Source organism: Trichosurus vulpecula, chromosome 4 (assembly GCF_011100635.1).
Source record: "Trichosurus vulpecula isolate mTriVul1 chromosome 4, mTriVul1.pri, whole genome shotgun sequence".
Classification (NCBI taxonomy): Eukaryota; Metazoa; Chordata; class Mammalia; order Diprotodontia; family Phalangeridae; genus Trichosurus; species Trichosurus vulpecula.
Window position 1 is genome coordinate 4915034 of NC_050576.1, and position 144179 is coordinate 5059212.

The window sequence follows — 144179 nt, forward strand, 5'->3', positions numbered from 1 at the left end:
TTTATAGTGCCTTCAGTAACTTTGAATGGAATTTCTCTTTCTATCTCTTGCTGTTGGGCTTTGTCAGTAATGTATAGGAATGCTGAGGATTTATGTGGGTTTATTTTATATCCTGCAACTTTGCTAAAGTTGTTTATTATTTCAAGTAGTTTTTTACTTGATTCTCTAGGATTCTCTAGATAAATCATCATATCATCTGCAAAAAGTGATAATTTAGTTTCTTCTTTTCCTATTCTAATTCCTTCAATTTCTTTTTCTTCTCTTATTGCTACAGCTAATGTTTCTAGAACCAAATTGAATAATAGGGGTGATAATGGACATCCTTGTTTCACCCCTGATCTTATTGGGAATGCATCTAGTTTATCCCCATTACAAATAATGCTTGTTGATGGTTTTAGGTAGATGCTATTTATAATTTTGAGGAAGGTTCCCCTTATTCCTATGCTTTCTAGTGTTTTTAATAGGAATGGGTGTTGTACTTTGTCAAAGGCTTTTTCTGCGTCTATTGAGATGATCATATGGTTTTTGCTAGTTTTGTTGTTGATATGATCAATTATGCTAATAGTTTTCCTAATATTGAACCAGCCTTGCATTCCTGGAATAAATCCTACCTGGTCATGGTGTATTATTCTCGTAATGAGTTGCTGCAATCTTTTTGCTAATATTTTATTTAAAATTTTTGCATCAATATTCATTAGAGAAATTGGTCTATAATTTTCTTTCTCTGTTTTAACTCTACCTGGTTTAGGTATTAGTACCATATTTGTGTCATAAAAAGAATTTGGTAGGACTCCTTCTTCCCCTATTTTCCCAAATAGTCTGCAAAGTATTGGAATTAGTTGTTCTTTAAATGTTTGATAGAATTCACATGTAAAACCATCTGGCCCTGGAGATTTTTTCCTAGGGAGTTCGTTGATGGCCTGCTCAATTTCTTTTTCTGATATGGGGTCATTAAGAAATTTCACTTCCTTCTCTGTTAGTCTGGGCAGTTTATGTTTTTGTAGATATTCATCCATATCTCTAAGGTTGTCAAATTTATGGGCATACAGTTGGGCAAAATAATTCCTAATTATTGTTTTGATTTCCTCTTCATTAGAGGTGACCTCACCTTTTTCATTTTTTATACTGGTAATTTGATTTTCTTCTTTCTTTTTTTTAATCAAATTGGCCAAAGGTTTGTCAATTTTATTGGTTTTTTCATAAAACCAGCTCTTTGTTTTATTTATTAATTCAATAGTTTTCTTGGTTTCAATTTTATTAATCTCTCCTTTGATTTTCAGTATTTCTAATTTGGTATTTAATTGGGGGTTTTCAATTTGCTCTTTTTCTAGCTTTTTCAGCTGTATGCCCATATCATTGATCTCCTCTTTCCCTATTTTATTCATGTAGGCATTTAGAGATATAAAACTTCCCCTAAGAACAGCTTTTGCTGCATCCCATAAGTTTTGGTATGTTGTTTCATTATTGTCATTCTCTTGAATGAAATTATTGATTGTTTCTCTGATTTGATCTTTGGCCCACTCACTCTTTAGAATTAAATTATTTAGTTTCCAATTAGTTTTTAGCTTATTTTTCCATGGTGCTTTATTAAAAATGATTCTTATTGCATCATGATCTGAAAAGGATGCATTGACTACTTCTGCTTTTCTGCACTGGATTGTGAGGTTTTTATGCCCAAGTACATGGTCAATTTTTGAGTATGTGCCATGTACTTTTGAGAAGAAAGTATATTCCTTTTTATCCCCATTCAGTTTTCTCCACAGGTCTATCATATGTGCCTTTTCTAAAATTCTGTTTACCTCCTTAACTTTTTTCTTATTTATTTTGAGGTTAGATTTATCAAGTTCAGAAAGGGGGAGGTTGAGGTTTCCCAATATTATAGTTTTGCTGTCTATTTCTTCCTGTAACTCCCTTAACCTCTCCTCTAAGAATTTGTATGCCTTACCACTTGGTGCATATATGTTAAGCAATGATATTGCTTCATTGTTTATGGTGCCTTTTAGCAGGATATAATGTCCTTCCTTATCTCTTCTAATTAGATCTATCTTTACTTTTGCTTTGTCTGAGATTAGGATTGCTACACCTGCTTTTTTTACTTTAGCTGAGGCACAATATATTTTACTCCAGCCTTTTACCTTAACCCTATGTGTATCCCCCTGTTTCAGATGTGTTTCTTGTAAACAGCATATTGTAGGATTATGGTTTTTAATCCATTCTGCTATCTGTTTCTGTTTTGTGAGAATGTTCATCCCCTGCACGTTCAGGGTTATGATTTCTATCTGTGTCTTTTTCTCCATCCTAATTCCCCCTGTTTATGCTTTTATTTCTCCCTTTCCCCTTCTCCTCCCCAACAAAGTTTTGCTTTTGACCGCCGCTTTCCTCAGTTAACCCTCCCTCTTTATTCCCCTCCCTTATCTAACCGTTACCCACTTGCTACTTCTCCTCTTCCTTCCGCCCTCCCCCCTCCCTTTTTCCCCCCTTTCCCTCCCACTTCCCGTAGGACAAGATAGATTTCGAAACTTATCAGAGTATGTTATTCCCTTCTTGAACTAGATCAGATGACAGTAAAGCTCAAATACTGCTCTTCTCCCTCCCTTCTTTCCCTCTACTATAATATGTTTTTTTGCCACTTCCTTTGGTGTAATTTACCCTTTTCTACAACCTTCTTACCACTTCCCTCATAGCCCTCCCTTTATATCTCTTATTTATATTTTATATCTTTACATCAGTTAATTTATACAGGCATTCACAACCTATGTATATCCCTTTCATTTGTCACAATAGTTGTACCATTCACAAGAATGACTTATATATGTATATGTATATATATATATATACATAAAAAACATACATAAGATGATATAATCCCACATAAAGATGTAAACAACCTAAGCTTATTGGTTAATGAAGTTTGTGGGGTTTTTCCCCCGGTTACCTTTTTATGTCTCTCTTGAGGTTTGTATTTGGAGATCAAATTTTCCATTGAGTTCTGGCCTTTTCATCAGGAAGGTCTGGAATTCCCCTATTTCATTGAATGTCCATCGCCTTGCCTGGAAAATTATGCTTAGTTTTGCTGGGTAGTTGATCCTTGGTTGTAGTCCCAACTCCTTTGCCCTTCGGAATATCATATTCCAATTTCTCCTGTCTTTTAATGTGGAAGCTGAGAGATCCTGCGTGATCCTGACTGTAGTTCCACGATATTTGAATTGCTTCTTTTTGGCTGCTTGCAGTATTTTCTCCTTAAGTTTATAGCTCTGAAATTTGGCTATAATATTTCTTGGTGTTTTCAGTTTGGGATCTCTTTCAGGGGGTGATCGGTGAATTCTTTCAATGACTATTTTGCCCTCTGGTTCTAGGACCTCTGGGCAGTTGTCTTTGATAATTTCTTCGAAGATACTGTCAAGGCTCCTTTTTTCATCGTGGATTTCCGGTAGACCAATAACTCTCAAATTGTCTCTCCTGGATCTATTTTCCAGGTCAGTTGTTTTGCCAATCAGATATTTCACATTTTTTTCTATTTTTTCATTCTTTACATTTTGTTTTATTACTTCTTGATGCCTCATAGATTCATTAGCTTCCACTTGCTCAAGTCTAATTTTAAATGAGTTAGTGTTTACATTTTGCTTTTGAGCCTCCATTTTCAATTGGTTGATTTCACCTCTCAGGGTGTCCTTTTCTCTCTCTAGATTCTGAATCTCCATAGCCATTTCGCCAATCTTATTCTTTAGGGACTTGATTTCGTCAGTGGATTTTTTCTCCCTTTTTTCCATTTTTTCCATATTTTCTTTTAGCTCCCTAATTTGGTTTTTAAAATCCTCTTTTAGCTCCTCCAGCAGTGCTTTTTGGGCTGGAGACCAGATCATATTAGCTTTTGAGGTATCTGATGTATCTACCGTGTCATTGCTATCTTCTTCTAAGTCAATATTTTGATCCTGCCTGTCTCCATAAAAAGAATCTATTGTCCTCGGTTTTTTTGTGTTCTTCTTCATGTTGGATTGCCTTTTGCTGGCGTTAGAACGAATTTCTATCTGTGAGTCTCAGGGCTTTCTGTCCCAGCTTTCTTATTCTGGGGGTTGTGAGTCTAAAATTATAACCTTCAGTTTCCTGAGGTGTGGGGGAGGGGTCTGGCTCCCTGGCGTCTCACTCCCTGTGGGTGCTCTCCAGCACTTGCTTTTCAGCAATGGTCTCAGCTGTTTGTTGTTTGAGCTGATGACTGGCGCTTCCCCTGGGGGAGCAAGGTTACGTCTGGGCTCCTGGCTTGGCCCCCTGCCGACTCTTCCCCTCTGGGACTAATGAGCTTCTAGTATTTGTCCTGTGAAGCCCCGCTACTCTCTCCTCTGTTTCAGTTCTCTTTTTTTTTTTTCCCGAGGAATTCTCTGGGTGAGGGGGGGAGGGGTTAGAGCAGGTTACCTGGTTATTCAGTCTTGCGGAAGTTCAAGAAGCCGCGTTCCTGGGTTTTGCAGGCGTCAGGAGTGGGTGTTTTCGCGGCTGTTGGCGTTGCGCTGCCTCTCGTCGCTCCCAGAGACTGCCGTCCTGTGTTGGGAGGCCTGGGGATCTCTGCCGGTTTCGGGCGCCCAGCTTTCTCCCAGCTCGTCTCCCACGTGGATTTCCCGGCCGGCCGCTTCCGCCTTGGTCTGGAGCAGCTCCGCACCGAGCACTCTCCGCGCCTGCAGGTTCGTTCCTCTGGCCTTTCAGACTCTCCCGGCTCGGAAATTTGCCCCACGCAGACTGCTCGCGGTTTCTGACTCTCTCAAATCTGCTCAAATTCACTTTTTTATGGGAATCTGACAGACCTTGTGAGAGAGCTCCGGTAAGAGGCTGCCTTCATGCGGCCATCTTGGCTCCGCCAAAATGGATAATTTTTATTACACTAAATTGAAGAGTTTTTGTAGAAACAAAGCCAACGCAAGAAAAATTAGGAGGGAAGAAGAAAACAGGGAAAGAATTTTTACAAACAGTGTCTCTGACAAAGGCCTGATCTCTAAAATATACAGGGAACTGAGTCAAATTTATAGGAATCCAAGTGATTCCCCAATTGATAAATGGTCAAAGGATATGAACAGGTAGTGTTCAGAGGAAAAATTAAAGATATCTATAGTTATATGAAAAAATTCTCTAAATACCTACTAGTTAGAAAAATAGAAAAATGCAAACCAAAACAACTCTTAGGTACCATGTCTTTCCTGTCACATTGGATAATATGACAAAACAGGAAAATGATAAATGCTGGAGAAGGTGTGAGAAAATAGGAACACTGTTACATTGTTGGGATTGTGAACTGATCCAGCCATTCTGGAGAGCAAATTGGAACCATGCCCAAAGGGCTATAAAAATGTGCAAACCTTTTGATCCAGCAATACCACTTCCAAGGCTGTATCCTAAAGAGACCACACAAGTGGGAAAAAGACTAGTATATACAAAAACATTTATAGCAGCTCTTTTTGTGGTGGCAAAGAATTAGAAATCACAGGGATGCCCAGCAATTGGGTAATGGCTAAACGAGTTGTGGTATATGATTGTAATGGAATATTATTGTGCTATAAGAAATGAAGAGCAGGCAGACTTCATAATAACCTGGAAAGACTTAACATGATCTGATCCTGAATGAGGGGAGAAGAACCAGAAGAAATTATACATGATTACAGACACATGCTATCTGTGATGACTAACTTTGATAGATTTGACTCTTCTGAGCAATACGGGGTTCAAAGATTGAGGCAAACTATTTGTTCTCTCTTTTTCCCCCCTTTTTTGGTTATGTTTCTTCTTTTTCATGGTTCATTCCATTGGTTATAATTCTTCTTCACACTTGACTGTTGTTTAAATCAGTTTAATGTGCGGGTATATGTAGGACCAACATCAGATTACATGCTCTCTGGGGGAGGGAGGGGGGAGGAGAGGGAGGAAGAGAAAATTTAGAACTCAACTTGTGGAACTGAGTGTTATAAACCAAAAATATAATAAATTATATATAGTACATTATATATATATATATATATATATATATATATATATATATATATATATATATGTACATACATACATAGAAATGTTCTCTATCCATCCCCACTTCCATGATAAGCATCTTAGTCTGGAATATTTGAGTCTTATTTCAAAATATGTTTTTTCTTTCTACCCCAGGATCTGCTTCCAATGGAATCACATTCATGGATTCTTGACTATGAACCTACTACTAGTACCAGTGCACATGCTAGCTTCTGGACGTGAAAAGACATAACCACTAAAATCATAAAATTCCCTACCCGTAAGGAGTTTGCACACATTCCACTGAGGGCAAGGAGAAAGGTATACACATGGAGGTAAGTAATTGCAAGACAGTTAAAGGAGGGAGAAAGCATGAGCAAGCTGCAATTTCCTTATGATTTTGGTGAGGATGGATTGGAGCTAGTATCTCATTTTTATCACTATAGCCATTTGATCTGAAGTCAAATCCTGTCTCTGATAGATACTGGCAGTATGACCCTGAATTAATGAGATAGCATCTGTGAAGTACTTGCAAACTTTAAGTGGCAATACCAGTGCTAGGTCTTAACATCTAAATGCTTAAGACAGTGCTTGAAGGATAAATATTGCGAAGTAGGTGCCAACCTGCATTGGTAAAATGGGTTCATTTTCCTAACAAAATCATAATTCTTTAAGATGATTTTTACTAGAATTGCTAAAAAATATCAACCACAATTGCTAAGTGTTTCAATTCAATGTCATAGAAAAATCAGTTGCAGTAAGTGGACAGAAACCTCAATGATCACGAGACATTTCTCTTCAAATACCAGAAAGGCTGTCAAGTATAATGGGATTAGACTTCATCTGTTTGGTCCCAAAAGGTAAAAAGCGAAAAAAAACTATGGGATGAAAAGGAAGAGGAAGAAGACTTAGGTTTGAGTTAGAGGGAGGACCAAGGAAGAGACAAAAACAACAAAACCACGAAACAAAACAACAAGAGTAACAACCAAACTTACAAAAAATAAGAACTGTTCAGAAGTGAAATGATGTGCCTCTATAGGCATGGGGTTTTACTTCACTGGCAATCTTAAAACAGAGATTGCATGAATACTTGTTGAGTATAATTATGAGGATTTTGTCTTTAAAGTTATAGTTTGCATTGGAAGGCCACAGGGGTCATTTCAGAATCTAAAATTCTTTAATTTTATGAATCCATTCCACCACTTTCAAGTAGTCAATTTCATATCTATATAGGTCTGAAAATTGACCATGCCATTGAAATGTTAAGGCAATCCCATTTCCTGGGGCATTTTTAATGGATCTATTGTCAGTCGCTAGGACAGAAGCTTATAAATAAGTTGTGATAAAATAAATGAGTCAAATTTAACAGGCCAATTTTACTGATCTAATTTTGCTGTTATTTATATAGATTTGAAGTTGTAGAGTAAAGATGAATTATTCAATGAGCTTGATTGATTCATATTGACAAAACATAGCTAATCACAGGAAAGAAAAGTTAGCAAATTCTAAATTATTTTTCTTTGGACATTTTCCTTCTGAACTAATTCTTTAATTATGTAAAATCTTGGGTTTCTGATGCGAAATTAAGGACAGTAACTTATGAAACATAGTTTTATTAATGAATTCATCTCTCCATTTATTCATTCCACAAACCTTTACTGAGTGCCTATTTTGGCCTATGATCAAGGCACAGCCTCTCAGAGACATGATTAATTTGTCTAACTAAAATGTCAAAAGGAAAATAGTTTGTTGTATTACTAATTGTCCCAAGTTCTGTATTTCAGAACATATCCTTAACCAATTTCTCAAATAAGGGTTTTTTGTATTTATATAATACATTTTTGTATGTGTGTTATCTATGTACATATTATATATATATATGAAATACATGTATACATGTATATATGTATATATATGTATATGTGACATTTATTGTTTCATATCTTTATTTTTCTACCTTAATGTTACCTTTAAAATATATTCTGACAAGAAAAAAAATTAACCTCAAGAATGCTTCCTTATGTTAATGTATTTTCACATCTATGAAAATGAATGTTTCTGTTTCTTTATTAAGGTTAGCTAGGATAATCTACTGCAAAAATATTATGGCTGGACACATTGCTCAATCATTCATTTAGTCATTACCCACAAATCACAGAGCAATATTATTAGCCCACGACGTAAATTCAAAACTCTCTCTCTCTCTCTCTCTCTCTCTCTCTCTCTCTCTGTCTCCCCTCACTTTCTATCTCTCTGTCTCTCTTTCTCTGTCCTTCATTTCTACCTCCCTTCAGGGCACTCAGATTCTATTATCTTGTAATGATTAATTCAACTCCATAAGCATTCATATTAGGGACAATATATATGCCATATTCTGGAAATACAGAGATGGGTATTTCAATTCTTTTCTTTTTAAGTATTTATTATCTACTAGTAAATAGATAGGAAAATATATAATAACTTATATAAATTATAATAACTGTGTAGGAGACATACCAACGAGATAATACTAATGAAGAATAGGTCACTGAGGTTGTGAGATTATGGGAGGGAAAAGTATCTAAGAACACTGTTTTCCCAATGGATTCCACTAGACTTCAAAAACATACCTCCCAGGGAACTGGATGAATTTTCAGATGAGCATTATGAGATCAGGGATGGGGAACCTGCACCCTGGAGGCCACACGTGGCCTTCTAGGTCCAAGTTTTACAGAACAATCTTTTTCTAAGGGGATTTTTTCTGAAGTTTGCATTCAATTCAAGGGCCACACTTGAGGACCTAGAGGGCCAGGGCCACATGTGGGCTTGAGACTGCAGGTTCCCTATCTTTGTTGGACATAACACTAGTTATCATAAAATATCAGCACGCACCTTGCAAACCAGGAGCTTGATAAATATTTCTTCAATGAGAGAAAAAAACCAAATGAATGAATGTATCATAGATAATGAAAAAGTTACTATAGAGGTCAACAAGACAAGTAGACAAGTATTTATTAAATGTCTACTGTATGTCAGGCCCTGGAGTAAGTACTGGGCATACAAAGGAAAGCAAACATACAAAGTAATGTAGGATACAAAATGTACACAATTATGTACAAAAAGACATAAACAGGACAAATTGGGGATAATCTCCAATTTAAGATATACCTGGAGAGGGATAAATCTAATATAATTTGGGGGAAAAAGAGAGAAAAAGGCAGAACTTCAAAACTGCTCCATAGGATGAAGATTGTGAGTATTTGGTGAGGGGAATGGTGGTTGTTAAGATCTTTCACAAGAGTATTGAAAAATCATTGTGCCAGACATACGATATTATCATTATTCTAATAATATTTGTCATAATAGTGCTTTAGATGTTAGAAACCTGAAGTTCACCAGACATTTTTGCTGTCTTTACCAATGTCCTTGTAGGTAAGATGATAGGACAGTTAGGGAGCCATCTATTTACTAGCAGAGTGATTGGACTCAAAGGGTCATGGTGACGTGATTCACATCAGCCTGATGAGGGTTATGTAGTTGAGTGTCCTAGGAATTTGTCCTCGATCCTATTTTGTGACAGTTGATTTGAGAAGCAACATGCAAAATAATGAACATGATGATGATAATGAGGGGGAGGATAATACCCCAGGATTGAATGTTTAGCTGAATCTAGTAGGTGGTAACTAGATAGCAATTTGTATAAAGACATCTATTACTATTCCAAAAAAGCTGTTCATTGACAGGATGGGGGATGCATAGTAAGCTGCCAGTTTTTATGAAAGAAAGGCATACTCATTATGAGTAAACAGTGTTTCTGGATAGCTCACTTAAGCTACATTCATAGAATGTAAGCGTAGTGTCCAGAATGAAAGGGGAAATATTCCCATTGCTCTCTCTTCTGGCAATAGTATTTCTGAAAAAAAACTCACAGTTATGTCTCTTTTTAGGAAGGCTCTCTCCTCTATCCTGACCAGTTTGCTTCTCTATCCCTTCCAAGAGAGCACAAGTCCCTCTTTATTCTCTTTCATTTTCCCTGGTCAACAAGAAAGCTTTCTAAGGCTCTTCCACTGTTAGGAGGTTATAGAGAACCCCAGCTCATGTTAGTAGAAGTATCAACTGGCTATCCTTGACCATCTTCTTTGCTCAAATAATTGCACATCTCAGGTTTTGAGATCATTAGTCCTGACTCCTTCATTTTCAGTATGTAGAAGTCATTTCTGTTCAATTTCTTTGTTTCCACTGAACTAAGAATTTCCCTTGGAAGTCCATTCATTTGGTAGTCTCAATTCATGTTGGTGCTTCATGTTTGCTATTGATCTTAATTTTTGCCCTACACTGTGTGCACCTGATAATTCTCATTAATCTAGCAAACTCAACAAGTGATGATGGAAGATACAGTTGTAGTTCACGAAATCACCGTCTGCTTTCTGCTCTCAATAGCAGTAGTCAAAGAATGCACACAGTGTCTCTTCTGCAGACTTTCCAATTGCTAGCACTGAAAACAAAAGCTCTAGGGAAGCAGAGCATGACAAATGAAGGGAAAACTGTAAGCCTCTAGGCAGCAAAGTCCACAACAGTGGGGTAAAGGATGGAAGGAAGTCCAGTTGGGTTAGAAAATAGGAACCATGCAAAGGAGTAGTGGAAGATGAAGCCAAAAAGAGAAATTGAAATCAAATCATCTGAGTCATAGAGTTTATTTAGTAGGATGGGACTGGATATGGGTGGGAATTTAAGGCTTTGGATTTAGAAAGGGCCTTGACCTAGGCAAGTCGCTTAACTTCTTATTGCTCTTAACAACCAAAACTAGAAATTATTAAAACAGGTCTGGTTTGGAAATAGCAGAAGTTTTTTTTTTCCTCTTTGGGCAATTCCCTGTATAACCAATATCACCAATCTCTTTTCTTATAAGTAATCTACTACCAATATTACATGGGATAGGATGGGGAAGAAGAAGGTGCATTAGTGACTACTCAGAAGATCATTGCATTACTTTAATAAAAAGTAATGAGGGATTAATCCAGGGTGGCAGAGTGGTAACAGGTCTGAACATATGTGGATGATATGTAGGAGGTACAAATTGGCAACTAGCTATATGGGAGAAGTAAGAAAATGTCAGAAGGAAAGGAGGAAATGGAGATTTGCATCTGGATAAATGAATGAATGAAGCGTTCATTAAGCATTCACTTTGTGCCAAGAATCATGTTATATGCTAAGGATACAATGACAAAAGCAAATAGATGTGTCATTCTAATCCAGATGACAATGTAAATAAGAGGTCACGGAAGGGAACTGTGGTTTAGCAAATTCTGGGGATTGTGATGGAGATATAGAGGAGAAGACTGGTATAGCACTTCTAGGAATAATGGGAGAGATGATATTATCATGGATCGAGTTACTGGAACTAGAGAATAAAAACTACAAATGGGATTGGGAAGCTACAGAGGTCAAGGTGAAAGTAATGAGAGTTGAGTGGAGCATGGTTGAAGTTTTACTGAAATATTCACATAAGAGTCCTATTTGCCCAGTAGGGCGGTAGGGGCCATGTGGCAGTTTCCCCAGGGCGTGTTCTTTTGGACTGTGCAGGATGATTATACCGTGAATGGAAAAGAGAAAATCAAGAAGAGGAAATCCAGGATGGGTGATGGTGAGTTTTGTTTTGGACATACTGAGTTTGAGTCTCTTGTAAGTCATTTACATGGACATATACAATTTCCAGTTCGAAACAGTTGAGTAGATTGGCATACAATTGGCATACTGTTGGCAACAAAGTGTAGATGTCAAAATCATTCTCATAGAGATGATGGTTTAAACCATTTGGAGGAAGGATCTTGATGAAGGTAGAGAAGAGAACACAACGGGCATATTATCTATGTCAGAAACAACATAGTTATTCTATGCAGAATGATATGTGTAGTACGTACATTTGGGGATTAATTCAACAATGTTGCATGTAATTTCCAAATAAGTGATTCTACTTTCCTTAGGACCTTGAAATTCTTATCTGACATGATGCAGAAATTAGAATGCTCACTTCTCTCAGTTTTCATGACACTTTCTTGGTAACCCTCCTATGTGTCTGTTAATTCGTTCTCACTTTTCTATACTAAAGCAATATCCCTTCCCAGTCCCTTCATTGTGGTACACCTGAAGGCTTATCCTGGATACTTTTCTCTTTTTTTTCCTTGGCAGCTGGTGGCACAGTGGAAAGAGTGTCCACTTTGGAGTCTGGTAGAACTGAGTTCAAATCTGGGCTTGGACACACACAAGCTGGATGACTTGCAGCAGCTCACTCATCCTCTGTTTGTTTTAGTTTTGTATACTGTAAAATTGGGATAATAACAGTCCCTATCTCCCAGAATTGCTGTGAGGATCAAATGGGATGATATTTGAAAAACAAAACAAAAAAAAATTAGCATAGTGTCTAGCACATAGAAGATGCTTCAGCGAAACAAATCACCACCTTGGTCTCATTTTGGATCTCTAACCTATTTCCTCTGGAAAGAGTTGGAAGCCTTTTAAAGTCCCTATTGCTTGCTGCACTGAGCAATATTCTGAGTTCTTAAGAGCCTCATCGATTCCATTTATGTTATTGTCGCAACCACCACATTATTCTTCTCCTGTTTCTACTCATTTTGCTTTTCATCAGTTCATATGAGTCTTTTTATATTTGTCATTTCCTATATTATTATATTACGTTCATATGCTATCATTTGGAACTTCCGTACTGGTCAAAGGGTGGAAGAATGGGTGGTGATCAATTTAATAAAAAGCTATCAATAAAATATATTAAGTACACAGAAAAAAAGAGAGAGGGCATAGGAGGTTCCAACAAAAATCAATTTGGTCATAAAATGTTACATTTACATACAACACAAATATTTTCAAATCCACATATTAATATGGGAGGTTGATGACAGTTATTTTCACAACAAAACAGACTACATTATATATATATATATTTATGTATCTATATATGTATATATATATATATATACACATGTAAATTCTAGTTAAAAAAAACAAATATTTTCTTGATAGAAAGCACTGTTTTCTGTTTTGTTTTGTTTTTATTCTTATCACGTACCACAATGCCTTCTATAAAGTAGATGTTTAATAAGTACTTGTTATCAGGGATCAAGTCCTGAAAGGTGCAATTTCTATATTGATCATTTACCTGGAAGAGCAGTGGTGATATTTGAAACATTACTTTCTTCCAGATGCCCTCGTTCATCCACATTTCTAAAAACTGCTGTCTTTCTCCTCACTGAATATCAAATTTCAGTCTTGTTTGTGGAATAATCACCATGAAATGGAACACCTGCTGCATTGTTTCAAAGTGCATGAACATGATAAGCCAATCAGATAATTCAATTGGCCAACATTTTTCACCACCAGTAAATAATGGATTTATTAGTTGCCAAATGTCAGGGGTGAGGAGAATGCATGTGCTTTGTTTTTGAAAGAGCCACTAATCATAGGCAACTAATGCTTATTGACTCTCCTTTGACTCAATGTTATTCATAAACATGTAGATTCAGAAACCACAATTACATAGTTAATAAAAGTTTTACAGGTAAATCTTTTGGGTAGACAGTTCTCCTATTTCCATCTTGGTCTCTTTGATCTCACCACTCTGGTCCTAGACCAAAAATAAAAATTAAGAAAAAAAAAGATATAACCCAGTGCTCATACTACTAATTTATAAGTCAATGACAGTACTATAAAGCTAACATGGAATGGAATTCAATACAAAGGCTAGAACTGTAATGAAACAGATGAGAAGGAGAAATAATTTATGATGGCACATGATGATGAAGCTGTACAACAGCATCTGACAAGCAGATGGAATTGATCCTGGTTTATACCAGACAGAGACTCTCGACCACATACTCAGTCTGTCCATTGCATTAGAAACTCCACTGTATTGTTTATGTTTCATTTTGACAAAGCAAACACAAATTTAGGAAAATCATAATGAGGATTTTTGCTGACTACCTTTAATATTTTGTTTTATTTTTTAACCTTTTTCTGTATATATTTTATTTAATATTCTAGTTTTCAACATTTAGAGTTATTATTGAAATATTGAGTTACAAATTTTCTCCCCATTTCTACCCTCCCCCGCATTCCAAGATGGCATATATTCTGATTGCCTCTTTCCCCAGTCAGCCCTCCCCTCTTTCGCTCCATCCCCACCCCCATCAGACTTTCACCTTATCGTCTTGTACGACAAGATAGATTCCAATGCCCCATTACCTATATATCTTGTTTCCCAGCTTCATGCAAAAAAAAAAAAATAAATTTTTTTAAGCATCTATGTTGGTAAACAAAATAGGCTCCTTAGCACTTAGTTCAACAAGTGCCCTTGAATAGTTTGGCTTTTGTTCCCTTTGAGTAATTCATTGAGCCTTACTAGGTGCTAAGCCCCGGGCCCAAACCCCTATTAGGTGTAAAACCTTAGTGGGCTTGGATTGGCAACTAAGGTGGGCCTAACTCCAGGGAGGGCCTAGTTTTCATGTCTGGGAGAGCAGAGGCTCTTAGACCACATGGGTTTGAGTCCGCCTCTTTGTGACGATTCTAGGTCATGTGGGTGAGTCGCATGTGTGACTCACCCCTGATGCTGAAAAAGATATAAAAACCAGGGGTTGGCTGTCTGTTCTTTGGAGCTCCTTCTTACAGCAGTGGTGGTGCGTGACTCTGGGCCAGCCCTTGTTCTGAGCTCCTGGGCTTGACCTAGATGTTGGTAACTATGAATCTGTATTGGGTCTGTCCGTTGATATTTGTAATTTGTTTGTATTTTATTCTGAAGTTCAGGGTGCTGGTTTTTTCCCCTGCACTAAGTGAATGCTGTCTGTATGCTGGATTAAAGTAAGCTTGTCAACCCCTTCACTTTACCTTCCTTAGTTAAGCAGATCAAAAGAACCTGTGCTGTTGGCAGCTTACTGGGTGCTGGCTGTGGGTGGATCTTACACACCCACAGAAGCTGCTAGCCAGATTGTTTAAACAGCATCTGCTTTTAAAATTTTGAGTTCCAAATTCTCTCCCCTCTTCCCTTCCCACCCACCCTCCGTAGGAAGACAAGCAACTCAACATAGATTACATGGGTATCATTATGCAACACACTTCCACAGTGCTCATGTTGTGAAAGGCTAACTATATTTCCTTCCATCCTATCCTGTCCCCCTTTGTTCAATTTTCTCCCTTGACCCTGTACCTTTTCAAATGTGTTTGCTTTTAATTATGTCCTACCGCATCTGCCCTCTCTTCTATCATCCCCCTATTTTTCTTGGCCCCTTCACCTTACTTTCTTGTGGAATAAGATACCCAATTGAGTGCGTATGTTATTCCCTCCTCAAGTTGAATCCGATGAGAGTAAGATTCACTCATTCACCTTCACCTGCCTCCTCTTCCATTCCAATAGAATTACTTTTTCTGTCCAACTTTATGTGAGATAATTTACCCCATTCTATCTCTCCCTTTCTCCTTCTCTCAATATATTCCTCTCTCACCCCTTAAATTTATTTAAGTTTTTAGATATCATCCCTTCATATTCAACTCATCCTGTGCCCTCTGTCTGTATTCCCTTCAACTCCCCTAATACTGAGAAAGGTCTCCTGAATTACACACATCATCTTTACATGTAGGAATGTAAACATAACAGTTGAACTTTAGTAAGTCCCGTATGAATTCTCTTTCTTCTTTACCTCTGCCTGTTTCTCTTGATTCTTATACTTGAAAATCAAATTTTCTATTCAGCTCTGGTCTTTTCATTGAGAAAGCTTGAAAATCCTGTATTTTAATGAAAGTCCATATTTTGCCCTGGAGCATTATACTCAGTTTTGCTGGATAGGTGGTTCTTGGTTTTAATCCTAGCTCCATTGACCTCTGGAATATCATATTCCAAGTCTTCCAATCCCTTAATGTAGAAGCTGCTAGATCTTGTATTATTCTGATTGTGTTTCCACAATATTCAAATTGTTTCTTTCTGGCTGCTTGCAGTATTTTCTCCTCGACCTGGAAATTCTGGAAATTGGAGACAATATTCCAAGGAATTTTCTTTTTGGGATCTTTTTCAAGAGGTCATTGATGGATTCTTTCAATTTCTATTTTGCCCTCTTGTTCTAGACTATCAGGGCAATTTTCCTCGATAATTTCTTGAAAGATGATGTCTAGGCTCATTTTTTGATCATGGCTTTCAGGTAGTCCGATAATTTTTAAATTATCTCTCCTGGATCTATTCTCCAGGTCAGTGGCTTTTCCAATGAGATATTTCACATTGTCTTCCACTTTTTCATTCCTTTGGTTCTGTTTTATAATATCTTGATTTCTCATAAAGTCACTGGCTTCCACTTGCTCCAATCTAATTTTTAAGCTAGCTTCTTTTTCTTCAGTGGTCTTCTGGACCTCCTTTTCCATTTGGCTAATTTTGCCGTTCAAGACATTCTTCCCCTCATTGGCTTTTTGGAGCTCTTTTGCCATTTGGGTTAGTCTGTTCTTTAAGGTGTTATTTTCTTCAGTATTTTTTGGTTCTCCTTTAGCAAGTCATTGATTTGTTTTTCATGGTTTTCTTGCATCACTCTCATTTCTCTTCCCAATTTTCCCGTACTTCTCTTAATTTCCTTTCCAAATGCTTTTTGAGCTCTTCCCTGGCCTGAGCCCAATTCATATCTTTCTTGAAGGCTTTTGATGTAGGCTCTTTGACTCTGTTGGCTTCTTCTAGCTGTATGATTTTATCTTCTTTGTCACCAGAAAAAGAATCTAGAGTTTGAGTTTTGAGTCTGAGTTTATTTTTGCTGCCTGTTCATGCTCCCAGCCAACTATTTGACCCTTCAGCTTTTTGTCAAGGTATGACTACTTGTAGAGTAGCAAATATTTTATCCCAAGCTTTAGGGTCCAAGCAGTGCTGTTTCTAGAGCTACTTCTCTTCCACTGTCATCTCAGTCTCGGTCACAGCAGTGCGCCTCCTCCCCCAAGAACCACCAACCAGGACCACAATTCAGATCCAAGCAGGGCACAGCAAAAGAATCTTCCTTTGTGCACACAAATAGCTCCTTGCATTCCCGCTGTTATCTGCTGCTAGATTCCTCCCACTGTGTGAGCCAGGACTCCAGAAGCCACTGATGCTGGCGCTCTGGAGGCAGCCTCAGGAGCTTCCTGTTGCTACTACCACCACAACTGCACGACCTTCTCTACCCCCAGAGCTAGCAACTAGACTGCTCTGAACTCAGTCCCTCAGTTTCCTCCTAACCTGCTCTTTGGCATTTGTTGGGTTGAGAATTTTGGTAACTGCCGCAGCTCACTGTTTCATGGCCCCAAGGCCTGTTCTGGCTGGCTAATTCTGGGTCTGGTCTGTCCCAGCATGGCCAAAGCTGGGCTGCCCTCTGGTCTCAGTACTGTGTGATAGACCCTTCCTGGCAACCATCCAGGCTTTCTTGGGCTGGAGCTCTGTATCCCTCTGTTATTCCTGGGTTCCACACTCTAGAATTTGTTCAGAGCCATTTTGTACAGGTGTTTGGAGGGATTTGGGGGGAGCTTAAGGAAGTCCCTGCTTTCCTTCCTCCATCTTGGCTCTGCACCCTACATTTAATATTTTAAATAATTATTAAAGTCAATATTGTAATGCTTCTTTTAGGTACATAGACTAAGGTTTATGTCCTCTGTATACTGTTTACCAAAGTCTTTGTTTGGCCACAGACAAGGAAACTAAAACAAACAAAAAATAAGTAAGTTTAAAATTCATGAGTCTGAGGAGCCAAGAGTGATGATAATCATTAAAACAAAAGAATACAAAGAAATATGGTGGTGCAGTGTATAGAGTGCTGGGACTGTAGTCCTGAAGACTCATCTTCCTGAGTTCAAATCTGGCTTCTGGCTTTTACTAGCTCTGTGACTCTGGGCAAGACACTTCATCCTGTCTGCCTCAGTTTCCTCATATGTAAAATTAGTGGGAGAAGGAATAGATAATCACTCCAGTACCTTTGCCAAAAAAAAAAAAAAAACCAAACGGAGTCACAGAGTTGGACGTGATGAGACAGTAACACATTGTTGTTATGTTTGTGCTTATATTCTATACATCAGTCAGTCTGTCAAAAAGCATTTATTAAACACTAACTCCATACTGCATGTCCTGCTAGATACTAGGAAGAACACTCTAATAGAGGACATAAAAAGCAACCATTTAAGCCCAATGGGGCTCTTGTATAAGGATGGAGGATCTGGGATAGTGTCTCCCCATGTGAAAGCCTACAAATCCTGATTCTGGGAGAATCATGATGACAAGGGAGTAGAGTCCCTTGGTGATATTGGAATATTCACAGACATTCCACAGCTGCTTTGGCCAGTGAAGCGTATGATGAGGAGGACACTGTGCAATCCTTCAACAAATGCTGTTAACTTCAGCTACTGTCTCCTTTCTCAGTGCTCTTGGGAAAGCTGGGTGACTTTCAAAGGGAATGGAACCACTGGCTTGGAAGTCAGAAGGGTCCAGAGGGCTCCTCAGCATCCTCAGCATCCTCAGAATCTTATCTTTCCAGAGTGCCAATGTTGCAGCCAATGCAGCATCAATACCTTGAGAAGTAAGGAAGACCTAAGTTTGAAACTTCCTCATACTTATTAGGTGTATAAGCCCAGGCAATTCACTGAACCTCTCCCTGACTCACTTTCCTTCTATAGAAAATGGGCATGTTAATAGCATTTATATCTCAGCGTTGCTTTAAGATTCAAGTGACACTATATATATATATATATATATATATATATATATATATATATGTGTGTGTGTGTGTGTGTGTGTGTGTGTGTGTGTGTGTGTATGTATGTATATAAAGGACTCTGCAATCCTTTTAGTCCTACGTAAATGCTAGTACTTTTATTACCACCACTACTACTATGATTTTACTAAATGATAGGTAATCTAATGTATATCCACTGTTCATGCATATAAACAAATGCAGCAAATAGAAGATAAATTTCTTGTTTGATACAACAAAATAAAATGGCTTCAATATGAAGGAAATGTGAGAAACACTAGCCATTCATTTGGAGTAGGAATTATTGAGTTTTAAAAGTTCTTTTCAAGCCACTGCCCAAATCCCTAAGGGCCTGTAAAAAAGCGAACATTGTGTACAAAGCGCGCTTTACTAGTATTCTAAGTGTGTGACTCCTGGTAAGTCACTAAACATTGGTAGGCCTCAGCTTTTCCATTTGTATAAACACAACTGGTACATAGCAGAGATGGTGTTAAAATCTTGGCCTTCTTAACTCTTATCTAATGCTATATCCATTTCAAGTTCAATACTGTATCGTCTATCTCATGCTATTGTCAGATTCACAGGAGATAAATATATGTTGTGGGCTTTACAAAGGGGCAGCTAAATGGTGCAGTGAATAGAGTGTCAGGTGTGGAGTAAGAAAGACCTGAGTTCAAATCCAACCTCAGGCACTTACGTAGGTCTAGGACCCTGGACAAGTCACTCCTGTTTGCTTCAGTTTCGTCATCTGTAAAATAGGCTAGAGAAGAAAATGGCAAAACAACAACAACAACAACAAAGTTCCAGTGTCTTCACCAAGAAAACCCCAAAAGGGGTCACTGACATCTAGACGTGACTGAACAATAACAATTCTGCTAAAAGGAGAATGCTTTGAGGACAGGGTAGAGCACCTGGGAACCTGGGCCAAATGGGTGGGGCATATGCATTGCAACCAGAGAACTATTAATATAGCTACAGCAAAGTATGTCAATGACAGGTCAGATCAAAAAGTAAGAAGAGTTAATGATTTAGTGATTAAAATGTGTTCTGGTGATGATGACAAGAGAAAATGAAGAAGGTCTCCAGTGCTTTGGGTAGACCTCCTTCGTCAAATGTATGGAAGCTCATTATCTGGATGGGTAGGGGAAGGAAGGAAAGAAGGGAGTAAGGAAGAAATGAAGGAAAGAAAGAAGGAAGGAAGGAAAGAAGGAAGGAAGGAAGGAAGAAGGAAGGAAGGAAACATAAAGAAAAAGGAAAAAAAGAAAGAGAAAGAAAGAGAGAGAGAAAGGAAGGAAGGAAAGAATCAAGGAAGAAAAAAAGAAAGAAAGAAAGAAAGAGAAGGGAAGGAAGGAAGAAAGAAAGATGGAAGAAAGAAGAAAGAAAAAATAGAAGAAAGAAAGGATGAAAGAAAGAGAAAAAAGAAAGAAAGAAAGATTGGAAGAAAAAAAAAGAGGAAGGGAAGGAGGGAGGAAGGGAGGGAGGGAGGAATTCAGGAAGAAGGAAGGAAGGAAGGCAGGAAGGAAGGAAGGAACGAAGGAAGGACGGAAGGAAGGAAGGAAAGAAGGAAGGAAGCAGAAGAATAAGTAAACATTAAAGATCCAATCAGTATGGATGCAGAAGGTGTAGGGCACAGAAACTAATTGAAGTGGTTCACTAGTAAGTGGTTTCCATGAAATATTTGTTGCATTTGTTGTTTTTGTTGTTCACTCATGTCAGTCATGTCCAACTTTTTGTTACCCCATCTAGGGTTTTCTTGGCAAAGATACTGGAGTAGTTTGTCATTTCCTTCTCCAGCTCATTTTATTAATGAAGAAACTGAGGCAAAGAAGCTAAAGACACTTGACTAGGATCACTCACCAATAAGTGTCTGAGGCCAGATTTCAACTCATGAAGATGAGTGTTCCCAACATCAAGCCCAGCATTCCATTTACTGCACCACCTAGTTGCCAATGAAATATTTAAAGAACACAATTCCTATGCCACATAAATACATAATTTATTCAAAATACAAAGAGAAAATATTCCTGAACTTTTATTACATGAGAAAAATATGAGCCTAATGCTAAAGTAAAAGAAAGACAAAACAGAGAAACAATGTTTAGACAAAAAGAATCAATAAATATTTATTATACAATATTGAATTCAGAATTGATGAGGGGCAACAAATTTGGGAATTATTTATTGAGCCCATTTTGAATTTATGCCAATAATGCAAAAAAGTCAAGGTTAGGTAACCAATATACGTCATCATAGTCATAACACAATTAGTAAAATCATTGGATTATAATAGAAACAAACAAATACTCTTTGAGAAAATAAAAGACTCATTTCCATTAAAGAGCCTAAAAAAACCCAGAAAAAATGACTCTTTAACATAACTCAAAGAAACTTTCTAAAACCAAGGACTATCATTATTAGTAATAGATAAATACTGAAAGTGTTTCCAGTAAGATCAAAAGTGAACCAAGGTTGACCACTTTCTGAAAGATTGTTTGATAAAATAATAAAAAGCTAGTTCTAGAAATAAAACAGGGACAATGAATAAAAGGAAAAACATAGCTATGGAGGAAGGAACATGATTTTTATTTGCAGATGATGTATTAGTTTACTGAGATATCTCCAGAGTTTCAAGAGGAAAAAAATATTTGAGATAATTAATAGCTTGAATAATGTAATAGGATGTGAAATAATTACTAAAATTAATTTTTTCTGTATACTCTTTATAATATCTAGGAGACATATGATGATAAATTCATTTTAAAATAACAACAAACCTTTGGATTTGCCAATCAAGACATAGAATTTATAAAAATATCACTGGAAAACAATACTTTCAGGGATAAAAGAAAGTTTAAAGATATGGATAATAAGTTATTCTTTGTGCTATTGGTATTAAAGAAAACATGGCAATTCTACTCCAATTACTGCTGTAGTTGAAGCTTATTTTAAGTAAATTACCAAACAGTTATTATACTGAATGAGAAACAAACAAACAAAGCAAAAAAATTCAAAAACAAAAGTTGAACTCTTTGGTCTTTGCTTATGGGTGGTGAAAGTTACAACGTCCTTGCATTGTGACATATGCAAGTGTATTCAACACTAGCACCCACCTCTCAGGGTCCATACCACCATGTGGCCTAAGTTTGATGTTAAAATTAAATTCATATTTTTAAGGTGCATTGGTAAGGAGGGTGGTGTCAAATATCTGGACTCAAAGTCTGGTCCCTTTGGTTTGTCTCCCAAAAATGTTGGTAATGACATTGCCAATGCCATAAGTCACTGGGAAAAGCTTAGGATCACAGTCAAATTTCTCATTCTGAATGAATATGCTCAGATTGAAGTTATATCTTTTACCTCAGTCTTAATTATCAAAATGCTACAATAACCTCCTTGAGACAGAAATAAGCAGAAAAAAAAATACTTAGTTTAGTGGAAACACAAGTTTCAATAAAATTATCAACATTGCTTGACAGTTCAGGGACTAATCCCTGGCAAGAGACTTCTCTGGAGTCATTGAAGAGATACTTGAAACAGGTCAGTCTGTGGCCTACATCAACGATGGCAGACATCCTCAAGATGTCATTGATGATATCAGTAGTGATGCTGTGGAATGCTCAGCTCTTTAAAAGCCACAAAAGAGACTAGTGTAATCAATTTCCCTGAGACAGTAGACAGAAGCTCTTCATTTTTCAGACCAGGAAGTTTTTGTGTCAAGAGCTACCAACCAGGTAGGGAATGATCTGCATTAATATAATTTCTTTAGTTTTCTGATTCTGAAATAACTTTCAGCTATGGTGCAGCTCATTTGGGAAGAAGGGTTGGAAAAAAAACAGGTTAGTTATTGATGTACCTTAGCAGTGGGACTGTAAATTGAGAGAAGATGAGTTGGACAAACCAACATTGCACCAGGCATAAGCAGAGTTTGTAGTTTTTGGAGACTAATAAGAAAGATCCTACTCATTTGCCTTAAAAAAAACTAGAGAATGGGAATTTTAGGGTAAGGATATCTTAATACAAACTCAGGAAAGCTCAGAGAGTGGCTTTAGTAGTTGGAAACCAGTGATCAAGCAACTGGGAAGAGAGATTCTCAAAGAGATTCTAAAAGAAGAAACCTTGTCTCAAGATTTTTGCACAAATAGAGTTGGTTTGTACTAGGGTGACTGTACATGACCAACACTGCTTAAACATTTGTGATGGAGAATGTGGGAATATAATGAAAACAACGTATGAAAAAATTGGTCCTTGATGCTTATCAGAAATTATTTGTACTGGATAAAAATAAAACTAGGATCATTGGACTAGAATAGATTTTCAAGACCTACAAAGACATGAGATCAGCAGCATAGTGTTTGTAAAGCTAAATAGAACAAGCTGCTAGAAAATGGTCTATTAGATACCACATGTATCCTGTCAGATTGGCTAAAATAACAAAACAGGAAAATGATAAATGCTGGAGAGGATGTGGGAAAATTGGAACATTGTTACATTGCTGGTGGAGTTGTGAGATGATCCAGCCATTTTGGAGAGTAATTTGGAGCTACGCCCAAAGGGCCACAGGAATGTTCATACCCTTTGACCCAGCAATACCACTTCTAGGGTTGTATCCCAAAGAAATCACACAAGCGGGAAAAGGACCCATATGTACAATGATATTTATAGTGGCTTTTTTTGTGGTAGCCAAGAATTGGAAATCAAAGGGATGCCCATCAACTGGGGAACGGCTGAACAAGCTGTGGTATATGAAGGTAATGGAATACTATTGTGCCATAAGAAACGGGGATGATAACGGACTTCGTAACAACCTGGAAAAACCTACACGACATAATGCTGAGGGAGTGGAGCAGAGCTAGGAGAACACTGCACACAACCACAGATATATGGATTCCGTGAGGACCAACCCTGACAGACTTCGCTCTTCTCAGCAACACAAGGTGCAGGCACAACTCCAAGGGACTCACGATGGAGAATGCTATCTACATCCAGAGAAAGAACTATGAAGTTTGAATTCAGATTGAGGCGCACTTCATGCTCACCTTTTCCTCTTCTTTTTGTTTTTGTTTTTGGGTTTTTTTTTTTTGTTTTGTTTTTTTTTGCTTCTGTTTCTTCTTTCTCATGACTCATTCCATTGGTCATAATTCTCTGCTACTTGACTAGTGTATAAATTAATTCAATGAGAAGTTATTTGTGGTAGTTATATGAAATTCCATGCCGTCTTGGGGATGGAGGGGGGAGGGAGGGGGAGAAATCTGGAACTCAAAATTATGTAGAACCATCTGTTGTAAACTAAAAATAAAAATAAATATTAAAAAAAGAAATAAAGAAAAGGAGTAGGAATAAAGAACACTTCAAACATCAAATTTTACTAAAAAGAAAAAAAAAACAGAAAATGGTCTATTAGAAAAAAATGGGTTTAATCAAGCATCTTATACCAAATATCACAATAAATTCCAAATGAATATCCCATCCAAATGGTGAAAGAAATACCATAAATGCACAAACATATAGATATATACTGAGATAGGTGAATAGATAGACAGATAGATAGATAGATAGATAGATAGATAGATAGATAGATAGATAGATAGAAAGATGGATAGATAGAAAGGAATTGGATCTTAAATCTTCTACAACTGATCTACCATCCAGACTGTTTTCATGGCTACTGCTTTGTATATCTTGAGATTCTGCTACTTCTGGCATCACCTTTGATATCTTGTTCACTTTCATCCCATATAAATTGCTAATTTTTACACTTTCCACTTTGAGGATATTTATTAAATCTGTCTCCTTCTCTCTACTAGCCTGATCACCATTCTAAGTCATATCCTTAGCAACTCTCAACTCACCAATTTTAATGCCCTCCATTTTGGCGTTCTTGTTCCAAGTTTATCTCCTGTCCTATGCATATGGATGATGACATAGTTTTCCTAATGCACACATCCTATTTGTCACTCCCCTAATGCATAACTCTCACTTGCTCCTTATTGACTCCAGGGTCAAATATTATTTCATTTTTATTCCATCCTTTTAAAAATGTCTATTTTCCCATGTTTTAGAACACACATAATTATTAGTACAATAATATGTTAATATAATCCATAGATAAACCAATTTACCTGTATGAGGGTGGGTGCTCAAAAATTGACTGGTAGGAGTAAGTAAACAAAAATATTTGGGGAATTGTCGACTAGATGATAGCACAAAGGTGCTTTGGGAACCAATTTAATGAGAAAATATTGACAATGATCACTAATAATTTGATTCAGTTTATGCAGGAAGCCTCCAGGAGAGAGGGAAGTAGAGCATGTTGCTGAGGATTTGAACCTTTACTTAGAAACTTCATTAAGTGTTCAGGTCTCTGTGACCTGAGAGGGAGAGTAAACACCTTGGGTGACTGAGTCAAAGTGACTAACTACTTGGGAATGGGGAAGTAAAACTTCTGTACTTTGCTTTGGCTATACAGTACCTGGGTTGTTTCTTCAACTCAGAGTCCCACATTTTAGCATAACAAACAAGCCAAAGTAAGCTTGATAATCTGGAACATACCCAAGGATGGTGACAAGGGCAGTGAAGGACACTAGTCCATGCCTTATGAAGATCTTTTGGAGAAGCTACAGATGTTTAGTCTGGGAAAAATGAAGTTGCATTGAGGACATGAAAGCTTTCTTTCATAATTTTGGTCTGATCGTTCAACTATTTCCAAATTCACATTCCTCCTATTACCTAGTCAACCTCTATCTTTTATACAATGATAGGTTTGATGTTACTTGAAAAGGGGAAAAAATATGTTCTGTCCACCTGAAACAGGAAGAATGGGTACAAGTGTGTGGTACAATGGAAAGAATTCTTCATGAAGACCTTTTTTCAAATTTGCCTTTAGACATTTACTAGCTTTGTGACCTTGAGTAAGTCACTTAACCTCTGCTTGCCTGAATTTCCTTATCTATAAAATATGTAGATAGTGGCTACCTCCCATGGATCTTGTATTGCTGAAATGAGTTAATATTTCTAAAGTCCTTCAAACAGTGCTACAGAAATGTTTACTATTATTATTATCATCATCAGCTTGGAGTCAGAAGAACTGTGGGAAAATTAAAACTCTATTTCATTTATGACTCGTCTGAACTTGGGAAAGTTACTTCACATCTCTGACCATCAATATTACGGAGCTGAAGGGCAAATTTAAGCTTGATATTAACCCCCAAACCCTCCAAAGTGGAGCAACACCAAATTGGAATGGGCGACCATTGGAAATATTGAGTTCTTCACTGGAGCATTGCATTCAAATGCAGCATGGTCACTTGGGTATTTTTATAGCATTTTTGTATTATTTGTAGGAAAGATCCGTGTTTGCTGATGGGTCATGCTAGAAGACAGCAGAGAGTGCCACCAGTTCTGAAGTTCTGGCATTTATTGATTCTATTGCCTTCTCCCCAGCACCAACTCATTACTGTAGCAAAAATTTCATGTTTGGAATCATGCCAGCATCTTATTCTAATTCTTATCATCATGGATGTTTGTGCATGTGTGTTTGTGTGTATTTGTGCATGTGCATGCATGTGGATGTGTGTGTGTATGTGTGCGTGAGTGTGTAGGATGATACTTCCACTCCCCTCCTCAACATCCAAGAGACAAAAATTAAGAAGTTTTGACTCCTCCAGCAACAGTAAGCTACATTCTCCATTTCATGGCATGGCCCATCACCAGTCCTTCATCCAAAGCCTATTCTTCTGGCTGGAGCTGAAGGGAATGCAGGGCTGGTGTGGGTCAGTTTGTGTATATCCAATTGTTTCTCAGCAACAACAACATTAAGTGGGGTAACTAAGTGGGCAGCCTTTCAATATAGCATCTTTGCCACATGGAGAACTCAGTAAGGACTCCAAGGCAGCTTCCTGGAGAGAATGAATGCATGTGAGTATTTGGATACTTATTGCTTACTGGCCTTTTAATACCTTCAAGTCTCTTCATATGGTTTCTAGCAGCCAAGGCATATGTCTCTGCCACAGAGATATCCTTGCCTTTTAAAAGAGTACAACATTCATTTCAATCCTTGGTTGTTTAGTCAGATGCTCCATAAGTAATGCCTATCTGAAAAGTAAAGACCTACTATATTTTTTGGGGGATATGTGCTGCATTTTGGTGTTTGGTTCATAGTAGGTGATCAGCAAATGGAGGTGAGGGGGGATACTACGTAGCTGGGTAACTAGCTTGGTTAAGTGCCCCCGGGCTCAGAGGCAGTGTGTTGCCATGGAAAAAAACACTGGACTTGAGGTCAGAGAGCCCAGCTTCATAGCTGCCCCCCAGAATTTACTGCTACTGTGACCACAGGCATCTTTTCTCTTTGGGGGTCTAGATCTCATAAAATTGTCAATTTCGAGCTTGAAGGGACTTGGAGGCCAGCCAATCCTACATGTCCATTTTATAGAGGAGACAACTGGGACTGAAGCTCATGTAATAATAAAAAAAAAGATAATGATACCCACTATTTATACAGAACTTTGAGATTTACAAAGCATAATACTATTAAAAATATCATCTCATTGAAAACTCTATAGACTCTATTATTATCCATTAACTCTATTAATATAATGGCTCATAATAATAACTCTAATATCTCCATTTTACAGATGAAGAAGCCAAGACAGAAAGAGGCTAAGTGATGTGTGCAGGTGCGCACAGCTAATAGTTGTCTGATGCTGGATTTGAACACAGGTCTTCCTGACTCTGGTTCAGCTCTCCACTCCACACATCATCTAGGTGACTTAATTAGTCAGTTAGTCACAAACATTTCTTAAGCTCTTACTATGTGCTAGGGGTTGGGCTAAGCACTGGGAACACGAATACTAGTAAAAGAAAGACAGTTTCTGACCTCAAGGAGCTTACGATTTTGTAGGGGAAAACGAGACAAAAAGAGAGCTGAAAATGGGGAGGGGACAGACCCCGGCAGGGCACAGTGAAGAAATCTGAATGACAGGCAGGTGAGAAGGGGGAGCTGGCTGGCTCGGTCCTTTTCCTTTGAGGTTCTGGGAGCAGTTAGCCAACCAGAGGGAGGCACCCCAGTATCAGAATATCCCCTCCTGAGGTAGGTGTTCCGGGGTGAAGAGATGGGCCTAGGAGGGAGAGTTTCCTGGGGCATGCTGCAGGAGACCAGAGTCCCAGCCTGGTGAGGAATGAAGAGATGTCTACGCCCAATGTCACACAGCTGCTCAGTGTCTGAGGCAGGCTTGAGTTCCCACGTTCTTGACGCTGAGGGCAGAGTTCTATACCCTTCAGTACCTTGCGATCTCTCTTTTTGCTCAACTGTCAAAGGAGGTTGGTTGGTCTGCCTTATCTCTATGATCCTTTCCATCTGCAGATATAACATGCACACACACACGCACATACACACACATGCACACACACGCACATACACACATGCACACACACATACACAAACACACACATACACACACTCAAACACACATGCACATATGCACACAGACACACACACTCGCACACACAAACACACACTCACATACATACACGCACACAGACACACATACACACTCACACACACACTCACACACACTCACTCACACATACACACACACGAACACACGAACACTCACATACGCACACACACACTCACACACACTCACACATACACACACACGAACACGCACATATGAACACACACACTCACACACACACACATACCTCACTACCCTTTGTCTTCACTTATAATCCTGATAACTGCTTAGCCCCAAGCTCCATTTTCCTGCCCCTTTCCCCCATGTGGGCTATACCCACCCAGTAGGTTGTTAGCTCCTTGAGGGCAGGGGCTCCTGACTTTTGTATTTGTATCAATAATACCTTGGCTGGCACATAGTAGGTGCTTAATAAACAGGAGTTGATACATCCATTGATTCTTCCAGGAAGCCTACGATGGAGATATTCTCTTTGGCTGAGACCTGTGCTGTCATTGGAACAGAGAATCCCTAGGGAGGAAACTCACTCTGCACCTGCTTCTGGGAATTTGTTCAGCAACTGATTGTCTTAGAGAGTTGCCTGGGCACCAAGCAGTCAAATGACTTGACCAAGTTGACACAGCCTTCACGTGTCAGAATCATGATTTGAATGTAAGTATTGCTAACTCCCCAGGTAGGTCTCTAGCCACTGTACCAGAGAGGACCCCTGATCTAAAGGGAGATTGTTATCTATGTTTCAAAGATGAAGAGATTGATACTCAGCAAGTTTAATTAACATATAGTAAACCTTTTTGAAATTTTAAAATGCTACATAAATGGCAGAAATTTTTTATCATCAGAGAGACAGATTAAGATTTGATATTAAGGGGAGAAGTATATATAATCTAATTCACCAAATATTAACCACCTACTATGTGCTGGGCACTGTGCAAAGCATTGGATTATGATTACATTCTATTCATTACAACATAAGCCCCTAGAGGTCAAGAATGGTTTTCTTCCTTTTTATTCATTTCCTCCGCTCTCCTAGAAACAGGCAGAGAGCAGGCAGTTCATGTAGTCATGTTAAATCAACTTCCTTGTCCATGCTGACATTGCTAAGTATAAATGTTAGCTCTCCCTTTTGCCAAAAAGACTGTTATAATTATGTGCTCTTGGACAAGTCATTAACCCACCAGACCTTGTTCTCCTCACCCCTAACCTGAGGAGATTGGACTGAATGCCTTCTTAGCCCCCTCCCAGATCTAGGTCAATGATCCTGGAGAGCTTATCTGCCCCCAGGATTTGGGGTCCAGGTGAACAGAATTCAACATGCCCACATGGAAGGAAATAGAAGGTGTTGAGAGAGTAATTTCAGAAGGATGGAGGAGTGAGTAGCTGTAGGTTACAAAGAAGACAGATGCCATAAAACAGCAGACTAATTTTCTGAGAGAATCATAATGGTTATATATGGGGAGATGAACATTTTATTTTGCACTTAAAAAAGATGACAGGCTGTTTAACATGAGGACACTGCTAGTTTACGTGGGCCAATTGACCATCTTGGTTTCGTTTAAGGACACAGAGAAGGCAATTGATACTTTTACAACGTCTTCTGTGGAAACTTCTTTGAATACCATTGTTTCTTCAAGATTTAAAAAAAAAACATTTAACTTTTATAGATTTTTTTTTAAAGAGGATTTTATTTTATTTTTTGCAGGGGGAAGGCAGGGTAATTGGGGTTAAGTGACTTGCCCAAGGTCACACAGCTAGTAAATGTGTCAAGTGTCTGAGGCTGGATTTGAACTCAGGTCCTCATGACTCCAGGGCCAGTGCTCTACTCACTGTGCCACCTAGCTGCCCCTAAATTTTAAATTTATGCTTTTTTATATAACATCATTCATTTCCTGTTATAACCCTCTCCCTAGTGCATATGTAGCAAACACACATACCCCCACACACGTGTATATGTATATATAGACATATGAATATACATACATGTATACATATTACATACACAGAGATACACATATGTATCTGTGTGTATATATGTGTGAGTGTGTGTATTTATTCATAGCTATATGTGCATTGGGGTAAGATAATGCCTACCAAGAAACTGAAAAGGGAGAAGGGGCAGTCTCTGATGCAGCCCAATGAAAGAATCTGGATTGTAACCTGGTGAGAAATGAAGACATGGCAGGCCTGGCCATCCATCCTTCGAGATTCTGGGAGCAGCTGGCCAATCAGAGGGAGGTGCCCCAATGGCAGAGGGAAAGCTTAATGTGAGAATTCCGGGGAGTCAATGATGTTCCCGGAATGAAGAATTTTCTGGGATATGCACCCATACATGTGCTCTGGTTTTCATGTATGTTTCTATATATGACACAGATTTGTGTATATGCAAATATATGTGTATATAAATATACATTGTCACATAGTGTGTTAATCCAAATTGACAATTAGAACGTCTGACACATCTGTAAAATTCTACACCTACAATCTCTTATCTCTCTACAACGGAGAAGGAACAGGTTTCAGGATTTGCCCTCGGGTAATCAGATTTTTAACCATGACTTGTAGAGAATTTTGTGAAAGAATTGATTTCTCCATTGAGAAAGGATGCACTACAGGAAATAATTTTTCCTTGAAAGGCCCCAGCTGCTTTTTATTGAGATTAAAAATGATTCTTAAGTAAAATACTACTACTTAGGAGAGAAAGATGTGAGTATCCAATTTAAGTTTTTCCGGCCAAATATTTTATTTTGTTTTTTGTCAATAACTAGCTCTGGAACTCTAAAACATTTTCTAATCACAAGGTAACAATGAAATATTGCCAGATGAACTAGAACAAGGATTTCATTATTCGGAAATTGATATTGTTAACCAGTCTTTATAATTACTATGCCTTTTCTATTATTGATTTGACTGAACTTTTTAATTTAACACATCACTATTATCAATGGAATAAATAAATGAGCTTAAATATGTACTCTAAATTCTGTATGTGTAAAAAGAAGAAAAGGGAACAATCATTTTATCTCTGATTAAGCACCAATCTAGTTCCGTCTTCTTTTTACAAATGCGTAGCACTGAATAAAGAATCCATCTGCTAATTCAGAGATTGTGGTAAGTGTTCATAATCCAGATAGGTAAGCCACCAAGGTCTCTGCCCTGAACCACTTCATTAATACCTTTAAGCATCTCACAATAACTAGGTAATTGGCTGGTCTCTGTTGTAGACTATTGTAGCCAGCTTGAAGGTATTTAGGTGGGAAGCATTTTCCATCAAGCAGTTTCTGACCACCACCAACCACCTATCTATGGCATCTATTCAGAAAAGGAAACAAGGTCACCACCAATACAATTCAACTCAAAAAGGATTTTAAAGGTGATTAATCTCTACCTGGTGATGTGTTAAATTAAAACTGCAAAGAAGAGATTAAGCATGATCCTATTTTCCAATATTTACTCACCCCAAATGCAGATAACAGTGCCTACCTTACAAAGTTGTTATGAGCATCAGATGACATAATATTTGTTAAAAAAACTGCATAGCATAGTGCCTAGCACATAGTAGGTTGGTATATAGTAGCTGGTATAGTTAGTTTAACTTTAGGAATTATATAAATAACTAAATAATACCATAACGAGGGGGCGGAGCCAGGATGGCAGCTGGGAAGCAGGGACTAGAGTGAGCTCCATACCCGAGTCCCTCCAAAAACCTATAAAAAATGGCTCTGAACCAATTCTAGAATGACAGAACCCACAGAACAGCAGAAGGAAGCAGGGCTCCAGCCCAGGACAGCCTGGATGGTCTTTGGGTGAGGTCTATTCCACACGGAGCTGGGAGCTGGGAGCTGGGAACAGAGTGGAGCAGAGCTCAACCTGAGCGGCGTGGACCATCCAGACCAGAAGCCGGGCAGAGGGGGCCCTAGCGCCCTGAATATGTGAGCTGCGGCAGTTACCAGACCCCTCGGCCCACAAACACCAAAGACTGCTGAGAAGGTTAGTGGGAAAAGCTGCGGGAGTGGAAGGAGTTTGCGGTTCGGCTTCCAGCCCTGGGGGCAGTGGAGCTGGGGCAGCTACAGCTGTTGTTACTTTCAGCTCCAGGCCCACCTGGTGGGAGGAATTAAGTGGCAGATCAGAGCAGGAGTGCAACAGCTTGCTGAAGATCTAAGCCCAGTCTGGACTGGGGGTTCTTGGGGAAGGAGTAGTGCAGGTCTGACAGAGCTGGCACCTCCCCCCCAAACATGGAACATAGAACTCGTTAGTCTACAAGCAGTCATACACCACTGAAAAACTCAAGGGTCAAGTTAGTTGGTTGGGAATATGGCCAGGCAGCAAAAACGCACCCAGATTCAGTCTCACACTTTGGATTCTTTCTTTGGTGACAAAGAAGACCAAAACATACAGCCTAAAGACAACAAAGTCATAGAGCCTACAACCAAAGCCTCCAAGAAAAACATGAACTGGCCCCAGGCCATAGAAGAGCTCAAAAAGGATTTGGAAAAGCAAGTTAGAGAAGTAGAGGAAAAATTGGGAAGAGAAATGAGAAGGATGCGAGAAAACCATGAAAAACAAGTCAATGACTTGCTAAAGGAGACCCAAAAAAATACTGAAAAATACACTGAAGAAAACAACACCTTAAAAAACAGACTAACTCAAATGGCAAAAGAGCTCCAAAAAGCCAATGAGGAGAAGAATGCCTTGAAAGGCAGAATTAGCCAAATGGAAAAGGAGGTCCAAAAGACCACTGAAGAAAATACTACTTTAAAAATTAGATTGGAGCAAGTGGAAGCCAGTGACTTTATGAGAAATCAGGATATTATAAAACAGAACCAAAGGAATGAAAAAATGGAAGACAATGTGAAATATCTCCTTGGAAAAACCACTGACCTGGAAAATAGATCCAGGAGATATAATTTAAAAATTATTGGACTGTCTGAAAGCCATGATCAAAAAAAGAGCCTAGATATCATCTTTCAAGAAATTATCAAGGAGAACTGCCCTGATATTCTAGAGCCACAGGGCAAAATAGAAATTGAAAGAATCCATCGATTGCCTCCTCAAATAGATCGCAGAAAGAAATCTCCCAGGAATAGTGTCGCCAAATTCCAGAGCTCCCAGATCAAGGAGAAAATACTTCAAGCAGCCAGAAAGAAACAATTTGAGTATTGTGGAAACCCAATCAGAATAACCCAAGATCTGGCAGCTTCTACATTAAGAGATCGAAGGGCTTGGAATGCGATATTCCGGAGGTCAATGGAGCTAGGATTAAAACCTAGAATCACCTACCCAGCAAAACTGAGTATCATATTCCAAGGCAAAATATGGATTTTCAGTAAAATAGAGGACTTTCAAGCTTTCTCAGTGAAAAAACCAGTACTGAATAGAAAATTTGACTTTCAAACACAAGAATCAAGAGAAGCATGAAAAGGTAATCAAGAAACGGAAATTGCAAGGGACTTACTAAAGTTGAACTGTTTTGTTTACATTCCTACATGGAAAGATGATGTGTATGATTCATGAGACCTCAGTATTAGGGTAGTTGAAGGGAATATGCATGCATATATATATATATATATATATATATATATATATATATATATATATATATATATATGTTTATATATATATAAGTGAATGTGTATGTATGCATATATCTATGTGTATATATATATATGTAAAAGAGAGAGAGCAGACACAGGTTGAGTGGAAGAGGAAGGGAAGATATCTAAAAGAAATAAAATGAAATTAAGGGATGAAAGAGCAACATACTGAGAGAGGGAGATAGGGAGAGATAGAATGGGGTGGATTATCTTGTATAAAGGTGGCAAGAGGAAGCAGTTCTGTGGGAGGAGGGGAGAGGGCAGGTGAGGGGGGAATGAGTGAACCTTGCTCTCATCAGATTTGGCCTGAGGGGGAATACCATACATACTCAGTTGGGTATCTTACCCCACAGGAAAGAAGAGGGAGGAAGATGTAAAAAAATAAAAGGGGGGGATTATGGAGGAGAGAGCAGATGGGGGTGGAGGTAATCAAAACAAACACTTTGGAAAGGGGACAGGGTCAAGGGAGAAAATTCAATAAAGTGGGATGGGTTGGGAAGGAGCAAAATGTTGTTAGCCTTCCACAACATGAGTATTGTGGAAGGGTTATACATAATGATACATGCGTGGCCTAGGTTGAAGTGCTCGACTTCTTAGGGAGGGTGGGTGGGAAGGGAAGAGGGGAGAGAATTTGGAACTCAAAGTTTTAAAATCAGATGTTCAAAAACAAAAAAAGTTTTTGCATGCAACTAAAAAATAAGATACACAGGCAATGGGGCCTACAAGAAAGGAAGGGAAAAGGGGATGAGAGGGGAGGGGGGTGATAGAGGGGAGAGCTGACTGGGGAACAGGACAACCAGAATATAAGGCATCTTGGAGTGGGGGGGAGGGTAGAAATGGGGAGAAAATTTGTAATTCATACTGTTGTGAATATCAATGTTGAAAACCAAATATGTTAAATAAATAAATTTAAATTAAAAAAAATAAAAAAAAGAAAAAAATAGTAAAAAAAATAAATAAAAAAATAAAGTAATAAAAATAATAAAATAATAATAAAAATAATACCATAACTATGATAAAAATATAGTAGTTGTTATAATAGTAGGTAGTATATAAATGCTTATTCTCTTCCCCCTACTAAGTAAGGAGATCCCAGTACTTAAAAGAAGAAGGGGCCTGAGAGATCATTTCATCATAAAACCAGAAATCCTAGAATTTAAGACTGTTGATCGAGAACTGGAAGAGACCATTGAGATAATCAAGCCCACTTTCCATATTGTCATTTCAGAGTTGAGGAAGTGAGGTCCAGAGAAGTAAAATGACCTCCCCAAGGTAACCTAGTAAATAGCCATCAAAGACACTATTTGAATTTCCATCATCCATTTCTCAAGTGTAACCTTCTATGTGGTGCATCACGGTGTATGAGCAAGCTTTGGAGATGGAACTGGTAGATTTGATCATTTGATGTCTCCCGAAGAGGTAGAGGATGGATATCCTCTAGTCCATGAGAGGTTATGGATGCCTTAGTCTCTCTAATTTTCGTAGTAGATGGTAACGTCTTCTTTCAATCATGATTCACTATTGTAAGAGCTCCAAACCCCATCTTCCCCCCCCCAAATCTAAGCCTTTCTTAGTAAGTTTATTTGTAATCAGGGATTTCTGCACTTGGCCCAAAGAGGGAAGTTCAATCCAAGCAGAAGAGCTGAGGGTGGGAAGTGAGTCTGCAAATTGTGTGTTTGGCACCCACTAAAGCATCTTGATGATGAGCATCAACTTCTTTAACCTAGGTATTTCTCTCTTAAGAAGCAGATATGTATAACTAGTTTCCAGAATATAAAATTTGAATTAACCTTCATAAACACATACACATACACATACACACTTAACCACAATTCTTACTGCTTTAAAGTTTTACTTTCCTGTTATTGACTACCTTTAATTGGTCACCCAAAAGGCAATGGGGTAGCAGGATCTTTGATCTGGAAGGCTGTAAGAGGCCATGTAGTCCAAGATTGTATCAGAACAAGGATTCTTTCTCCAGCATACCCAATGAATTAATTTAATACCATTTAAAGAACTACCCATCTGAAATTAGAAGACCTGAATCCTAACATTGGTTTAGTTCTCTATGGAGATTGGAGGCAAATATTTGGAGAAGAATTGCAAACATGCAAAGTGGTTACAATCTGTAGCAGTAAAGGAGATACTCACACCACTGAAATCACAGATGCTTCAGTATTTACCAGACAAGAGTTATTTCATATTTTCTTCTTTAATCCCCTTTCTGTGGGCTTCGATTGTTTGGAGATTGCTGCCCTGACTCAGCTTACCCTGAAATTTCCCTCAGTACCTGGGGTGTTCTCACCCTGGAACACCTCTCTAACTATTCCAGCCCTTTCTCTCCATTTGGACAGGCCCAGACCAGCCGTGCTTCAGTCCCCTTCTAGCTGTCCATTTGACTCGAGATTTTGCCACCACGGTGCTAAGCATTTCACATTCAGCCCCTCCCCCAGCCTTTGAGTATTTCATAAGCTCTTTGAGATTTTTCTTCCTTTGCTTGACATTTGCATCCCCCACCCTTAGCCCAGCTCCTGGAATATAGTAAACACTTACTGAATGCTTGGTGCCTTCTTCCTCATTTAACATCTCTGATCACTCAGGGTCATACAATTCAGCATCTCATTTCTGAGTGTCCATCCACAACAATTTGCCACTTCCAGGTTAAGGTATAGGTTTTGTGTGCCTAATCGCTATGGAAGTCCTTTTGTGTCATTCAATTCTGATCTCCAAATGGAGCTTTTCTCACTTGAGATGGTGATCATTTGTGTCTATCTTTTCAGCTACCCCATGAAACTAAAGTGAACTCTAGAAGTCCTCCTGTAGTCTTACTTTTGTGTCCTCATAAATAGCGACATGCCTGACATGGAGTACGTGCTTAGTAAGACTTGGTTGATTCATTAGTATCATTCTTATTTACCTGACCATTTGAACCAATCAGACCACTTTTAGCTCAAACTAATATATGCAACCACAAAGAACTCAAATGTCTGGGGAATAGGAAGGAAATGACTGTGCAAGTAGTTTCCCTCTCATGTGTATATGTATATATACCTCCCCACCAAAGCACAAATTTTGTTTTGAGGATAGAGACTAATTTTTTAGCTGCATATTCATTTATGTAGCACAATGTCTTGCCTATGGAAGATGTGTAATGAATGTTTGGTGAATTTATTTTTTGATGCATTGTTGATTTTTGGTTGTATCTTCATGACCCCATTTGGAGTTTTCTCAGCAAAGATATTGGAGTGATTTGACATTTTTTTCTCCAGCTCATCTTACAGGTGAGGAAACTGAGACAAATAGGGTTAAGTGGCTTGCCCAGGGCCACGCAGCTAGTATGTCTAAGACTGTATTTAAACTCTGGTCTTCCTGAATCCAGGGTCAGTATTTTAACCATTATGCCACTTAGCTGCCCAATTTGACGCATAGTAAGGGCTTAATGTTTGTTGATGTATGTTAAATCATAGACTATTTTCTTAGAAACTATAGTTTCTTCCGTAAGCTGATATCAAAAAAGTTAGTAGATAATTTCACAAATATATAAAGGTATGTCTAATAAATTAACAGATAACAATGCAATTTTTTCCACTGCTATTAAATTATGACAATCTAGCCTTATGGACCAATATGCAAGCATTGAGTGCTTAATATGTGCCAAACACTGACCCAAGTACTGGGGATACAAAGAAGAAAAACAAACACAAAAAACCCCAAATAAAGAGAAACTCATTCTTTGCCCCCAAGGCACTTACAACCTAATAAGGGAGACAGCATGTAGGTAGATAAGTACATGTGAGACACAGAGAATCAAATGAAAGTAGCCTAAGAGAAGAGTGGAGGACTTATGTGACTGGATGGAGGTAAGGATTGAGGAAGTCTTCCTGCAAAAGGCGGACTGCAGCACAGACATTAAGATCCCCAGAGAAGTCAAATGTGAGGAGGCACAGCATTCCAAATAGCCAATATGCTTTAGGATACACATACATATCTATATGCACTCACACATGCACACACACACACACACATATATATATATACGTAGATGCACACATACAAACATACATATACACACATACACACTTCCTCTGCAAATTCTTCTCAGCATAAGCTTTGAAAGTCTAGCATTGCACGGCATGAGGGTTACTGTCTTGCCCAGCTATATGTCCAAGGAGGGATTTGAAGCTAGGGTTTTCTCACTTTGAAGCGGGTTCTCTGGATGTCCTGAGGCAGCATTCTCCACTTTGAGATAGTTGTGTTAGGAAGGGTTTTGTTATTGTTGTTGGTTTATCTTAGCAGCTCCCCTAAATGTGCTTCTTCACAGCTTCCATGCATTGGACCTTGTTCTGCCTCCTGGGATATGCCCTCCGACCAGGCCTAAAGCTTCCTCTTTGTACTATCCTCTAATCTATATATCTCCATATCCTTGATAAGAATAATACAAGATATATTATAAATTATATATTATAAAAAAGCTTTTTTAAAATCTAGGTAAACTAAATATACACTGTTGCCTTTATCTATTAGCACAGTAATTCCGTCAAAACAAAACAATGAGGTCAGTGTAGCTCGAAGGCAGATTCCCTTTCTGCATTTTCACCAATTATTTCTTTAATGATTTATTCTATAATTTTCTAGGAATCAAAATCAATTTCCCAGGTCTGTCCTTTACATAACTCATTATTCCCCTTTGTACGTGAAATGTTGATAATATTTTCCCTTATTTTTTTTATACCATTGTATTTTTTCTTTTTAAAACCTTTTATTCCCCATGAAGCAAAGACCTGACTTCTCTCTCTATCTCCCCAACCCCTGTCCCCATTTAGAATGAAGAAAAAACTCTTGTTATAAACATATATAATCAAGCAATATATGCATTTATATATATATATGTATATATTTATATTTACAAATGCATATACCCTTATATCTGTACACATATGCATGTATGTACATACATGTGTCTATACGTGCTTCTTTGTGTGTGTGTCAAGGAAAAACAAGAAAGCCAGCATTAATAACTGACTTGAAGAACATGTGGAGAAGAGTAAAGTGAGATATTGGAATGTTAGGGCCTATCCAAATACAGAGGCTTTGAAAATAGGATAGAAATGTTTGTATTTGATCCGTGAGATGATAAGATTCTTATGAGATTTACTTTAAGAAGGAGAAGGGTGACATGTTCTAATAAATGGTTTAGGAACATAACTTCACAAGATTGGGGGGGTAGATTATAGTGCAGACAGGCTCAAGGCAAGGAAGCCAAGTGGCACAGTATTGCAAAAGCCCCATAGTGAGATGATGAGGCCTGTACCAAGTCGGTAGTTGGGTGAGAGGAGAGAAAGCAAGTTGGAGAAATGTTATGAATGTAGAAACTCTAGCGCTTAACAGCTGATTAGATACAGTGAAGTGAGAGAGAGTGGGGAGCTGAGGGTGCCACCTAGGTTGTGAGCCTGAGTGGGTAGGAGGATGGTTGTCCCCTGGATAGTAATGCAGACATCAGGAAGAGGGCAGAGTTGGGGATGGGGCAAGGTAACCATTTCACTTTGGGATGTGTTGAGTTGACATTGTCTGTGAGAAATACAGTTTCAGATATCCAATACGGAGCTGGAGGTACCACATTACTCTCAACAAGGGGTCTGTAAAGAAAAAGAAACCTGATAAAATCCACATGGAATCATATTCTTATTTGGTTAAATTGTCAGGGTATAACGTGTTATCACTTACTTTAGGTGGAGTGGGATGATTTGATTGTTCACCCAATTAACATGACTCCTACATGATGAATTTGACAACTGAAAGAAATATCAAAAGCCATCTAGTTCAATCATAACATGAGAGAAATTCCTACTATGCCACACAACTATAATATACTATATGGAGTTTCACAATGTGTAAGAGGAAGTAGTTGATGTGGAAGGGGAGCTTGGTAGAAGAACTGGGATTTTCATGGTGATCCTAATTGAATCCATTGGAGCTAATGAGATCAACAAATGAGGAGGTAGAGGAGAAGAGGAGGTCCAGGACAGAGGCCTGTGGAACACCCACAATTAGTGAACATGATCTGGATAAAAATCTATTGGAGGAGACTGCTTGATGGAGGGATCAAAAGTGCAGTCAAAAAAAGCTGGAGAGGAGAAGAGGAAGCTTCTAGGAGAAGAGTCATCATCAGTGGAAAAGGCTGGAAAGGCCAAAAAGGATGAAAATGGAGAAGAGTTGATTTGATTAAGCCATTAAATGATGAGATCAGTAATTCCCTTGTAGGGAGCTGTTTAAGTTTTAGGATGAAAATGAATAATAGATGTTAGAGGATTTAGAATCAACTGAGAAGAGAAGAAATGGTGGCATGAAATGTAGGCAGCTTTCTCAAGAATTTTAGCTACAAGAAGGAGGAAAAAATCTTGTCTCCATAACCAGATGGATTTCCTGAAAAAGTGGAGGGAACTAAGCTTCATCACATCAAAATATACTTGCCTGTCAGTTTTCAAAAGAAATAAAATCTGTCTATAGTCATAGAAAAAATGTTGTAAATTACTATTGATTAGAAAAATGCAAATTAAAACAACTCTGAGGCACCACCTCACACATATCAGAAATGATAAATGCTGGAGGGGACGAGGAAAAATAGATACACTAATGCACTGTTGGTAGAGTTGTGAACTGATCCAAGCATTCTGGAGAACAATTTCTTTACTATGCCCAAAGGGCTATAAAACTATTCATGCACTTTGACCCAGAAGAACCACTACCAGGTGTGTATTGCAAGGAGACAAAAAAAGGAAAAGGATCTATATGTATAAAAATAGCTAACAGTTCTTTCTTCATGGTGGCAAAGAATTTGAAATTGAGGGAATTTCCATCAATTGGGGAACAGCTGAACAAGCTGTTGTAAATGATTGTGATGGAATACTATTTTAATATAAAAATGTCAAGGAGTATGATTTAAGGAAGACCTGGGAAGACCTATATGAAATGATGCAAGAGAAGTGAGGAAAATAAGTAGATTATTGCGCATATTAAGAGGAACATTGTAGTGATGATTGACTAGGAAAGACTTAGCTACTCTGATAAAACAATGACACAAGACAATTTGGAAGGACTTGTTAATCATAATACCTATCTGCCTACAGGGAAAGAACTGATGAACTTTGAGTGCTAACTGAAGGATATGTTTCTCACTTTGTTTCTTTTTCTTGCTTTTTTTTGGTAACATGGTTAATGTGGAAATATATTTTGCATGATTTCACAACATAATGGTAAACATATTCTCAATGAGCAGGGGAGGGGTTGGAAGGATGGAGAAAATATGGAATTAAAATTTAAAAGAAAGTAAAATTAAATAAAAATGTTTGTATTTAACTGTGATCTCAGGATCTTCTGGAACAGGGGTGAAGAACCTGCACCCTTGAGGTCACAAATGACCTTCTAGGTCCTAAGTTTTGCCCTTTGACTGAATCCAAACTTCCCAGAACAAATCCCTTTAATAAAAGGATTTGTTCTGTTAAACTTGGACTCAGTCAAAAGGCCATACCCAAGGACCTATAAGGCCATATATGGCCTTGAGGTTGCAAGTTCCCTATCCGTATTCTGGAAGAAATTAGCATTTTTTTCTAATGAGATAAAAACAATAAATGCTTTATTTATTCAATTAAGTGTTTACTCTGTCCTAATACTATGCTCTAAGTTCCTTGACTGTCTTCTCTCTGACCTTTCCATAGTCAATCAATTGATGCTTCCCTACTCTCAAGAAGCCAATATTCTAATAGAGGAATATAAAACAAAGAAAAACTAGAAAGCAAGACAGGTAGTGAGGAGATGGAAAAGAGAGTGAGCTCAGCTGGAAGTGAAGCAAGCATGACTAGGACCCCACATGATATTTACAAATCTAAAAGTCAAGCCCCAAGCATAGGAACTTAATTAGCATATTGTATATATAACACACAAATTCCTAAAGGTATCTAATCAATTCCCTCAAGTTGCTAACCAGGGTACTGATCACTCCCAAGGGAGTGAGTTCATTTTCCCCAAATAACACAATGAATAAGCTAGATTTCAAACTCAGGCCATTGGAGGGCCAATCCTGCCCCCTTTCCCCTGTATCAGCATGCCTAGATTTAGCCAAATCCCAATGCACTCCAATCTGTGGTTTAGCCACTGCTTTAGGACTCTTGGATTCTTCTTAGTCACCAAGTAAACTGCCATCTGGCAAAGATGAGTTCTGTGCCTTTCTTTCATTTTCTTTCGACAGGAGTGAAAGAATCTATTTTGAATTTCTTAGTGGTAAATATTCAGTAGAAATGACCATATTGTTGCCCAGTTCTATTTTTTGTTTGCAAATGCCAACATCCATTTTTCCACACTTCAACTCCTCCGTATTTGTGATTGACAGCTTTTATGCCTTATAGGAGAAAACAGCAAATCTTAGTGAGGCATTCAGACTTCCCTGGAACAGATTGTCATGTCTCTTTATTCATTCAGCAAGTATCAACTGAGTCCCTACTAAGTGCATAGCAAAGGATATTAATCAACCTACAAAACAGTGCTGCAATTGGATCTTTCTTCTCCTTCAAAATATCTCAATTCTATACTTTTAATTTAAAACTTGGTTTACATTATCAGCATTCTTAAAGTTGAATAATCCTATTCTTTTATAATTTATTTTTGTTATTTCAGCTATTCTTATTCTATTTACTTCCACCTTTTTTTCCATTGTTCTGAGTCATGTTATGAACTAATGAATCACTTCCTGGACTTACAGATAACACATCTGGATCCAGATATTGCTCTGACAACATGACCAACTCACTAACTGCTCTGAACCTCAGGCTGCTCTCAAGAAGTCCAAGCTACAAATAGCTGTCATCTGCCCTGGAGGATGTAGTTTCAAAAGCAATGAAACCATAGATCTTTGAGTATTTAGTGTGATTTCTAATCTGTGGCTCATATGGCATATGATCGAAAAAATGTTCCTCTAGAGATGCTGCTTATCACTTTTGAATAGGATGGGTGAAGTCAGTCACACATAAAATATTCCACGTCATATTCCTCTTATTTTATTCTCAATAAACTTGGGTCAAGACAACTCAACAAGAATTAATTTAGCCCATACTAGTATCATCTATCAGTCAAACTTTTACGGAGCTCTTCTAATGTGCTGGGTGAATCTGAATAACTGGGAGGATGATGGTGTTCTAGATATTAATAGGAAGATTGGGATTCGCACTATAGGGGAGAGACAAGTGAGCTTGCTTTGGGTGTGTTGAGCTTGAAATGCCTGGAACATTTCAAGTTCAATATGGACAAGGCAGTTGGTGATGCAGTGATGTAGCTACACATTTAGATATAGAAGCCTGAAAAGAAGTGAGTAGTCAAGATTCAGATACCAAAAAAATATCTCTGCTTTCCAAAAGTTAGCATTCTTTGTGTATGTGTGTGCGTACATGTGTGTGTGTGTGTGTGTGTGAGAGAGAGAGAGAGAGAGAGAGAGAGAGAGAGAGACAGAGACAGAGAGAGACAGAGACAGAGAGACAGAGACAGAGAGGCAGAGAGAGAGAGAGAGAAAGAGACAGAAGCAGAGAGAGCATGAAAATTTTAAAAAGTATGTCTTATACAAAATACACAAGACGTCATTATATGGGTCTGAGGAACACTTACAAGTTGGGGAATAATGTAAAGTCTCTCATATCAGATGGAACTTGAATAAATCCTTGAATAGATTAGGAATTCCAAGACATGGAGGTGAAGAATGTTGTGTATGTAAGGCACTGTAGGTGGGCTAGGCAAAAGCATGGAGATGGGAGATGAAAATGCCATACATGTACACAAAACAGAAAATGGGTTGATTTTGATGGAATGAGAGTTCGTAAGATTTAATGTTATCAATCTAGATACCTAAGTAAATGAACTTATTGTCTTTACTTTATCACCTCCCCCTTATTTCTCAATTCCTTGCAATCTGCTTTCTGTCCCTAATTGAAAATTGAGATTAATGTCTATATTGTCAACAGATGATTTTTTTGTTGATAAATACAATGCCGTTTCTTCTTTAATCATCTTTCTTGACCTACGTGCAGCATTCCATACTGGTGAGCAGTCTCTCATCCATTCTTTTCATCTAGAGGTTTTGTGACCTCTCCATTTGTTTCTTTCCTTCCATTTCAGCTAATCCTTCTTGATACTTTCTGCAAGATCACCATCCATGAGATATCCCCTCTGCATTTATTTACCACAATAGTCTGTTATTAGTTCTCTCTTTCCCCAGTTACTTTGTAGCTGCCTTCATCACCTGTTACGATTTTAACTGGCATGGGGAATAGATGACTGACAAATAAATCTAACTGTTCAGTTCTTTTATTTCCTGAACTCCAAGCCTACATTTCCAGGTGGTGGTTGAACAGTTCCATGTTACTCTCATTCACTCCATATATATGATTAGTTTCCAAGTTTTATCACTTCTTCCCCCACAACATCCCTTACATCCACCCCTTCTCTCCCCTCCTATGATGACCACCCTAGTTAGGGTATTACTTGTTTCTGGCCTAGCCTATTGATACAGTCTCCTAAGTGGTCAGATTGCATCCAGATACTTGCCTCTTCAATCTACAGAACTGTCCAAATTGATATTTTTTAAAAGCAGAGATCTGATCATGCCAACCCTCTACTTAAGAAACTTTAGTGGCTGTAGGATAAAATTTATCCTCCTCACATTAGCATAGAAATACCTTCAGAATCTGTCTCTAGACTACCATTTCTGTCTGACTACAAATCATTCCTTTTAATGTACTCTCTAGTCCAGCCAAACTGATATTCTTGATATGACATATATCATCTCCCACCTGCAAAGCTTTGCCCTGGCTGTTCCCTAAGCACCGAAATATGTCCCCTTTTTAACTCCACCTCTCAGAATCCCTATTCACCTTCTGCCTCAATTGGCATGTCCTTCCAGAGAACTTAATTTCATTTGCCACTGGTTAATCCCAGCCCCATCCCTTCATGTTTAGTATGTGTATGCCCTCTTTTAAATATTCTATGAACTTGTATTATATAAGTAGAATAGAAACTTTGGAAAGAGAGGTTGGCCTCATGCTGTCTTTCTATCTTGAGAACCTAACACAGCACTAGCCCCATAGCTGCTACTTAACGAATGCTACTTTTTTTAAAACCATACCATGAAAGGTTTAAATGCCAGAGAAAATAGTTTTTTGCACTATAGCAAGGATATTTTATTCTCTTTTGTGTCATAAACCCCTTCTCAGAATAATATTTTAATACATAAAGTAAAAATATACGATTATAAAATATGTTAATTATATTGAGATATAGTTTAGTTAGCTAGCTAGCTCTCTGCAGGCAGCTAGGTGGCATAATGGATAGAGTGTCAGCCTGGAGTCAGGAAGACTCATCTTCCTGAGTTCAAATCTGGCCTCAGACATTTACTAGCTTTATGGCCCTGGGCAAGTCAATTTGCCATGTGTAAAATGATGTGGAGAAGGAAACTGCAATCCACTCCAGTGACCAAAAGGTGTCACTAAGAGGTGAAAACAACTGAACAACAACAGCAACAATCCATAAATTCATATCTTAGCTGAATATCTATAAGTTTAGAACCCAGATTTCAGAAGCAACAGGAACCCTCAGGAACTTCTTAATATAAAGAATGCACTGCCAATCTGTCAGGTAAAAGCTTGTCAAAAAATTCTGTATAGTGATATCTGGCTGCATTTTTAACAATTGTGTTCAACACAAATAACCCCCTTACACCTCTCGGGGCAATTGCTTTTTTTGCACATGCTAAAAGCTCTGCTCCAATGTTCCATTTTGGCATTGATATTGCCACTTATTCTAAAAGGCTGTGCTAGAAGAGTACAAACGTTGGCGGAGTTTACTAAGCCGGATTGGAATCCAGTCTAGGCTCAGCGACAAATCTGATGTGTGTGTGTGTACATGCATGCATATACATTTGCTCATATGGCATGCATATGTATAAACCTTACATGAGTAATTTTTAGAGTCTCATCACCAGAAGGTCGGATGCCAGGTAATCAATATTTTCAATTCCAGCCCCACTGGAATTCTGTATACTAAGACCTAGGAGAATTGTGAATGTCTTTTGGTAGAGGGAATAGTAGAAACAGAGCTATAATTGGAATCAGTCATACCTGAAATCAACTTTCCCCTCTGAGACTAAATAGCTATATGACCATGGTCAAGTCCTTGAAGTGACCCTTAATCTCTCATGAGAGTCAGTGTTGTCACCTGTCAAAAAGGAGAAAATCCTGGCTACAACTACCTCTCAGGATTGCCATGAGACTCAAATTAGATTATTTTTCTTTTTTTTCTTTTTTAAAAAATGATTTATTTAATATATTTAGTTTTCAGCCTTGATTTTCACAAGAGTTTGAATTACAAAATTTCTCCCCATTTCTACCCTCCCACCCACTCCAAGATGGCATATAATCTGTTTGCCCCTGTTCCCCAGTCAGCTCTCCCTTTTGCCACACCACCCCCTCCCATCCCCTTTTCCCTTACTTTCTTGTAGGGCAAGATAAATCTCTATGCCCCATTGCCTGTGTATCTTATTGCCTAGTTGCATGTAAATTTTTTTTGAACATCTGTTTTTAAAATTTTGAGTTCCAAATTCTCTCCCCTCTTCCCTCCACACCCACCTTCCCTAAGAAGGCAAGCATTTCAACATAGACCACATGAGTATCATTATGTAAAACCCTACAACAATACTCATGTTGTGAAAGACTAACTGTATTTCGCTCCATACTAACTTATCCTGCTTTATTGAATTTTCTCCCTTGACCCTGTCCCTTTTCAAAAGTGTGGTTTTGATCACCTCCTCCCCCTATCTGCACTCCCTTCCATTGTCCCCCCTTTTTTGTCTCCTTCCTCCTTCTTTCCTGTGGGGTAAGATGCCCAATTGAGTGTGTATGTTATTCCATCCTCAGGTCAAATCTGATGAGAGCAAGATTCACTCACTCCCCCCTTACCTGCCCCCTCTTCCCTTCCTACAGAATTGCTTTTTCTTGCCACTTTTATAAGAGATAATTTACCCCATTTTATCTCTACCTTTCTCTCTCTCTCAATATATTCCTCTCTCATCCCTTAATTTGATTTTATATTTTTTAGATATCATGCCTTCATGTTCCACTCACCCTGTGCCCTCTGTCTCTGTCTCTCTCTCTCTGTCTCTCTCTCTTTTTCTCTCTCTCTCTCTCTCTCTGTCTCTCTCTGTCTCTCTCTCTCTCTCTCTCTCTCTCTCTGTCTCTCTCTCTCTCTCTCTCTCTCTCTCTCTCTCTCTCTCTCTGTCTCTCTCTCTCTCTCTCTCTCTCTCTCTATACATATATATATATGTGTGTGTGTGTGTGTGTGTGTATGTATGTATACGTATGTAGTATGTATGTATGTATGTATGTATGTTCCCTTCAACTACCCTAATACTGAGGTCTCATGAATCATACACATCATCTTTCCATGTAGGAATATAAACAAAACAGTTCAACTTTAGTAAGTCCCTTGTAATTTCTCTTTCTTGTTTACCTTTTCATGCTTCTCTTGATCCTTGTGTTTGAAAGTCAAATTTTCAATTCAGCTCTAGTCTTTTCACTGAGAAAGCTTGAAAGTCCTCTATTTTACTGAAAGTCCATATTTTGCCTTGGAGCACAATACTTAGTTTTGCTGGGTACATTATTCTTAGTTTTAATCCTAGCTCCATTGAACTCTGGAATATCATTTTCGAAGCCCTTTGATCCCTTACGTAGAAGCTGCTAGATCTTGTGATATTCTGATTGAGTTTCCACAATATTCAAATTATTTCATTCTGGCTGCTTGCAGTACTTTCATCTTGATCTGGGAGCTCTTGAGTTTGGCAACAATATTCCCAAGAGTTTTCTTTTTGAGATCTTTTTCAGGAGGAAATCGGTGGATTCTTTCATATTCTATTTTACCCTCTGCCTGTAGAATATCAGGGCCATTGTCCTTGATAATTTCTTAAAAGATGATACCTAGGCTCTTTTTTTGATCATGGCTTTCAGGTAGTCCAATAATTTTTAAATTATCTCTCCTGGATCTATTTTCCTTGTCAGTGGTTTTTCCAATGAGATATTTGCCATTGTCTTCTCTTTTTATTCCTTTGGTTCTGTTTTATAATATCTTGATTTCTCATAAAGGCACTTGCTTCCACTTGCTCCAATCTAATTTTTAAGGTAGTATTGTCTTCAGTGGTCTTTTGGACCTCCTTTTCCATGTGGCTAATTCGGCCTTACGAAGCATTCTTCTGCTCATTGGCTTTTTGGAGCTTTTTTTGCCATTTCAGTTAGTCTATTTTTTAAGGTGTTGTTTTCTTCAGTATTTTTATTGGGTCTCCTTTAGCAAGTCATTGACTTGTTTTTCATGGTTTTCTCACATCATTCTCATTTCTCTTCCCAGTTTTTCCTCTACTTCTCTAACTTGCTTTTCCAAATCCTTTTCAAGCTCTTCCATGGCCTGAGACCATTTCATGTTTTTCTTGGAGGCTTTTAATGTAGGCTCTTTGACTTTGTTGACTTCTTCTGGCTGTATACTTTGGTCTTTGTCACCAAAGAAAGATTCCAAAATCTGATTCTGAATCTGAGTGCGTTTTCGCTGCCTGGCCATGTTCCCAGCCAACTACTTGCCCCTTGAGAATTTGTCGGGGTATGACTGCTTGTAGACTGGAGAGTCCTTTGTTCCAAGCTTGAGGGGATGTGCTGTTGTTTTCAGAGCTATTTCTATATATCCAGCTTTGCTGCACCAGCGCTCCTCCTCCTCCAAGAGCTGACAACCTTGACCTGACTCAGATCTTAAGCTGGCTCTGCACTCCTGCTCTGATCCACCACTTAATTCCTCCCTCCAGGTGGGTCTGGGGCCAGAAGCAACTGCATCTGTAGTTCTGTTCCTGCACTTCCTCTGCTGCTCCTGGGATGGTGGCCTAACTGCGAACTCCTTTCACTCTATCCCCCACAGCTTTTCCCACTAAGCTTCTTTGTTGTCTTTGGTGTTTGTGGGTTGAGAATTCTTGTAACTGTCACAGCTCGTTCATTTAGAGTGCTAGGGCCTTTTCTGCCCAGCTCCAGTTCTGGTTGGTCCTGCTGCTGCTCATGCTGGGCTCTGCACCACTCTGCTCCCCAGTTCCATGTGCCATAGGACTTACCCAGTGATTATCCAGACTGTCCTGGGCTGGAGCCCTCCCTCCTTCTGCTACTTTGTGGGTTAAGTAGTTCTAGAATTTGTTCAGAGCCATTTTTATAGGTTTTTGGAGAGATCTGGGGGGGACCTCACACAAGTTCCTGCTTTCCAGCTGCTATCTTGCCTCTGCCCCCTCCAAATTAGACTATTTTTCAACCTTTAAAAGACACTTATTATTGCCCTTATCAGCTTATTCTTCTCACATTATTTGCCTGAGATCAGAGATGAAGGGTCCTGGGACAAGTTCTCATCTCGTGATTAGCATTTCATGTTTAATATATTGTGGTGTAGTGTGTAGGTGGAACATGACTCCTTTTTATAATTAGAGTTTTGGATGCACCCTCAACTTCAAGGCATCTCTGTCAATAGGAAGTCTGGGGGAAAGGATGATAAGAAATTCATCTTTTCCCCATGCTATTGTGATTTCATCTACTAAGTTCCTAGAATTTAATGGTAGTGGTGATCAACCAATCAATCAATTTTTAAGAGCCATTTATGTGGCAGGCAGTGGGTATATAAGTGCAAAGAATGAAACAATCCCTACTCACAATGGAATTTTGGTCTAAAGGCAGAGATGTGTGTTCAAAATTATGTACAGCTTACAGATAAAATTAATAAAAACAGAAACATACAACAATTGGGAGGGAGGACACTAGCATTTGGGGGAGTAATGGAAGGCTTCCTGGTGAAGATGGCCCCTAAGCTGCATCTTAAAAGAAAAGGGGGCACTCTCTGCAGGATGGTGATGATAACCTACAATAACAATAGCTATATGAAATTATTGATATGCATATTACCCTAAACACGGCAACATGCAACCCATCCATGACATCTCATCTGCCTGGAACTTTGTCCACAAGCTCCATATGTTCACAGGGATTCTGTCCAATATGCTGAGGCACTTGCTTAGATTCATGTGGCTGTCAGTGACACGTGAGGACTTTCTATAGGTAATTTAACCCTGATTCTAGGTCACTGGCTCAATTCCCCTTCCAAGATTCTGTAGTCCTACATTTTTCCAACGTCATCTTTTGCACCATTTTCCTGGTACGATTCTTTGCTTGTCATCTGTTTCAGCCTGCTTCCACACACCATCAATGCCTCCATTTTCCTAAGTGGTTATCCACTATTTCAATTCTTCAGAACTATTTCATGATTGAAAACCATACAACATCAGAAGAAGAATAGTGTTGGGGAAAAGATGGACCTTCCATAAATTGGAAGAATAGATGAACAAGTTATAATAGTAAATTACCGAAATAGGATGGCATTCTAAGGAACAATGAAGCAAATGATTTCAGAGAAACCTGGGAAGATTTCTGGAAGCTGATGACAAGAGAAGTGGGGAGAATCAGGAGAGCAATTTATCTATTGGCACCAATATGGTAAAGACAAAGCACTTTGAAAGAATTTGGAAGTCTTAAAAGCATAATGACTAAGTACAATTCTGAAAGACTAATCATGAAACATACTACCTATCTCCTTGTAGAAAGGTGAAGGACTCAAAGTACAGAATGTGCCAAATAAATTTTTTTATACCTGGTCAATCGGTACGTTGGTTTGGACTATGTATGTGACTATAGGCAATTTTACATGACTCATTGGAGAAGAACTTGAGATTGGGAAAGATTGAAGGCAAAAGGAGAAGGAAATGGAAGAAGATAAGACGTCTCAATAATGTCATGGAAGCTATGAACATGAGCTTGGACATACTTTGAGAGATAGTAGAGGACAGAAGCACCTGGCTGGCCACGGACAATGAGGTCAGAAAGACTCAGACACAAGTGAAGATTGAACAACTGTTGCAAAAATTTGGCTAGCAGCTGCTGTGGGGGCGAAAAAGCAACACACACCCAACAACAAGAATGCTGCCAGCACAGCTTCTTTTGATCCGCTTTACTAAGGAAAGCAACATTAAGGGATTAGCAATCTTATTCCAATCCAACATACAAATATCCTTCACTTAGGTTAGGGGAAAAAGCCAGCGCTCTGAACTTCAGAGCAAATACAAAGAAATTACAAAGATACATTATAAACAGACCAAGTACAATTCAAAGTTACCAAGAAGGCATCAACATCTGGGTTCACAAGCTGGAGGGCTCTTAACTACAGTTACCCAGAGTCTCCACATTAGCACCCCTCCAACAGTAAGAGCCCCATCAAATAGCTCTGTTCTTTCTTTTTGTACACTCTTTAGTTATCATCAAACGTCATCTGAGTGATCAGAACTTAGTCTCCTATTATTGGCTCTGGTCATAGAAACTTCCCTTAGGACCCTGAGGGCTTCACGTCCTCAGAGGCTTAGCTCCTAGTAGATAGGGGTTTGAGTCTGGGACTTTGCACCTAGTAAGGTTCAATCAGAGACACTTAATTTATCATTCTAAAGCAGTAAAAAAATCCCAACTTCACTGATATTACAATAACAATGAAAATATATATTTCAACAGGGTTTATTTTTCTTTTAGTTTTTAAAGGCTGTGGGGCTTGGGATGGGAGGGTAAGAAAGCTGTTTTTTTTTTTTTTTGTTTGGAAAAAATGTAATTTAAAGAGATGATTCTTCGTTTCAGTCAAAATCTTGGGGTCATTAGCAAAAACCATGCATTTTCTCCGAGACAATCTAGGCCCTTCTCTACTTCCTGTGCAATTCTAATCTTAGCTTATCCATTTTGAGGTCCATAGCATAGGAAAAATAAAGGATAGAGGAGTGGTGAGGACAAAGTGAGGCATGACCTCTCAATAGTCTTTTCACAGTGCTGGTGTCTGAAGTTGAGGAAAGGAATATAAATCAAGCCATATTCACAACAGGGAAGCATTCCATGGAGAAATGAGGAGAGTCCATGGATAGGAATACATGTTGATCCAAACAGAGGAACAATATAGGTTACCGCCCACACTGGTGAAGTCAGGGATCCTGGAGCTCTCACCCCCTTCTCTAATGTACTAGTTCTTAGACTATCAGGCAACACACTCTAATCTCTTCTTTCAGTCTTAGACATTTCTGATTTAATGGGCTTTTAAGGGTAAGAACAATATTTGTTGAATGAAGAAATGCACAAATTTGAAAAATGAGGAGATGAATATGTTGTCAGTGTACTTGGTCTGAGGAATGATCTCCATCTGGTATTTTAAGTAAAATATTATAAAACCTCAAGTTGCCTTTTCATGTGTATCAAATTATAGAATACATCATTTTTATATTATGCTATGAATAACCTTACTTGCTTCACCTTCTGTAAAGGCAAGGAACATTCCACACCAATTTTTACCCCCAGCTCACAATTTCCACAGCACTAAATAAACTCGTACCACTTAGAATAAACAACCCATGGCACTTCCCTGGAAATGGCATGAATAATACAAAGGAAGAAAGGAGAAAGCAGTAAAGCAATCATTTACATGCATTCAGTCCTACTTTCCAAATCAGTTATTTAAAAAAAAATTGTTCAAATCCACATACAAAAGGCTTGAAAATATCACGTCTCTGAAATGCACCCACTTTCAGGCAAGATAATATTCACAAAATGAAATTCTCTAGAGAAAATGGTTGCCTCTTTTTAAAGCCTTATTGAAAACTTCAAAGCAGACTTTTAAAAATATTTTTTTTTCCTTTTTTATTTGGAAACTAAAGGTCAGTATGATAGGAAGAACACAAAGCCCGCATCCTGCCCACAGACAACTGTTCACACAGCCCTGGAAATTTTGCAGAGTTTGGGGGCATGTAGAGATATGGGTCAGTCAGCACAGACAAGCATCAATAATAACCAGATTAGCTCCTTTTCAGGGGAAAAGTGCTAAATCAAAGCAGCATATGTTATTTGAAGTATTGTTATGCTCAGAATATAATATTAAGTAGACTAGATTACTTTCAATTCAGCAAATGGGCATTTAATCCGTACTGTGTGTAGATCGCAGTGAAAAAAGCTGGGGATAAAAGATAAAAGAAAAGAAGTGACCCTGTACATGGCCAACTCTCACGAAGCTGACATTCTCCTTGGGGATTACAACTGGTACATAAATAATAAGTGACAGGATGAGATGGGGACAAAGTAGAAGTAGAGACAAAGGAATCTGGGACAATGTGTTTGTGGGAGAGAGGAAAGGTGGATTTTTATCAAAATAGGTATTAAAATGCATATGCATTAAAATCATACTCTATTAAAATCATAAATCAGAAACTGAAATCTTATCAAAACTGAAACCAAATGAGTATACAACTGTGACCTCTACACATATAAGATCACTATTTCTTTCCATCCCAATTAGTTTCAATTTGATCTAAATCCAGAGATGCTAACCCCTGCTAGGAGCTCAAATATACCATAGAGAGTGTGCAAGTGCAAGTGGCCACAGGCTCCTGGAAAAACAAGAAGAAAACAAGTGGAATGTGAAATTGCCAGCCCACCGCACACAATTCAAACTTGGTCTGTTAAGGCCAGTAGAGTCGCTGCTATGATAATTATACCTTCAGGATTTACAGAGGGAGTACAAATGAGAAGAAGAGAAAAAAATTCAGGAGGGAAACCAGATTGCACTATTTGGTCCTATATGGACCAATTCCATGCAAAAGAGATCAGTGTCACGGACAATGCAATTGGGAGGGCCTTAAGGGATCTGAAGGAGGAATAGCAAGGTGGTATAGTGGATAGTGCTGGGCCTGGAGTAAGAAAGATTTGGGTTTAAATTTAGCTACAGATACTTACTGGCTGTGTGGTCCTGGGCAAGTCCCTTTACCTCTGTTTGCCTCTTTAAATGTGAATGTGGGGCTAGTACCCTAGCCTAGCTCAAAGGGTTATGGTGACGATTAAATGAGCTAATATTTGTAAAACACTTATTACAATGACTGGCATATAAGAGGCACTACTGAAATGTTGTTGTTCATATTATGGGCAGCTGTCAAATGCCTCAAGTGGAAAAACTACCAAAGACCATAGTTAGATTCTGACCGAAGACACGTGTCAGCACACACAGTGTTCTATGCTTCTAAATAAATCTTGATCGAATTGAAGTTAATTGGTAGGTTTATCTACTTTCACGACTTCTCTAATCATCCTTCATGGGGATAAGAAAACTCTGTTCTCTGTAGTCAAGAATGTCTCCTCTCAACTCCACCTTAACATTTGATAACATCAGTTTAGGAACACACACACACACACACACACACACACCATCACAAACATACACACATGTTTCCAGATAGGGTTCTGAGGTAGGGCTACCACCAGCACTAAAATCCTTCAGAGATCTGATTGTTAAATTTTCATTGTGAGCATGTATGTCTCAGAAAGCATTAATTACAACAATTTAAGGCTTGATTTATTGTTTTATTGATTGTCTAGACTAAAAGAAGTAATGATAAAGGTTAAATTTGATATGTGAATATTTTGGATAGCTTGGTTATTAATCATTTACCAGAAATTCTCTGTATTATTCTGTAGACTTTGCTTCAGTTCAGCAGGAGTACAGTAGAAGGTTCAGGGAATGAAGTTATTGCCAGACTACTGCAACTTTAATTATTGTGTGTTAACAACAATATGACATCAACCACAACAACAGCCACAATTATTTATATCCTTCTAACTGGAATTTGTATCATTCTTTAATGTCTATGAAAGACCTCTGCCTTCAGGGATTGGCAACCCACTATCTTTCAACCTTCACGGACTCCATTGCATTCATGGATAGCACTAATTATTAGGAACATTTTTAACTTCAATCAAGCCAGAATCTTCTAATCAATCTGTCTGTATATTGTTCTAAACTGAATAACTTCTTATTCACGCAATAATGCTTTTCTCTTCAAGACTTCTCTTGGCTTAAGTCATGTGTTTGTTCAAATGATCCACTTCTGCTCTGGTTTCCTGTCCCATTCCCACCTGTTCACCTTTTACATATGTTCACATTTGTCATTATTCAATTTAAAATGTGACACACAGAAGTGAACCCAATACTCTAGATGTGGGCAGAGGCAATAAAAACGTGGGATTATTCTAGAGCATGTGCTGAAAATTATTCTTCATGAAGTACATCATAATGTACTATTAGAGGCAGTGGGGCACACTAGAAAGAGATGACTATGGAATCAAGAAGCCTTGTGCTCGATTCTTTTTGCTGATATTTAGTACCTGTGTGACCATGAGAAAATTGAATTTCTGCGCCCTTAGAGTAACTCCCATGTAAGTATTTACAGAGCCAAGATTGGTTGTGTTCTACATGGGTTCAAGGAGCTATCCACACTGATGAAAGTATAGCCTCATCCTGGGCTATTTTTACTAAATTTTGGAGGTCATCATGTACATTATAATTCATATTATGCATAGGTTGACTAGAATAGACTTCTTACATACTAATTATTATCTAGCCATTCATCCTATGTCACTGTACATGCATCACTGATTTATTTTTATATTTGTAGAAATTTGCATTCTTCTCTTTTTTTCTTGTGTTCAGTTGTTGTTTCCCTTACCTTTCAAAGTTTAAAATTCATGCCATTTTGTAAAAAGTGATATAACTCTAATTATGAAACTGAACAGTTCTACTTTTCAGTCTGATGTGACCCCAATAGTCCTTATAAAATCTTTCCATAATCCTTTAAGAGTCATTTGGTTTACTATTTCTCAGTTATAATCTTTCAAATTCTCAAAACAATCATAAACAACAACTAAGATTATGAAACATAATGTCCTGGGTTCACTGATACCATAATCATTCCTTTGCCTACCAACATCTCCTCCTAACGAATATATCTTAAGGAGAACTGTCTCTCTGGTTGTCAGTACAGGGTGTCTCTCCTAAATATTTTATTTGAGAGTATATGTTTATTTTCTGTTTGACTTTTTTAATCTATTTTTAATCAATTCTCCTTACATATTTTTTTGGTTGCTTTTAGTAAGCAAAATACACCTACAAAGGGACTGTAGTTTATATTTAGCTCCACTTTGGGTTGATGTCTTCCTCTAGTGGGTTGATGGCTTTCTCCATTATTTGCAGTATATCTTGATTGACTCAAAATCTGCCATCCCGTCATTTTAGGAGCAATGAGGGGCACAGTTAACTCCTAACCATATGTTGAACTATGGCTGAATTTTGACCGTATTCACAAAAGTTTAGGGTTAGATGAATGTGTGAACAAAAAAGAAAGAATTGGATGAGATGGCCTTTGTTGCCTCTTCCCACTCTTAGATTCTATGAATCTAAGAACTTTACTATATTTTTAGCAAGCTTTTTTTCTTTTTTAAAAAAAAGTTTATTTAGTATTTAATTTTTCCCCAATTTCATGTAAAAAACAATTTTTAAAATTCATTTTTAAAACTTTGAATTTCAAATTTTCTCCCTTCCCCACTCTCGTCTTTGAGAAGGCAAGCAATTTAATATAGGTTATATATATGTAGTCATGCAAAACCTATTTCCATATTGGTGATCTTGTGAAAGAAAATATAAACCAAAAAAACCCTCAAGAAAAATAAAGTAAAAGAAAAAGTATGCTTCAATCTGTGTTCAGACACCATTAGGTCTTTGCCTGGGATGGGATAGCATTTTTCAGCATAAATCTGTCAGAATAGTCTTTGATTATCGTATGCTGAGAATAGCTAAGTCATTCACAGTTGATCATCTTATAATATTCTTATAACTTTGTATGCAGTATATTTCATTTTGTATCAGCTCATGGAAGTTTTTCCAGCTCCTTCTGAGAGCTTCCTCCTCATCATTTCTTATAGCACGATAGCATTCCATCACAATCACATACTGGAATTTCTTCAGCCATTCCCCAATTGATGGGTATCCTCTTAGTTTCCAATTCTTTGCCACCAGAAAAAAAGGTGCTATAAATATTTTTTGTTCATATAAGTCCTTTTCTTTTTCTTTAAATCTCTTTTGGGATACAGACCTAGTAGCCGTATTGCTAGATTAAAAGTATTCATTGTTTGAGAGCTCTTTGGGCATAGTTCCAAATCGCTCTAAAGAATGGTTGAATCAGTTCACAACTGCATGAATGGTGTGTTGATAATTATTCTTCCCACAGCCCCTCCAATACTTGTCATTTACCTTTTCTGACCTATTAGCCAATCTATTAGGTATAAGCTAGTACCTCAGAATTGTTGCAGTTTGCATTTTGCCAATCAGTAGTGATTTAGAGCACCTTCTCATATGGCTATAGATAGCTTTGATCACTTCATCTGAAAACTGTTCATTTCTCTTGATCATCTACAAATTAGGGAATTACTCCTATTTTCATAAATTTGACTCAGTTTTCTATATATTTGAGAAATGAGGCCTTAACTTGCTTCAGAATTTTTTCACAATTATGATTGCTAAATGTATTTCCCTCCATCCTATCCCCTCATTCTTCTATTCTCTCTCTCCTTTCACCGTGCCCCTTCTCAAGTGCTTTGTTTCTGACTAATGCCTCACCCAATCTGCCCTCATTTCTATCACCTCCCTTCTTTTATAATCTTCCCCTCCTACTTTCCTATGGGGTAAGATAGATTTCTATACCGCCTTGAGTATATTATTCCCTTTTTGAGCCAATTCTTATGAGAATAAGGTTCACTCACTCCCCTCCCGCAATCTCCTCCATTTGTCCCTCACTGCACAAGCTTTTTCTTGTCCCTTTTATGTGAGAAAATTTACCCCATTCTACCCCTTGTTTTCCCTTTCTTCCAATGCATTCCTAATTCTTACCGTTTAATTTTATGTTTTTTTAGATATCATGCCTTCATACTTTACTCACATCTGTGCCCTCTGTTTATATAAACTCATAACTGCCCTAATAATGAGAAATAAATATCATCTTCCCATATAGGAATATAAACATAATAACCTTATGAAGTCCCATATTTCCTTTTCCTGTTTACCTTTTTATGCTTCTCTTAAATCTTGTATTTGGAAGTCAAATTTACTAGTCAGCTCTTTTCTTTTCATTCAGAATGCTTGAAAGTCTTCTCTTTGCCTGAAAGATTATACTCAGTTTTCCTGGGTAGGTGATTCTTGTAAATCTAGCTTTTTTGCCCTCCAGAATATCACATTCCAAGCCCTCTGATCCTTTAATGTGCAATCTGTTAAATCTTCTGCTGTCTTAAATGTGGCTCCACAATATTTGAACTGTTTCTTTCTGGCTAATTGCAATATTCTTTCATTGATCTGGGAGCTCTGAAATTTGTCTATAATATTCCTAGGAGTTTTCATTTTGGTATGTCTTTCAGGAGGTGATCAGTGGATTCTTTCAGTTTCTATTTCTTTCTGGTTCTAGAATATCAGGGTAGTTTTTCTTGATAACTTCTTGAAAGATGATGCTTAAGCTCTTTTTTTCTGATCCTGGCTTTCAGGTAGTCCAATAATTTTTAAATTATTTCTCCTGCATGTATTTCCCAGGCCATTTTTTTCCAGTGAGATATTTTGCATTGTCTTCTATTTCTTCATGCTTTTGGTTTTGCTTCACTGTTTCTCTATTTCTATAAAGTAATTAGCTTACCTTTGCTCAATTCTAATTTTTAAGGAATGATTTTCTTCAGTGAGCTTTTGTACCTCTGTTTTCATTTAGTCATTTCTGCCAGTCAAGGCACTCTTCTCCTTTTTTGGGGGGGAGGCGGAGATCTATTTTACCGTTTGACCTAGTCTGCTTTTTAAAGTGTTATTTTCTTCACTAATTTTTGTCTCTTCTTTACCAAGCTGTTGACTTGTTTTTCATTATTTTCTCATATCACTATCATTTCTCTTCACATTTTTCATCTATTTCTTTTACTTGATTTTCAAAATCCTTTTTGAGCTCTCCCATGGCCTGAGACCAATTCATGTTTTTCTTGGAGGTTTTGGTGTAGAAAAGTTGACTTTGTTGCCTTCTTCAGAGTATGTTTTAATCTTCCTTGTCACTGCAGTAACATTCTATGGTCAGAATTTTTTTTCTGTTGTTTGCTCATTTTCCCCAGTCTATTCTTGATTTTTAACTCTTTGTTAAAGTAGGACTTTGCTTCCACAATGGAAGGTTCACTGTCCCAAACTTTAGGGCTTTTGTGAGATGTTTTCAGAGATACTTCTGGGAACCTGTAAGCTTTTAGTTCTTTCAGGCTAGTATGATCTAAAAAAGCAGTGTATTTAATATTGTCCTGGCCTATATTCTGGTCTTTGAGAGACCACAAGCACTCTTTTCTTCTCTGGAACTGTGAGAAGGGTCCCTGCTCCACTGTGGCTGCAAACTCTGCTACCTAGTGCTCCTCCTCTCTCTAGGACTGCCACCCAGGACTGTGATCTATATCTGAGTCTGGGCAAAGCAACAGAGTCTTGCCTCAAAGCTAGAAAAAAAGAACCCTGTAACCTCCTTCTAGTCAGTTGTTTGACCCCTGTATTGTCTGTGGGCTGAGTGCTGCTGCTTCCACTGGTGATTCAGTGACTCCTAAGGTTTGCTCCTGGTTTCCTGGAGCCTGATCTGTGCTGGCCAAGCCTGTGCTCGACTGTGCTCCACTTTCATCCAGGTACGACAGACCACTCCTGTTCACTTCTTAAGTAATCTGTGGCTAGAAAAATAATTTTCTCCCTTTCTTTTGTGGATTCTGCCCCTTCAGGAATTATTTTATGGCATTATTTAAAGGTATTTGGAGGGGGTTGGTGGAGATCTTAGGTGAGTCACTGCCTTTTCTTCACCATCTTGGATCCTGATTCTAAGCATTTTTTTGAAGGATAAAGAGAAGCTGCGAAGGAACTGAGGCTTGGTTGAGGGGAAGCAATATACCTCTATCTCTATCTCTATCTCTATCTCTATCTGTCTATGTCTATGTCTATGTCTATATCTATATCTATATCCCCATCTATATCCACATCTATATCTATATCTATACCTGTACCTATATCTGTATCTGTATCTGTATCTGTATCTCTATCTCTATCTATGTCTATGTCTATATCTATATCTATATCCCCATCTATATCTATATCTATATCTGTATCTGTATCTGTATCTGTATCTGTATCTATATCTATATCTATATCTATACATTAAAGGGTGGAAACCAGAGTAAAACAAATCAAAATCAAAAGTATTTGGGGCTATTTGGTCCACTAAATAGCAGTCTAAGTATTAATGGAACATGTGAAAAGAAATGTGAACATACATATTTCTTCTCTGTGTAGACAGAGAGATAAGAAAGAGGAAGTGATTTTAAACCATGGTTAAGAAAAAACAATACATCAGAGGAAAAACTCTGCCAAAATGATTATTAGCTAGAATAATTAATTGTGAAGTTTGCAGCATCTTTGTCCTTGGGGATCTTTTCAAAATGGAATCAATAATGAATGGCCCTTATACATACCTTTGCCTGGAAATAATGGGACTCAATGACCTCTTGAGGTCCTTTCCAGAAAATTGATCTTATGATCCCATCCTGTGTGCCCATATTTTCATATTTCCTGTCTTAGATTTCTCATATTTCTAAGTTTCTTCTTAAAAATATTGAAATGTCTGTGCATTTATCAATTATTTATATCAAGTTATCTTCACCTAAGTCATTTGGTACAAGGAAACTAATTATCTGTGTGCTTCTAGCCTGGCTGCTTCAGTGAAGATCTGGTTGTGTTTCCAGTTCTCTTCTGAGCCAGGAAGGCACTCTCTTCCTGTTTTCCCTCCCATATGGGCCCCATATGTCACCCTATTCACTAGTTCAAATCAAGTTGTTTCTGAAATCCTTGCAATTCTTTTTTCTTTGTCTTACTGTCTAACTAATAAACAAATCAGATAATTGTAACAAAATGGCCTGTAAATGGACATCAATACCTTATTCATAGAACACATTTAAGATATGTTGTTTTTTTTCCTTTTCCCCCAGTGATAATTAGGGAATATTTTTCTATCTCTGTTTCATGCTGAGATAGTATCCTAGTCAAAGGACCAGGCACATTTAGTACATGAAAAACCCAATGCCAAGCATCTGTGATTTCCTTTTTCTAAATGCCATTATTCTCACTGAAAATTCCTTTGATAATGTAAGTAAGAATATATGAACTGAGTGCATGGAAGGTGGGAACAATGCTCAGCTTTAAAGTCATTTTACTTTTCGTAGAATGTGAAAGAGCAGCCAAGTAATTGGGGACAAAGTGAAGAAGCAAGTCTTTGCACTGCTGAAACATGCACAGATTGATGGAAGTTTGAAAAGGAATTACTTTCTCCTGGAAGGAACCTTAGATAGAGAATGTTTGAATTAACCCATTTATTTGTCAGATGAGGTTATTTTGTACTTGCTACCCCTAGAATTTGTGACCACAAACCCCCCCAAAATATGTTGTGAGAAATAAGAGGTTACTTAGCTAAAGGCCTGGTTGAAGGGGCAGGGCAGGGCAATGAAACCTGGTGGGCGATGTCTTGCTGATTTGTCTGTTTGTTTTGTGTCTCAGGAATGAGAGATTCTGGAAGGACTAAAAGAGGAGATGACAAGAAAGGAGAGGCCTCCAGAAAGATAAGATGTCAAACAGTGTTGATTGGATGGCCTGAGACTTGAAGAGAAGAACCTGGAGCTTTAGATGACAGAAGAGGAAAGAAGCTGAACCAGCCACTTGGTGTCTTTGCTAGGATGTCTTATATGTGTCTCAAGTTCCACATGCTACCTTACCCCCAAACCCTCACAGTTCCAAAGTTCTTTCTGTCATGAGGAACAAAATCAATTCAGGCAGATCATATTGGATCCTCGGAATCACCCAGTACTCGCCTTCCTCCCTCATTCCACGCAAGTGATTACCTTTATTTTTTCCCATTATACATCAAACTGAGGGGCATGGGTATGTGGGAGAAAACACTGGATTTGAAGTCTGGAAGATCTAAGTTCAAATTACATGTAATAATAATAGCTAACGTTTATAGAGCCCTTAGTTGTGCCCGGTACTGGGCTGACTGTTTTACAACTACTACCTTGTTTGATCCTTACAACAGCCCTAGGATGTAGGTGTTATTATATCCCCATTTTACAGATGAGGAAACTGATACACACAGAAAATAAGTGACTTGACCATGGTTACACCTATAGGAAGTATATGAAGCTAGATTTGAACTCAGGTCTTCCTGACACCAGGCCCAGCACCCTACCGCCTCGGTCAGCAGCTGCTCAAATAATTCCTAGAATATGACCCTGATCAGGCCACTTTAACTTTCTGCACCTTTGTTTCCTCATCTTCAAAGTTGGGAACAATGACCTTTAAAGCCTTTCCCGGCTCCCAAACTATTGTCTCCATTTTCTCTGTCTCTGTACTCTTGGCCACTATTCTAAACTAAAGCTTCATTGCTTCATTCCTAGAGTCTTCTCCCATAAGAACCTCCCAATTCATCTCTATATATCCATTCCCTGCCTTCTGCAATCTCCTTTTGTGTCATGGAGCTGTCCAAATGACAATATTCCAGAAGCAGATGTCATGGAAAAAACAAAGGGAATAGGCTTGGGTTCCATGGTTGAACTTAGAGTGCTGATCTTATATGGATCCTAGACCTTGAGGTGGGAGGGACCCCAGAGGCCAGCTGATCCAACCTCCTCACTTTACAAAAGGGAAAAATCAGGACAGTGACGTGCCTAAGGATGCACAGGCATTCCATCTCTAAGGCAAGATTTGATCTAGGTCCTTTCATTTCAGATCCATCACCATTTCTGCCAGACCATAGTTACTCCCTATTCATATAGTCCTTTAAGGTTTACAAAGTCCTTTCCTTCCAGCAAGCTGGTGAGGTAGCCTTATGATTATGGCAACACTGAGGAACAGAGAGATAAAATGACTTTTTTGACAGTTACTGCTCATCTTGGTATGCACAGATCTTAGGTTTTAAAGCTTCACATGGCCTTGTAGGTTTTCTCAAACCATCCCTTCCTTTTACCCAAGAAGAAATTGAGGCCAAAGAATTTAAGTGACTTAATTGAGGTCAGTGAGCTTAACTGAGGTCAGACAAAATTTAAGTGACCTTAATTAGGTCAGAAAAGTAGTGAGTTGATTACCTCAAGGGAATATAAGTTCCCTGTGATTAGGGACTGGTTTACTTTTTTTTCATATGACAAGTAGATGTACAGGTGGGCAGCTAGATGGCACAGTGGACAGAGTGCCAGACCTGGAGTCAGGAAGACTCATCTTCCTGAGTTTAAATCCTGAGCCTCAGACACTTACTAGCTGTGTGAGCCTTGGTAAGTCACTTAACCCTGTTTCCCTCAGCTCCTCATCTGTAAAAATGAGCTGAAGAGGGAAGTGGCAAACCACCCCCCCCAATATCTTTGCCAAGAAAACAAATGGAATAATGAAGAGGCAAATGTGAGTAAAACAGCTGATAATACATGTACATGCAAGTTTAAAAAATGGAAAAATAAAGAAATAAAATTTTAACGCAAGGGAGTTGGTCCTGCTAACTATTGAGGGTCTGGACATACCTGGCCTAAGGGTTGGTCCTTGACCTGAGATTTAAGTGGAAGCATGAATTCCAAGAGCACAGGTGAGAAGGGAGATAGCCTGCACAAAAACACAGAGATGGGGGATTGAAAATCTTGTGCCAGAAAAGAATGTAGAACAATTAGCCAGAAACAAAGATGGCTTGATAAGAAAAAAAATTGTGTTATCAGTTTGGGAAGCCTGGTTGCAGTAAGGTTGTGAATGGCTTTAGATGCTGAATTGAAGACTGTCTTGGTTATTTTTAATCTTCAAAGCAACAGGGAGCCACCAAAAGTCTTTGAGGAGGGGGGCGATATAACTGGACCTCTGCTTCTGGAATATTGTCACACAGTTTGATATTTAAGCTTTATATCTAATGCTCTGAGCCACTTGGTATCTCTTACTAAGAAAGAATAATGTGTGAGAAAATGCTTTGAATTGGCTTCAACCAAATACATGAGACCATGTAATATATTTCCCTTTCTTTACGCCTTGATCGACTTTACAAGATGTCATATGATGTAGGAGAAAAGCTATTGAAAGGGGACTGTTGACTCATATGCCAAGCTGGACATGACCACTTACTGATCCTATGACTGTGTAGACAGTATTTTACCTCTCAGAAACTCTATTGTCTGACCTATGCTACAAGGCAATATTGAAGTAAGAAATTACTGCAAATATTTTGGGACCACGAAGACTTCCGGACATGTTAACTGTTTCTGACTGGTTTTCTGTTTGCTTGTTTGTTTGTTTTTGTGGGGGAGGGCTGGAAAGTGCCCTCGAGGAACTCAAAGAACAACATTTTTTTAATTAATCAGCCTTGGCTTTCTAGATCAGCCCCTCCAGGTAACAGTACCAGGTGTGAGATATGTTCACTGTCAAAATATTCACCCAATATATCTGTTCTTCATTTTCCAGAGGGATTGTTTTAAACACAAAGTGTGATTAGTTTTGAAGTGAACCATGTTATCACTCTAATGAAGTGCCCTGGTGGGTTAGTCTATGTTGAGAATATGCTTTGACCCTGAATGACAAGTATAAATGAGCATTAGAGCTAACTCAGACAGGAGATGGAAAGTATCCCATGACATATCTTGTGTGTGTGCACCTGTGTGTTTTTGTGTGTGTGCACGTGCATGTGTGTATGTGCATGTGCACACGGGAGAAAGCATTCCATTTCCAAGCAGTCCAAATTAATGGCATTGAGCATCATTTTACTTGTTGAAGTGAAGCTTAGCAATAGGTTCACACTATTGTTACTCCATCTCAGCATTGTTCCCTCTCCCCAGCCCATGGCAAAAGCACTTGCCTGGAGTCCTAAGGAATCTTTTTCTGCCATTAACTTTTTTCCAAAACACAGTTTGGGGGCCAAACAATCTCATGTGCTCTAGAATGAAAGAACATTTCCCAGCAGCCTCTGTCTGCCCTGACTCAAGTGGACACTTGGATTATTGCCAGTATTAGCAGGTACTACCTCCCACTGTGGTTGTGCAGCACTTCATCGTGTCTCCTGTGGCTCCTGGGCAAATAGACAGCTGTCTATTTGGCAAGACCTTCTATTGCTGCTGGCCAATTGAGAAGCGCATAGGAGGGCAGGGATATGAATCGGGCAGATGGACAAGCTTCATTGTCTTCATAATCACTAATCAGTCAATTTAGAATGAAAAAGTTCCCCTTCCTCCATGACACCCACAGCATAGTTTGATTAAACATTCTTTTGGGCACTCAGCCAGAACAGATTCCTTTCTCTTTTGAATTCACCAAGCACTTTCTTTGTATCACTCCCAAATTTTCACACTCTACCTTGTATGCGTCTATTTTTTCAATTAACACATTTATTTTCTCTCCCTCCCTCCTTAAGCTTTTGAAAAACAAACAAAATTCTTATAACAAATAAATATAGTTGAGCAAACCAAGTGTTCACATTGAGCAGGTTCCAAAATAAATGCCTCATTCTGCATCTTCAGTCTATTGCCTCTCTGAAAGAAGTGAAGGAACATACAGTATCATTTTTTCCACTTTCAAGCTACAACTTGGTCTGACCTTCCTGGCAAACATGCCCTGCACCATATACCCGGTGTACCCAGCCCCTTCTTGTCTTCCTTCCCTCATTAGACTGCAGGCTCTTCAAAGGCAGGGACTGTCTCTCTTTTTCTTATTTTTCTCTGCAGCACTTAGAGTTCCTGGTACAAAGTAGATACTTGACAAATGTGTATTCAATTGAATTGGTCCCTGTTATCACAGCTGGTCATTGTATTCGAGTTTTTAAGTCTTTCAAAGCTGTTTGTTTTTACAATGCAATTTTTATTATATAAATTCGTTCCCATATTCTGCTCATACTTCTCTAGATCAGTGATTTATGGCTTCTTTGTTGGCCCCAAAGTCTGATTAGATTGGCTGAGGGCCTTTGTCATGCCCTCTAAAACCCTTATAAAACCATTGAGCTAGGGAATGTAGGGCTTGATGGTCTATTAGTAGAGAGTGGAGAGGAAGCAGAGAGGCTCTATTAGTAGAAAGGGGAGAGGAAGAGACAGAGAGACAGAGAGAGAGATAGACAGAGAGACAGACAGAGACAGAGAGAGAGACAGAGGGAGAGAAGGATACAGAGACAGAGAAAGAGAGTGAGTGAGAGAGAGAGAGAGAGAGAGAGAGAGAGAGAGATGGAAAGACAGAGACAGAAAGACAGAGATAGACTGAGCCAGAGAGATAGGTACAGAGACACACACACCAAGACAAAGATACAGAGACAGACAGATAGATGGACACACACACACACACACACAGAGCAGTCCATCAGAAGGATTGGCTTGGGACAGTGTAGGGAAGTGGAAAACTTCATGGTGTCATTCTGTCTCCTTCTTGCCTTTGGCTAGAGAAAAAAAGATCATGTGTACTTCAGAAGATTGGAATCTACCCTTTTCACCATGAATCTTAGCAGAATCCCAGGTCCAGCCTCCACTGACTGTAATGTCTGCAGTGGGTATGAGGGATTGAGCAGAAGTAGATTCAATTCTCTAAAGGAAACCCAGAAGGAAAAAAAAAAGAGAAAAATAAACCAACAAAAGCCCCACTGTGCCTTAGAGAAAAATCTTGAAATCTTCAGTATAAAGAGGACTCCTGAGAACTGTTATTCCTTTACAACATATAATCTCTAAGCTTGAGCCCATAATCCCCCTGACTCTGTATGTGCACATTTGTTGAAGTATGGATCACAGACATCTGGGATTGTTTGTGGTGACTGTTCTTCCTCTATCACTTTAGTAAATCTCTCTCTCTAAAAGCCAATTAATTCTGGTTAACTGATATAAACTAAAAATCAGTAAGAAAAAAATGCTTCTAGCAAAGCCAAGTGAAAAGTAAACTCTGGATCAGTGATCCTTTAAAATTCTTCACATTCCGTTGTTTTAAGTGACAGCCTCATAGGAGATGATAATTGTAGTCAGTCATCCAATACATATGTATTCCAGACATTCTGTGTGCCAGACATAGCGTTAAATACAGGGATGCAAAAGCAGGGACACTACCCTCAAGGAGCTAATATTCTAATGGAGGTCCCAGATACATGTAATGAGGTAACTATGAGACATATACAGCAAAACAAAAGGTGTGTGGGGGGTAATGTCAGAGGGAAGATGCTAATGATATGAAGAGGGGGCCAAGAAAGGCTTCATGCAGAAGCTAAGACACGAGCTGAGTCTCAATGGAGGCCAAAGAAGCCCGGTGGTAGAGGTGAGAAGAGAATGTTCCAGGCGTAGGAGAGACATGGAGTTACGAGATGAAATGTCATGTCTCGAAGGGGTAGAGCCATTTATTTTGTTGTGGCCCTACTCATCATCCTTGTAGCTTTCTTGACCAAAGGAACCTTCCAAGGCTATGACTCTCCTCTGTGTTCTGTCTCCCCCGTTAGAATGGCTGTTTTGGATGGTAGGGGAGGGTTGCCTTTCTTTTCACAGGTTTGAATTACCTTTTGACAGAGTACTTACCATAATAGAAAGAGCTTGATAAATGTCCACTCATTTTCCTTGTCGGGCCAGGTACCACCAACGGCACAGATAAAAAGCAGGAAGCCAACAAAATCTAGTCTGTTACATGGTAAGAGTCAGCCACTGGAAAGCAAAAAGAACACATAGGTTAGTATTTTGACATTATTCTTTTCAGCGTTTCAATGATCTGTGGAATTTTTCATTACGTTTATTCCCACTATCAATGCAGGCTTTGTTCTTCCTATGAGTTAGGCATTTTCCTTCCCTGAGTGCTGAGGCTGAAAAGAATCATCTTAACCTGGCGATGATAGGGATGGGGAGAGGGAAGAGAACTAGGATTTCAACGTGGTTGAGGACTCCCAAGTGAGAAACCTCTCTCCACCGATCGAGGCTAGCACCTTCTCTGCCAAAATAGTTTGGAGAGTTGCCTAGTACACTGAGACGTTATCCTGTGATTTCCCCAGGGTAATGTGGGAGAGGCAGGTGTCGGAGTCGGGTCTTCCTGTTTCTAAGGCCAATCCACTCTCCACCATGAGGCAGAGCCTCTTTGATCTTGGCAAGGATGATTCTTTGGTGACTGCTGTGCAATCCATTATGTGGCCAATGCTCCAGGGACACAGGTGTGATAGGCCAAGTCCTTTATACACCACAATGAGGCATCAGAGCAGGATATTAGAGAAAAGCTTACTTTTCTTTTGATAGTTTTAACTTTTCTGCATCAAAAAGAGCCTTAACAGAATGAGAAAACCCAATTTAGGTTTTTGTGAAACTAAAGAAAAAACCATAAAAATAAAAATAAGTAAATAAAATACAGGAATCTAGGCCAATATCTCTATTTTATCATTAACACAAAAGACAGAATAATGTCTTTAATTGCTAGTTGTGAGAGCCAATTAATATCTACATTTATATCTATATTTATGTCTATATATACTTACATACTATACATATACACATGTATATCTCAATTCTACTGTATAATGTAAGATGTATAAAATATAAATATTAGCATAAATATGTTTGTATGTTTATATGTGTATATATTTATGCAAAAATATAATGTTTTTTATTTCTCAATTATGTTTATCTCCTAATAAGTAACAATAAGCAGGGTATATTTCCCAGGACACACAAAAAGCATGTCTTGTGCCTTTTCTAAGTCTTGAGGACAAGACAGGTGGCTTTGGATGCATATGAATTAATCATGGGAAATAGGTCTGATCCCAAAACACTTAGAAAGAGCCTTGCGTTGCTCAAGGATAAATCACATGGTCTCACTTTATAGGTCTTTTCCTTACAGTACAGAGATTTTTCAACTAGGTTCTAGTGATTGTTGGTAGATTTTAGGGAAGGTGGTCTGTAAATTTGCATCAGAAAATAGACGTGTATCTATAATTTTCTTCTCATTAACTGTGAACTGAAATTTAAAATTTCCTTCAATTTTGAATGTAGGTGACAGATACTAGTAGAACTGGGCTTTCCCAACCTGCCGAAGCAGTTCAGGCCTTACAAATAGAATCCCTAATCTAGAATGTCTGTAAATATGGTCACGGCTTCAACACGAGACATCCATAATAAAGGCAGAAGCCCTTGCATAAATCTGCCTTTCATGGTTATAATTAATAATTCCCATTGAAATAGAATGCATGCAAAGCAGTCAATTTGATAATTTAGGGATTCACACTGTCTCTGGTCCTCTTTTCCATTCTTCTTCTTTATGTGCTCCATTCCAGCCAAATTGGCCACCAGTAGCATTCCCCTATATGGCATTCTGGGTCTTCTGCCCATGACATTGATAAAGTTTCTCCTACTGCCTGGGAGGTATAGCTATCTCTTAAGATCTCTAGCTTCCCTCTTAGTTCTGCTTAACTTCTCCCTAAATTATACCCACAGTCCTGCTGGATTTCATTGCTCTTGTTACTGTACCCTCAGCACAAGCACAGTGCCTGGCACAGCAGAAACATTTACTAAATTCTCAGGGAATTGATGAAGGGATGCAAAGAACTTTGAGAAACTCATCCCACAACATTCGAAGAAACTCAAAGCTGCTTACTTCATGTCCTGTGTTCGCCTCTGAAAGCACAGGAGAAGGAAGATGCAGAGTAATTGGTCTTTTCAGATTAAGAGCACATAAAATCAAATTGAGTGCCTCAAACATAGAAGAAAATGATCATTTAGACATCAGCAGGGAAGAGCATTGGGCAAGCAAGACTGCAACAGGGGATCAGAGACACCTTTTAAATTTGAGTATGTGCCTCAAAAGAAGGACTGAAGCCTAAAAGATAAAATATTTTTTGTACTCAAGACTAAGAAATTTTAAAAAGAAATCTGGAAATTATCAAGTTCATATTATTAAATGAAGAGAAAACTAAGATGGATACTTGATTAAAAATTCATATTATATGTGTGTTGTATTCATATATACACACATAACACTGCAAATATAAGTAACTACGTGCTTTAAACCAAATATGTGATCTTCTTCAGACATGATTTACTCATGGATGAGTAAGCACTGGGCTCCTCCTTGGGGAATACTTTTTTTTTTTTTTGCCCAGAAATCTGGAGAAGCCTCAAATGCCCATTAAGGATTCTGAATGGTGGGATCCTTTCAGACAAATTCAATGTCTATGCTTCATTTTAGAACCCATGAAACATTAAGAGTTTGGGGAAGAACTCATATGTTGCGGGGAGCCTCTCCAGTAGGGAGCCTGCATTTGTGATCTGGGGGTTGCTTTTCCTCAAAAACAGATAATTGTATTTAACATAATTAATTTCCTTGACACTATATTATATATATATATATATATATATATATATGTATATATGTATATATATACACATACACACACGCATATAATATATATACATATATATATATATATATATATATTATTTAAAATATACTTTTTATTTTGTCCATTGAAACACATGATTCAGAAAAGGGGTACATAGGCTTCACCAGGCTGCCAGAGTGTTCACCATGCCACAAATTAAGTTAAGAAGCCTTGCTCTAAAGAAAATTTAACAAAAGATATGGGCATTGGCTTTACAGAGTGAGAATACATGACAACTTTGAAATCTGCTTCCCTGCATGAAGTGCCTATATAAGTGAAATCCCTCTTAGTATCACTAACCTTGATCCTATTGTACACATGAAGACACTGAGATCCAAAGAGGTTAAGTGACATTGGCCTTTTCTAAGTCCTCCTTCTCCTCCTTTGTCCTCTCTGAAGCTTTTGACACTGTTGCCCACTCTCTCTTTATTAATGCTCTCTTCTCTCTTAGCCTTCAGGTTGTCACCCTTTCCCTATTCTCCTTCTATCCTAGGTGCTCCTTCCTTGTCTCCTTTGCTGGATGATCCTTCAGATCATGCCCTCTAATCATAGATGTGCCTCAAGATTCTGCACTAGGCCCTCTCCTCTCCTCTTCTCTCCTCTCCTCTCCTCTCCTCTCCTCTCCTCTCCTCTCCTCTCCTCTCCTCTCCTCTCCTCTCCTCTCCTCTCCTCTTCTCTTCTCTCCTCTCCTCTCTTTCTTTTTCTTCCCTTCTCTTCTCTTCTCCCTCTATATTACTTCACTCAGTGACCTCATCAGCTCCAATGGCTTTAATTACCACCTTTATTCCAATGGTTTTCAAATCAACTTTTCCTGCCCGAGCTTCTCTGTTTGCTTCCAATCTAGCATTTCCAACTAGATTTCAGACACCTCGAACTGATTGTCCAATAAATATCTTAGACTTAGCATGTCCCAAACGGATCTCATTAGGTTTCCCCCTAAGTCCTCCTACTTCCTATTTTCTTTCTTACTGTAGAGGGCAGCATTATTCTCCCCATCCTGCAGGCTCTCAAGTCAGGAGTCATCCTAGACTCCTCACTGTCTTTCACCGGAATACCCCCCCCCCCCCCCGCCGCCGCATCCAAAATTTTGCAAAGGTCAGCTGACTTCCTTTGCTATCTCTCAAATACACTCCCTCCTCTCTTCTTATGCTGCCAAAACTCAAGTCTGGAACTTCATTGACTCACACCTGGACTACTGCAATAGCTGCTGGGGGTCCACCTATCTCAGTCTTTCCACCTTCTTGGCCACCATCCATTCAGCCACCAAAGTGATTTCCCTAAAGTACAGGCCTGATCACATCACCCTTGTATTCAGTGACCTTCAGCGGCTCCCTGTGACTCTAGGAGCAAATACCAAAAGCTCTGTTCTACACTCAAAGCTCTTCATAACCGAGCCCCTTCCTATCTTTCCAGTTTTCTATACCTCATCCCATGACACTTACTATTTCATACAATCACACTCATGTAATATTAATTAAGGTGGGACTTTTTTGCTGTTTTCTCTTTTGGAATGCCTTTGATTAAGCCTTACAGGGTGGAAAGTCCCATGCCCACACCCTTTTGCTAACTAGATGCTAAATCCCAGGCCCACACCCTTTTGCTGATTAGGTGTGAATCCTTTGGGCCCTGAACAAAGTATAAAAGCTCAAAAGTTAGCATTCTATCTGGAGCTCTCAGCTACTGGAAGAGAGGTGCTTGACTCTGGGCCAGGCTTGTTAAGAGCTCCCCAGCTTGTCAACCAAGATGTTAATGCTTTCCTGGTAATTATGAATTGTAATTTGGTCTGTTTATATTGTATATATTTTTTTATTTGTTTGTATTTTCTATGAAGTCCAGATTGTTGGATTTCCCCCCTGAACTAAGTGAATGATATTTGTATGTTGGATTAAAGTAAGATTGTTAACCCCTTAACATTGCTTTCCTTAGTAAAGCAGATCAAAAGAATTTGTTCTGGCAACTCTTGTTGCTGTTCTTGCTGGGTCTTATACCCCTATAGCTGCTGCTAGCAAATTGTTGCTACAAACAACATAGTCGGCAAGATCTGCAGAATAAAAGGAAAGTATAGCATTTTGGGGTACCGAGATAGTGGTTGAATGTTTCCCAGTTATTGGGTTGCTCTTTGTACTTGTGGTGGCTATGGTGTGGAGCCCCAAGAGCAACAGAGGCCTGAAGGAGAACAGGCAACTAGCACCTAGTTGCTAGTCACCCATGCCTAAAATGCTCTCCCTCCTTTGCTCTGACTACTGACCTCCTTGACTTCCTTTGAGTCCCACCTGATAGCCTACATTTAACAGGCAGCCTTCTCCAGCCTTCCCTCTGTTGATAATCTCCTATTTGTCCTGTATAGAGCTAATTTTGTAAATATTTGTTTGAATCCTGTTCCCTAACTAGAATGTAAAATCCTTGAGGGCAGGGACTATCTTTTGAATCATTTTGTATCCTCAATAGTTCACACTGTGCCTGTCCCCTATTAGGCACTTAATACATGTTTATTGATTGATTAATTGTTATGCTCACACTGGAAAGTGGTTCACAATTATGACATTTGAATTCAGATCTTCTGACTCAACATTTAATGGTTTTTTGCTACCTTACTTTCCTTAGGTTCCCTAAGAATAATAAAAAGAATCAATGTGGTACACAAATGAAACAAAACAAAACAAAATAAAACAAAAAACCAAAAGCAAGAAAACAAACCCAAAACATGAAAATAACATCAGGTGGATAAATAAATCAATTAAGAAACAAAAATACAAAAATGTAGTTAGTTTGGTAATCACTGCAAGATACTCAAATCATAGAAATACTGATAACAGACTAACTCTTTTGTCGTTCTATCTCTACATGCAATTGGCTGCTAGAGATGAAATGAATTCTGAAAGTCTAGGAAATAACATTTCTACAGTTGGCAATTCTTTTGAAAAACAATTACAATAAAAAAAACTTCATTGGAGACATGACTTTTTCATCCAAATGGATATCCTGGTTTCTAAATTTAACAAGTCACTTTCCTTGTTCTTTGGTGACTTCAATAGATAAAGCTTTCCACTCCCCAGCATTTTGGAGGTGACACCTGCAGATTTAGCACTGATTCTGTCATTTTGTAGATCATTTTAATCTCTTCCTTTTTCTCTATTTTCCGGAAGGTTCTGTGTCCCTCTTTCTTAACCTAAGGTCAGATTGATGGACCTGACAATTCATTCATCATGTCCAAAAGGAAAAGTCCAACCTATGGATTCTTAGAAGAGAAGTCCCTGTTTCCCATTATAGCATCCGTTTGGTCTACAAATCTCTCTTATTCTTATCCTCAAAGACGAGCCCTCAGCTCCACTGTGAAGGTAGCCACTCACTTGGGGTTTCTACATTTGTTATTATTATTTACTATTATTTCTGGTCTGGAGAGATGCCCAGCAATAGCAACAGCCAATGCAACAACGAACAATACAACAGAGATATCAACAAACACCACCACCAAACACCAAAACCAGATGAATTGGCTTGTACTTTCTGATCATAAAATTTTAAAAAAAGATAACTTTTATTTCTATAATAATTGCTGGTTTACAGGGTGTCTTCCCACAATACTACTGTGAAGGAGGCATGAATACATCATTATCACCACTTCACAGATAAGAAAACTGAGGTTCCTAGAGCTGAATAGTCTAACCCTTTTACTCAACTGGTGAATGTCCACCCCAACATTCAAATTCATTTTTCCCCTAATTCTATGCTTAGTCCCTTTTTCACTACCCTCTCCTTAGGCCTAGGAATAGACATTCAACCTGGGACTTCATTGACATGGGACCTCCCCACTTTGAGAAAACTCCCTTCACCAATGCAGATTGCCATCACTTTTGGAACTTCTGTTCCTATCTAGCTGCTAGAGCACAGAGTAACACAACCAGTATTAGTCAGAGGCAATTTGAATCCAATTCGTCTTACCACAAAGCCGCAGTCATCTCCATTATGCCATTTTGACTTTCTTAATAGACTATGCAACCACATTGGAGGATTGCTTAATTTAATTTTCATAATTTTCATTTTTAAATTATTTTATTTGAAATATGATAATGATATTTAACTACTTCATTGATTCATAACATACTAGGTGTGCATGATAATAATAATTATTCATACATAATAACTTGGACTTTATAGTATTTTAACCTTTACAAACTATTTTATATGCATTAGCTCATTTGAGTATCATTGTAACTCCATGATATAGGTCTTATGTGTTTAAGGTCAAAGTGTTTGAGGTATGTGTCTATGGTCACTCAGGGAGTAATTCTTAGAGGCAACATTTGAATAAATGAATGAAAAATTCTAATTAATGAAAAATAGTTTAGGTGTATATTATGAGGCAGGCATTGTAATGATGCAATATACAAACAAACACAAACATAAATTATGAAGAGAGTCACTGCACTCAAGGAGTTTCATGCTAATAGAGGAACTCTACACATAAAGGGATGCTACAAAAATTGTGGGAAGGGAGGGAGGGGTGTATCCATAGCACCATAGTCTGGAAATGGTTGGAAAGTGATAAGAAGATCTAGTTCTGTGTGAGATGTTGTTTGATTTTGTTTTCACAGAGGACAAATGACATCAGGGGGCAATATCTTGACCAATATGGGACCTGGATTTAAATCATTCAGAGTTGCATGAATTCATCAGCTTTTCTTTCTTCCTGAGTCATTGAAGTCCAGTGGTAAGAGAAAAGTCAAGATGACTGGTGAAGGTCTGGGATGCAATGAATACAGATATCTTTGAAATCTGACCAAGCTCTAAGCACTTCAAAGTGTTTTAGCCACTTTTGTGGCTGTTGGAACAAATTGTTCTCATCTACCTATTCCTCGGGGGGGGGGGGGGCGGAACATCCACATTCCTGGGGTGGACATCCCTCTAACTGCTGATGGCCTGCCAATTACTTTCAACCTAGTTTATCCGGTCTATGAAGATGCTTTACCAGGGTGTGGCTATGGCACATGCTACAGCTTCTTGGAACCACAGGTAAGATTTGAAGGAAGGAGACATAAAAGGTAGATGAGCAGACCTGAAAAGGTCTCAGCAAGATCTCACACCAGAGGTGCTACTCCTCTGTGAGCACCCCATACACCCCTGGGTGAGAAAAGGCATAATCTGCTCATCACTTAGAGCCCAGAGCCCATGAAGCACAACCCAGTGCTGGGTGGAAAAGGGTTGTAAAGGCTGATTTGAGTGAAGTTGGCATGGCTTAGTTATGCCAAAGAAGAATTGAGGTCTTGACTCTGGGTCCAGTCCAGTTCTCTATCTATGCTTTTATACTACATAGGTCAATATGTCTTCTTTTCTGATTATTATCCATGTGTTTTGATAAATCTCCAATAATGAATGTGTCTTGTATGCAAAGAGCCTTCCTAGGGAGTCATTCGTCACCCATTAAGTTCTATTAAAGAATAGAGCATTTAATCTCTCTTCAGAAGGCATTGGATAAACCAGAATGTCTTGCAGACATATAGGTGGTACAATGGATAGAGAATTGAGCAGGGAAGCAGGAAAATCTGAATTATAATTCTCCCTCAAGCAATTACTAACTGTGTAAGTGGCTACGAGTAACAAGTGTTTGTTGTCATGGTTGTTGTTCTCCCCCTAGAACAGACATCAAGGAGTGTTTTGTTTTTTTTTTTTTTACATTTGGACACACAGTATTAGCCCTGCCAGCAAATTCTCTCTGCATTGCTCTCTTACAGAAGAACATACTCCCCCACTCCCTACTTTTTGAAAGTCCCCTGGGGAAGACTAATCTGAATGAGAGAGGATAGTGTAAAAAGAAGGGGAGGAATGGGCTTTAGGATGAGGCATACCAGAGAGACAAGAATGCTTGCTTTGATTGAAATGGAGGCCAGTTGGGAAAATGGAATTTCAAATGTCAAGAAGGAAATTCAACTGCTCTTGTTCCTCCTATTACCACAAGCTCTGCATTTATATTCATATGAACCAGGATGGTGAAGGGCCTTTACTCAATGCCCAATGATTGATGGTTGAAGGAATTTATGATATTTAGCCCAGAGAAGACAAGATTCAGAGAGGGCATGAGTGTGGTCTTCAGGTGCTGCAAGCAGCATCATCTGGAAAAGGAATTAGGCTTGTTCTGTGTGGCCCAGATAACAGAAAGGAGGAGGAACAGGGGAAGGGGGAGGGGAAGAGAAGATTAAAAGGATATAGACATCACCTTCTTTTTAAATTCAACTTCTTACAGTTAGAACTTACAAAAACAGAATCACCAAAAATAAAGAGGTAGTTGATTTGTTCTCCTTGAAAATATTGAAGGAAAAACCAAATAATCCTTACATATGATGTAACAGGCCTCTTTGGGTGAGTGGTTGGGGAGAGCTATAGTTGGATATATGGCCATTGACTTTTTATTCAGCTTTGAAATTCTATGATACTCTGAATCTTTGAGTATGTAAAGCCTTACATTTCAAAAAAAACTTTGCTCTGTTCTGATACACTCTGTGAAAATTACAGTTAGGGAGAAAAGTAGAGAGAATCCTGCAGAGAAAAAGACAGAGGTCCCAATCATAAGAAAGAAGTCCCCTTTATACACTGATTGAGTGAGTGTTTAAACATTTTCTCTTCTTCCTGTCTGTTCTGTTATATATTACTAAAGTAAGAGGTGAACATGTGTATTGGCAACCAAAAATGGGCTCCTTAGCACTTAGTCAACAAGTGCCCTTGACTAGTTTGGCTTTTTCCCCTGAACTGAATGCTGTTTGTATGTTGGACTGGAGTAAGCTTGTCGGCCCCTTCACCTTGCTTCCCTTGCTTAAGCTGATGGAAAGAACCTGTGCTTTCCTGGTCAACCCCTTCACCTTGCTTAAGCAGATTGAAAGAACCTGTGCTTTCCCCGCGTACCTTACACCCCCGCAGAAGCTGGATGGTTAAAAGCAGCTCCCGTTGGAGCCAGAGGCTGCTACAGCCACAGCCACAGCTGAAGCAGGAGCTGCCAGTAGCAGAGCTGACCTACGGGAGGAAGCTGAACAAAGACTCCAGGCCAGTGGGTAATCTTTTTACCATAGAGGGGGAAGCATGATTTTGCTTTATGCAATCATGCTTCTCTGTAGCCTCCTGGTTACTCTTTCAAGGCGTACTTATTGGGCCTGGAAGCTTTTGATCAATATATCAAAATGGGGTTGCTGGTTCATGGGTTGGTTACTGTGGAGCCTAAATATATGTTTTGATTCTTCTGCCTTCTACTTTGAGAGTTTCTTATATCCGGCGGTTCCGAACCTTTCAGACATGTTTATGATCCTCTTTGAGATTATAAACTCTGCCCTCCTAATACATTTGGTGACGAGGATGGGATCGCTAGGTATAAGATCTCTATTTAGAAGCAGAACAATTCCAGAGGAAGAGATGAATATCCCAGGATGGGAGGATCCATTTTATTCCTCCCTAGCAAAAGAATTGGCTAAAAAAGCTGGACCCTGTGAAAACTGGGAACCAAGGTTACGGAGAGGAGATCCTAGGGATTTAGAAAAGTGTTTACAAGAAGTTGGGATTCAGTCAGGGGCATCACTATCTAGGCAAAGCTGGATAGTGTTATCAGCCTACCGGCTAGTATACGAAAGATTGAGATTAAGTGAAAGACATGGGGGCACTCCTACCCCACAGCAAGAAGGGGAATCTCAGATAGCAGGAGACCAAACTGACTCAAATGAGAACTTTTTTATTAATGTGGCTAAGAGCAACAGGAGACCAAAAAAGCCCAGAGTGCATTTCAACCCAGCCCAGAAAGAGCCTGACTGCCTGCTTCGTCCTAGCCATGGTGGCAGAGGAAGTGAGTGGGGGGAAAATGAGACAATGTTAGGGGCTGAGGCACAAAACACTACTGGGGTTCAGGATGTGCCTCACACAGAGAATAGGAGATGGTTAAATGATCAGACAAGGGCTCGACCCATACAAAGGAGGAAGACAGAAACCCGAGGTGAAGATTCAGTTACAAGGGAAATTCAGGAAGATTTCTCACCGCAAGAGGTCACAGATATTTTGAGTAGATTCAGCCAAAGAATAGGAGAACCATTGATATCTTGGATGGTAAGACTCAGTGATCAAGGGGCCAGTGGAATATCAGTAGATAGGACAGACTGCATGAGATTCATAGGTATCAGCCATGATCCTCTAGTTCAACAAGCTTTTAGGGAACATCATCAGCAAGGAGATGGTGATAGCAGGACTACTCTGTTGGCGTTAGCCGCTGTGGGATGCAATAAGAGATATGCTACTGATTCTATGTGGCCCACTGAGCACAGACCCTGGTATTCACTTAGAGATTGTATCATGAGACTAAAGGAGGAGGTGATGAAGACTGCCATTATGATAGGAACCGCAGACAAATATTACAATGATCCAATGGGACTGCCTCATAGGAATTTAATAATTAGGACAGCTCCCCCTGCTTATAAACAACTAATTTTGAATTTATTACTTGGAGAAATAGGGAGCCGTCTTACAACAGTGATAAATAAGATTTTACAGTTACATGACTTAGGTGACTGGGGAAGGGATAGATCTCCTCGAGAGAGAAGGGTGAATAACCAGCAAACTTGGCACCAAAGGAGAGTAACAAGGAAAGAAATGTTTACTGCTTTATTGAGAGCAGGGGTAGGTTTTGAAATGATAGATGGAATTCCAACCAATGAATTATATAGAATGTATAGAGATAAAAGGCCTTGATAACAGAAGAGATAGGGAAATAAGAACTGCTCCTGCAAATACTACAGATGTTGAACCTTCAAACCCAAGTGAATCACATGAAAGGGAATACTAGGGAACAGGCCGAGCCCCAGTCCAAATTAAGGAAATACACAGGCTGAATTGCAGACCTCACATTAACTTGACCATATATTGGAAAAATGGGTCAAGTACGGTAACTGAGGCATTAATAGATACTGGGGCCGAGGCCACCCTTATTTATGGAAATCCAGACAAGTTCAGCCATGGAACTCCTATTACCATTACAGGACTAGGAGGGACTGAAATATCAGCCAGGCAAGTTAAATTAATGATGAAAATTGGACAGTTGCCCAAGAAAGAATATAGTGTGGTTATTGTGCCTATTCCCGAATACATCATTGGAATAGACATATTGAAGGGTATGACCTTAAATTTACCCGAAGGGAAATACCAATTTGCTGTGAGGAAAATGGGCATTAATGCAGTCTTAGTGGGGAAAATCAAGATGGATCCAATCACTTTGCCCGAACCTTCTAAAATAATTACTTTGAGGCAATATCGTGTGCCAGGTGGGCAAGATGAAATTGCCAACACTATAAGAGAATGTGTTGAGGCAGGAGTGTTAGTCCCTACAACTACTCAATGGAACAACCCTGTCTGGCCAGTCCGAAAGTCAGATGGGACATGGAGGATGACAGTAGATTATAGACATCTGAACAAAGTGACTCCTCCCTTGTATGCTGCTGTCCCAGACACGGTTACTTTAATAGAGAGAATACAAAAACATGAAGGGACTTGGTATGCAGTTATTGATTTGGCCAATGCCTTCTTTACGATCCCAATAGACCCCAAGCAATGGAATCAGTTTGCTTTTACTTGGCAAGGCCGACAGTATACATTTACACGCCTGCCGCAAGGATATATTCATAGCCCAACTATTTGCCACAGGATTGTAGCTGAACATTTGGATGAATTAAAGTTACCTGGTGTACAGCTTACACATTACATAGATGACATCATGATACAGGGAAAGAATATAAAGGAGGTGGAGGAGAGTTTAGCATTATTAATTGACCATATGAAAAGCAAAGGATGGGAAATCAACCCCGCAAAGGTTCAAGGGCCAGCTCAAACTGTAAAATTCTTGGGGATACAGTGGAATAGAGGACTGCGAGAAATTCTCCCACAAGCTAGACAAAAAATCCAGGATTTTCCCACCCCTACCAATAAGAAAGAGGCCCAAAAGTTCATAGGGCTGTTTGGTTATTGGAGACACCACATCCCACATTTGGGACAGATTTTAAAACCCTTGTATAAAGTCACCAGAAAGAAATATGAATTTGACTGGGGACTTGAACAAAGTAGAGCTTTTGAGGAAGCAAAGGCTGCTATCCAATTAGCTCTAGACTTATGGCCTATGCAAAATGGGCCAGTGGAGTTACAAGTGACTGTACAAGATGACTATGCAAATTGGAGTCTGTGGCAAAAACAACAAAGCCGAAGTGTACCTTTAGGCTTTTGGTCAAGGAAACTGCCCTCATCTGGAGTGCAATATACACCTTTTGAGAAGCAGCTGTTAGCTGCATATTGGGCTTTAGTAGAAACTGAGCAACTAACTCTGGGTCATGAAGTGGTATTAAGGCCTGGAATTCCAATTATGACTTGGGTAATGAGTACCCCAGCTTCTCACAGAATTGGACATGCACAAGAGGCAAGCATAATCAAATGGAAGTGGTATATTCAGAATAGGTCCAGAGCAGGCAAAAATGGAGTTTCTGCTCTACATGAATCTGTGGCAAACATTGATACTGAGAGCAATGAAAAGCCCCTTGAATCTAAGCAACAGATGGTACCATCCTTAGTGAAATGGAATAATGGATATGATGGACTAAATGAAGAACAGAAGAAACATGCTTGGTTTACTGATGGGACAGCAAAATATTTAGGACAGGGAGACATTGGAAAGCAGTAGCCTATAACCCCTGTACAAGGAGAACTCTGGAAAGTTCTGGGATAGGTGGAAGTAGCCAATATGCTGAACTGATGGCAGTGCATAAGGCCATCAGAGCAGAGAAAGGAGGACAGTGTCATATATTTACTGACTTGTGGGCGGTAGCTAATGGATTAGCTACGTGGATGCCTATATGGAGGAATCAGAATTGGGAGATTCATGGCAAACAAGTTTGGGGTAAAGAGTTATGGGAAAATATATGGGACATGTCTTTGGTTACAGATCTGTCAGTTTTTCATGTTGATGCTCATGCAACCCTGACCACACCAGAACGTGAGTACAATGCACATGCGGATCGACTAGCAAAGATTGCTACTGAATGTATTGTCCCTACTCCGACTCCAACTGATGACCCAGCCTTAGCAAGATGGGTCCACCAGACTGCTGGCCATTTAGGGGTCCAGGCCACCCATCGATGGGCACAGGATCGAGGTATCATTATTTCTCATGCGTTGTTAAAACAAATAACAGAGGAGTGTTGTATATGCCAATTAGAAAAAGAACGAACTCTTCCTAGAATAGTTACTGGAGAAATAGCAAGGGGAAAAGTTCCAGCCCAAATTTGGCAGATAGATTATATTGGCCCACTACCCCAGGATAAAGGATGTAAATATGTATGTACGTGTGTTGACACCTATTCAGGTGTACTAGTGGCTTGTCCTTATAAAGACGCAACTCAGAAAAACACCTGTAAAACTCTAGATATTGTAAGTTTATATTATGGAACCCCAATGCAGATTCAAAGTGACAATGGGTCACATTTCAAGGGCAAAGAAGTGAAAAGATATTGTGTGTTGAATAATATAGAATGGATATATCATATTCCATATTACCCACAAGCATCTGGGCTAATTGAAAGAATGAATGGATTGTTGAAAGAACAGCTGAGAAAATTAAGCTCTAATAATTCATATCGACATTGGAAGGATAATTTGTCTATTGCCTTACGTAATTTGAATAATAGGCCCTTAGGGGGGAGTACACCTCTAGCCAGAATGATGACCCCAAATCTGCAGATCAGAGAACAGCAAACATGTGAGATCCAAAACATTGAATTTTGGACTGTGAGGGAAGATGTCCCACTACCAAGTCCAGGAACACCTGGTTCAGCAGGATATGATTTACATTGTATAGAGAATTTTAGGTTAAATAGGAAAGAGATAAGAAAAACCCCTACTGGAGTATGTATGAGAATCCCCAAGAATCATCTTGGACGGATATTACCTAAACCAGGATTAGCGGCTCAAGGAATACATGTATTGGCTGGAGTGATAGATTCTAATTATCAAAAAGAAATTGTTGTGACACTCCAGAATATGGGTAAAAAACCTGTACAATTTTGTAGAAATGATAGGATGGTTCAAGTGATTATTATCCCCTGTGAAAAAATACCCTTTGTGAAAACTGACCCTCCTCCCAAAATAACTACTAGAGGGGCAAAAGGGTCTTGCTCCATTGATAGAATAAAGTCAGGAGCTAAGGTATGGGTAAAACGGAAGCCAGATGATATTCCAAAGGCTGCAGAAGTTATAGCCCATGGGAAGGACAACACTGTAACAGTTGTCTATTCAGGGGAAAATAATTACCAAATCGTACCCCTGAACCATATATTTTACCGTGAATAGGTTATAATAATAGATTCACAGACTCCACAGGTATGGCTGATGCTGGTAAATGCCATAAGCCACTCAGAGGAAAGGTAACCTTGTGTGATTAACAGATGAAAACTTGTACATTTGGGGAAAGGCTGGGAGGACAATCCTAGTCTCTATCTAGGATGGGATCCTCTTAGTTTAATTTTCCCATTGTGTTTCCTTGTACATCTGGGGAAAGGCTGAGAGGACAATCTTAGTCTCTATCTAGGGTGGGATCCTCTTGGCTTCCTCATTATGTTCCTTTTGAAAAGAAACATTTCCCACCTGAGTTTGGCTCTGATGTTGGATCTTTGCATAACTGAAATCTCAACCAAACTTGAGATGATTTTATTTGAAGAATAATAGTCCATACTTGTCTACTCTTTTTGTCCTTTGTTTTGGCTAACCTTGTTGCTAGTTTTGTTTCCTTTAGGCTTAAGCACCCTGCACTTTCTGGTGACTGCCTAAGCACATAGCATTCTTGGAATTCCTGCCAGCTCGTTAAAGAACTGACCTCTGGAATGGGACTTTTTGGGGGCAGGGCCATCTCTACATCCAATTTCAGCATGAAGAAGCTATGGAAAATGAGATCTTCACCCCTTGCCCCAAGATTTTGAGCCCCAATCGTTCAAGGGGGGTGGGAATGATGAGAGTGTTCTGTTTACTTATTTTGTGTTATCCTTGCTGTGTTGTTTTATTGTTATGATATTATTGATTCTATGTAATGGATACAAGGATCTAGGGGTGGACATTTGAATTATTAATAATTATTTTTGGGATGATTGATTGAAGAGATTATCTTGCTGGGATCTAGGGGTGGATCACATTTGAATCATAAACCAATATTTAGGAATGTCACCAAATGATATGTTTTGCTTTATAATGAATGATATGTTTTAGTTTCCTTTGTAATTGGATCATGATGTATGTTCTAGAATACATGGCTGATTAGACTATGTATCCTATAACAAGGGGTGGAGTGTATTGGCAACCAAAAATGGGCTCCTTAGCACTTAGTCAACAAGTGCCCTTGACTAGTTTGGCTTTTTCCCCTGAACTGAATGCTGTTTGTATGTTGGACTGGAGTAAGCTTGTCGGCCCCTTCACCTTGCTTCCCTTGCTTAAGCTGATGGAAAGAACCTGTGCTTTCCTGGTCAACCCCTTCACCTTGCTTAAGCAGATTGAAAGAACCTGTGCTTTCCCCGAGTACCTTACACCCCCGCAGAAGCTGGATGGTTAAAAGCAGCTCCCGTTGGAGCCAGAGGCTGCTACAGCCACAGCCACAGCTGAAGCAGGAGCTGCCAGTAGCAGAGCTGACCTACGGGAGGAAGCTGAACAAAGACTCCAGGCCAGTGGGTAATCTTTTTACCATAGAGGGGGAAGCATGATTTTGCTTTATGCAATCATGCTTCTCTGTAGCCTCCTGGTTACTCTTTCAAGGCGTACTTATTGGGCCTGGAAGCTTTTGATCAATATATCAAAATGGGGTTGCTGGTTCATGGGTTGGTTACTGTGGAGCCTAAATATATGTTTTGATTCTTCTGCCTTCTACTTTGAGAGTTTCTTATATCCGGCGGTTCCGAACCTTTCAGACATGTTTATGATCCTCTTTGAGATTATAAACTCTTCCCTCCTAATACAACATGTTGGCAGAAAAGTGGAGAGAATTACAGTGTGTGTGTGTGTGTGTGTGAAAGAGAGAGACAGAGACAGAAAGAGAGGAGACAGAGAGAGACAGAGAGAGAGAGAGGAGAGATAACTGGGAAAGAATATTATCAATCATTTTGCATTGTCATCACTACAGTACAGCACAGCTAGAATAGCACTTGCTTCGAATGCCCTGACCAAACTTTTCACACATACATTTAAATACCTACTATGTATAAACCCCTTTGAATGACATGTCTCAAAAACTTGCCCATTGACTGAGTAGAAAATATTATCTTCTAATAATAAAACCATTAAAAATGAATTTGACAGAGGCTGACTCTCTGTGGTGTGGGCTGCAGTTTGTGTGCTATGAACTGAAGGGTGATGAATGGAATACTCCTTACCTTCGTTAATCATTCATTCATTCATTCATTTATTCAATCAGTGTTTATTAAGTGTTTAATATGTTAAGCACAATACTGGGTACTTGGGATGAAAACACAAGCCACAAATACTTCCTGCTCTCCAGGTGCTAACATTAGAGTGCAGAGAACCAACATGTAAACAGACGAAAACTTAAAACAAGAATGTCCTTCACCTAGTGCTCTAAAGATTACAGAATGCCTAACTCATATCAGCTCATTCCATCTTCACAATAGCACAGTGTATGAAGGGAGAAAAGACACATTTTAGAAAAATCTTGTGTGTCTAAAGTCTCAGATGTCTTCTTCCTCAGGCAGGGGCTGTATTTGATGACACTGGGGCAGCTTTCCAACTGACCATCAGTATTTATCGCATGCCATGAAGTGAGCACCGATAGCTTGGTTGAGCCAATGATCCCCTTATGGAAAATCCAGTCAATGGTTTTCCTCATATGGCAGACCAATTCCTCCATTGGTTAAGCTAAGCACTGGGGATGCTCTGAAGCACAATCTCCCTTAGCACACTCCTACATTTATTCTCCCTTTAGTATGTCTAGTCCCTTTATTTGACCTCCGTGCTGGTAATCAAAATGGGCTCCTTAGCACTTAGTACAACAAGTGCCCTTGCAGAGTTTGACCTTTGTTTCCCTTGATTAATTCAGTGTCTTACTAAGCGCTAAGCCCCAGGCCCAAACCCCCATTAGGTGTAAAACCTTAGTGGGTGTGGATTGGCAACTAAGGTGGGGCCCAAGGTGGGGCTAACTCCAGGGAGGGCCTGGTTTACATATCTGGGAGAGAAGAGGCTTTTAGACCACATGGGTTTAAGTCTGCCTCTCTGTGACGATTCTAGGTCACGTGGGTGAGTCACATGTGTGACTCACTCCTGATGCTGAAAAAGATATAAAAACCAAGGGTTGGCTGTTTGTTCTTTGGAGCTCTCTTACTCACAGCAGTGGTGGCTCGTGACTCTGGGCCAGCCTTTGTTCTGAGCTCCCGGGCTGAACCTAGATGTTGGTAACTATGAATCTGTATTGGGTCTGTCTGTTGATGTTTGTACTTTGTTTGTAATTTGCTCTGAAGTTCAGGGTGCTGGCCTTCTCCCCTGAACTAAGTGAATGCTGTCTGTATGCTGAATTAAAGTGAGCTTGTCAACCCCTTCACCTTGCTTTCCTTAGGTAAGCAGATCACAAGAACGTATGCTGTTGGCAGCTTTCCGGGTGCTGGCTGTGGGTGGATCTTACACGGCCACAGAAGCTGCTAGCTGGATTGTTGAAACAACCTCCAGTCTCACTGGCCTATGGTAGATGGCATTCGCTCTGGGTCTCAAGGAAGCCAAGCTAGAAAATTCTCCTGAAGATGGGTGCTGTTATTACCCCCATTTTGCACATGATGTCACTCAAGCTCAGAGATTTTAAGTGACTTATGCGGGGTCACACAGCTATTACGTGTCTAAGACAAGAATTTAACTCATAGTTTCCTAAATCCAGCAAATTTGCTACTGGAATGAGCTACCTCTCTAAGTATATACAAAGTGAATATGAGGTAATTAGGGGAAAGGAAGAGTATTTATGAAAACCAAAAAGAATTCATTTTAGAGTGAGGGGGAGACCAGGAAAGACCGTGGTTAGGAGGTGGCATCTGAACTGGGCTTTGAGGGGAGCTGGTCATTAACTGAGGCAAAGTCGGGACATCTAGGTGAGAAAAAGGAGATCACCTAACTAAAGTCAGGGGCAGGAGTTGGAGTCTTTTGTTTGGGGAACAACAAGGAGTCCAGTTTGAATAAAATGTAAAATGTGAGGGTTGGAGCATGGTGTAAACATTTAGCAAAGATGGAGACATTTGCTGAAGGGCATCAAACGGGAACCAGAAGAATGTGCATTTTATCTGAGGGACAACATGGAGGAAGAACACCTTTTGAGGAAGGTTGTGACCATTATTTAAAGGCACTCATTTGTCAGGTATGAGGAGGATGGCCCAGAGAGGGGAGTGGGCAGGACAGCCAGAGAGATGAGTTAGGAAGGCACTGCAGTGGTTTGGCTGAAAGATAGTGAGGGCTGGCATTTGGGGTGGGGAGTCATGTTTGAATAGAGAAAAGGGGAGAAGTAGGAGAAACTTTCTGGAGGTCCAATTAGCAAGACTCTATTTGTTTCCCCCCAATATACTCACCTCAAAAAAAACAATGAATAACTGAGATCTTAGAACTTCTCATCCTTTCTAAAATTCTGCCTCATTTCTAAAGTCAGTCAATCAAACAGCTGAAGGCAATTGGAGGGCATAATGGACAGAGAGTTGGCCCTGGAATCAGGAAGACCTAAGTTCAAATTCAGCCTCTCACAGTTAATAGATCTGTAACCCTGGCCAAGTCACTTAGCCTCTGTTTGCCTCAGTTTTCTCAAATGTAAAATGAACAAAATGATAGCCCTGTATGCCAGGCTTATTGTAAGGGTCAAATGAGATATTTGTAAAATGCTTAGACAGAGCCTGGCACAAAATATTTTCTCAATAAATGCTTTGGTTCCCTTCTTTCTAAACATTTATTACATGCCTACTGTGTTCCAGGCACTGGGCAAAGAAATAGGGATACAAAGAAAGGCAAAAACTAGTGCCTGCTCTCAAAGAATTTGGAATCCAATAGGTGAGATGACATACACATAACTATGCACATTGAGGCTAAAGGGAACATTATCAGCAGAGGTGAGGCATTCAAAGAAAGTGGGGTGGGGACAAGTTCTCTATAGAGGGTGGGCTTCTAGCTAAGACTGAAGCCAGGGAAGCAGGAGGCAGAGATGAGGAGGGAGGACATAACAATCATGGGGGAGCCAGTGAACATGTGGAAGGTGGGAGAGCCAGTGGCTTGTGTGAGGAGGAGCCAGGAGGGAGGAATCATTGGGTCATATACCATGGGTAGAGGGAGTAAGGTCTAAGAAGATTGAGGGCCTTGGTCTGGGCGAAGCAGGTGACTAAGGGCTTTAGAGCCCAAACAGAAGATTTTTTTATTTGATCTTGCAGGTGGTAGAAGCCACTAGATTTTGTTCAGCTGGGGGTCACAAATGTCCTTTCTTTTCAAATGCAAATATACTCAGGAATAAAAATTAGTCCGTTAATCTCTGCGATTTCCCAGATTCTTAAATCAGATTACAGGATGAGATACAGGACTGGAAAGTTTCGTTTTGTTTTTTAAGTGGAATCTAATGAGATTTTGACAGGGATGACCAAAAAATTGTTGCTATCTGAGAAAGAAAAACAAGAGCGAGTTGAGACACCATCTGGTTCAACTTTCTCCTTTTACAGAGAAGGACACCAAGGCCAAGGGTAATAAGTGAAGACAAAAGGACCAGGGGGCAAAATGGAAGGAACCCAACCTGGCCCTTGACCATTTCCTACATGCTTCATGACCTTATCAGAGAATTCTAGCCATCAGTGATTAATGTTAAGCCACAGTAAGAGATCATATATTTAGAGTCAGGATAGACCTTCCAGACAAATCTAGTCTGACCTTCCTCATTGACAGATGAGGAACTGAGACCAAGAGGGGGTAGGTTCAAGGTCTTGCCAGGGTCACATAGCTACTGTCTGACCTAGAATTTGAACTTGGGTCTTCCTGACTGCAAGCTGTACACTCTATCCACCATCCTTGTCTTGGAAGAAGTAAAAGCTCAGTCAGAACTGTTTACAAAACAGCAAGCCTCAGAGCCTACTTGGATGGGCATCTGTCTGCAGGGTTTCCAATCAATAAAACCCAGAAGACATGGGGGTGGGGTGGCATCTCTGGGCTTTCCTTTCTCCACTCCTTTTCCCAACAGAAGCTTGCACTAGGCAGTCTGTGATATGACCTGTGTAATAATTTAATGAATTATCATTACAAATTCAATACAGTTTCCAAAATAAATTAATATAAATTAAAATGTCCTAATTTAGGTTTCAGCTTTGCCTCCCTCTGTGGCCCCGAGCAAGCAAACCACTTAACCTCCACCTTCGTTTCCTCAAACAGGGAGGATAACAATTATTTACCTACTGTGCAAGGGGGTGGTGGTGGGGATTAATTAGTTAACGTTCATAAAGTGCCTTAAAGAGGAAAAGAGTAGGCTAAGTGGCTTCTATTAATAGCACATCCTCTTCTCTTGATTGCCATGTGTGAGGACAGGGTGGGCCTGCATTTACTGTCCCCATACAGGTCACCTTTGTTTTGGTGCCTTCAGACTCAATCTGGGACGGTTTCTGGGGTGTATGATGTGCTTGATCATCTTTGCCATGGAAGACCAATGGCCGTATCTCTCCTTCCAGAGGCCAAAGCCACATTTAAAATTTTACCACAGGTATAAGGAAGAGCATAAACATCAATCCAGGAGGCATCAATTGGCCAAGCCCCTGGAGGTGACCAGGATCTAAGAGCACATGCTCTCCTTAGGGAAGATTAGAGGAGTCCAGATATTTTGGGGGGGAGGAGGTGTTATTAGTAAGTGGTATTTAAGATTCTTTAATCACGTCTGATCATGTGACCCCTTTGCTCAAGAAGTATCAGTGCTGCTGATTGCCTCTAAGATCAAATGCAAAATCCACGTTTATTACTTAAAGCATAGAAAGATACTCTTGCTCTTACCTACTTTTCTTGAAGATTTTCACAAAACTCATTTCTCAATTCTATATTCCTGCTGATCTAACTTAAATGCAATTTATTACATGTGATGCTAAACATACCTTCACCCAGGCTTTTCCACATGCCCAGCGGGTCGTTCCTTTTGAATCCCTCCTCTTGCTACCCCTAGCTCCATTCAAGGCTGAGGCTAAATACCATTTTCCAGGAGCTTTTCCTGATCCCTGCATGTTGCTAGTGCTTCCCTCACAATCACTTTGCACTTTCCTGGTCCATATTTCATATTTTTTTGTTGCTGTGTGTGGTGTGCTTTCTTCTTTCTAAGATATAAGCTTCTTGAAGACAGGGACTTTTAGCTTTGTATCCCTAGGGCCTAGCACAATGCCTGGCAAAGAGTAGGCACTTAACTGTTTCCTTAAATCAGTGGAATTGAATTAGGACTTTGGGGAGAAAAGATTAGGCAGTGAAGTCTGTCTTAGACAGACTCATTTCATTTTCACCCTCCCCTCCTACAAGGATCTGAACTTATGCACTGATCACTTGGAATCCCACCTGAATTGGACCACCTTACATGGTGCTTCTTTTTCCAAAAGTCTTGACCTTCAACACATTTGTAGATAGGAATAAAACTTAATTCTTCTGTCTGACCATGCTCTCTGCTTTCCAAAGGGATTTGTGGAAATCAGGAAGCCTGGACAAGCACAGACTAAGCTGGAGGTGAACCTGGGTGAGATAGGCAAGAAAATGCCACCTTTAACCTGCTCTTTCAAGCCTCTGGACTTTTTCCTTCATACTGGTGCCAGCCTCTTTGGTGTCTCATTTGGGAATGGAGCCCTTTCTGATGCCCTAATTCCTTTTACCCAAGCCTTCTTTATTTCTAACTGAAGTGTAGTGAGATGGCCCTGCTCATCCATCTTCCTGTCTTCAACAGCTCAAAACAGTGACAACTATGTCGAGTAATGAGCAATGTTCACAAAAGGAGGAAACAGAAAATAAACCTGGAAGAGAAGCAAAGAAGTAGGAAACTGAGAGGAGATTAATCGCAGTAATCAACAACTTCATTTAGTAGACGGATATACATAAGTATGTCAAAACTATCAGTGTTTCTGTGGATCATTAAAAAATAATAACCAGGAGCAGGAGGTCACAAGAGAAATTCCATCCGAAGGAGCCATGACACATGGAGATTAACTGACCAAGACGAAGTCACTTGGAAGAACACTCATTTTCATCTAACAGATGACAAAAATGAGGAACAGAGAAAATGGAAGGAGGTGCTAAAGGGCATTCAAGTAACCACTGGTAGAGTGAAGATTTTAACTCAGGCCTTCAGACTCCAGAAACAAAACTTTTGCCACTGCACCAGCTGTTCCGATTCTGGACTTTATAGTTTGTTAGGCAAGACCTGACAAGTTTGAAGAATATTGGCACAGCCTTCAAATACCTCAGGCACCTCGGTGGCAAAGTGGATAGAGTGCTGGGCCTCGAGCAAGAAAGACTCATCTTCCTGAGTTCACATCCAGCCTCACATGCTTACTATGTGACCCTGGGCACTTAACCTTGTTTGCCTCAGTTCCCTTTTCTTTAAAATGAGCTAGAGAAGGAAATGGCAAACCACTCCAGTATCTCAAAATTGGATCATGAAAAGTTTGATATGACTGGAAAATGACTGAACAAATACCTCAAGTCACCTCCACACTGCAAAGAAGTAAAGGGCAACAGCTCTAGGGAAGGTTACCATTGCTAGCCTAACAGCATCCATATGGAAGGACACTTAGTAAGCTATTTCTTGTTTTGTTAAGTATCAGATGATTTGAGTATTTTCCCATGTATAAATTCTTATATTTAAATTCTTAATAATTATAATTATAATTAATCGATATTTATTTATTAAATTGTTATTGCTTTTAATAATAAAATTATGACCAAAGGGTTAAAGTATAAGTATTGTGAGGCAGTATGTCACTTCAAACTCCTTTGCCCTTCAGTTTTGTCACCTGTAAAAGGGGCCAACATATGTGTAATCTCTAACGTACAGGATTGCAGCACATAAGATAAGGAATATTAATGCCTTTATAATCCTACATTTCCATACATAAGTTGTGCCTTCCATTCCTAGAATGTTCCCCTTCTCATTTCCATCTTTTGGACTCCCTAATTCCTCCCCAAGATTGAACTCTGGCACCTCTTCCTTCAGGAATTCGGTACTGATCTTCCCTCATCAATATCTCTCCTTTCTCACCTCAACCACCATATACAATCATCACATATTTGTGTGGGAGTGTATGTAATATGTATGTATGTATGTTCTTTACGTATGGCATACATGTACGTGTTCTGCAACCATGATGTCTCCAAGCAAACTGCTCAGGGGCAACAAACATCCACCTTACAATTATGCATGCCCAGTCTTGTGCAGGGCTTGGTTCATAGAAGACACTGAGCAGAAGCTGTGTATTGTTTGATTAATTGATGGATGGTGAAGGCCATCTGCTCAGGTTCCATCATACTTACCTATTAGATTAAGGTTTAACAAGCATTTAGTAAGTGCCCACTATGTTTCATGTACTGTAAAAAGCACTTTCTAAAGATTCTATCTTTTGATCCACCTAAGTTGAGATTCCAGTTTCTGCATCAGTCCTCATGTGGTAGGGTCTCAAAGCCTTACAGATAGTAGTGATTAAAGATCATCTACTTCAGAATTTTCTTTTCTTTTCTCTACCTTTCTTTTCTTTTCTTTTTGATTCATGCATCCTTTTGGCAGACTGGAAAAATCCACAGGCCCCTCTCAGAACAATGTGTCTAAATACACAAAATAAAATACATGAGGGTACAAAGGCAACTAAAAATTAGTGAGAATAAAGATGCATTTTTCCCATCAAAGGACCCCTTGCAGTCTTTCCCTGAAGCTCTTCTGTGAATCTCCTCATCTTATCCACCCCCTGGACAGCCAGGTGGAGAGAAAGTGACTTCCCTAAGATCAACCATAGTTTGAGGCAGAGCCAGGGTTCAAATGCTGATTTCTTATCCACAGCTAGGTACTTTTTGTAATGCATCATATTGCTTCAGACCACCTTTGGAAAGTCCACACCCATTCTTTCTAATTTTATTTACTTAATTATGGAAATACACAAACCAACACTCCTGGATTCCCACATCTCAACTAAAGAGGTGATAGATATTAAGTCAGTAGGAGCCATCTGTTAAAGTGCCTGTTTAAATCAGGCTGGATGGAGATGTCCCAAAGCTGCAGGGGATGGCTTCGTTTGCACTAAGGACTGGATGTTGACATGTGTATGCTTGTGCCTTAACAGAACAAAGAGATCGGCCAATACAATTAAGAGGCTATGTCATTGATCTGAGTGCCCCGAGGCCTCCAAGCCAAAACTTTTCTTCTTCTCTAGTCCCAGATAATAAAGGCAGATTCTCCCTCTTGTTTTCACTGAATACCTCTCAGTCAAAGGCTGACTCTGATCTGTCTGCAGACAGACAAAAGAGACAGACAGACAGACAGATAGCACTCCCTAAGCAATGCAGCAGACATACACTTTACAGAGAAACCCTTGGTGCTCTGGAGCTCCTTGGGGGTGACACTAGCATTCACAGGTGTGAGGGCCTGATTAATCCTAATGGTGTGACTTGATGAATGATATGGCAGCTCCTTGATTATTTCAACCCTTTTCATAACTCAGTAATATATATTTTGTCATATTCTCTGTGCAGCCATATCTTTTTCATGCCAATATAAATGATGACTTTCCATTTCTATCATTCTTGCACACTCCAGCCCATGTTTCTCCGAGGCTGTTGAGTCCTATGTCTGCTTTATGAAAGTCCATCAATGAACTGGGAGACAAGTGTTTCTGCCTATCAGCTTCCTGTCATGGTGGAATGTGAGGGAACTGCCCAAATTCAGGTAGCAGACTCCTTGCCATGGTTATTTATCATTCTTTACTACATCAGGCTCAGGGCCTTCCCTAAAATTCCTTTTTATACAAACCTTTTTCTTTGGGCAACTCCTCACTAATCCTGAATTCCTTCATTTAAATCAGGGGCTTTAGAAATAATCTCTCTCTCTCTCTCTCTCTCTCTCTCTCTCTCTCTCTCTCTCTCTCTCTGTCTTTGTCTCTCTGTCTCTGTCTCTGTCTGTCTCTTTGTCTCTGTCTGTCTCTGTCTTTGTCTCTCTCTGTCTGTCTCTCTCTGTCTCTCTGTCTCTGCTTCTCTCTCTCTGTCTCTCTCTCTCATATGGTCATTGATTTGAAGTTTGGAAGCCCTCTGGGTATCAGTTTTTTATTTGTAATATGAGTATATCAATAAGACCTAAGTCATACACTTGCTTTAAAGTACAAATCAAGTGACTTTATAGCTTTATAAATCTTTCTGTGCCACACAAAACTGAAACTTTTTAAAGTAGCTGCATTAATATTATAAAGCCCAACCACCTCATTTTGGGGCGAAGAATTTAAGTCCCAGAGAAATTACGTAAGTTGACCAAGGTCACACAGATATTAAGTATTAGAACTGACATGTGAAACTAAAATTAATTAAAAATGAATTAAAATTTCAGAGCTCTTTTGACTGCATGCTCAAGGAAGGATTTATGATTTCTTCAGCACTAGTAACTGCAGGTATGGAAATTACTCCATCACCACAGATCACACCAAATCTATGACTTGTGCTCAAGGATTATAGATGTTGAGTTGGAAGGAACCCCAGAAATCGAGTCAAAATCCTTCATTTTACAGTTAAGGCCTAAAGGAATGAAGTGATTTGCCTAAGGAACATAAGGAGAAGAGACTGGATTTGAACCTATTTTTCTGAGTCCAAAGGTATGATTTTTTTTTTCTAAATCACTCTGTCTTGTAGCAGGTAAGTACTAGGGAACAAATCATGTCCTTGAGCAGTGAAGGGACACTCTCATTCAGCTCATTTCAGAGGTAGGACAGGTTTTGGTCACCAAAATTTAAGAATGACATTAATAAGCTGGATAACATGTAGAGAAGGCATTCAGCTTGTCCCACCTGGGCCCAGACAGCAGAAGCAGACACAATGAGTTGATGTAACAAAGAGGCAAATCAATTGATTTTCCAGAAAACAAAACAAAATGACAACAACAAAACCTTCACAAGAGTTGGAAATTCCCCAAAGATGGGGCTTCCTTGAGAAGCGCCGGCTTCCTTCTCCTTAGGAGCATTTGAGCAGGGTTTAGGTTAACACCCCTTATGATAGCTCATGTTTGGGTAGAGGTTGGTCTAGAGACCTGGGGAGGACCCCTTCAACTCCAAAAATTCTATGAGTTTTGTAAACTGTATCTTCCTAATTCAAAGTCTCTATTGACAATGATTCACATTCCCCTAGACGAGCTTTAAAATTGCAGGGAGTTCTTTGCTTTTTACTGTTTCTTCAATCTGCTCTGAAAGCTTCTGTAGTAAAAATTCCATTTGGTGCAACATTTCCCTTCAATTCAAAAAGCACAATTTTGACTATTTCCCTAATAGTAAATTAGGCTGCGGCTTCAAGGATTCTGCTTCATGCTTCGTCTTGACATGATTTAATGATTCTATGTTCATTCTACCAAGGAAGATCACTCTCAGCAAGCCTGCCCATTATTGGTCTGGATCGTTTGTCCTAGGTTAACTCACAAGGTCCATCCAAACTTCGGGGGGTCTTCTCTGGACTCTGCATTGCCTGAAATTACCATAAGTATTGATCCTTTCTATTAAGTGAAGTAACTGAGCTATAGCTGGCCTTCAAAGGGAGGATGAGTAGCTGAATGGGTAAAGATGTCCTGAAAACTTACAGTCAGCTTGAAGCAACAACTTAAACTTTTGTTAAAATTATAATTTATCAGTTGCTAGCAGACCAGTCCCAAAGGGTGCTCAGCATAGAGGTTGTGCCCAAGAGGCTTATGCACTCCAAAAGAAAGAGGACAAAGTGGTTAGTAGGCATCCTTTGCTTTCTTTCCTTTTGTCTTTCTTTCTCCCTTTGGCTTCTTTTGGATTCCACCCACAGACATTTCCTTCTAGTGGCTGTCTTTAAGGAGTGTGAATATAGCAAAGTGAAAGACTGTACATTCTGTTCACATTAGCAAAAGCTGGTTTTCTATTTCGAAAAGAATGGAGTGTAGACATTCTTTTAATCAGCAGAGTTTCATGAGTATATTGCCTTATTGTGGTCATGGTCAACTCAGCAATAACCAAACATTTTAAATATATTTACACACACACACACACACACACACACACACACACACACACACACACACAAATGTTGCTTTTCTTGTGGGGATGACAGGAAACTTGGTTCCTGGTGGCCTATCTGGGTCACTGACTTGATTCAAATGAAGATGAAACCAAAATGGAGACACTTTCAAGTGGAACAACCTGCCTCATTAGTCAAATTAGACATTTAAATTGAGAATGGATGAATCCTGTCACGTTATGGACTTGTTAAATGTCTGGAAATATTTTCAAATTCTTAGAGATCCCTAAAACCAAAATGTAACCAAATGTCAGTCATTTATTCCCTTAATTTGAAAGTGCCTGGGTAATTTGGCAAGAATTTTAACTCAGTGGTTTTAGAATCTATTACATTTGTCTGATTAAAGCATTGCTTTTGGGGGTAAAATTCAAGATGAGGATTCAGGAGTTTTTTTTTTTCTTACAATAATGTTATTAACATCCAAATCCAATTAGATAAACTTAGTGAAATTTTGTTGATCTACTTAAAAAAAACCTTTTTTACCTCAGGAAAAGTAACCATGAGTGTGATTTTATCAATCTGTCTTCTCATTTATCTGGATGGTAGTTCACTTGAATTGATGAGGTCCAAGAATGCAATAATTAATTTTGTAGATGCAAATCCAGGTTTTCAGTTGGAGATCCATGCATCTGTCATTACCCTAATAATTTGGTGACCTAAAAGAAAACAATAATGAAGACGAAAGAAATAGCATTGATGCAGAGAATAAATGGGAATATGATAGCTAGCAATTCAGATAAGGAGGGATTGGTCATAATTGACTTGTTTCTTTTGTGTAGGAAAATGATCTTTAGAAAGAGAAGAACAAAAATGGTGTTAAAAAGATGCTAATGCCCTCCTCAAAAGAGGTCATCACAAAGAGAAGATATAATTGCTCATGAAAGGCTCAATATCTTCCTGACCCATACTTAGGTGCTGAAAGAACTAGCAGATGTGATTATTGAGCCACTATTGGTGATTTCTAGGAGATGATGGAGAAGTGCCAAAGGACTAATGGAAGGCTAATGTTCCAATGTTTAAGAAATGGAGAAGAATGGAATTTGCCAACCGTGGAACAGTGAACTTGATATTGATTTCTGCTTGTATTCTGCAATGTATTATTAAAGGGATGGATGGTAATAAGATAGAAAAGGAAGAAGCCATTGCAATGAGTCAGCATAGCATCATCAAGGAGATATTATGACACACTAAGCTCATTTCTTTTTTTTTTTTTTTTTTGACAAGGATAACTAGGTGGAAAAGAATTCTTTTGATCAAGTTTGCTGAAATTTTAGCAAAGCCTACTACAAATCCTCTCTTGCTGTTTTGTATGAGTATGTTTTATCTGTTTATATGTTAATATAAATATGTAGATTAGATAACTTTATGGATTCAAAAGTGAACTACCATCCAGATGGTTTGAATTCATCTGAGAGGGTGTCTCTAGTAGAGTTCCCCAGTGATTTTTTTTTTCCTTGGCACTGTGCTATTTATTTTTTTTTAATTAATGACTTATATAAAAAACAAACAAATGAAGAAAAAACCAGAGATGAAATGTTTATTAAATTTTAACATTACTGAAATCTGGGAGTAGTACTGTGTCACAAATTATTAAGAGATTTGTTATTAAAAATACTTACCTGGGCGGGGCGGAGCCAAGATGTCGGCTGGAAAGCAGGGACCAGCATGAGCTCCCTGCCGAGTCCCTCCAAAAACTTATAAAAAATGGCTATGAACCAATTCTAGAATGACAGAACCTACAAAACAGCAGATGAAACCAGGGCTCCAGCCGAGGACAGCCTGGATGGTCTCTGGGTGAGGTCTATCCCACATGGAGCTGGGAGCTGGCAGCTGGGAACGGAGTGGAGCAGAGCCAAGCCTGAGCGGCGTGGACCAACCAGACCAGGAGCCAGGCGGAAGGGGCCCTAGCACCCTGAATCAGTGAGCTGCGGCAGTTACCAGACTTCTCAACTCACAAACACCAAAGACAGCAGAGAAGGTTAGTGGGAAAAGCTGCGGGAGTGAAAGGAGTTCGCGGTTCAGCTTCCAGCCCCGGGGACAGTGGAGGTGGGGCAGCTACACCTGCTGTTGCTTCTGGCCTCAGGCCCACCTGGTGGTACAAATTAAGTGGCGGATCAGAGCAGGAGTGCACAGCCTGCTGAAGATTTAAGCCCAGACCGGGTTGGGGCTTCTTGGGGAAGGAGTAGTGCTGTTGTGACAGAGCTGGCACCTCCCCCCCAAACGTAGAACATAGAACTCTTTAGTCTACAAGCAGTCATACCCCACTGAAAAACTCAAGGGTCAAGTTAGTTGGTTGGGAATATGGTCAGGCAGCGAAAACGCGCCCAAATTCAGTCTCAGACTTTGCATTCTTTCTTTGGTGACAAAGAAGACCAAAACATACAGAGAGAAGTAAACAAAGTCAAAGAGCCTACAACAGAAACATCCAAGAAAAACATGAACTGGTCCCAGGCCATAGAAGAGCTCAAAAAGGATTTGGAAAAGCAAGTTAGAGAAGTAGAGGAAAAATTGGGAAGAGAAATGAGAAGGATGTAGGAAAACCATGAAATATAAGTCAATGACTTGCTAAAGGAAACCCAAAAAAAAATACAGAAAAATACACTGAAGAAAACAACACCTTAAAAAATAGACTAACTCAAAGGGAAAAAGAGCTCCAAAAAGCCATTGAGGAGAAGAATGCCCTGAAAGGCAGAATTAGTCAAATGGGAAAGGAGGTTAAAAAGATCACTGAAGAAAATATTACTTTAAAAATTAGATTGGAGCAAGTGGAAGCTAGTGACTTTATGAGAAATCAAGATATTTTAAAACAGAACCAAAGGAATGAAAAAATGGAAGACAATATGAAATATCTCATTGGAAACCATTGACCTGGAAAATAGATCCAGGAGAGATAATTTTAAAATTATTGGACTACCGGAAAGCCATGATCAAAAAAAGAGCCTAGATATCATTTTTCAAGAAATTATCAAGGAGAACTGCCCTGATATTCTAGAGCAACAGGGCAAAATAGAAATTGAAAGAATCCATCGATTGCCTCCTCAAATAGATCGCAGAAAGAAATCTCCCAGGAATATTGTCGCCAAATTCCAGAGCTCCCAGATCAAGGAGAAAATACTGCAAGCAGCCAGAAAGAAACAATTTGAGTATTGTGGAAACCCAATCAGAATAACCCAAGATCTGGCAGCTTCTACATTAAGAGATTGAAGGGCTTGGAATACGATATTCTAGAGGTCAATGGAGCTAGGATTAAATCCTAGAATCACCTACCCAGCAAAACTGAGTATCATGCTCCAAGGCAAAATATGGATTTTCAATAAAATAGAGGACTTTCAAGCTTTCTCAGTGAAAAGACCAGAACTGAATAGAAAATTTGACTTTCAAACACAAGAATCAAGAGAAGCATGAAAAGGTAATCAAGAAACAGAAATTGCAAGGTACTGACTAAAGTTGAACTATTTTGTTTACATTCCTACATGGAAAGATGACATATATGATTCAAGAGACCTCAGTATTAGGGTAGCTGAAGGGAATATGTATATATATATATGCTTATGTATATATATAAGTGAATGCGTATGTATGCATATATCTGTGTGTATATATATGTATATATGTATGTATGCGTGTATATATGTATAATATATATTATATATATATTTTATATATATTATATATATTATTTATTTATATATATGTGTGTATATATATTTGTGTGTGTGTGTGTGTGTGTATATATATATATATATATATATATATATATATATATATATATATTATATGTAAAAGAGAGAGAGAGCAGACACAGGGTGAGTTGAAGATGAAGGGAAGATATCTAAAAGAAATAAAATCCAATTAAGGGATGAGAGAGGAACATACTGAGAGAGGGAGACAGGGAGAGATAGAATGGGGTGGATTATCTCACATAAAGGTGGCAAGAGGAAGCAGTTCTGTGGGAGGAGGGGAGAGGTCAGGTGAGCAGGGAATGAGTGAACCTTGCTCTCATCAGATTTGGCCTGAGGAAAAAATACCATACATACCCAATTGGGTATCTTACCCCACAGGAAAGAAGAGGGAGGAAGATCAAAAAGGGCGGGGGGATGATGGAGGGGAGGGCATATGGGGGTGGAGGTAATCCAAAACAAACATTTTCGAAAGGGGACAGGGTCAAGGGAGAAAAATGGATAAAGGGGGATAGGTTCTGAAGGAGCAAAATATAGTTAGTCTTTCACAACATGAGTTTTGTGGAAGGGTTATACATAATGTTATACATGTGGCCTATGTTGAGTTGCTTGACTTCTTAGGGAAGATGGGTGAGAAGGGAAGAGGGGAGAGAATTTTGAACTCAAAGTTTTAAAAACAGATGTTCAAAAACAACAAAAAAGTTTTTGCATGCACCTAGAAAATAAGATACACAGCCAATGGGGCATAGAAATTTATCTTGCCCTACAAGAAAGGAAGGGAAAGATGGATGGGAGGGAAGTGGGATAATAGAGGGGAGGGCTGACTGGTGAACAGGGCAACCAGGATATACATCATCTTGGAGTGGTGGGGAGGGTAGAAATGGGGAGAAAATTTGTAATTCAAACTCTTGTGAAAATCAATGCTGAAAACTAAATATGTTAAATAAATTCATTTGAATTAAAAAAAAAGAAAAAGAAAAAAAATACTTACCTGGCTAAAAATAGATAAAACCTAGTAGGATACAATTCAATAAAGACAAATATAATATCTTATAATTAGATTAAAAAGCATCGGTCCTGTAAGTACAAGATGAGTAAGGAAATCCAAGAAATAAACATCCAAGGATATATATGGTTTGCAAACTAACTACAAGTCAACAGCATAAAGCAATGAACAAGACAGATAACGTAACCTCAGTCTATAGTAAGTACAATGTTATACCGACAACAGAGGCACTGGGCACTTGTTTCTTTGCTCTTTTCTTTCCACAGCTGGACTAATCTTTTCATTTGTCTATACATTCCCCACTTGAGGAAGGATTGAATATCTAGAGTAAATGGGGAGGAAGGAGACGACAACCTGAGTGAACTAGAAAACATGTCATCCCAGGATCTTTTGAAGGACTAGTGGCATTTAACATAAAGAAGACCTAGGAAGGGTGTCATTGACATCTTCAAATACCTGGAAGGCTGTTATGGGGAAGGGACATTTGACTTGTTCTTTTTTCACATGAGAGGGCAGAAATAAGTGCAAAGTGTGGGAGAAGGAGATCTAGGTTTGATATAAGGGGGAAAAAACCTTTATCAAATAACATTGTATAACTACAAGGTTATGTAAACTTGAAATGGGTTGATAACAATAGGAATGAAAAGCAACATTTGTGAACCAGAGACACTGAGAGGAACTTACTTATCATTTGAATATTAGTATTAAGAGAAAAATCAAAGCATTTGGTACAAAGTTTTTAGCCTGGGCAAATTTAATGGTGGCTCCAAGATCAACAGCATTACACGAGTTTGGGGAGATGGAGCCTAGATGGCAGTGTGAAAAAAGGACTCATTTGAACTCTCCCCCAAATCCCTCCTAAGATCTATAAAATGACTCTAAACAAATTCTTGAGCTACAGAACCCAAGAAATGACAGAGTGAAACAAGTCTCCAGCCCAAGATGGCCTGAATGGTTGTTGGGAAGGGTCTCTCACACTATGCTGGGAGCAGAGTGCAGCCCAGCCAGGGATGTTGCAGGACAGACCAAGTCAGAGCATACTGGGCAGAGCAGGCCCCAGGGCCCTGAGTCACTGAGGTGTGGCAAGTTCCAAATTCCTCAACCAACAAATGCTAAAGACAGTGTAGCAGATTAGGGGGAAACCTGTTGGACCTGGGTGAGAGAAGTGAGTGGTCCAGGTCCAGCCCTGGTGTGGCAGTGGCAGCAGCAGCAGCAATTGCTGCTTCCAGAGTTCCAGGCCCACAGACAGTGGGGGGAATCAAGTGGGTGATCAGAGGGGGAGTGCAGGGATCTCTTTGCTGGTGCCGAATCAGGATTCTCTTGCTTTGCCCTGCTTGGATCTGGGTCACAGTCCTGTTTGGGGGTCCTTGGGGGAGGAGGAGTGCTGGGGTGGCAGAGCTTGTGGTGGCTGTGGAGAGGGAGTCATCTTGGTAGTTCCATGGCAGAAAGGAGTACATGCCCTCAGAGACCAGAGTGCAAGCCAGGAGAGGAATATCATATCAACTTAGAATAGAAGTATCTCCAAAAACAGAAGTGCAAAACCCCTGAAGCATGAGAAAGAGCACTCTCCAATCTGAAAGCAGTCATACCCTGCCAAAGAGGGCAAAAGGCAAGTAACTGGCTGGGAAAATGAGCAAGCAATGTAAAAGGACTCAGACTTTAGAATCTTACTTTGGTGATAAAGAAGATCAAAATATACAACCAGATGTAATATCAATTAAGATGGGACTTTCTTACCATTTTAAAATGATTAATTAAGTGTCTTCAAGTCTTACTAGGTGCTAAGCCCCAGGCCCAAAACCCAATTAGGTGCTAAACCTATGTGGGTGTGAATTGGTAACCAAGGTGGGACCCCAGGTGGGGCTAACTAAGGGAGGTCTGATTAGATCTTTGCTCCTAAGTTTGCACCAAACACCTAATTACTAGGTACTAAGTCTATGTGGGTGTGAAGCTCCCAGGGTCCTAAAGGGAGGTGCTAATTCCAGAGCCAATCATAGGAGCCTAAGTTCTGGTCACTCAGATGACATTTGATGACGTCTGAAACTGTATAAAAAAAGGGAAGACAGCCATTTGCTCGGGGCTCTCATTCTTGGTGGTGCACTGATGTGGAGACTCCAGGCAGCTGTCATAAGGAGCCCTCCAGCTTGCCCGGATGTCTGGACTTGGTGTTCTTGGTAACTATGAATTGTATTTTGTCTGTTTGTAATGTATTTGTATTTCCTATGAAGTTCAGGGTGTTGACTTTTTGCCCTGAACTAAGTGAGTGATGTTTGTATGCTGGATTAAAATAAGCTTGTTAACCCCTTAACATTGCTTTCCTTAGTAAAACAGATCAAAAGAACCTATGCTGGCAGAGTTTCTGTTGTTGGGTTTGTGTTGGTCTTTCACCCCCACAGCAGCTGTCAGCCAGATCATTGAAACACCAGAAGTCAAAAGAGTAAAAATCCTACATCAAAAACCTCCAAGAAAAATACAAATTGGTCTCAGGCCATGGAAGAGCTCCAAAAAGGAATTGGAAAATCAAGTAAGAGAAGTAGAAGAAAAATAGGAAGAGAAATGAGAGTGATGCAAGAAAATCATGAAAAATGAGTCAACAGCTTGCTAAAGGAGAAGAATGCTTAAAAAGGCAGAATTAATCAAATGGAAGAGGAGGTCCAAAAGATCACTGAAGCCTTAAAAATTAGAATGGAGCAAGTAGAAGCTAGTGACTTTATGAAAAATCAAGAAAGTATAAAAAAAACAAAAGAATAAAAAAATGGAAGACAGTGGAAAATCCTCATTGGAAAAACCACTGACACCAAGAATAGGTCCAGGAGAGATAATCTGTAAATTATTGGACTACCTGAAAGCCATGATCAAAAAAAGAGCCTTGAACTCATCTTTCAAGAAAAGGAAAACTGCCCTGATATTCTAGAACCAGAATGTAAAATAGAAATTGAAAGAATTCACTCATGGCCTTTGAAAAATATCCCAAAAAGAAAACTCCGTGAATATTGGAGCCAAATTGCAGGGTTTCCAGGTCAAGGAGAAAATATTGCAAGCAACCAGAAAGAAACAATTCTAGTATTGTGGAGACACAATCACGATCATACAAGATCTAGGAGCTTCTACTCTAAGACATCAAAAGTCTTGGAATATGATATTCTGGAGTTCAAAGAAGATAGAATTAAAATAAAGAATCACTTACCCAGCCAAACTGAGAACAATACTTCAGGGCAAAATATGGATTTTCAATAAAATAGACAACTTTCAAGCATTCTTTATGAAAAGACCAGAGCTGAATAGAAAATAGAAAAAATAAAAGAATCAAAAGAAACATGAAAAGTTAAACAGGAAAGAGAAATCATAAGGGACTTAGCAAAGTTGAACTGTTTACATTCCTACATAGAAAGATGATATTTGTAACTCATGAGACCTTCCTCAGTATTAGGGTAGTTGAAGGGAATATATGTATGTATGTGAGTATGTATGCATGTATGCATGTATGCATATATGCATATATGTGCATATATGCGTATATGTGTATATGTATATATGTGTATGTATATCTATCTAAATCTATCCATCTCAGAACCAAGATGTCAGCTGGAAAGGAGGGACTTGCTTAAACTCTCTCCCTCAAAATACTTATAAAAAAAGGCTCTGAAGAAATCCTAGCACTGCAGAACCCACAAAATAGCAGAGTGAATCAGGGCTCCAACCCAGGATAGCCTTGATGGTTGCTGGGAATGGTCTATCTCATGTAGCTGGGAGCAGAGCAGAGCCCAATGTGGGCCATGCCAGGACCAACCAGACCAGGAGCCAGGCAGAACAGGCTGTAGGGCCCTGAATCATTGAGCTGTGGCAGTTATCATACTTCTCAACACCAAAGACAACAGAGCAGGTTAGTGGTAAAAGCTTCTGGGACAGAGTGAAAGGAGTTCACAGTTAGAGGTAGAGTTGGTGCAGCTCTGAGGCTGCTTCTAGAGCCCCAGCTGCAGTTGCTTCTGGAACCAGGCTCACCTGGTGGGAGGAATTGAGCAGAAAATTGGAGCAGGAGTGCAAAGCCTATTTTACCCTGCCTGGATCTGGGCCACAATCCTGGTTGGCAATTCTTGGGGGAGAAGGAACACCGGTGTGGCAGAGCTTGCTGTATAGAAGTAGCTCTGAAAACAGCAGCTCAGCCCCTCAAGCTTGGGGCAAAGTACTCTCTACTCTACAAGCAGGTGTACCCTGACAAAAAGCTCAAAAGTCAAGTAATTGGCTGGGAACATGGCCAGGCAGTGAAAATGGTCTCATATTCAGACTCAGACTTTAGAATCTTTTTTTGGTTACAAAGAAGAGCAAAACATACAGCCAGAAGAAGTCAACAAAGTCTAAGAACCTACATCAAAAGCCTCCAAGAAAAATATGAACTGGTCTCAGGCCATGGAAGAACTCAAAAACATTTGAAAAAGTAAGTAAGAGAAGTAGAGGAAAACTTGGGAAGAGAAATGAGAGTGATGTGAGAAAACCATGAAAAACAAGTCAATGACTTGCTAAAGAAGACCCAAAAAATACTGAAGAAAATAACACCTTGAAAAATAGGCTAACTCAAATGGCAAAAGAACTCCAAAAAGCCAATGAGGAGAAGAATGCCTTGAAAGGCAGAATTAGCCAAATGGAAAAGGAGGTCCAAAAGACCACTGAAGAAAATACCACTTTAAAAATTAGATTAGAGGGGGCGGAGCCAAGATGGCCGCATGAAGGCAGCGTCTCACAGGAGCTCTCTCACAAGGTCTGTCAGATTTCTATAAAAAAGTGAATTTGAGCAGATTTGAGAGAGTCAGAAACCGCGAGCAGTCGGCGTGGGGCAAATTTCCGAGCCGGGAGAGTTTGAAAGGCCGGAGGAACGAACCTGCGGGCTCGGAGAGTGCTCGGTGCGGAGCTGCTCCAGACCAAGGCGGAAGCGGCTGGCCAAGAAATCCACGTGGGAGACGGGCTGGGGGAAAGCTGGGCGCCCGGAACCGGCAGAGATCCCCAGGCCTCCCAACACAGGACGGCAGTCTGTGGGAGCGACGAGAGGCAGCACAACGCCACCAGCCGTGAAAACACCCACTCCTGACGCCTGCAAAACCCAGGAACGTGGCTTCTTGAACTTCCGTAAGACTCAATGGCCAGGTAAACGGCTCTAACCCCTCCCCCCCTCACCCAGAGAATTCCTCGGGAAAAAAAAAAAAAAAGAGAACTGAAACAGAGGAGAGAGTAGTGGGGCCTCACAGGACAAATACTAGAAAGGAGTCAACGCCAGGAGCCCAGACGTAACCTTGCTCCCCCAGGGGAAGTGCCAGACATCAGCTCAAACAACAAACAGCTGAGAACATTGCTGAAAAGCAAGTGCTGGAGAGCACTCACAGGGAGTGAGACGCCAGGGAGCCAGACCCCTCCCCCACACCTCAGGAAACTGAAGGTTATAATTCTAGACTCACAACCCCCAGAATAAGAAAGCTGGGACAGAGAGCCCAAAGATAGAAATTCGTTGTAACGCCAGGAAAAGGGAAAACAACAAACATGAAGAAGAATACAAAAAAACTGAGGACGATAGATTCTTTTTATGGAGACAGGCAGGATCAAAATATCGACATGGAGGAGGACGGCATTGACACGGTAGATACATCAGATACCTCAAAAGCTAATGTGAACTGGTCTCCAGCCCAAAAAGCACTGCTGGAAGAGCTAAAGGAGGATTTTAAAAACCAAATTAGGGAGGTAAAAGAAAACATGGAAAAAATGGAAAAGTCCCTAAAGAATAAGATTGGTGAAATGGCTATGGAGATACAGAATCTAAAGAGAGAAAATGACACCCTGAGAGGTGAAATCAACCAATTGAAAATGGAGGCTCAAAAGCAAAATGTAAACACTAACTCATTTAAAATTAGACTTGAGCAAGTGGAAGCTAATGAATCTATGAGGCATCAAGAAGTAATAAAACAAAACGTAAAGAATGAAAAAATAGAAAAAAATGTGAAATATCTGATTGGCAAGACAACTGACCTGGAAAATAGATCCAGTAGAGACAATTTGAGAGTTATTGGTCTACCGGAAATCCACGATGAAAAAAGGAGCCTTGACAGCATCTTCGAAGAAATTATCAAAGACAACTGCCCAGAGGTCCTAGAACCAGAGGGCAAAATAGTCATTGAAAGAATTCACCGATCACCCCCTGAAAGAGATCCCAAACTGAAAACACCAAGAAATATTATAGCCAAATTTCAGAGCTATAAACTGAAGGAGAAAATACTGCAAGCAGCCAAAAAGAAGCAATTCAAATATCGTGGAACTACAGTCAGGATCACGCAGGATCTCTCAGCTTCCACATTAAAAGACAGGAGAAATTGGAATATGATATTCCAAAGGGCAAAGGAGCTGGGACTACAACCAAGGATCAACTACCCAGCAAAACTAAGCATAATTTTCCAGGCAAGGAGATGGACATTCAATGAAATAAGGGAATTCCAGACCTTCCTGATGAAAAGGCCAGAACTCAATGGAAAATTTGATCTCCAAATACAAAACTCAAGAGCGACATAAAAAGGTAACCAGGGGGAAAAACCCCACAAACCTCATTAACCAATAAGCTTAGGTTGTTTACATCTTTAAGTGGGATTATATCATCTTATGTATGTTTTTTATGTATATATATATACACACATATATAAGTCATTCTTGTGAATGGTACAACTATTATGACAAATGAAAGGGATATACATAGGTTGTGAATGCCTGTATAAATTAACTGATGTAAAGATATAAAATATAAATAAGAGATATAAAGGGAGGGCTATGAGGCAAGTGGTAAAGAGGTAGTAGAAAAGGGTAAATTACAACAAAGGAAGTGGCAAAAAAACATATTATACTAGAGGGAAAGAAGGGAGGGAGAAGAGCAGTATTTGAGCTTTACTGTCATCTGATCTAGTTCAAGAAGGGAATAACATACTCTGATAAGTTTAGAAATCTAACTTGTCCTACGGGAAGTGGGAGGGAAAGGGGGGAAAAAGGGAGGGGGGAGGGCAGAAGGAAGAGGAGAAGTAGCAAGTGGGTAACGGTTAGATAAGGGAGGGGAATAAAGAGGGAGGGTTAACTGAGGAAAGCGGCGGTCAAAAGCAAAACTTTGTTGAGGAGCAGAAGGGGAAAGGGAGAAATAAAAGCATAAACAGGGGGAATTAGGATGGAGAAAAAGACACAGATAGAAATCATAACCCTGAACGTGCAGGGGATGAACATTCTCACAAAACAGAAGCAGATAGCAGAATGGATTAAAAACCATAATCCTACAATATGCTGTTTACAAGAAATGCATCTGAAACAGGGGGATACACATAGGGTTAAGGTAAAAGGCTGGAGTAAAATATATTGTGCCTCAGCTAAAGTAAAAAGAGCAGGTGTAGCAATCCTAATCTCAGACAAAGCAAAAGTAAAGATAGATCTAATTAAAAGAGATAAGGAAGGATATTATATCCTGCTAAAAGGCACCATAAACAATGAAGCAATATCATTGCTTAACATATATGCACCAAGTGGTAAGGCACACAATTTCTTAGAGGAGAGGTTAAGGGAGTTACAGGAAGAAATAGACAGCAAAACTATAATATTGGGAGACCTCAACCTCCCCCTTTCTGAACTTGATAAATCTAACCTCAAAATAAATAAGAAAAAAGTTAAGGAGGTAAACAGAATTTTAGAAAAGGCACATATGATAGACCTCTGGAGAAAAGTGAATGGGGATAAAAAGGAATATACGTTCTTCTCAAAAGTACATGGCACATACTCAAAAACTGACCATGTACTAGGGCATAAAAACCTCACATTCCAGTGCAGAAAAGCAGAAGTAGTCAATGCATCCTTTTCAGATCATGATGCAATAAGAATCATTTTTAATAAAGTACCATGGAAAAACAAGCTAAAAACTAATTGGAAACTAAATAATTTAATTCTAAAGAGTGAGTGGGCCAAAGAACAAATCAGAGAAACAATTAATAATTTCATTCAAGAGAATGACAATAATGAAACAACATACCAAAACTTATGGGATGCAGCAAAAGCAGTTCTTAGGGGGAGTTTTATATCTCTAAATGCCTACATGAATAAAATAGGGAAAGAGGAGATCAATGATCTGGGCATACAGCTGAAAAAGCTAGAAAAAGAGCAAATTGAAAACCCCCAATTAAATACCAAATTAGAAACACTGAAAATCAAAGGAGAGATTAATAAAATTGAAACCAAGAAAACTATTGAATTAATAAATAAAACAAAGAGCTGGTTTTATGAAAAAACCAATAAAATTGACAAACTTTTGGCCAATTTGATTAAAAAAAAGAAAGAAGAAAATTAAATTACCAGTATAAAAAATGAAAAGGGTGAGGTCACCTCTAATGAAGAGGAAATCAAAACAATAATTAGGAATTATTTTGCCCAACTGTATGCCCATAAATTTGACAACCTTAGAGATATGGATGAATATCTACAAAAACATAAACTGCCCAGACTAACAGAAAAGGAAGTGAAATTTCTTAATGACCCCATATCAGAAAAAGAAATTGAGCAGGTCATCAACGAACTCCCTAGGAAAAAATCTCCAGGGCCAGATGGTTTTACATGTGAATTCTATCAGACGTTTAAAGAACAACTAACTCCAATACTTTGTAGACTATTTGGGAAAATAGGTGAAGAAGGAGTCCTACCAAATTCTTTTTATGACACAAATATGGTACTAATACCCAAACCAGGTAGAGTCAAAACAGAGAAAGAAAATTATAGACCAATTTCTCTAATGAATATTGATGCAAAAATTTTAAATAAAATATTAGCAAAAAGATTGCAGCAATTCATTACGAGAATAATACACTATGACCAGGTAGGATTTATTCCAGGAATGCAAGGATGGTTCAATATTAAGAAAACTATTAGCATAATTGACCATATCAACAACAAAACTAGCAGAAATCATATGATCATCTCAATAGACGCAGAAAAAGCCTTTGACAAAGTACAACACCCATTCCTATTAAAAACACTAGAAAGCATAGGAATAAGGGGAACCTTCCTCAAAATTATAAATAGCATCTACCTAAAACCATCAACAAGCATTATTTGTAATGGGGATAAACTAGATGCATTCCCAATAAGATCAGGGGTGAAACAAGGATGTCCATTATCACCCCTATTATTCAATTTGGTACTGGAAGCATTAGCTGTAGCAATAAGAGAAGAAAAAGAAATTGAAGGAATTAGAATGGGAAAAGAAGAAACCAAATTATCACTTTTTGCAGATGATATGATGATTTATCTAGAGAATCCTAGAGAATCAAGTAAAAAACTACTTGAAATAATAAACAACTTTAGCAAAGTTGCAGGATATAAAATAAACCCACATAAATCCTCAGCATTCCTATACATTACTGACAAAGCCCAACAGCAAGAGATAGAAAGAGAAATTCCATTCAAAGTTACTGAAGGCACTATAAAATATTTGGGAGTCTATTTGCCAAGACAAACCCAGGGCCTATATGAACATAACTATGAAACACTTTTCACGCGAATAAAATCAGATCTAAATAAATGGAGAAATATCAGTTGCTCATGGTTAGGCCGAGCTAATATAATAAAAATGACAATTCTACCTAAATTAATCTATCTATTCAGTGCCATACCAATCGAACTACCAAAAAATTTTTTTACTGAGCTGGACAAAATAATAACAAAATTCATTTGGAATAACAAGAGGTCTAGAGTATCTAGGATATCAATGAAAAGACATGCTAGAGATGGTGGCTTAGCCACACCAGATATTAAACTGTACTACACAGCAGCAGTCATCAAAACTGCCTGGTACTGGTTAAGAAACAGGGGTGTGGATCAGTGGAATAGGATAGGTACACAAATAAGTGAAATCAAGAAGTTTAGCAATCTACTCTTTGATAAACCCAAAGAGGCAAGTTTCTGGGATAATAATTCAGTATTTCACAAAAACTGTTGGGAAAATTGGAAAATGGTAGGGCAAAAACTGGGCATAGACCAATATCTTACACCATATACCAAAATAAAATCAAAATGGGTTCATGATTTAGGAGTAAAAGTTGATACTCTAAGTAATTTGGGAAAGCAAGGAATAGTTTACTTATCAGATTTGTGGAAAAGTAAAGAATTCATGACGCAACAAGAGATAGAGAGCATTACAAAATGCAAAATGGATAATTTTGATTATGTCAAATTGAAATGTTTTTGTACAAAAAAAGCCAATGCAACAAGAATTAGGAGGGAAGCAGAAAATTGGGAGAAAATCTTTGCAACTAGTATCTCTGATAAAGGCCTCATCTCTAAAATATACAGGGAGCTGAGCCAAATATATAGGAATACAAGGCATTCCCCAATTGAGAAATGGTCAAAGGATATGAACAGGCAGTTTTCAGAGGAAGAAATTAAAGCTATCTACAGGCATATGGAAAAATGCTCTGGATCGCTGCTGATTAGAGAAATGCAAATCAAAACAACTCTTAGATACCACATCTCTCCTGTCAGATTGGCTAAAATAACAAATCAGGAGAATGATAAATGCTGGAAAGGATGTGGGGAAATTGGAACACTGTTGCATTGCTGGTGGAGTTGTGAGCTGATCCAGCCACTTTGGAGGGCGGTTTGGAACTACGCCCAAAGGGCTATAGAAATGTTCATACCCTTTGACCCAGCAATTTCACTTCTAGGGTTGTATCCCAAAGAAATCACGCAAGCGGGAAAAGGACCCATATGTACAAGAATATTTATAGCGGCTCTCTTTGTGGTAGCCAAGAATTGGAAATCAAAGGGATGCCCATCAATTGGGGAATGGCTGAACAAACTGTGGTACATGAAGGTAATGGAATACTATTGTGCCATAAGAAATGGGGATGATGCAGACTTCATAACAACCTGGAAAAACCTACACGACATAATGCTGAGTGAGCGGAGCAGAGCCAGGAGAACGTTGTGCACAGCCACAGATATATGGATTCCGTGAGGACCAACCCTGACAAACTGTGCTTTTCTCAGCAACCTAAGGGGCAAGGACAACTCCAGGGGACTCACGATGGAGAATGCTATCTTCATCAAGACAAAGAACTGCGAAGTTTGAATACAGACTGAGGCACACTACATGCTCGCCTTTTCTGCTTCTCTTTTGTTTTTGTTTTTGGGGTTTTTTTTTTGGCTTTTTTTTTTTTGTTCTGTTTCTTCTTTCTCATTATTCATTCCATTGGTCAAAATTCTTCTCCATGACTTTACTAGTGCATAAATTAATTCAATATGAAGTTATACATGATAGCTATATGAGACTTCATGCCGTCTTGGGGAGGGAGGGGGGAGGGAGGGGAGAAAAACTGGAACTCAAAACTATGTAGAACCGTGAGTGGTAAACTAAAAATAAATAAAGAAATTTATTATAAAAAAAAATTAGATTAGAGCAAGTGGAAGCTAGTGACTTGATGAGAAATGAAGATATTATAAAATCGAAACAAAGAAATGAAAATACGGAAGACAATGTGAAATATCTCATTAGAAAAACCTCTGACCTGTAAAATAGATCCAGGAGAGATGATTTATAAATTATTGGACTACCTGAAAGCCATGATCAAAAAAGAGCCCAGATATCATCTTTCAAGAAATTATCAAGGAGAACTGCCCTGATATTCTAGAGCCAGAGGGTAAAATAGAAATTGAAAGAATGCACCTATCGCCGCCTGTAAAAGATCCCAAAAAGAAAACTCCTAGGAATATTGTTGACAAATTCCAGAGCTCCCAGATCAAGGAGAAAATATTACAAGCAGCCAGAAAGAAACAATTTGAGTGTTGTGGAAACATAATCAGAATAATACAAGATCTAGCAGGTTCTACATTAAGGGATAGAAGGGTTTGAGATATGATTTTCTGGAGGTCAATGTAACTAGGATTAAAACCAAGAATCACCTACCCAGCAAAACTGCGTTTACTACTCGAAGGCAAAAATACAGATTTTCAATAAAATAGAGGACTTTCAAGCTTTCTCAGTGAAAAGACCAAAACTGAATAGAAAATTTGACATTCAAACACAAGAATCAATGGAAGCATGAAATTGTAAACAGGAAAGAGAAATCATAAGAGACATACTAATGTTGAACTGTTTTGTTTACATTCCTACATGGAAAGATGATGTGTGTAATTCATGAGCCCTCAGTATTAGGTAGCTGAAGGGAATATACATACACACACACTGAGAGAGGGGGAGAGATAGAGATAGAGATAGAGATAGAGAGAAGAGAGAGAGAGAGAGAGAGAGAGAGAGAGAGAGAGAGAGAGAGAGAGAGAGACAAAGACAGAGAGAGACAGGGACAGAGAGAGACAGATATAGAGACAGAGACAGAGGGCACAGGGTATGTTGAATATAAAGGGAGGATATCTACAAAAATAAAATCAAATTAAGGGATGAGGGAAGAATATATTGAGAGAAGGAGAAAGGGAGAGATAGAATGGGGTAAATTATCTCACATAAAAGTGGCAAGAAAAAACAGTTTATTAGGAGGGAACAGGGGGCAGGTGAGGGGGAATGAGTGAATCTTGCTCTCATTGGATTTGACCTGAGGAGGGAATGGCATACAAACTGAAATGGGTATCTTACCCCATAAGAAAGAAGGAGGAAGGGGATAAAAAGGGGGGACAATAGAAGGGAGGGCACACATGGGGAGTAGGTAATCAAAAGCAAACACTTTCAAAAAGGGACAGGGTCAAGGGAGAAAATTGAATAAAGGGGGACAGGATAGGTGGGAACAAAATATAGTTAGTGTTTCACAACATAAGTACTGTGGAAAGGTTTTGCATAATGATACACATGTGACCTATGTTGAATTGCTTGCCTTCTTAGGGAGGGTGGGTGGGGAGGGAAGGGGTGAGAGAATTTGGAACTCAAAGTTTTAAAAGCAGATGTTCAAAAAAAAGTAGTTTTTGCATGCAACTGGGAAATAAGATATACAGGCAACGGGGCGTAGAAATCTGTCTTGCCCTACAAGAAAGTAAGGGAAAAGAGGATGGGGGGAGTTGGGTGGCAGAAGGTAGGGCTGACTGTGGAATCAGGCAATCAGAATATATGCCATCTTGGATTGGGGGGGAGGGTAGAAATGGGGAGAAAATTTGTAATTCAAAATCTTGTTGAAATCAATGCTGAAAACAAAAAAATTAATAAATAATAAAATATTAAAAATATATCTATTTCTACCTCTATATCAATCTATCTATCTATATGTATATATATATATATATATATATATATATATAGGTATACATGTATAGATGTGTATGTATACATGTATATGTATGAATCTATATCTAGTTCGATAGATAGACAGACAGAGGGCACAGGGTGAGTTGAATATGAAGGGATATCTTAAAAATAAAATAATTGGTGAGAGAGGAATATATTGTGCGAAGGGGAAAGGGAGAAACAGAATGGGCAAAATTACCTCCTATAAAAGTGCCAAGAAAAAACTGCTATAATGGAAGGGAAGTAGGGGTTGGTGAAAGGGAATGCATCTACCTTGCTCTCACAGGATTTGGCTTAAGAAGGGAATAACATACACATTCAGTTGGGTATATTACCCGACAGGGAAAGGGATGAGATGGAGGGTTGGGGGTGATAGAAGTTATGGCGGATTGGGGGAGATGGTAGTCAAAAGCAAACACTTGAAAAGGGACAGAGCCAAAGGACAAAATTGAATAAAATGGGATACGATAGGAAGGAGGGAAATATAGTTAGTCTTTCACAACATGACTGTTATGAAAGTGATTTGTATAATGATATATGTATAAGCTATATTGAAATGCTTGCCTTTATCAAGGAGGGTGGGTGGAGAGGGAAGAAGGGAGAGAATTTGGAACTCAAAGTTCTAAAAATATATGTTAAAAATTGTTTTTACAGGTGCCTGGGAAATAAGACATATAGGCAATGGAGTATAGAAATCTATCTTGCCCTACAAGAAAGTAAGGGGGAAGGAGATAAGCGGGGGAGTGGGGTGACAGAAGGGAAGGCAGACTGGGGAAAGGGGCAATCAGAATACATGCCATCTTGTGATGGGGGGAGGGTAGAGATGGGGAGAAAATTTGTAACTCAAAATCTTATAGAAATGAATGTTGAAAATTAAAAATAAATTTAAACAAAGAAAATAAAAATGTCATCTCAATTCAAAAGGAGGCTTTTCCTGATCCTCTAGTCCATTCAGAAGTTATTTTACATTTACACTGTATATATCATGCATATGCATAATTATTGGCATGTTATTACTTTCATTAGAATGGCAGTTCCTTACTCAAAATTTAAAAATAAAGAATATTAAAATTGTTTTTACATGTAATTAGGGAAAAACGAAATACTAAATAAACAATTCACAAAATGGGAAAAAAGAAATACATGAGTTGGGAGGAAGAGCTTATTTTTTGCGCCAGGATATGGTATGCTAAGTCTGTGCAGAATTTCGGTTTTCCTTGCAATGAACTCTCCTCATGTCTGTCTCCTAGATTCCCTAATGCCCTTCAATCCTCAGATCATAGGATACATCCTAAATGAAGCTGTTTCTGATGCTTTTCCCTTCAACCCCATGGATATATGTGTTTCCATCCCACTCCCCAAATTTAGCTTCTGTGTATTTTAATACATAGCATACATAGATTCATATCCATGTGTTGTCTTCCCTGATAGAAGGCTAGCTTCTTGCAAATAGTAGCTTATGTGACCATGGGTAAATCATTTAACCCTTCTAACCTTAGATTCTTCATCTTTCAGGTGGAAAGTATCATATCTGTAGTAACTAATTCATGGTGATATTGCCAGGCTTCAATGAGATAATGTATGCAAAGAGCACACAGTGCTTTACAAATGTCTAGTTTTGCTTGTGTTCTATATTTCTTCATTTCTTACTGTTCAATGGGAAGGGAAAAGGAAGGGAATAGTAATTTATATTACACCTAGGTGCCAGGTACCATGTCAAGCACCTTTTGGTACCAGGCATCATGCTAAGTGCTTTACAAATATTATTTCATAAATTACTGTTGTGCTACAAGAAATAAAACTCAGGATGCTCTCAGAAAAACCTCAAAGGAATTCTATAAACTGATGTAAAGTGAAATGAGCAGAATCATGAAAACATTTTATGCACTAACTGCAATATTGTATGATGATCAACTCTGAACGACTTAGCTATTTTCACCAATTCAAAGACTCAAGTCAATTCTGAAAGACTTATGACGAAAAATGCTATCCATCTCTAGAAAAAGAACTGATGGAGTCTGAATTCAGATCAAATAATACTTTTTCTTCGTGTAATTTATTTTTTCTTTTTTTATCTGTGTTTTCTTTTACAATGTGACTTAGAGGGAAATAGGTTTTGCATGATTTCACATGTATAAACTATATCCAATTGCCTGCCTTCTCAAGGTGGAGGATAAAAGAAAAGGAGGGAAAGAATTTGAAAGTCAAAATTTCAAAAAATAAAAAGAAAAATGTTAAAATTATTTTTACATGTAACTGGGTGAGAAATGAAATATTAAAAAAACAAATATTATCTTATTGGATCATCACAACAACCATGGGAGCTGATGCTATTATCATCATCATTTTACATGATGAAAATTGGGCAGATTTCAACTCTGGTCTTCCTGACTCTAGATGCAACACCATCAGCTGCCTAGACATGGAGAAGAATCAGACAGCATAGATAGATGTGGATGGTTTGTAATTTATATAACTAAAACTATGGCATATATCAATGAGATAATACTGAACAATTCATGTACCATAATTCATTTATGCTATATATTATTTGCATATTTTCATATTTGTGTCAAATTTTTTGTTCTCACATATAAGGCTAGAAATTTTGTGTACTTATGTATCTTATCTGTTTTTAATGACATCCTTCCTGTATAATTCAACGATCATAGGATCATCAGTTGAGATGTGGAAGGACCTTAGACATCCCCACACTACTTTATATTAACTAATTTGCACTTATTTGCACTTATTGATTTTAGGCTGCATTTTTCTCCATATGTTGGTATCTGTTGTCTACAGCATTAGAATGTAATCAACAGGAAAAGAGGATTTGTGCCATTTACTTCATCATATCACCATTGCCTAGTGCATGGTGCAAGTACCATTAGGAGTCATCATATCTACCTCCCTCATTAGCCTTTGGGGTACAAGTTCTGTGTTAAAAGGTATTGATAACATTTTATATTTAGGATAGCTTCTTACACAATCAAATTATTTTCCAAAAGGGCAAAACAGAAGCACCTAAATTATTTCTTAGAGATTTGGTCTGAAAGTAATAGGGGAAATTGGGAATTTTCTCACTATTCTAAGTTACCCTGTTGACCTTCTGTTACAAATAGAAATGACTGACTCTGTGCAGTATCTTTGGCCTGGGAAAATCTCTTGTAGGTTTTCTGTGCGTGCTAGCTTTCTACTCCAGGCTTCCTATTGAAGCGCTATAGACAAGGCTAGTTTCCAAGAGTGAATCATCTGTAGCTTTGATAGATTGTCTATTGTTCCCTCAGCCTTTTTCTTTTTTTTGCAAAGGGAAACTCTTTATTTTTTTTATTTTTTTTGAAGTTTTGCATAAATTTATTTTTTTAATTTAAATTTATTTATTTAACATATTTAGTTTTCAGCACTGATTTTCACAAGAGTTTGAATTACAAATTTTCTCCCCATTTCTACCCTCCCCCCCACTCCAAGATGGCATATATTCTGGTTGCTCTGTTCCCCAGTCAGCCCTCCCCTCTATCACCCCCCCCATCCCCTATTCCCTTCCTTTCTTGTAGGGCAAGATAAATTGCTACGCCCCATTGCCTGCATATCTTATATTCTAGTTGCATGCAAAAAATTTTTTTTTGTTTTTGAACATCTGTTTTTAAAACTTTGAGTTCCAAATTCTCTCCCCTCTTCCCTTCTCACCCACCCTCCCTAAGAAGTCAAGCAATTCAACACAGGCCACATGTGTAACATTATGTATAACCCTTCCACTATACTCATGTTGTGAAAGACTAACTATATTTTGCTCCTTCCCAACCCATTCCGCTTTATTGAATTTTCTCCCTTGACCCTGTCCCCTTTCAAAAGTGTTTGTTTTGGATTACCTCCACCTCCATCTGCCCTCCCCTCCATCATCTCCCCCCACTTTTATTTTTTTTTATCTTCCTCCTTCTTCTTTCCTGTGGGGTAAGATACCCAATTGAGTATGTATGGTATTCCCTCCTCAGGCCAAATCTGATGAGAGCAAGGTTCACTCATTCCCCCCTCACCTGCCCTCTCCCCTCCTCCCACAGAACTGCTTCCTCTTGCCACCTTTATGTGAGATAATCCACAACATTCTATCTCTCCCTATCTCCCTCTCTCAGTATGTTCCTCTCTCATCCCTTAATTTGATTTTATTTCTTTTTAGATACATTCCCTTCATCTTCAACTCACCCTGTGTCTGCTCTCTGTCTGATACACACACACACACACACACACACACACACAGAGATATGTACATACATACACATTCTCTTATAGATATACATAAACATGTGTGTGTGTATATATATATATATATATATATATACATATATATATATATATATATATATATATATATATATATATGCATATTCCCTTCAGCTACCCTAATACTGAGGTCTCATGAATCATACATGTCATCTTTCCGTGTAGGAATGTAAACAAACAGTTCGACTTTAGTAAGTCCCTTGCAATTTCTGTTTCTTGATTACCTTTTCATGCTTCTCTTGAATCTTGTGTTGGAAAGTCAAATTTTCTATTCAGTTCTGGCCTTTTCACTGAGAAAGCTTGAAAGTCCTCTATTTTATTGAAAATCCATATATTGCCTTGGAGCATGATACTCAGTTTTGCTGGGTAGGTGATTCAAGGTTTTAATCCTATCTCCATTGACCTCCGGAATATCGCATTCCAAGCCCTTCGATCTCTTAATGTAGAAGTTGCCAGATCTTGGATTATTCTGATTGGGTTTCCATAATACTCAAATTGTTTCTTTCTGGCTGCTTGCAGTATTTTCTCCTTGATATGGGAGCTCTGGAATTTGGCAACAATATTCCTAGGAGATTTCTTTTTGGGAGCTATTTGAGGAGGTGGTAGATGGATTCTTTCAATTTCTATTTTGCCCTGTGGCTCTAGAATATCAGGGCAGTTCTCCTTGATAATTTCTTGAAAGATGATATCTATGCTCTTTTTTTGATCATGGCTCAGTCCAATAATTTTTAAATTATCTCTCCTGGATCTGTTTTCCAGGTCAGTGGTTTTTCCAATGAGATATTTCACATGATCTTCCATTTTTTCATTCCTTTGGTTCTGTTTTATAATATCTTGATTTCTCATAAAGTCACTAGCTTCCACTTACTCCAATCTAATTTTTAAAGTAGTATTTTCTTCAGTGGTCTTTTGGACCTCCTTTTCCATTTGGCTAATTCTACCTTTCAAGGCATTCTTCTCCTCATTGGCTTTTTGAAGCTCTTTTGCCTTTTGAGTTAATCTATTTTTAAGGTGTTGTTTTCTTCAGTGTATTTTTCAGTATTTTTTTGGCTCTCCTTTAGCAAGTCATTGACTTGTTTTTCATGGTTTTCTTGCATCCTTCTCATTTCTCTTCCCAATTTTTCCTCTACTTCTCTAACTTACTTTTCCAAATCCTTTTTGAGCTCTTCCATGGCCTGGGACCAGTTCATGTTTTTCTTGGAGGCTTTTGTGGTAGGCTCTATGACTTTGTTGTCTTCTTTAGGCTGTATGTTTTGGTCTTCTTTGTCACCAAAGAAAGAATGCAAAGTCTGAGACTGAATCTGGGTGTGTTCTCGCTGCCTGGCCACATTCCATAAGAGCTAACTTGAACCTTGAGTTTTTCAGTGGGGTATGACTGCTTGTAGACTAACGAGTTCTATGTTCCACGTTTGGGGGGCAGGTGCCAGCTCTGTTGCACCAGCACTCCTCCTTCCCCAAGAACCCCCATCTTCAGCAGGCTGTGCACTCCTGTTCTGATCCTCCACTTAATTCCTCCCACCAGGTGGGCCTGGGGCCAGAAGCGGCAGCAGCTGTAGCTGCCCCACCTCCGCTGCCCTGGGGCTGGAAGCTGAACCTCAAACTCCTTCCACTCCCGCAGCTTTTCCCACTAACCTTCTCTGCAGTCTTTGGTATATGTGGGTTGAGAAGTCTGGTAACTGCCACAGCTCACTGATTCAGGGCGCTAGGGCCCCCTCTGCCCGCCTTCTGGTCTGGATGGTTCACGCTGCTGAGGCTGGGTTCTGCTCCACTCCGTTCCCAGCTCCCTGCTCCGTGTGGGATAGACTTCACCCAGAGACCATCCAGGCTGTCCTGGGCTGGAGCCCTGCTTCCCTCTGCTGTTTTGTGCATTCTGCAATTCTAGAATTGGTTCTGAGCCATTTTTTATAGGTTTTTGGAGGGACTCGGTACGGAGCTCATGCTAGTCCCTGCTTTCTAGCCGCCATCTTGGCTCTGCCCTACCCCCTCCCTCAGCCTTTTTTTTAAGGTATCTATGGGGTGGTCATATCTTTTTTGTGTCTCCCAGTTCACAGGAGTCATAGTCAAAGGGCAGACATCCAGAGCATGGACACTGTGAAGACTGCTTCTCTTTTAAAGCCTCAACTTGTCTGAATGATCTTGACACTGTCTATTGCTGTCATGACCGTTAGAGTGGCCTTGTGTCTTTTTTCTCCATTCTTCCTTCTCTCTTCTTTGTATAGATTTCCATAAAACATCAGGGAGATGTAGTGACCCACTGAGCCACAAATGTTACTATAAAACAGGGAGGGTAATAATATCTCTCTACCAGGATTGTTTTGAGGATTATGTGACACAATTTTTGTAAAGTACTTAACACAGTGCCTGGCACAAGGTAGATGTTTTAACAAATACTTTGTATTGTTGTTGGTACAAAGTAATCTGTGTACATAAAGAGCGTATCCTTGATGAAAATATGAGAAAGAAACCAATAAGGTATCATGAATTTTCTCTGCATTAGCAACCCCATTACTCACACAGTTAAAGGCATGGGGAATACAATATGTTGTTGTTGTTGGCTGATTACCAAAAGAAAAGAAAACCATTCACTGACAGAGTAAAAGCCGTAGAGCATCTCTTCCCTAAAGGAAGGCCTTTATGGATCTCATCTTCTTTTACTCACTCCATTGGTTTTACATGGTCAAAATTTTTGAGAATGTTTTTATTTTTCTCAATTAAACATAAATTAATTTTTAACATTTATTTTTATAAACTTGTTTTTGAAGGGGGAAGGCAGGGCAATTGGGGTTAATTAATTGCCCAACATCATACAGCTAGTAAGTATGTCAAGTGTCTGAGGCCAGATTTGAATTCAGGTCCTCCTGACTCCAGGTCCAGTGCTCTACTCATTGCACCACCTAGCTGCCCATATTTTTATATCCTTTTAGCCCCTGAAGTTTATTTTTATTTTTTAACATTCATTTTTATGAGATTTTAAATTCCAAATATTTTTCCTGCCTCTTTCTCTTCCTCCCTCCCTAAGACAGTAAGCAATTTTATATAGGTTATATGTGTGTAATCATGTAAAAAATATTTCCATATTAGTAATGTTGTGAAAGAAGAAACAGAACAAAAAGAAAAAAAAACATTGAAAAAATGTGAAAATAATATTCTTTGATCTACATTGAGACTCCATTATTTCCTTTTCTGGGTGTGGGTAGCATTTAATGCCATGAATCTTTTGGAGTTGTCTGGGATCATTTTTGTTGCTGAGAAGACCTAAGTATATCATAGTTAACGATAACACAATATCCCTGTTGTTGTATACGATGTTCTCCTGGTTCTGCTCACTTTACTCAGTTTCAATCCACGTAAGTCTTTACACGTTTTTCTGAAATCTGTCTGCTCATGATTTTTTATAGCACAATAGTATTCTATGACATTCATATGCCACAACTTGCTCAACCATTTCCAATAGATGGGCCTATCTTTACTCTCCAATTCTTTTCCACCACAAAAATAACTGCTATAAATATTTGGGCATGGGAGTCCTTTCTCCTTCTTTATGACCTCTTCAGGTTACCTACCTAGTAGTATCAAAGGGTATGCACAGTTTGATTGCCCTTTGGGTATAGTTTCTGCTCTCCAGAATAGTTGGATCAGTTCATAACTTGACCAACAATGCGTTAGTGTCCCAATTTTCCCACATCTCCAACATTTATAATTTTCCTTTTCTGTCATATCAGCCAGTCAGATAAATGTGAGATGGTCCCTCAGAGTTGTTATAAATTGAACGTCTCTAATCAATAGTGATTTAGAGCTTTAATTTCCTCATCTAAAAATTTCTCATCCATATCCTTTGACAATTTATCCACTGGGAAATAACTTGTATTCTTGCAAATTTGACTCATTTCTCTATACATTTGAGAAAGTAAACTTTTATCAGAGAAACTTGTAAAAAAAATCCCAAAAATCTGCTTTCCTTCTAATCTTGATTGTGTTGGTTCTATTTGTGCAAAAGCATTTTAATTTAATATAATCAAAATTATCAATTTTGTATCTTATAAAATTCTCTGTCACTTTTTTGGTCATAAATTGTTTCTCCATAGATATGACAGATAAACTATTCCTTGCTGTCCTAGTTTGCTCATTGTATCACTTTTTGTTTCTAAATCATGTACCAATTTTGACCTTATCTTGGCATATGATGCGATATGTTGTTCTATGTCTGGTTTCTGCCATACCGCTTTCCAGTTTTCGCAGCAGTTTTTGTCAAATATGGAGTTCTTATCCCAGAAGATGGATTCTTTGGGTTTATCCAACAGTAAATTAATATACTATTTTTGTCATATTAGCGAATTTGACATGTAGAGGTGGTACGTTAGAGTTGATCTAATTTACATTTTTTTCTAATTAATTAGTGATTTAGAGTATTTTTCATATAACTATAGAAAATTTTGATTTCTTCTTCTGAAAGCTGCCTGTTCATACACTTTGACAGTTTGTAAAATGGGGAATGATGCATATTCTTACCAATTTAACTAAGTTTTTTTACATATTTTATAAATGGGCCCTTTGTCAGAGAAACTCACTGTAAAATGTTTCCCATTTCCTGCTTTCCTTCTAATCTTGCTGCATTCCTTTATATTTGTACAAAATGTTTTTTTTTAATTAGTGTAATCAGAATTATCCATTATATATCCTGTAGGGCTCTCTAGTTATTATTTGGTCATATTTTTTTTCTTATCCACAGATCTGACAGATAAAGTATTACATGGTCTTCTAATTTGCTTATAAAACCATCCTTTATTTCTAAAAAAAATTCCCATTTTGCAGTTATCTTGACAAATAGTGTAAGATGTTGATTCATACCTAGTTTCTGTCAAACTGCTTTTCAGTTTTTTCCAGCAGTTTTCTCAAATAGTGAATTCTTCTCCCTAAAAATGTATATCTTTACATTTAACAAACATTTACTTCCATTTATTTTGTACTTAATCTATTTCACTGCTCCACCACTCTATTACTTTGATGATTTTTGCTTTATAATACAGTTTGAGATCTGGTATCGCTAGGCCACCTTTCTTCACATTTTTAAATTTATTACTTTGATATTCTTTTTAAAAAATGTAATTAATTTATTTTTAGTTTTCAACACTCAATTCTGCAAGCCTTTGCGATTTAAATTTTCACCCCTCCCTCCCCTCCCTATTTTGATATTCTTGACCTTCTGTTTTCCATATAAATTCTGATATAATTTTTCCAGCTCTACAAAATTAGGTATTATAGTTTGATTGGAATGGCATTGAAAAAGTAAAATAATTTAGGTAGAATTCTCATTTTTTTCAATAGATTTTAGATCATGGTTTTGATACCCAGTTTGCTAGACATCCTTTATGCTTTGTGTAATTTGCACATTTGATAAAATTCTGTTTGATATATTTTTGATCTATTTGATTTTATCTATTCCTCTATCCATGTTATTGATATATATATATATATATATATATATATATATATATATATATATATATATATATATATATATATATATATATGACACACATATTTTAGAGGGACAAGCTCAAAATCCTGAGCTCTTTTGTACAGAATCTGTTAAGGTGAAATTAAAGCTTATACATCAGCTTCTTGAAGGCAGTGCTTCAAACAGTTTTAAATCCATCCAATTCAATTATTATCTATTCTATATATCTTTTTTTTCTTGAAAGAACAGTATGATTTATTTATTGAATGCTTTGCTACCCTGTAGGGAAACTGATCTGCAGTACTGTCTTGAACAACCAGGTTAACAACCTTGTATAGAAAAGGAAATAATTTCAGTCAGGTATGGCATGACCAATTCTTGATGATGCCTTGCTGACTCATAATTGTGACTTTCTTTTCTAGATGGTTGGTAAGCATTTCTTTAATGATCTTTTGTAGAATTCTCTTAGGAATGGAAGTTCAGCTCATTAGCCTGTAGTTTTCAGACCATTCTTTTGTGACTGTTTTTCACAACTGTGCATAATATTTGCACTTCTGCAGTGTTGTGGAGTCTTCCTTGATTTTGATTGTCTGTGAAATGTCATCAATTTCACCACTCAGACCACTGGTTCTTTCACACAGTTCCTTGAATTAGCTCTCCTCCCCTGGGCAGCTTTGAATTTCTATGTGCTCATCTGCTAGTTGAGTCATAGTTTCTCAGCAACAGTCACCATCCTGTGAGTATCTGCATTTGGTTTCAATGGAAAGTAGGATTTCTTTTACTTTCTCTAGACAAATGATGACTTATCCTTACCCCTGCCGAAAGAAGGGCCATCATCTCACACAGTCCATTAAACTTTTGTGAAATTCTAATTGCTAAGAAGTGTTTTTTTTCCATTACATCAAGTCTAAGTTTACTCCTTTAAAACTTCTACCTTCAGCGACTAGTTCTATCCCCTGGAGTGAAATAGACCAATTCTAAGCTCTCTTACCTACTCTAAAAGTATTGCATTCTTCCCCTGGAGATTGCTCCCTGCCCCAGGAAAACAAAAACAAAGACTTCCCCAGTTCATTGAACCAAAGCCAAATGGGATAGAGTGGAGTGGCTTTCACCATTCTGCTGGCCCGGCTGTGGATGTTGTCTAGCTTATTATTGCCCTCCCTAAAAAGCAGTACCCCAAACTGAAAATACCACTTCACAAGTGCTCTAACCTGGGCAGAGCACATTGGGATGACCATTTTCTTTTAAAGGAAGCTCTTTCTCTTAATGTAGGGCAATCTCACCTTAGCTTTTGGCTTGTCTTATTATACCATGGACTCACGTTAGTCAATGATTCACTGAGCCCTGTAGATATTCTATAAAAATAATTATTAATAATAGTATCATTTTAGCTTGCAAATAGTTTTATGTGTATTGCTTCATATAACACCTATGATAACCTCGAGAGGTAGGTTCTATTTTTATCCTCCTCTTACAATTAAGAAATTTGAGGCAAACAGAGGTCGAGTGACTTGCCAGAGTCACATAGCTAGTTAGTGACTCAGGCCACATTTGTTCCCCTAAACATCAACCTTCCTGACTTTAGTCTCTGCACTCTCTCCACTGCACCACCTAGCTGCCCCAGAGTAGGATTACAAATTGGGATAGAGAATGGACCTCTGATTTCAATACTAGAGAGAACTCCTGGATGAAGAAACTCCTACCAATGCAGGTTCATTTTCCTAAATAGTTGGCCGGGCAATAAAAGCTTGCATGACCTGCCTGTTGGCATCTATGCCTTTCTGGCTTCTAGATTGACTCTCCAATACACTATTCTGTCTCTGTACATAGGCAGTCATTAGAAATGGATGGATGATAAGTAGGATCCACTCTTGGAGAAGAGAACACCAAGTTCTTTTAATGATTCCCTGATAACTGATTAGTACACACCCATCTTTCTCCCATAAATGTTCTCCCAGTAATGCTGTAAGATTACACATCATAAAACAACGTCACGAACCTCCTCTCCTCTCCAGTCTTGACGTGGCAGATAAAAAGGCAGTGGAGAACTTCATGATGTTTCAAGTTTTTGCCTATGTATTTGCAAGGCTAACATAACATCCCCTGAAATACTGGATTAAGGGATAATTTGAGGAAGATAGTGAGCTGAAATGGAGGTGCACAATCCATGATAACAGATGGACTGCTGAGTGTATCTCTGGTGCATAAGAGAATGCAAATAAATGAAAAAACAGACAAAAATCTCAGAGGAAGGTCTGTTTCACATAGGGTACACACTTGTCAGGGGGATTATGGAAGAACATCAGCTAGTATGAAACAGGATTAGGAGGAAAAGGTGGGTGGTAATTTGTACCAGTGAAAACAGTTCCAACATTGATGAAATCCCAGGTCATTGAAGATGGGAACTATTGAAAGTTTATAAGCAAATTATAGTGCCTTGGTGATGTAGGAGTTTCAAAAACCTTTGGGTTAAGGGAAATATCATCAGATGATGATGTAAATCATAATTGGTACAAGGGGTAGATGGCATAATTGCAGATTACTTGGGTGAATACTTTGAAGAAAAAAAATAGGAGGCCTAAGGGATGGAATTGCAATACTGAACCATGTCTGCGATTTCATCAATGTGGAAATTCTTTCCAATGATGTAGATTGAAGATCATTTACTTATGCTGAGCCAGAGGCCTGTCCTGTGAGAGTTGGTCCATTTCTTCCTGTAGGTTTGCCACATGGGGACCAAACAATGTGCTGAAGATATTCCTTAAATTATCCTGATACCACAAGGGTGCCAGAAGCTTCCTTCATTTGCCCATGGTACATGATATCTGATTTTGTCCCTCTAAAATCATGTCTTCATAACTTTTTCTTCTTCTTTTATTCTTCCTCTAAGAATTTAATACAAATAAATACTAGTATTTTAGTTAAATTTTAGTCTTATTATAGAAGCAGTATGGTATTAAAAATAAATTAGAAAAATCTAAATTCAAATTTTCTATCTGATATTTATGACCTGTGAGATCCTCTATCTGTCAGAGTTAACTCCCTAAGATTTACCTATAGAATCATAGAAATATTGTAATCTGCCTTGGAAGAAGAGCTGGCGTTCACTCTGTTCTATAAGGTACAAATCCTCGATTTCTTGCCTGGAACGACCACTTAAGACTCGTCCACCCACGCACCCATCTGTCCCAGCTACACTTCTGACTCTGGATTCTTCCATTTTGCCTTACTCTGACGCCCCCAACCTACACCATTTTCAGTTCCCTTTTATGTATTGTCTTTTATCGTTAGAATTTAAGCACTGAGAGTAGGGATTGGTTTTTTTTTGTATTTGTATTCACTGTACTTAGTAGTGAGTCTTTAATTAATGTTTAATACATGTCATTATTTCATACTCCCAGGAAAGCGGGAAGCTCAGATTTGCAATGTCAAAGCATCGGTAGTTAAGGGGAAAGACTGGATGTAGTTGTTTGAGGGGGGTTTCGAGAAGCGGGAGGGCACATTCCCTACTGGATACAGAATAACCTAAAGCTCTTTGTTTGCAACAAATAAAGACCCGAGGAAGGCCCTGCTATTGGCTTCATAATTGCACCATAACTGCAAAAGAACAGCACCTTATAAAACGGCACCGCGTTTATTTAGGCGTATGGCCCTCTTAGAAGAGACAGATTGGGCCATATTTGAGGTTGGAGCAGCTAAGATGATAGAAAGGTTGAGGAATTACGGATTATTTAGAAAACCTCTGGGTTGTAGGCAAACTTGCTTAAAACAGCAAGGAGAAGGCACGTCTGCTGTCAGACATAATAGAAGAGGCTCAGTGCAAACAACTAATTATTCTCTCCAGTCAACAAGTTCAGGGGGAAAAGTCACCATTTAGGATAGAAATTGATGACAGTAAGTGCAGTTGGTCTGTTCATGGCCAAGTTGTCAAGGGGGATGGTTTAAACCTCACTCTCCTAAGCCTCAAAGCAAAGTAGCCATGAATTGGGTGGATGGCTGCTTATCGGGGGAAGGGTGCAGTGAAGCCCAACATCTCGCAAAACACATGGGCAAATCAATCTGAGAGATTTCCCTTTTGGCTTGAATGATTCTCTCATTGGCTACTGCAGGATGACATCCTTATCTGACATCCATAGGAATGATCGCTCTTCTAAGTCAGTGTTTCCTAAGGCAGCATCCCTCTGAGAGAGTGCTGGGCTTTTGGGTTTCTTGTTTGTTTATTTCTTATTGTTGTTGATTCTTGAGTGTGAGGGACTGACACTATAATAGGGAGCTGTGTGGGGGAAGACATTTTAGTTGGGCTGGAGGGGGGAATTTTTAATGGGGAAAATAAGCCTTGCCTTTGTCAATAGAAATGATCCTCTTAAGGCCTCAAATCGCCACCTTTCTGTATGGTTTAAGCAAGTCAGTTCTGAAACCAGCTTTTGTTTGCAGGGTGCAATTATCGGGAGAATCTCTCTCTGGTTTAATTGGAGTTGACTGCATATAATGAAATGTATCAAAGATTACAGGGATAAGATTTTTAACTTGAATTTCACAAAATGAAAGATGGTCGTTTTTCATCTTCCAGCTAAGTGAGAGTCTTTTTTTAGGGATTTTTGAGTCTTAATATTCTGGTTGGCAATTAAATGAAGAATGCAATCATAGGCTGATAGCCATCTGGTCATGTTTAATGGGTTCTATTCTTTATTTTCTCCTCCTTTGCAATGATGCATTGGATATAGGCAACATTCAGCCTCTGTTGCTACCTATTACTCTAGAGGCAAAAGCTATCAAACAGCAGGTCAAAGAGTGGGAGAACAAGCTCTTCTTCAAACGTTTTGCCTCTAATGAGTTGGTGAAATCTGCAGTGTCCACCAGTGATGTAGTCTCCGGTAGATGGTTTGCCTACTGTCTCAACAGGCAGACAATAACTAGTGGGACTACAATCAGAAAGTAGCACCACCAACAACATATCAGACGTGGAGGAACACAACAAGAACAACTCCACAACAGGGAAGTTACTGATGGGCAGCTCTCCAAACACATCTGAGAAGAGAGTGACTTTAGTGATGCAACAGTGGGGGATGAGGGGAGGGTGGTGTACTAGAGCCACAACCGGAAAGGATTGGGGAGGGTGAAGAAGGAGAGATGGGGCTGCAATGGGCTTCTCACTCTTTGTATCATCAGATCAAGTGCGAGAGACACAACTCTGGGGAGTGACTGCCACAAGCCATCTCAGAGTTGCTGCTAGATGGTATGTATAAAAACTGAGAAAGAGCTGGTTTGTTCAGACATGCCAAGATGGGATCCAGCAGCTCATCAGAATTAGACAGAGTTGTTTTATGGCTTTGTGATTCTGGAATTCATGCATCTCATAGATAGCAAAACAACAAAACCCAGCATATTTCTCAGTTAGCTTAAGCCTTCTGATTTGATTATAGCTCCAACACCCAACCAACAAAGAACTAGTTTAACTTTTCATCTCCCTTGATATTTTGATACCTGACAGTCACAATCAGAAATAATGGCTTAGCTGTCAGAAAGGGCCTATTGTTTGTCAATGTCCCCTTTTTCGGAGACCAAAGCACTTCTTAATTCTAGGAGTTACCGTTCGACATTACTTCTGTTCCTGATATGTTTGGAATAAAACAATCAAACAAACAAAAATAGTTGGAAAATGATTAGTATTTTCTAGCAAAACTTGACTTCAGGTTTGTGAATCCAAGCCTCTTGTGCCCTATACAGTTATAAATATGAATAAAGGAAAGTTTCAAAGCTGAATTGTGCCTCTGTAGTTAGCTTTCAATAAATGATACACAATTAAGCACATGATTCAATAGACCTTAGATAGAGTATTTTTTACCTCCTCATCCCTAGTGACTTTTCCCACAACTCATTAACTCTACAAATTGAATTAATAAACATATAGTATTTTCTTAAGATCAATACCCTTTGCATATTCTTTATATGTCAATCACATTTCAGAAGCCCTCCCAAGGACCTGCTTTAATTCTGATTGTAGGATTAACATGGGATATGGTTTAACATGATTACTTTAAACCCGAATAATCATTTTTCTAAAAATGAGAGCAGACACACACACACACACATACACACACACACACACACGCACAGCATTTTTCACATGATAGAATTAGCTTTAGAGCAGAACAGACAAGACAAAAGTGGTTTCCTTAGGAACAAGACATCTCACAGCAGCCCCGCCTTCCATTTCAGTGTTTCTTTTCAGAGTCCTGGTGTGCATATTAGCCTTCCTGGAAAAGCCCACGTTGTTTGACAATGTTGTCAGCTAATCTGAAGCAGGAAGAGAAAGTGACCAAGATGGCAGTGCACACACATTGTCAGGAAGGCAGTGACATGGGGACATTTGGGTAGTGCCCTCCACCACAAGGCCTTTAAAATACAATACATTTGTAAGAAATCATTGGTGGGGTTTTGTTTACACTGTAATACATGAGATCTGGGGGGAAGGGTGCTGGGGCACTTGTAGCTGAGTGCTTATTTGAATGCCATTCAGGCAAACAAGCTGGCAAGGCCTGGGCTGGCAGCTGTAGGTCACTGTGGTTGGCAGAAGCCTTTGCTGCACAATCAAACTTAGCTGGTGAGATAATGAGGACTTGCAGCAACTTAACTATGGAGGAGCCTATGGACATCCATCAAGCTAGGTTAATGGTGGGTGAACAGAAAATGGTTTAAGGTAATTTCCTAAAAGGCGAGCTACAGTAGGCCCTCTATTTGCATAAATGGAAGGCTACATTAAAAGATTTAATTTTGTGGCCACATACACATTTTCTTGTGATTTCTTTTGTATCCTTTAGGGAAATTAGGCACTACAGAATGATCTCCTGGAGACTGCTTGGGTAGACCAGTAGAATTAAGTGGCCCTTGGCATTTGTGCCTTGTTTGGAGGAGTACATCTAATTCTCTCACATTCAATTGACCTAACTATCTGGCATAAGGTGAAAAGAATTGTGCTGCTGCTTGTGACTGGTCACTGGTAGGGTAAGTGGCAAAAGTCAGGGCTAACAGCAGATTATTAGGACCCAATGTCCTATTACAATGCACTGTCCATTTGGCACTATTTACAATCATAAGGAGTTTTTGGATAGGAAACCATGACTTGACCCTGAATACGACATCTAAATTTTCGGGAGTTAAAAATAATCATAGAAATAGAAAGAATTAACGAGGACAAAAGTCTTCATGTTAGACTTAGAATCTCTGCCATAAGATAAAATAATTTAGAGATATTAAAAGAGAAAAGGTATTTACTTGATATATGTGTATATATATGTATATATATATATATATATGTGTGTGTGTGTGTGTGTGTGTGTGTGTGTGTGTGTGTGTATTTGTATACACACACACTTTGTGTAAAGTTGCTTTCACAATGTCTCCCCAGTTACACTGTTAGCTATCTGGAAAAGAGCTTTTTTTTACTTTCTTTGTATGCCTAGAGTTTAGCACAGTGACTTTAGCAAATAGTAAATATTTAGTAAATGCTCCTTGATTTGATTTCTGAAAAACAAAGCAAAATAATCAATAGAAATCTACCTTTGGGAGGTGTTGCTAATGAGGTCTAAACTGTGTACTCCTCAGACTGGGAGCTTCTCATATGGTAATGCAATCCACTGCTGAAGATCAATGCATCTGTAACTTTGAGACTTTCAGTAGAGATAAGGAGGTTAAATCATCTTTCAATTATGGTACAGTTATTTTGTGTCATGCAGGAAAAGAGTCCAGGATTAGCCCAAGACTAATCATCTAACCATTATATCATACTGTCTTAGTGTTATAAACTGAACAAGGTGTTGACATTGCATTATTTGCATGTTTCATTTATTCATAGATCATTCTAGATCAATGTTGAAACAGAGTCCCCAAAAAATCACGAGCATCTGTTCTAGCATAACGATGCTACTATTGATCATGCTGGTTTCTTTCGGTGTTTCATAATGCCTATATGAGATAAGCCTCTTATAATGGATATTTTAATGAAATAATTTATGAGTTAAAGTTCTGAGAATGATTTTTTCCTATATCTAAAAGAAAAATCATCATCCTTAACACCTGGTTCAGAGAACTGGTGATTTTGATTAACTATTGGGGTACTCCTGGTCAGAAACTCCTCTACCAATTCAAAGTGATGTCTTCTCTCCAGTTTAGCATATTACAGAGCTACCTGAGATCGCTCTAAGAGGTCAAATGGCTTTCCTAGGGATTCAGAACTAGAATGTGGCAGAAGAGAGATTTGAACCCAGACTTTCCTGACACCAAGGCTGACTACACATCCAATAAACTGGACCGTACTTCATTTTCCTATTAAATCCTTGGCAAATGAGTATATTTATCTTAGTTCTGCCTACCTGACCAGATTGCAAATTCATGTGTGGCAGGAGTCATGTCTATAATTGTTTTGTATGTACGTATGTATGTATATATACATACACACATACATTCATACACATATAATGAATATATGTACACTCATACTTGTATGCATGTGCACACACATGTTGGAAAGAAAAAAAAATCAAATCTCCCTTTTAAAGGTAGAAATTTTAACACAGAGTTCCAGAATTTAAATTGGAAGGAATCTCAGCCATCATCTAATTCAACCCATGCCTGAAAGGAAGCACCCTATAGCGTGCTTTAGAAATGATCATTAGAATGGTTCTTAAACTCAGAGGACAAGCAATTGAGAAAATTTCTCCGGAATTGTGTTAAATGGCCATTGAGGCTCTTTAAAACTCTGTCATTTTCTGTACCCCCATTTGATTTTTGGCTGGCTCCTGCTTTGACTAAAGAAATCAATTAATCCATCAATGTATTAAGCACAAATTATATTTCTGAGACTCTGTGGGTTTTGGTGGGGATGGTATGAAGACAAAGTACAACAGTAAAACTCTTGTCATCACAAAGTTTACATTCTAATTGGAAAGGCACTATGCACATGTCAAAGTACACACAAAGCACATGCAAGTAACGTTGGAGGGCAAGGGGTAGCAGGAAGACAAAATCATAAGGTGGAACTTCAATTGTGTCTCAAAGGAATTCCAGTATCCTGGGAGATGGGCATCTGGAGGGAGAGAATCCAAGGCATCAGACTGGTGCGGACCACTTGTAGAGTCCATATCAGTATGGACTGAGCCAGAGCAAAGGGACTGACATTATGAGGAGGTGAAATGGAAGCTGAGATGTGCAGTAATGGGGGTTTTTCAACAAGACGATTACGGAGGGAGGGCATTCAAGGGAATTTTCTGAAGAAGGGTGCAGAGGCAGGACAGTGGAAGGCCTGAGTGGAAGATGGCAAGTGATCAGAATGGCTGGAAGCAAAAGTAGCAGTAAGGAGAACTCATATTTATATATTGCTTTACAATTTGCAGAGAGCATATCTCACATATCTCATATCTCAGCTGATCCTCAAACAAGGCTGTAAGTTATATGCCATCATTCTCCCCACTTTATAAATGAGGATGCTGAACATCAGAAACCTCACATGACCTGGCTGAACATACTCCAGGATTTAAAGCAACATTTGAACTTGCATTTTCCCTACAGGAACATAAGCAATCTGTCCATGTGTCCCACAGCTGAAGCGTGCTGCTGGGATTCCACTGAGAAGGTAAGATAGTCTTCAATAGCAGGCTCAGAAAAGGCGCATTGCTTAATTTTGAGGTGCCATTGCAAGTAAAAGGAAAGTCAAAATGCCACAATGTTAAATGATTTATGACTGGGCCACCCTGTGCTAGCCATTTCTTTTTTTTTTTCTTTCTTTTTTGACTTTTTTTATTTTTAGTTTGCAACACACGGTTCTACATAATTTTGAGTTCCAGATTTTCTTTCCCCACTCCCTCCCTCCCTCCCTCCCCAAGACAGCATGGAATCCCATATAACTTGCATGTATAACTCCACATTGAATTAATTTACACACTAGTCAAGTTGTGAAGAAGAATTATGACCAGTGGAATGAATCATGAGAAGAAGAAACAGAACGAAAAAAAAAAACACAACGCAAAAACAAAAACAAAAGAGAGGAAAAAAAAGAAGGGAGAAAAAGGCAATGTGCTAGCCATTTCTGAATAAGGAACCATTCTATCCACAAGTGGTGATGAAGCCTTTATTGGCATCCTCTAGGAAACCCCCTCTTTTCTGGGGCAGCCAATTCTACTTGGACAGAATTCAAATTCTTGGCAATTGGTGTCCAGTGTCCACCAATTTGGCTAGAATCAAACTTTCTGCAATGTTCACCCAATTATCCTAGCTTTGTTCTCTGTGGACGAGCAGCTTAAATGCTTAAATCCACCTAACAGCTTTTAAACGCACAAAGACAATTATCATCATGATCGGGCTGTCCACCAGGGCAACTTCAACTTAGCCAGTTCTTTCAATCTAGTCTCATATGCACTATTTGCCACTCTGACTAGTTTCCTCTGTATTTTCTTCATGCTAATAGTTTCATTGAGGAAATATAGGTCTCTGAACTGAGCACAGTTTTCTATAGTGCTCTCAATATTGTCTTTGAAGCATCTCATTTACATGCTGCCTATGCTCCAACCATCATCAAAACCTTGTGTTCTGCCCCAAGATCATCTGGATCATCTGGGCTCGTACCTTATTTTGTTGGGATGTAGGCCTCCAAGTCACTTCTTAGCTATTTTCTCACTATACCACCATGTGAGTATCTTCTCCCCTTCTTTGCCCTCTTTACCTCCTTTGTTTCTCCTATAGAACGTGAGCTTCTGGAGGACGGGGACTGTTTTGCTTGCTTGTATTTGCATCTTCCACAGTTATCATAGTGCCCAGTAAGTTGTAAGTAGTTAGAAATGCTGCATCTGTTTTTTCAGTCATCTATCAGTCTGTCTAGGATTACTTTTTCTTCCTTCATTTCTTCCTTTTTTTGCTTCCTCCTCTTCTTCTTGGCAAGTTCCCTCCCTCCCTTCTTTCCTCGCTTCCTTCTTCCCCTCTTTCTTTCTTTTTTCCTTTCTGCCCATCCATCTATATGACTAGAGTTGAGGAGAGACCTACGGCCAAATTATGAATTGATGAATTGGTTTTAAATCCCTACTATATAAGATTCGCTGTGCCCAGTTTGGGGGCAAAAAGATGAAATGAAACAATCCCTTCTATCAAGGAATCTAATTCTTTAAGGACAGATAATATGTATCTATGTCACCATGTATATAATATATAATCAAATAATGTAATATAATATAATATAATATAATATAATATAATATAATATAAACAGTAATAACAGTCGGTTGGTTCTTGTCTTTCATTCTTGAAGAGGACCAAAATGACGCCATTATGTTAGAGACAAGTTCCAATGAATCTGACTGTGACTGATCAGACTAACATAAGCCTGAATTCTCTATCACGGGTTGGGCACAAACAGTGTATATGAACATTTGGGCTGGATTTCTTAAATTTGGATATCTTGTGTTTCTTTTGAGCTACTTCAATCTGCTTTGCTTATAGAATACAGCACCTTCTCTGATGTGGGCATGCCACGCTGAACAGTCCTGTGCCAGTGTCTCTCATGTCACACAATCAATTCCAAAGTACTTGAGAGTGTCCTTGTATTGTTTCTACCTTGTGAGGGCTTGCCATGCATGAGTTCTCCACAAAATAGTTTTTAGGCAAGTGTATTTTGGCATTCGAAAAATGTGGCCAGCCCATCATAATTGTGCTCTTTGCAGTAAAGTTTGAAGTTTGGGCAGTTTAGTTCAAAAAAGGACCTCAGTGTCTGGCACCTTATCCTGCCAAGTGATCTTAAGAATCTTCCTAAGACAATCTGAATGGAAGTGATTCAGTTTCCTGTTATAGTCCAGGTATACTATCCAGGTTTCACAGGCCCACAACAATGAGGTCAGCACAACAGCTCTGTAGACATTTAGTTTGGTAGTCTAATAACTCTTCTCTCCCATACTCTCCTTTGGAGCCTCTGAAACACTAAGCTAGCTGTTTCAACAATCCAGCTAGCAGCTGTTGTTGGGGGTAAAAGACCAACACAAGCCCAACAACAAGCACACTGCAAAAGCCCAGGTTCTTTTGATCCGTTTTACTAAGGAAAGCAATGTTAAGGGGTTAAAAAGCCTACTTTAATTCAGCATACAAATAGCATTCACTTAGTTCAGGAGAAAAAGCCAGCACCCTGAACTTCAGAGCAAATACAAACAAATTACAAACAGACAGACCAAATGCAATTCATAGTTACCAACATCTAGGTTCAGCCCAGGAGCTCATAACAAGGGCTGTCCCAGAGTCACGCGTGACACCATGGCTGTGGGCAATAGCTCTGAAAAAGAGAAAGCCAACCCCTAGTTTTATATCTTTTTCAGGGTCAGGGGTGAGTCATAAATGCGACTTACCCAACCGACCTGAAATGGTCACAAAGAAGCGACTTAAACCCACGTGGTCTAAAAGCCTCTGATGTCCCAAACATGTCACTGAAACTCATGTGTAAACTAGGTCCTCCGCTGAGGCAAGGAGGTCACCAAGGACCCTCTATCTAATCAAGGAAACAAAGGCCAAATTCTTTGAGGGCACTTGGTTGAACTGAGTGCTAAGAGCCCATTTTGTTTACCAACACACTACATCTGGAAATGCTTGTGTCAATGTCACTATTAATGTATGCATCCTTAGAAAGTATACTGCCAAGGTAAATGAACTTATCCACAGCATTCAAAACTTCTCCATTTGTTGTAACTGATGGTCCCATGCATGGTTGGTGTGGTGCTGGCTGATGGAGTGCCTGTGTTTTCTTGGTGTTAATTGTTAGGCCAATTTTAGCACAAGAAGCAGAGAAACAATCCATACTCTGTTGCATCTCAGCTTCAGAGGCTGAATTGAGTGCACAATCATTTGCAAACAGAAAATCATGCACCAACACTCCCTCCACTGTGGTCTTGGCCTGTAGCCTTTTCAGGTTGAAGAATTTACTATCAGTGTGGTAGCTGATGTTGATGCTGTGTTTGTCCTCATTGAAGGCATTGGCAACGTGGCTGAAAACACCATGCTAAAAAGCATGGGAGCAAGCATACAGCCTTGTTCACTCCATTGGTGCTTAGGAAAGCACGAGAACATTGTCCATCATCTAGAACCCGGCCAAGCGTGCCATTGTGACATTGACTTAAAGTGCTGACGAACTTCTCTGAGCAACCAAATTTGGACAGAATTCTCCATAAGCCCTCCCAATTGACAGCACGATAATAGTAGTAACGAAATCACAGTAATAGCAGCTAACATCTTTGCGAAAGGTTTTGCACGTATGACTTTGAATTCTCAAAACAAGACTTTGACTTAAGTCCTAATAGGATCCGAATTTGACAGACGAAAAATCTGAGGTTGAGAGAAAACAACCCAGGTTGCCAAGGGTTCCGCTACAGGTAGATTTTAGTAGGAGGATGTTAAGTCAGAGTCTCTTGGCTGTGAGTGCAATGTCCTCCCCACTATGGCAGCTGTTGGCAGAGTTTGTTCACACTTGCCCTTCCTTGTGGGTTTTATGGAGCATATGCAGCTGTTTTCTCTCTTGCTGGGTGACCACACAGGAGCTTGAAGACTGGCTCCATGCCTTTGCTATGGATTCAATAGAAATAGCAATATGATTGAAATGGAGGTAAATGACAACAGAGCTAATCAAGAAATACATTATATAAGAGGTAATAGCAATTTCTCTTATTCTGGTCACTTTTTTTTTTTGCTTTTTGGCAGGGCAATTGGGGTTAAGTGACTTGCCCAAGGTCACACAGTTAGTACAAGTGTCAAGTGTCTGAGGCCGGATTTGAACTCAGGTCCTTCTGACTCCAGGGCCCGTGCTCTACTCACTGCGCCACCTAGCTGCCCCACACTTTTATTTTCTTAAGAGATGTGAAGATTAAATTAACTATTAAAAAAACTGTTACACTACCATTACCTTATTTTGATCTTGAAAGCTACTAATCCCCCCACCCCAATTCTTTTTCAGATGAACTGCTGTTCAGTCATGACTCCAAAATCTCATTGGGGAGTACTATATAGGATTTATTATAGAGGTTTCTACGTGGCTGCAGCATAAATGTGATGCAGTCAAGGCAAATCATGCTGCTTCCTCCTTTTAAACTTCTATTGGATTAAGGGACTTTTGGGAACTGGAGAAATGGCCACATGCCCCTGGACAAAGATCTTAAATTTTGGAAAATGCAGAAGTGATCGAGCACTGCACCATGATGGGAGAAAGGGATTCCTTGCAGAAGTCATGTGGCCTAATTGTGTCATTGCCAACATGAGCTAAAGAGTGAGACCCTCCAACTGCTCTCTTGGTCTTACTTGCCTATGTGTCTATGAACATCATAATCAATGTCATTTGCCACCATATTCCTGAAGCTCAATGTCGAGAGGAAACTGTAGAGGTCCAGCTCGATTTTACTGGGAATTGAGAAGGGTATGCTGAGATACTGTAAAGATCTGATACCAGATCTTGGGTCAAGGCATTGTGGCCAAGGGAGGGGGAAGTAGAAAGAAAACATCAACCTCACTTTTCCCCCCAAATTTCTGGAGATTGAATTGAACAACAAATGAGAGTACTGTGGTTTAGGTTATATTTCTTAACATCACCTACATTTTTCAAAGCATTGTTCTCCCTTCCCCTCCCAGAAAGTCATCCCTTAAAACAAAGATTAAATCAGAAGGGAAAAGAGTAGTTTCAGAAAAGTAAGCACTTCATTATAAAAGTCTGTCCTTACCCATAGTGTATAAAGCCTGTAATCTCTCAACTCTGTGACTAATTGGAGGAGAAGCTACCTTTCCATATTTTATCATATTTATCATTTAATTAAACTAAACTAACTCCTAGTAAAGGAAGGTTATAGATGCACAGTATCTAGATGGGTGTCTTGAAAGAAAGGATGTGAATGGCCAGTTGTGACAGAACTCAAAGTAAGGTGATTTGTAGACAAATACACATGCCTTCAGACTAAGAAACCAGTGCAATCTGATGTAGATTATGAATCCACAGGGTGAGGGATTGCAAGCTGTCCTCAGGGTCTTGATTTAAGAGAAGTTAATACACAATTTAATATCAGTAGCTACATTTGCATTTATCCCTTTTAACACTGGACTTCTTAGAAGAGGCTTAGGATTGAAGGTGTTGAGAATATCTTCTTCAAATTCAACTCCTTCATCTAACTCTGCAGTTTTTTTTGTCATTTGCAAGTTTGACTTGGAGTGAGAAAATGTAGATTCCAATCCCAGGTCTGCTACATACTGCTTTAATGTATTAGGGTAAGGGAGCTGATTGAGGAAATCTACCCAGCCTTCACCCCACCTCACTTACTCATTATGCCTTTATCAGTGAAGAACATATCTTGATATTACCTAGCTCTTACCAAAGGTGGGTTCTTTACAACTTTCAATGTTATAATAAAAATCTTGATTTAATTTGGTAGAGTATAGAGGGCTGTTGAAGGATTGACACTAGAGGAATGACTGCATTAGATCTACGCACTAAGAAAGTTCATTTGGCAGTGATGTTAAAGCTGAATCACAGCGACAGGGGAAGAGTGGAACTGAAGAAGCCAGTGCTCATAACTATGGTAGGTGACAAAATGATAGCATATATGAGAGTGATGCAGAAAAGAAATGCTGGCCTTTATGAAGTAAAATATGTCAGAGATACTGCAAAGGTAGAATCAACAGCAACTGGTAATTAGTTAACATGGAAGTTGACAAGGAGTCAAAATCAAAACTAAGGTTTCGAACATAGGCCATGGGATGTGAAATGTGGCAAATTAAACACAAATAGGGACATCAGAGGAAGGGGAGATTTAGGAAAAAATCTAACAAAGACAGTTTTAGACAGAAATTTGAAGTGTCAGAAATAATAGAAAATCGGGTTATGGAACTCAGGAGAGTAGTCAAATCCGGAGATAATAAATTTGAGGATCATCTTTATAGTAGTCATAATCCACCCTGAAAATCTATTCCTAATCAAATCTTAAAGAAATACCTCATCAATAAAGATTTATGAAGGGCCTGCTCTGTGTTAGATAACATTTTTGTGTTAGTGACAGAAAGATAAAAATTTAAAAAAAATCCTTGCTCTCAAGGACCTTACATTCTATCAGGGACATGAGTTTGAACATGGATAATCATCTACAAAATAAAGGATTGTTTCATCATTGTGTGTGTGTGTGTGTGTGTGTGTGTGTGTGTGCGCGCGTGCGTGTGTGTGTGAGAGTGTGTGTGTGTGTGTGTGTGTGTGTGTGTGTGTGTAAAAATTCAAGGACATAAAGGCAGTAAAGGAGCAAGTGAAGATTCAAAATTCAAATACCAGTCTTAAATCAAAAGTGGTGTTTCTGCTCTGCCACAATTACCTCATACCAACTCTTGGGATGGGGGTGGTATACTTAACAGTGTTATTTAATGTTATACTTTAAGCCTTACAAAGTCCTTTTCTCCTAAGAACAAAGTGAAATATGATCATATCTTCTCCATTTTATAGATATGAAAATGAAGGGTCAGAAAAGTTATTACTTTCTCATAGGTTCAAAGTAGTCAACACGTAACACTGCCTCAGACTGAATATCCAGAGTCACCCTGACTTGGTTGGCTACCTTCTGTCTCACTGAGGGCTTTTGACTATGGATGCCCTCAGAATTTAGGGGCAACCCTGAGGGTTTAGGTGTTTGTATATTACTATCATCCCTGAGCCTCACTCTCATACAGCTCCTCAATATAGATTAGCCTTTTAATATCAATTAAGGGCCAATCTACTTTTTGTAAGCTGTGATCATGTTGCAAAGAGGTAACTCATAGCCCCTGGCTGGAGAGAATACCTCCTCCCATGACTGTGGAATCATAATCAAGTTCCCCTTATATGTGGTTGTTCTCTGCTGAATTCTAAGGGTTGGAATTTTGTAGAATTCCAAAGCTGCCTTTTCTTGGTGTGTCTAGCCTAACATTGACTCCTAATTCAGCCACTGTTGTGCTGAAGAAACTTTTATTGATGACAGTGAGTTCTTATTTTCCTGCCTTTTAAAATTCACAAGCATCCGTCCTCGGATCTTAGAGGATAGCAGAACAGACAAGGACTCCCTCCAATCAAGTGACTTCCTCTCAGGTGCTTAGCTGGAGGTATTTAATCACTAGGTTCACCTGCTATTAGAATGTGGCATTTCAAACTGACTTGTTTTATACAATTCCCACAGGGCATGCCTGATTTTCTTCAACTTACCACGACACATTTCCTCGTCTCATTCAATGTGCACCTAAGACACTCCTTTGACTGATTCATTTTTTGTTCTATTTTATTTTATTTCCAGTTCCCAATTGTTTTCTCCCATCTACTCCCCCCACCACATCCAAGACTTCTAGGAATTGTTAACATCCAGTTTATACCCTTTACTTATTGACACGGTAACTCAGTTAAAGAGTCATTCTCACTTATTAAATGTATCAAGTCTTACAGTATCTTGTGATTCATGGATAGAGGACACTTCCTTTAAAATTTTATGTGTACAACCACAACTAGGCATTCCGATTTCACATCCTTTACTTTTTATATCAAATTCTTTTCTGACTAAGCCACAGAAGTCAAACTCAGTATATATCCCATCTATTTTGTTGATTTTTAAGTGTGTCTAATTCTTCAAGATGCCATTTGGAGTTGTCTTGGCAAAGATACTGGAGTGGTTTGCCTTTTCCTTCTCTAGCTCATTTTATAGCTGAGTGAAGTGAGACAAATAGGGTTAAATAACTTGCTCAGGTTCACATAGCTAGGAAGTGTCTGAGGCTGGAATTGAACACAGATCTTCCTGACTCTAGAGCTGGGGTTTTATCCACTCAGCCACGTAACTGCCCTATATCTGGCCCATGTCCTCTCCTAAAGAAGAAACTGATGTTTCGATCACCTTCCCAAAGGCATGAACAAGCTGTGGAACTAATGGCCCTGAGTATGTTTCAGTGAACAGATTCCCAATATGCCAGACTAGTGACTGATTACCTTCATGTCTGAGGTGATCTTGACTCCCTTGAACCTTGAGTACATGGAGAACAACACAGTCCCTCAGCATAACTGCTTAATTCTTAACAAAGAGTGAATGTGACTCCCTCTTCTACCGGCTCATTGGAGTCAGGATTCTGATCTCTGATGCAAAGAATCAGACTGTTTCAGGAGCCGTAACTATTAAACGGACATACTGTCTTTTCTCCTAAAAGCACAAGACACTGAGTTGGTCCTGTATTAGAGGGAGTGAAGTAGTTCAGAGAATAGAGTGGTGGTCCTAGAGTTAGGGAGATATGAATTCAAATCCAGTCTTAAGCATTTACTAGCTGAGAGACTGAGGGCAAGGTATTTTACCTCTCTCTGTCTCAGTTTCATCATGTAAAAATGGTGATAATACCTCTTGGGGTTGTTGTGAAGGTAAAATGAGATAATATTTGAAAAGGAATTAAAGCCCTATCAGTGCTATCTCATCATCATCATCACCACCACCACCACCACCACCACCTTCATCGTCATCGTCATCAGCGGCAGCAGCAGCAGCCATTTTTTTCTTTGTGAACCAGTAAGCATTTTCAAATGTCAGAGGGATTACAGAGGCAGGAGATAGAAGCCAACATAGATGCTGGAGGCAAAATGCAGGAAAGACAATGACAACACCAACAACAACTACAGTGATGACGATTAAAAAAGGAAACACAGAGATGAGTCAACGATAACTAACACATCCAGTAGTGAAGATGTTTCAGGCCCCACTCCAGTATTAGTTTGAATATATAAACGTGATGGGAGTGATATGGTCCTAGCTGACTGAATATCAAGACACCACGAGATAGAGAAGTAGCAGGGAATAGTGGATAGAAAGGTGACCTTGCCGTCAGGAACACTGGGATCTGAGTTATGCCTCTGACCTTTGGAGGTTAGGTAATCATAGGCTACTTACTTAAACTCTCATTGCCTAAGTCATCTATTTAAGTGACGTTTCAGATAATTTGTGCATCCACATGAATGGTGGAGGGTTCTAAACCAGGAATTTTCTATCTGGTTTAAATTACAGACCCATACAAAGGCAAAAGCAAACAAAGAAAATTATAAACAGCAACAATCATAAAAAGAAGAAATAAACAAGAAAATGAGAATACCGTATTAAAACCTAATGACAGGCTAATACTCCTATCAGTACCATAAACTTGGTAGGTGAATCACCTGCTGCTGGACCATCTCTGCCTCTTGGGACTGCTCTAGCTCTAACTCCCCAGCTCGGCAGCATCCACCCACAAAGTGCCCCATGCACATTTGACTGTTCTTTCCTAAAGAGAATCTGTTCCACAGCTCCCACTACTGCCCACTAAAGTCAGTGTCCTTCAACTCTTTTATTCTGGCATCCAAAGATCCTTTGATGGAATTATTCTTGTGACACATTTGCCTCAATTCTCTATGCATTTGGACATGAGTTCATTACTCCTACGTTGTACAAATACTGTTTTCCTCACCTAACAATTACTCTCCTCTCTCTACAATAAATTCATTGATATTGTCAACAGATTTTTAATGATGTCATTGAAATTATTTATTTTCTTTTATTTGTAACCTCCAGTTTCTGTTGCTTTAGAATTCTCCTCCTAACCATTAGTATCAAGGGAAACTCGTTACATTATATTCTATTAAAATGGGTTGATTTTTGATGTTAAGGCCAAGTAACCATTCTGAACTAATACTGGTACAGTATAGAGTAAAATGTGACCGGCCTAAAACACATTGCTGCAAAACTGCTTTCTAATTTTGCTTGCAGTTGTCAAACAAGACGACCCTCCAAACATTTATCTTCTCAGATTTAGCAAACACTGGGCAACTGTTTTTGAGAACTTCTGTTTCTTGTTTATCTACTATCTTCTGGTATGCTACTTCACTGTTTTATTGAAACTAGGACTAACATGTTTTGATGATGACTCGTTTATATTTACAGCATAAAGTTGATCATTCTATTCCCACTTTATTTCCCCTTTATCATTATTTCCTTGGAGATTCCAGACATTTGATCTTCAAAATGATGTCTCTGAAACCATAAATGATTTGACTAGCTCTAAAATGTGGCAGTTGAACTGGCTTCATAATAAATCTATAAATTAATTGAAGATGCTATTGACACTTTATATTGATGTGGTCTAATGATAAGCAACAAAATTATATCTTCAATTATTCATATCCTTTTGTTTCTATGAATAGTTTTAAACCTGGATGTGAGTATTTTTTTACATGCTCATAGGTTAACTCCCAGAATTTTTTTCTTGTATTTTGTAAGCAAATTATTTTCTTACTTCTGATGTGTCTCCTACATGACAGTTTAGGAGGCTATGCATTCTAATAAAAAAGACCCCTGTAATTAGAGTCAGAAGATATAGGGTCAAAACCTAGTTCTTCTGCTGGTAATTTCTGTGTGATATTGGGCAAGTTAATTGCCCCATGTGGACCTCAGTTTCTTCATCTGTAAAATGATGCTAATTAACTTTTAAATCTCTTACCATGTCCAAATTTTATGGTCTTTTATTCTGTACATGTGAGCTTGTGCCTAAGGATTACTCAGGATTTAGGGATTATTTTCTATATTCTACTGTAGTATCAGTCAGTCCTGACAGATAATGCTGCTGACAGATCAGAATTTACCAAAGGAGGAGTAAATATGAATATCTTGACTCCTTTTGGAAGGTTGTTGGAATTAGTCTCAAGGTGGTCCATCACAGAGATAAAGGACCTTTGTTTTTGTTTATTTGTTTCAGTCATGTCCAGCATGTCAAGACCCAATTTGGGGTTTTCTTGGTAAAGATACAGGAGCGGTTTGCCAGGATCTTCTCCAGCTCATTTTATAATTAAGGAAACTGAGTCAAAAAGTGTTAAATGACTTGCCCAGGGTCACACAGCTAGTAAGAGTCTGCAGCCAGATTTGAACTCACATTCCTGACTCTGGTCTGGCCCTCTTTCCACTGCACTGCTTAGCTGCCCCAGGGGAACACTAACCTTC